At 41.4% G+C, this 106537-nt stretch overlaps 4 protein-coding genes across 7 annotated transcripts in view; 1 reads left to right on the top strand and 3 right to left on the bottom strand.

The window, feature by feature from the left end:
- Positions 1-223: 223 nt before the first annotated feature.
- On the bottom strand, positions 224-31829 carry SAXO1 (stabilizer of axonemal microtubules 1; the record flags this gene model as incomplete). Its single annotated transcript, XM_082074175.1, has 4 exons — positions 30479-31829; positions 8674-8853; positions 5341-5543; positions 224-1170 (listed from the first exon to the last, which is right to left on the bottom strand). The coding sequence occupies exons 1-4, from the start codon at positions 30553-30555 to the stop codon at positions 224-226; spliced, it is 1407 nt and encodes a 468-aa protein (XP_081930301.1). The 5' UTR covers positions 30556-31829.
- A 2329-nt stretch (positions 31830-34158) lies between these two features.
- HAUS6 (HAUS augmin like complex subunit 6) lies at positions 34159-49948 on the bottom strand. Of its 2 annotated transcripts, none has more exons than XM_082075824.1 (17): positions 49759-49948; positions 49169-49264; positions 48348-48426; positions 47236-47368; positions 46526-46673; positions 45518-45583; positions 45349-45394; positions 44958-45131; positions 44183-44367; positions 43447-43576; positions 42775-42874; positions 40999-41089; positions 39543-39606; positions 38693-38878; positions 37681-37843; positions 36306-37295; positions 34159-35430 (listed from the first exon to the last, which is right to left on the bottom strand). In XM_082075824.1, exons 1-17 carry the CDS (start codon positions 49854-49856, stop codon positions 35378-35380), a joined length of 2802 nt encoding a protein of 933 aa, XP_081931950.1. In that variant the 5' UTR covers positions 49857-49948; the 3' UTR covers positions 34159-35377. The 2 variants fall into 2 exon arrangements, with proteins under 2 accessions (XP_081931950.1, XP_081931951.1); XM_082075825.1 differs by having other exon boundaries at positions 34163-35430; positions 37681-37816; positions 49759-49947.
- Positions 49949-50774: 826 nt separating this feature from the next.
- PLIN2 (perilipin 2) lies at positions 50775-63732 on the bottom strand. Its single transcript, XM_082075827.1, has 9 exons — positions 63630-63732; positions 61341-61397; positions 61066-61261; positions 60332-60414; positions 59514-59799; positions 58941-59125; positions 57224-57358; positions 56244-56534; positions 50775-52047 (listed from the first exon to the last, which is right to left on the bottom strand). The coding sequence occupies exons 2-9, from the start codon at positions 61368-61370 to the stop codon at positions 51913-51915; spliced, it is 1341 nt and encodes a 446-aa protein (XP_081931953.1). The 5' UTR covers positions 61371-61397; positions 63630-63732; the 3' UTR covers positions 50775-51912.
- A 35027-nt stretch (positions 63733-98759) lies between these two features.
- Positions 98760-106537, top strand: part of DENND4C (DENN domain containing 4C) — a 79779-nt gene continuing 72001 nt past the window's right edge. For all 3 annotated transcript variants that reach the window (XM_082075049.1, XM_082075048.1, XM_082075047.1), the window contains exon 1: positions 98760-98887. The gene's annotated coding sequence lies outside the window, so the exon portion shown is untranslated. The remainder of the gene's footprint in view (positions 98888-106537) is intronic.

The following is a 106537-nucleotide window of genomic DNA, read 5'->3' as shown; positions in this document are numbered from 1 at the left end:
ATCAATATGTCTTTTCACCAGATATTATGTTTTTTCATTAGTGCAAATGATCCAAAATAAGCACAAGTCTGGGAAATAAGTTTATTTTAAGAGTTCTGTAAATATAAAATTAGTGTTTGGTTTGAAAGAAGGTTACAAAACAATCAAGTTGTCATTTGTAGCTCACTGAGGCCCTGCTCTTTGAATCTGTTTCCAAGGAGAATGCTTTCACTCTCTTTTTCCTTCAGTGTCCATCTTGCAGGCAGTCACTCTTAGAAGCAGGGATATAGAGACTGTGACCGTCAGCATCAGTTTCCTCAAAGACATAACCAGGTGGGATTTTGTAAGAGGCCAAGCATTTAACAACACCCTTTGGTGTGTAGCTGGTAGTGTAGGTCGTTTTAGCATCTAGAAGAACGTGATCCTTTGGGCCTGACCAGCCAGGTTTATAGCTCTTCGTAACTGTGAGTGGATGAGGCACATAATGGGCCTGGAAGGTAGTCAAGCAATCCATTGGTTTTGCTGGGAAAGTCAGTTCTGGAGCATGAATAATAGGTTCTACTCTCTTGAACTGCCAAGGCTTATAGTCTTCTTTCATTGTAGAAGAGCTATCAAACGGCTTACTTTTTTCACGCTGAACCACAGTTCGACACATCTTGGCTGGTTTGCCATTTGGGTTCTTGTAATGTAACTGAGTAGTGGTGTGAAGGTCCATTTTCTCCACAGGGGGAAGATACACATCAGGTTTTTTGGTGAATACGGGAAGCAGTGGCCAAACTTGGTATTTTTCCTGAAACTCAGTTGTAGAGGAAAATGGAAGAGGGACATTCTTTGGTGGACATGGCTTTATAAGCTTGGCTGGCTCACCCGCGACACCCTTGTAAGAGAATTTGTGGGTAGTGAGGCCATCAAATGGGACCTCACTGGCCTTGTATTTCTCATATTTATGGACATAAGGTTTCTCCAAAGGATGTGGCACATAATTCACTCTATAATTGGTTCTATTCTCAAAGGGAGTCTTGTTTTTCTGGGCTGGATTTAGAGGTTTGCAGCTTTGAGTGGCAACCGGCCCCCTGTATAAGTAGTCATCCTGGACAACGGTTCTGTAGTCAAATTTTTCTTCTGATGGTCGAAACCTGTCATCTGGTCTGATCATATCTGTCTTTGGTTCATTCCATTGCACGTAGTCACCTGAAATGTAAGAGGAATCCTATCTAAGAGTTCAACTGAAGTTCTTTGGTGAGTTTAGGCATATACCATTTTATATTTTGATTATTACATATTCTACTGTAAGAAATATTTTTTGATGTTGTAATAGCTGATAAATCCTATTATTTTTATAATAATTCATTATTATTAGCTGCTGTAGAAAACATTATACAGTAGTGTGCTACGCCAGGGAATGTTCAGCATCTACACAGAAAATGGTATTAAAATAGTCCTGTACCCACCCATGCCTACAGAGATGGTGAAATACAATGTGGGAAGATTAAAATACATTCCCAGTCTCACAGAGATATTTTCTGCAGGTGACTGAGTGGGTGCTGTCCTCATGCTCAAACAGAAATCTTGAAAGTGGAGTATGATGGCACTGACCGTGACACCCTCCATTTACCTTCCTGCAACTATGTTGTGGCTGGCTCAGCGCAAGCAGAGTATACCTGTGTCTGCAGGAGGCTGTTCAGGTGTCTCCTAGTGTATCTTTGGGGCAAGGAGGACCAGATGTCCACCATTCCACCCTAAAGGCCAAGCTGCAGAGATGACCTTCCTCTTTGTACCTTCTCATTTGGGGACGACCTGATTTCTCAACTGCAGTGTTGCTGCATACTGCGTGCTGAGTTCGGGGGTTTGCAGCTCATCTTGGTATCACCAAGCTGTGCCGTGTGGCATCGCCTCAGCTCTTGACTTTGTTCTCTGCAGTACTCCTGCTCTCAGTACAAGCAAGAATGGAGAAGGAGCTTGTAACTCTGTCTCCAGTTCCTCCTTATTGCCAAAACTGTGCTGGAATTTGCAGGCTAAGCCTGCACTAATCTGAAGCATTGAATAATACCGCAGAGATGGTCCATACTCCAGAAATCTTGGTCTTCAGATTCATGACTAAGTAAACATTTTAGGCACAATTTTAGAGACATTCATATCTTCCTTCCTCGGCAGGATACCAGGGAAAAAAAAAAATGAGGCACTGAGATTTAAAAAGATTTGCACTCAGTCATGCTAGCAATATATTGCAGAGCTGCCTAACTCTCCAACCAGTGCTGTGGCCACACCACTATCATTTTTTCCCTTCCTAGCAATCTTGTACAACTTCCCCTGGAGACCATCATGGTTACTGGTAGGAAGCTGGAAAGAAATAGTCTTGGAGCTAATCCAAGGGTTTTTTTCTAATCTTCCCTCCTTTCAAACCACATCGAAAGCCATGAGGCAAATAAGCCTCCAGCTGACTCTGCACAGGAAGGAAGTCTGGATTTCAAAGTCTTAGAGAGTAAATGATGCAATTAGGTATCAGGATATTTGAACTCTCCAATCCAAACAGAGTTATTTCTTTTGAATGGCAGTGGCTATTGTACTGCACAAACACAATTACACAAAGGATGTGTTCACTACAAAGTGAAGTTAACTAAAAAAAGAGTAACGTTTTGCTCCAGTTAAGTGTCCCTTTAAAGTCCTTGTGGTTCGAATTGAGTTGCTCTGCCCTGGCACAAGGGAGGAAGCAGCAGCCACAGGCATCATGCTGCTCCCAGAAAACACCCTGCCCTTGGGTACAGAGCTGCCCTCACGCTTCTAATTAGTGTAATCAGCTGAGAACATGGACCTGCCTGTGTTTACTGGCATAGACATTCATTCACTACTGTTGGTGCCACTGAAGGCCAAGCTGCACACTGTGCTAGTGTCAGGGATTTTTAGATGCTCCAGGTGCTCCTCTTTCTCTGGGGGAATAGGAGATGTCCAGGCACCACTGCTGGGTGGGATGCTGACCTTGTGCCCATGCCTAGGATACATCACCTTCCTGGAGAGTTGGTCCAGCAGGATGAACCATGAGCATATATAGACGTGTTTTTACAGGGAATCTATTAATAAAATACTAAAGAGTGAGAAGCTAATGAGATTCAGCTCTAAGCCAGGGCTCATTCAGAGATGCGACTTTTCAGATGCCAACCAAGAGTTATCAAAAAACTTCTTAGCTTCTCCCATCATCTTTGCTGGAAAATAGTCTGTGCATTTGAACGTAACCACAGCCTTTGCAAAATATTCAAAACATGACAAGCAAGTCCATCTGTCTTCAATTTTAAAAATTTATAAGCTCTACACATTTGGAGACCTCATAGGCATTATGAATGTATTTTACTTAGTGTAAGCCAGCAGTGCTACTACTCCTTCAAAATATGTTACAATTTTATTGTAACTCTAATTCTTCTCCCATAGATATTAATAGTTTCCCATGTAGCACAATCTTGAAAACATTAGGGGCTACAGGAGGGAACAGAGGATACGAGCCATATGGTACTGGAGGGTTAGGCACATATCACTATAACCAAGCAAGACAAAACTAAAAATAGGTTACATACCTGCAGATGGATAGAAACAGCTACATGAGTAGCTTGGAGAAGATGAGGATTTTGAAACTTTAAGTTGCAAAGTCATCTGACATTAATTCTGATATGCAACAGCATCATTTTAAACCTACAGTGACATCTGGGATATAGTGTGTTTAGTGGGAAGGAGTAGGACAATACAGTTGGAAAGGTAATTTAATACCAATGCAGCACTGATTTATAGGATGCTTAAATATTTGAATTACGATAATTAATTGAATAACATGTTTCAAAAGTTCACTCTGGAGTCACGATCAGTAAAACCTAACAATGTTAGAGAATAGCACAATGAAAACTTTTATTTTTTGTGAACCTGGGCCTTAAAAAAATAATTCTTTCAGTATGCAATTTGATCTTTGAGGGTGTTTGGACAAAGATTTCCATTTGCAGTGTTTGGGAAAATACTGCAAATTATAACCAAATGTGGCTGTGATACATTTTGTTAGAGTTCTGGAATAACAGTTAAGGTGCTGACCTAAACACTGATAAAAGACAAAGATATACATCTGGCTCAGATACAGAGATGTTAAGGATATCTAAACACAGAAGGAAAGATCCTCTGCTTGCACAAAGCAGCCTTTTTTTAACTGGCTTTACCAAAGCTATTCAAATGAACACCGTCTGGTGACATTGCCTGTGAAAACGAAGTGTTAAAAATTGTGTAAATGTGGTTATTTTGCACCTGTGGATCATAGTCTTCATGACCCAAGTAATTCTAAATAGACAGTATTTCCTGTGTACTTAAATGTAAAAATTCCAGTTTATGCCATTGAGTGCAGCTGTACCAAAGTCTGACTTCCAGTCATTTCAACTGAGTAACCTTAACACGTACCTTTTATTTCCTTACCTTCATTATCATTTTGAATTTTAAGAAAAAAAGTTTATGTACGTTGGGACAAATCTCCCTGCCAGCACTGATCATAAGCTTTTATATTTGCACAGCATAATAAAAAAATAAAATAAAAAACAAAATAATTAGAAATTATTTTAAGAAAAAGACAAATGCTAGCTACCTGTCCAGCAAAGTTAGCTAATTGGAATGTGTGCAGAGGGGAGGCAAAATCCTCTGATTTTCTGCTTGCAGCTTAACTACCAAAACTAGCATAATTACTGAAACTGTGTAAGTGAAAGTTTTCTCCCATTGTATGCAGAAGAGAATTTGTGCTGGTGGAGAGGAAGGAACAAAGACCCCACAAAGACAAACCACATATACCAAGTTACCACAGCTGAGAAACAAGGGCATAGATAGATTCAGGGTTCACCTGTTTTACCAGTAGAGCTTGAGTGCTTTGGACACTTGTGTGGAATTTCCATGTGTTCATAATTCCTATATGTGTCTCTCACTTACTCTGCAGCACACACAAAAAGGATTATGTACTTCATGACCTGCTCAGACCTAGCAAATTCCATACCTTTTATGTGTGTCTGATACACTGAATGTGCAGACCAGACCAATAGTATACCAAGAGTGTGTGCAGTATATCCTAAAGATTATGCTGTTGGACCCACTTGCAGGTGCTCACATGGCCCCTCTTCTACCTAGGAGGCATGTAGGCCTGTCAAACATGCAAAGGAGGTTAATTCAGAGATGTTCTAATGGTATCGTTAATGCGGGTCTGTATTCCCAACAACTTGTGTCTCTGTGGTTCCTGCACAGCTTGTTGGCATACATAGACAGAAGGAATAACAACTGCACACTGTTTTGATCTGTCTTCTTCAAAAATGAAGCTACTGGTGAAGTCCTGAAGTAAGCTGCAATGGCACATACCTTTGTAAGTGGTTCCTGTATCCATCTTGACATTGGGGATGTGGCTCCTCACACAGGGGATGCATGGAAGTACTTGAGAGATAGGGTAGGCATTATAATCTTGTTTATAAGTGGAGGTCAAATCCATACTCTCATCACTCTTGACATACTTGTCAGGGGGTTTGAGTTTCAGTGGCAACACTTCATGAGCTGTGTAAGTTCTCCTGTGGAGAATAATTTTATTATGGTTTTTTGTCTTAAGGAAAAAATCGAGTTCATTTTTCTGGACATACAAATAAACTAATACTTCCCCTTATCTCCACAGCCTAAGGAAGTCTGGATAGCATATAAACAGTTAATGAAACACACGAGCCTTTCACATTTGGAAATGTGGATTCTGAAAAAGGAACTGAGGCAGGCCTGGACAATCTCAGGGCAGGCCAGGTTCCTGCTTCTCTCTACCCAGTGAGGGTAATAGTCTTACACAAAGCTATCTCTGTTCTACAGAGGAGTTACTCCAGAAGGCATAACTCCTTTTAAAAGCCCAATAATTATAGCAGGCTATCTAGTACGTATGGGAAACACATGAGAGAGGCAACAGCAGCCTTCCTGGACAATACACTGTTCAGCACTTCAGCCAGGATTAGAAGAGAACAACAAAACAGTTTCACATCAAAACTCCAGTTGAGGGAAGAAATATCAGCATGGTCACTCAGCTTTTTCTCGGGCACCATTGTAGAAGAGCTATTTTAAGATACTGGAGCAGTGTTACTTAACTCCAACAAAACATTACAGAAAGAAGACAGTGAAGAAAATAACATCACCTTGAGACATTCACTAACCTGAACCTGTTTCACTGCACACATCCTTTGGTACAGGGAAGAGTCTGCTGCCTGGCACCAGCAATTTCAGTCTCCAGTATCAGAGTATTTTTCCACTGGTGTGCGGATCTGTTTACACTATTGGCTGCCAGCCAAGAGAAATGGTCTGTATAAGAGCTATTCTAATATTAATACTGCACTTTGCATTTCTGGTGATGCTGAGTGGGCAAGGGCCTGAGCCTCTGTATATACTGTATGAGCTAGGTATTCTAGCAATTAAAGGTTCTTAAAAGTTCACGTGGAGAAGAAGGGAAGAGAATTCACTTTGCAAAGTATTGGGAATAGGGGTAAAAACAGAAATACAAAAAAATTCCAAGAGCATCAAGAGGTGCTTACATATAATAGATGTCACACATTGTAGATCCTTGGAATACTTTAGTCAGCAATTTAAAGTCAATGTGTTTTTTAAGAGGGACCAAGAAAAGACAAGCAGGAGTACAAGAGACAGGCAGCAACCTCAGTAGCAGGGAAGGGGCAGTAACAGAGAGTCTTTCCCAAGCCACTTACAGTACACTGCTCAATTCCACGTTTGAAACAGCTGAGCCTGCACCAGTGGCAAGGAACAGATCACAGGCAAACAATTCATCAGTGTGACCGAGGGTTTTCTGGGAGTGGGAGCACCTTTTCCCACTCTGACTACTGCAATATACCAGAAACTGCAGTGGAGATTAGAGAGGAGAGATCGATCTGCTGATAAATCAGTGGCAACCTGCATCCAATACTCCAAGAAAAATGGTACTGCCTGCAACTCACAGATTTTATCACAGAGGCTTGCTATTGCAGTATGGCACCTGACACTCAGCAAATTGTTATTAGAGAAGACTGGTGACAGCTCAGAGTATGCTGGCCTCGCAGTCCCTGCAGTTATTCTCATATGCTCTGTCAATTCGTTCTTTCCGAGTTTAGCCACACAGAACTGAACTTTTAGCAGCCTTCTAATAGGTGGTGGCACCTTCACACTAGGTCTTGGTACTTTCACACTGGGTGTATTTTCTTACCGGTCTTACCCAGAGGACAGCAAGTTTTGCAATCCAATGGCTAACTGCCCAGGCTCTGTGTTTTCTCCACTTACAAGGGAAGGCAGGTTTTACATATTTGGTGGGATGCATGTTCTGAAGAAGCAAATATAACTAATTTCTGTGTTTTCTTGCTAGCGCGCTTTACAGAATTTGCACTAAACTTCGGGAGTAACAGTTACCGTAGGAATCACTATTCTTGTCTGAGCAAGGATAGTTTTGCTGATTGAACTGGAAGTTTCTACAGTTTCTTTGACAGATCCCACATGGTGGCTGCCCCTCCTTGCCTGCCTTAAGAAGACACCAATGAGTCAAGGATTTAGTTATAGACAGGTACAAAGGTGTGTAGCTGCTTTAGCTCATGCTGGAGATGGAGGGCATATGTAGAAGTAAAGTCTGCCCTTTAAAACTGTCTGATCTTCTTGGTCATTGCTGAAAACTCCCACCTAGACTGAGGTATCCCAAATGTAAGCCTGACACTTCAGACTTCATCAGCCACATTTGTGATTTAAATTGATAGCTCTTCAATAGGCATTTGTAGCGGAAGGAGTTATTAGAGCTTCCGTGTCAGGATGAGGACAAATGGGTGGTGATAGCTGTTAAGACTTGATTAACAGCCATTGGCATGTCCTAGGTCTCTAATTCAGTGCAGCAAAGGAAAGAGTGATGTTGATCGTTACTGTTCCTGTAATGACAAAGGATGTAAACATCAAGATCAGACAGCAGCTACTGTTTGAGGAAAGGGAAGCTCTCAGATTCATATTAAAGGATCGAATTCCTATTTTTATGAGTTTCTTCTGTGGACAAGCCGCTAGCACATCACTTTACTGGCAGCAGGGAACAGCCTCAGGAGTTAACTTCCATTAGGGAAATGGGCACGGTGCAAGTGTGAAGACTGCTGCCAAACAACAACACTGAGCAACAACATAGTTGAGAAGAAGAAACAGCCCAGGAATCCACAATGACTGCCTTGAGGAAAACACATGCACCCCCTTTCCAATCATCAAGCTCTACCATATTTATACCTTCTTGGAAACCATTCACTCACATTACTGTGTATAAAGTGCCACACAACACAGAACAAAAGAAAAATACTCCTCCAGTATAATCCATACTTTCCCAGACAGCGTTTCTGCTGTTTTCTCAGGAGCCTTCGCAAAACAGTAAGTGAGCAAAAGCCAAGACCATGACTGTGCTTCTATGGCTTATGTATTCTCTGATCAGATCATATCTCAGCCTGTAGGAAGCGCAAGAAAATTATCTGCTTGCCTTCACTACAAGAACTGGCCTCAGACAGACCTTCACGCCTCCTTCATGAAGCCCTTATGAGTGTTTGTACAATCTCAGTGTTGGAGTGTTCAGGCTCCCCTTGTGAAAAACAATCATTTTTATTTTCTGTTACCCATCTTTCAGACACACATCTAAGTCACAGTCCTCACTCTCACTATTTTTCATACTTTGTAGTCGAGATGCCTTCCATTGGTATCTCCGCCATCTTGTACACTTGCTCTGGCTTAAATGAGCTTCTGGGACGAGTGGTAGGATAAAGGGGGTATTTCTCCGTGTACTCTGACAGCATACATGGCTTCTCACTCTGATCATAGGGCCTGACGGGCAGGTGTGGACAATGGTGACATCTGCAAGGGAAAAAGAGCAGCACAGGACTTAATGACTTACAAGGAGCTGATTAATAATACTTCATTGTATAAGTTGGCTGCAGATTGCAACTACAAAATAGTGGATAAGCAAACATTGCAATGTCTGCTACAGCCTTGATTATTGAAAATCCAAAAGCACAACCCGCACAAAGAAAGTGTTGTACCTGTCCACTACTGTAGCCTGCAGTCAAAAAACTCTGTGAAGCCAACAAAAACAGCCTAAGAAAAGTAATTTTGCCTAGATGAAGAAAAACGCAAGTTAATCTGAGATACAACCAAGTGTGCCATACTGTACTGGACTAGAAACTCTATTTAATGTCCCATTTGTTCCATTTGTCATAAAATTTTCCTGCCTTGCTCACATATTGAGCTCACTTGTGTAGACAAGTGAACAAAAGGGTAACCGTTAAGGAGTCTCTGTTCACTCACACTTGGGCAGCACTGCTTTGCACATCTCTCTGAAAGCAATTCAGTCTGGGTACTGCAAGACATCTCCATAATATGCACCAAGATTTTCTGAGCTAGCTCCCTCCTGACTTGAACTAAAACACCACTATGAATTGTTCATTATTGGTAACCTCCTTCTTTCCACATTGGGACCAGACCAGAGCGGGATGCACAAGGCTCATCCTGTCAAAAAGAGGTTTGACGTACCACTCTCTGATTTCTTCCCAGCGACATAGGTGTTCATGTCACTGTCTGGATTGAGTCACACCTGCTAAAGTCAGTGCAAAGGTTGCTGACTAAGGACTTCAGGAACCAGCTCACAGGAATTACAGTAAGAGGCAAAGGCCTCTGGTTTTATATCTCATACATAATTCCTGTCAACATTAGAGTGTTCCCTACTGGATGTATGTTTTCCAGTGCTACGTCTAGTCCAGATATGACTTATTCATTTGAAAGGGCGTCATACTTAACAAAGTCCCCATTACATTAAATGTTGAGCAATCCAGGATGAGATTCTGATTATGTAAATTTATACAGATAACTTCTGGTAAACATTCAAGGGTTCACCTTCATATACTGAATCGTTTTCCAAACTAGCACTAGAGTGGAAAAAGGGTCCTGAGGGCCCAAATAAAATTCAGCATCTTTCTGACAAACCAGTTTCTCATTTGGATTACAAATCTTTCTAAGAAATTATAAATCTGAAGGAGTCCTGGTAGATTCATTTTTGCCTTAGAGAAGTTTTGAATTTGGACCCAAAGGGAGATCTTACAGGGAGTAAGACAGACTAACCCTGCCAGTTTAAATATTAGAAGAAAAGACTTCATGGTGGAAATCTCAAAAAAAAAGAAAAAGTGTCCCACACTGGCCATGTTTGTGGTCTTCCAGTGTTGCTAGGAGCTATTCTTCATTCTACAAGGGAAAATGATCTATCTATTCTTTCTGCTTCAAATCTGCTAGCTTCACACCACCCTTATGTGTACTTAAAGTCTATGACACAGCAAGCCAGTCTTCAGCTTGGCTTTGGAGAGTGTTGATGAGGCCCTCACGTTAACTTGTTATGGTAAAATTGCACTCAGACCAGAGTAGGGGAAATCACTAGACAACCTAGTTCATCATGGCCCTGCATACAATGCAAACACTGGCCAATGGCAGCATTTTACAAATAAGGAATGCCTAACCAGGAGCAATGAGGTTTCACTAACTCCATGGGTTAGCGTCCCATTAACCCTCAGCAGCATTCAGAGGGTTTTCAGGGGTTTGCTTGCAAGAACAGGTTTCCAACGTGGTCCAGAGCAGAGGCTTCATTCTGCTCCCTGCCCACACCGATCAGGCTCTCAGCTGCAGACACGTTATCCTGAATCCTGATGGACATTTAAGAGACAGAGTCCTGTACCTGCCCAGAAGCACTGTTGGCACTGGGGATGGTGAGGGGTCCAGTGTGCCAGCAGGACAGGGCTGGGTAATGCAGGTACCTCTCCTAAGACCCCACAGGAGCAGGCAGGGAACAACAGCTTGCGGAATCTACGTTTTTCGCCTTGCAGGTACTGCTCGCAGTGTGAATGCTGGGGTCTTCTGAGCAGCCTGGGATGGGAAAAAGGCCAGGATCTCCTGCATCTCCAGCAGATAGCAGCAGCCTCAGGCTGCCAAGCTCATTGCTGCAGGATGAAGTTCAGCCTTCAGCAGGACCTGGCAACACAGGTGGCTTTACACCTCAAGTTCTCACCCACTCTTCATATATAGAATTCTTCTTGTTTTGTTGAACTTCAGAGAACACAACAACAACAGAATGAGATATTTCAGAGTTAGCTCTTGGGAAAAGCACTTTCCCACAAATAAATCCTTCCTGACAAGGCAGATAAGTAAACCTGAATGTTTTGTCTTCTGTTATTTTGCACTAAATTGTGATGTATGCCCACAGATCTTACAGTAGCATTGTTTTACAGACTGTGAGCAGAAAATGATCATCAGTGATAATTCACCACCAATATATGATACTATAAAAACTTTGCTTCTGCATCCAGAGAGATACTCCTGGGAATATTTTCTGCTGGAAACTAATATAAATAACAGGACAAGACTCTTAAAAACAAGGAGTGGAATAATGCTAGACTTTTAGATTTGCTACCCTTTACTAGTCCTTCTGGCATAATAGATATTTATAAAACAACTACATATGTCTTCAGTACTGAAGTCCCTGCTATGTGACTGCAGCAAGTTGGCATCTTAATGTCAGAGCTAAGCAGTTAAAATTACTGTATAAAGGTTTTGATATTGCAGTTGTCAAACTGTATCCTAGTTTCTAAGAACTGGTGAGACCTCAATTTTGACAGCTGTTTTACTTGCCTCCTTAGATATTGGGGGGGGAGGAGCGGGGAGGGGTGTAATTCTACTCTGTTTTTCACTTGCACAAATTACGTTTTACTCGATTGAGGTCCATCACGTTAGCCTGGCCAATATTAACAATAAAATGTAACAACAAGGAAGTATGTAGGGTTATTTGTTTACTAAGAATTGTTGAATAATTGCAGACTCTTTGAGGGTAAAAACAATGCAAGTCCTGTGCCTTCAAAGGAGTTTGCTTCATCTAAAGAGAAGCTGAGATGAAACATAAGAAAATTATCAGTTTATATTAAATACTTGTTTAAACTTGGAAGCACAACCTAGATCCATGGCTCAGGACCAGAACTCAGGATGTTTTAATTCAATTTCTGCATTCACCACAGTCTCCCTAAACAGCACAACTCTCTGCCAAGTAAGGATACAATATAGTCTTCTCCAGAGGAGAAAGAGGAGTAATCCTGTAAGGTTTATTAATTTCTCAAGATAAGCCTCTCATATTTTTCTGTTCTTTTTAAATGTCTGTGATTAATGATAAAAGATTATCACAATGAGATCAAAATGCAAGTGGAATGGTAAGAAAATTCTACTATTAAAATCCTAATTTATCCCAGTTATGTGGCTTACTACTAGTAATTGTTCATAAAGGTCATGGATGCCATGGCATTACTGCTTGTGAGAAAAAATATGAGGCTTAGAAATTACTTGAATTGTCATTCAGGAAAATTTAGTTTTCCATTTTAAAAACACTGGTCCTCAGACCAACTTTCACAGAGAAAAGCAACATCTCCTCAACCACATAATTCACTTCTTGTACCATCTCTACTTTTCACGAATGGTGAGATCAAGTCAATATTATAGAAATCTCTAGATGGAATGGTGATGCTGTCCAAAGAAATATAGGGACATAAAAACATGCCAAAGAACTGGAGCAGGGTCTAATAGCAGGAACAGATTGCCAACAGTCAGGCTTCAAAGAAAATCAATAAAGGTGGGTATTCATGCAAGTCTCTTCAAGCAATGGAGATGCAACCAGAGGCCCAGCTACCTGAGAGAGTTACAAAAGGATGGATGACAGATTAGATGTTTATGAAGGGAAGAAGAGCATCCATGTGCAAAGTATCAAAATATATTGCATATAAATATTGAATATCGTAATAATACCAGGAAAATGAAAACATTGTGGACACGGGCCTATGGAAAGTACAAGGTTCTGCTTTTAGATGGTGAATGATTTGGAAACAAAAATTAAGTGCACCATAGAAGCAAGAGATCCCTTGAGAGAAGTTTGAAGGCTATGTGATCATAACAGTACAAAAATATTAATCTGATGTCTTTGGAAGGTTAACTGTAATTTCCACACAGCTCAGAGTCTTTTTTCTTTGTGTCATGTCAGAGCATTGAACTCTGAATGCCAAATTTCACATAGGTTCACCAAATGCTAGAACAGGTGGATCAGAATCACCCCAAAATGAATAAAAGTGGCAGTGGAGAAAGAGAGGTTTGACACACTTGCATGTACAGTCTTCACTGTGATGTCAGGCAAAAGGTTAACAAAAGAGAAACACATATTTGTAGATGTATAGAGATCACCATTGCCAAAAGAATTAAATACGTGATTGGTTGGTCTTCCAAATTCACCCTCATCAGAATGCCACCACTAGGAATCCAGTGCTCTGGAAGAGGACAAAACCCTGGCATTCACTATTACATGTCATTGTGGTTGCATGCATTTCAAAAGCTGCAAAAAGTCATCATGGTCATTCTTTTTTAGTGACCTAGTGAACTCTGAGCACGGCTCTGTATTAAGCTCACTGTACTCTTCATAGACACTCTTTTCTTGGTTCATACTTCTTATCTTGCTTTCCACATGTACAACCAAAAAATGAAAATCTTTGTTATAACCTTCCTACTAGTCTCATCTCAAATAACCCTTAATGAACAAGAATGATACTGTTTCTTCACATTGTCATTAATATGATTTTAGGTACTACCAATAGAATCCAGAGGGCTTTGTTGACTTATTTGTATTTCAGTACATGAACAATCACAATAGATAATTCACAGAAATAAATACTATCTTCCTACTTCTTTCATACATGTCCTCTTTGAAATAATGTAAGCAAAGCTTAATATTGATTCATTTAAAACAGAAAGTATAGCAAGTAGAAAGAAAGATTTAAAGATCCTGTTGTTAACCCAAGAAACAACTGTGCAAAACCAGGCAATTGTGCAGATTGAGTAAGCCTTTTATGTAGTCAGAGTTCACTCATGCTATCTAAATGCAGCAAACAGTTGCGAAACTGATGCCAAAATTCTGTTTCAAGGGTCCCAGGAGCAGTCGCGGTGAGAGCATACACTAAACATTTGTGGCTGCATTACTTTTGGCAGCTGACCCAAGACATTAGGAAAAGGAAGGTCCAAACAGTCTAATAACTTCTGTAAATTATTTATGTGAAGAGTATCCTTTGAAATTGGAATATGCTTTTGACAGGAAACTGGTAGATATCTATGTCCAGGAATACTAAATTTGGGTAGTAATGGGTCTAACTTTCACAAAATGAATACAGCAATTTATCTGTGCATTCCAACTGAAAAGAAAGTTTCATACTCCTCTCCCCCAAGAGAGCAGTCAAAGTGTAATCAGACCTTTCATGAAGTACTATAATGCCATCCTCACTTAAAGCCTGAGAGCTCTCAGATTTCAGCACATTAACACAATGCAGATCACATTTCACACAAACTCATTATAACAGATTTTAAAGAAAGCAAGACCTAGTGAGATCTGTCCTTGCGAGTGCATACTCACTGCCCCTAACCAGCAATGATGGAGGAAATACCAACTTCTTTTACATCTTACCTCGTATGCTCTACTATACATCAAGTAGAGATGCATACTTGATACTTATCTGAGAGGAGACAGAAAGTTAGAAAGGTATTTCAGGTAGCTAAAATACTAAGAGATTGACACATCAGTCCTCAGAGAATTCATCTGTAAGCCCCAAAGATTAACCAGTTTGAGCAGACAATGTTGTTTCTTTATGAGAAACCAGGTGTTTAAATGTTTAATATCAATAATGTTACTGCAGACAGATGCCAATGAGCTCTGCCTGTTCTTAGGATGCAGATGAGGTCAGTAAACCCTGCCTGGGATGAAGGAAGCAGAGACAACACAGTGACAGTTTATCCACCCTAGTGCTGAACTGCTCGAGCACATTAAAGGCTTGCAGGGCTATTACGGACTGGAAAACACCACCTTTAAAAGAAGGATCATTCCATAGGTAGGCATCGAATGAAGGCAATATCCCTTCTAGACTGATGACTACCAACAGCTGATTGTACAGACAATAGGCATCATTAGATGTTATGTTTTCTGCTTGTACATTCACACTATACAGGAATAAATATGCAAATAACTACATTAGAATCTTGGAGAGATTCAGAAAATCTTGTTGAATTAGGTAACGCCTGGGCTGCAAGACTAGTGGCCAAAAGAAAGACTGCAATTAAAGGTGTCACAGAAAGGGATGAGGTAATGAATGAGTACACCATGATACATCTGGTGTGCCTGCTGAAATGCTCGGGAATGGATTACACAGACAAACCTTGCCAGATAAACTTTGCCATCCTCCTCACTGTGAAATATACTGAAGATATGATATCTCAGCTGTCAGTAGTATAGTACATCTAGATGGAATAATGATTTTGTGATGAACAATCATCAGGTTCTTCTGAACAGATGGCTACCAGTCCTTGCGGGGAGGATGGAGGGTTAGAAAAATCAAGTACGCCCACACATGGTGAGGTCAGGAATGTCACATAATAACACACATCTGAGTGAATTCATTGCCTTCTGGATGCAGACAGGAAACAAACATAGGCATCCATCCCTCTGTGCTGTCCATTCTTCTTTGTTCAAAAGACCAGGATATGGCAATGCTATGCCAAAAAACGGAAAACATGCATGGTCATGAGGATGTTGAACCAAGTTTATTATGTTTCAGTATTCATAAACTTGTGAGATCTTAAATGGAGAGATTGTTCTTGTACAAATGTGAAGCAAAAGTAAATCTCTCAATCCAAGCTCCCCAATTGTCAGCTTCCCTGGACTTTCACTTTGGATACAGACAGATGTCATGTTTGGCCTTTACATAACAGGGAACTGAGGTGAAATCTTGGCTAAGCATCATGAAGATTTAAGAAAATTTAGATTTAATTCAAATGTTGATGAGTTCTGTTCTAAACAGAAAAATCTGTTAGACTTTTATTAATTGCTCTTATTCCAGCTAATAGTTTGCTATATACAATCAGATGAATGAAAGTACAGGCCAGCTGAGTGATGGGGTTAAAAAGAAGCAGACAGATAATGTCAGAGCTGAAAACTGAAAGGAAGCTAAGCTATGTAACAAATTGCACAAGTTTCTCGAAAATGAGATCCAAAATTGCCCTCCTTCACAACATTGCAAAGCATTGGAAAGTCCAGAAAACCATCTCAGACATCACAGCAGCATATAAATTATCATAAACTAGATGTAAATTAGTCTAACTCTCATTAAAGAAAATGGGGAAATAAATATACAAGTACTCAGGAAAAAAAAAAAAAAAAAGACAGCAAAGGGTTTGAGTCAAATTGAATGCTTAAATGATAAGCTTTTCAATAGTTCCTGAGATGTGAGTTCATCAGTTTTAGACAGAAGTTTCTCATGGTTTTGTGCTGAATTAACAGCTGTTGCCTTTACCTTCACTGAGACAGAGCATGCTGGAAAACGAGAACAGAAGGTGTTACTCCTAGCCACAATGACATACTTCCCATTTGATGTTGAGAAGCTCCTGTGCACCTGGTCCAAGCTGCTCAAAAAGATTCTTCTTGAGGAAAAAATGAAAATATTGTAACCCTGCTCACAGGTTTTCCACCTGTGAATCTCACTTAACCTATACTCACACACACACACAAAACTAACATTATCTTATTTCTACCTGTGCAGGCAGAAACAAGACTGAGTGACTCTACAGAGGCTGCCAAAGGGGACTGTATTCAATCCAGGGGCTGCTGACCTCTGGTTTCATTGGTATCTGGGCCATGTGCCCTGCAGGTTGTGCTTCCTGCCCAAGCACTACAACGAGGAGTGAAGCAATACAGACTTCCTACCAATAACCGAGTATAAATAAGAGGGACCCAAAAAAAGGAGCCAAGCTCAGTTTCCGTTTGTTCAGAAGGCAAAGGACACTGACGTGAATGACAGCAAGCTCATGTTTTCTTAGTCTCTGCCACCAAACTGGCTAAAGAAGTGCTGTGCTTACCTTCCAACCAGAAGAGCTAACAGTCTAATCATAAAAATGATGTAGCCACTTCTGCTTAAAAGCCACACAAGTCTAAACCAGAAATCATGCTATATAGCCATGCTTTAATGGCAGATATCTCCTTCAAATGCTATGGCCAGGACAGAAACCGCTGCAAAATGAGAGGTAGGATTCCCAGAGAGGATTTTCTAGGAAAGTTTATGGCATTGTTCTCATTGACTTTGCTCTCACCTTGAATTAGGTCCACTTTACCTTGTTCCATGACACAGAGAAGCAAGAAAACATTTCTGAGCAGCAGACTGGATTTCCAATGTCAGAAATAATAGGATGTCTGCATTGAACTGTATCTTCAACCATTTATTTGCTACAAAATATGAGAAGAAAACTGTGCTACACATGGAGCTTCTTTGATACCTGTATTAGAGCCTTTCAAGTCCAGTGTGGGAACCATACTCTATATTTTATGACTGTTAGTTGCTGCCATAGTGAATAGGATATGACAGAGAAGCAACAGTTTTTTAAAACCTTTCATCTGAAGATATGCACTGACAGAAATCGTTGTGAACTGGTTTTGGACTGGAACTTCCAGAACTGAATTCATAATTGATGGAGAAACTTATTTCTACATACACAACACTTTAATTGCCATTAAAAACACCAAAGTAATGACCTGGCCTTCTGGATGCTGGAGAAAAGCCCAGCACCAAAGCAGAAGTAAATGTCCCTGTTTTCAAGAAAGGTAAGAAGGAAGATCCTGGTAAATACAGGCCAGTGAGTCTCACTTTAGTGCCTGTAAAATTATGGAGAAGGTTATTCTGGGACATATTAAAAACCACTTGAGAGACACTGCAGTCATTGCTCATAGCCACCATGGGTTCATGATGGGAAAGTCCCGTTTGACTAACTTAATTTCCTTTTATGATAAAGTCACCCATCTAGTTGACCAAAGGAAGCCCAGCAAACATAGATTTTTTGGATCTTAGCAAAGCTTTTGATACCATCTCTCACAGTATCCTTCTAGACAAAATATCCATCACACAGCTAGACAGGTCCATAATAACGTTGAGTAAGCAACTGGATGACAGAGCAGGCTCAAAGACTTACAGTAAATGGGGTTACATCAGGCTGGTGGTCAGTCACCAGTGGGATACTCCAGGAATCAATTTTATGGCCATTGCTCTTTGATGTCTTTATAAATGATCAGAAGACACAAGAATCAAACATAAATTAAGTAAGTTTGCTGATAATGCTAAATTAGGAGAGGTTGTGGACTCACTCAAGGGAAGAGAGGCCTTACAGTAAGACCTGGATAGAGTAGAGAGCTGCGCAATCACTGGTTACATGAAATTTAAGAAGAGCAAACAGAAGAGTCTGCATCTGGGGTGGGGTAGTCCTAGTTATGTATACAAACCGGGGGACAAGAGGATAGAGAGCAGCCCTGTGGAAGCAGATTTGCAGGTTTGGGCTGGTGGCAAGTTGAATATGAGTCAACCCCGTGCCCTGGCAGCCAAAAGGGCCAACCGTGGCCTGGGGTGGACCAAGCACAGCATCGCTGGCTGTTTGAGGGAGGTGATTGTCCTGCTCTACACCACGGTGGTGTGGTTCCCACCTCGAGTGCTCTGTGTAGTTTTGGGTGACTCAATGTAAGGACATTAAAGTATTAGAGTGTGTCCAGAGGAGGGCGACAAAGATGGTGAAATCCTCAGGGGCGAGACTTAGGAGTAGCAGCTGAGGTCACTTGGCGTGTTCAGCTTGGAGAAGAGGAGGCTGAGGGGTGACCTCATGGCAGTTTACAGATTCCTCCAGCTAGGCAGTGGAGGGGGAGATGCTGATGTCCTCTCTCTCATGACCAGTGATAAGACATGAGGAAATGGAATGAAGCTGCACCAGGAGATACTCAGATTGGAAATTAGGAAAAGATTCTTCACTGAGAGGGCAGTCAGTTACTGTTAACAGGCTCTCCAGGGAAGCAGTCATGGCACCAGGCCTGTCAGAGTTCAAGGAGTGCCTGGATGACGCTCTTAGCCATATGGTTTAGTTTCAGGTAGTCCTGAGAAGAACGGGAAGTTGAACTGAATGGTCCTCACAGATCCTTTCACCTAACACAACAATGGGATGCTGTGCAATTTGTAAACACACAGACCACAGGCCAGTGTCCTCAAATTCAAGTAAGACTCAGAGTAATTACTTTTTGTAAAATAACTCCACCAAATAATTTCTGTGTAGAAAAAAAAAAAAACTGATTTTAGGGCAAAGCAGTAATTTTGTTTAAGAAATAGCTGAAGAGAACCTGAAGCAATACCTTCTATAGGTAATTTCATATTACACCAGTGAAATGAGGAGCTATTCCTCTGCAGACAGTAGATTTAAACTGGTGTACAACAGGAGTACTTGCCAGGGAAATAATGTCCTGCATTCTTTTAACAGGGCATGAACCTGGTGTGATAGTAAAACTGAAGGCTTCTGCAAAACAATTTCCAATAGCATGTTTTCACCAACTGCTCCAGCTTTCAGGAAGTGTAAGATGCATGCTGATAGAACTTTGCCAGAAGGTCTCCAACATGTGCTTGCTGTGATCTATGTCATTTCTAACACACTGGGCATAATGCAAGCCAAGAAAGGAAAGTGGAGGAACGGGGGAGGGAAGAAGAAATTTACAAACATCTCCCTCACTCCTATATTAAATTTGTCTCTCCCCATGCAAAGGAATGGCAGTTTTCTACTACTTCTACCTTTGTATTAAATTTACAACCTGAAGTGCTATGGAAAAGTCTGGTTAGCAATATGGCAATACAGTCTGACAATATAAACAGCATGGAAATATCATAAGCTGCTCTAGGCTTGCTCTAGCTTAGAGAACTGCATGCATATTTTGGCTAACTGTTAAAAGAGATAGTAACATTGCCTTGCCAGGATGGAAGTTCTTAAGCCATAAAAACTTTGGATGGAAAAAAAGTCAAATGGAATAAGTTATACATCAGGAAAAAATTAAGTTTCCTGTTGAACTATTCACTGTATAAAAGAATTCCAGCCATGAGGAAGCTGTCAGAAATCCTGAAATTCTTAACAGCTTTACATTTCTGGAAATGAGAAAATGGACATTCAGTCATTTTTCACTGCTGACAGATGATGGGATTCCATATTTCCAGAGTTATAAAATAAGAACACAATCAGCCCTTTTGGAGAGAGATTAATTTCCTAGTCCATCCTTCCCTGTAGTAAAATGCCTTTTGTATTTTCATCTGTTTTATCAGACCTTCATCAGTTGTAACTTTGAACTTGATCCTGAATTATCAATAGCTTTTCTTGATCAACATTGTCTTATCCTAAGAAAATAATAACTAACAGTAACTAATAATAACTATCATGTCTATGCTTCAGACAGGTTCTGTTGACCATGGAAAAAGCACACGTGCCTGGTGAAAACTTCAAGCAGTCTCACTTTCTGCAAACAGATACACATACTTGACATCAAAGTGAGCTTCACATGTGGTCATTTCTATGCAGAAAAATGTAAACTTTTCTGAAAATTTAAATTCAGGAAATCTTATATAATCACTGATAGTGTAGTTTTCATGCACTCTTGATCAAATCCCTAGACTGACTCCAGACTGCAGGACAATACCTTTTCATTGACACAATGCTTTATACACAGTGTTGCTAAACATTATGATTGACAAAGAACACCAATATTTTCAAAGCACAGTTTCTGGTAATGCTGAGAAACATGAAGGGATTTTTTGGTTTTGAAGAAACAGGCTGTGAGCATGTAAATAATTTGTGTGGACAGTAAGCACCCCCTCTAGACTTTTTGACAGCCAGATAGGATCTCAGAGGCTACACCTTGTTCATTCACATTGAAAGTACAGTTCCTACAGGTTTCCCAACAGGAAAAATATACACTGTGTCTTGGGCACATTAAACCCCCCTTATACCACTGCATTAACTTGAAGGTAGTTAACTCATAAGACCTGGCTAAGCCAAAGGTTCTCTGTCCCTTTAAAAAACAAATACAACAGATTACAATTATGTCAGTGTGCAGCCTTTCAATGCTTAATAGAAAGCATAATAAGATTTATAGTTAGAATACACATGAATGTTTGAAATCTGACATCATTCCTGGCTTTTAGCCTGTGAAAGCTGGTCATCAGACAGACTTGAAAGTCCCACCAGTGGTGTTTACTGGGAATACAAGCACAAATCTTAAGCTAATCAATGTCACAAATGAATGAACTTCTGCAATCTTGCATATGGAAATAACTATTTTGATAATGACATTGCGATTACTTTTTTCACAGATGTGCCTGGGAAGACTGATCTCAAATCACAGACTTTGAAGTTTTCTCATGTAGTATTAATCTTAAGCACTAACCATAGTACTTAGATATTATAACAGTTAATGGAACCAAAGGTGCAAAATGAAGCATTCAAAAACGAGTAAGCATTGGAATTACTGTTGCTTGTAGCAGATCTGTGCAGACCAGTTGTCTAATGTGGGGGATGCTATAGTTTAACTTGCACAACCAAACACCAAATTTTCCACAGGTGAAGACTCACTTGAGAGCCACAGCTTCAAAGAATTTGGATCTTTTGCTTCTTTGTTTTGGAACTGTTAGCATGGTTTGCTGTAAACAGGTCATTAAAAACAGCTGCAGGCACATCACTGTTATGGCTGTGGATTAGGAACCAGCATGTGGGAATAAGTGACAACAGCACGCAATATTTAGACTGTGGCAGCTTGGACTCAGTCTGTAGTTTGTCTCTGTTAGTTGACAACGGGGTCTGGGCAAGCCCACGTAGTCTTAGTCCAGGTAACCTCTCCTTATGTACCTGCTTATATTGGAACACCTTAAAGAAACTCAGCCTCACACACATAGGGATAGCTGAAGGTCTGGCATTAAGTTTTAACATGTAATGGTGCAACGGATCATACTGGCTGGATTTGATGTTTTACTTCTCATCTAAGAAAAACACCTGCATTTTCCTCTCCTTACATTCTTCAGGAGGTTTTTGCCAATTATGCAGTTATTCTGCAATATTCAAATGCACTGAAAATAGAAAATTCAAAAATTAATCTAACTCTGACATTTTGTTCTTGTTAACATACTAAACATTTACTATGGTGAAGATTAATTTATGGCTACAGGGTAAAAAATATCTTTGTTTCTCTGGCTAACGTAACTTATTTTCCATTAAAGATACTACAAAACATCTGCACGAGCTGCTTAACTCCACATTTTTATCAATATTTACATAGGTTTTTCATTGAAAACAATAATTCTTTCCATATCGTGCAATATCAGCTCCAGCCCTTTCTCCATTTCTGCTGTCTCTGTCACAGAAAACGTGCATTCACATTTAACTGAAGTTTAGTGCCAGGAAAATTAATTCTAGGAACAGAAGGAAACACTCTCTGGGACTGAAAGGCAATATGCAACAAATGCAAACTTATTTAAGCAACAGCTCTACCTGCTTTGATTTTTCTTCCAAAATAAATGCTCTTGAAAGACTGTCAAATGAAAGCACGTCACTGAACAGTGGCCAGGACTTGCAGAGGACTTGCCAGCAGCCAGGCAGACCCACTGAACTGCCTGACATGCAATGCTTTGTAATGCCTTGTTTCCCACCCTGTGTTAAAGCAAACTACTCAGTTCAGAGTATTCAGCACAGTACCTCCACATTTATCCGACAGAACTATCCGTGACTAACAGCAGCCTGCTGCCATCTGCTGGTGAAAAGTTCAGGACGTTAAACAACTGCAAACACAATCCGTTCTTGCTTGCTCCCATTATTCTTGGCTTTTATCTCACAGCAAGACAATGCAATATTACTTGCACAGTAATATTACTTAGAGAGAAACAAGCAGATTAGTGGCATTACAGGGAATAAGGATCCTTTTCACAAATCCCCTTTCACTGACCCTTTACTACACCTGCAATAACCTGGACAGTGACTGTCAGAGGAACAAAGTAGCTCCAGCATCAAGTATTAATAGTAGCTGTTCTTTTACATGGAAAAAAATACCAATACAGCAACAATAAAATATACTTCAGAAGCCATCTCTTTGCATGCACTGTAAAGAGGAGAGACAAAACAGTCAAAAACAATATGATGGTTGAGACAAAAGACAGCCAAGAAAGGCAGAATTTGATACTAAATAGGCAAAACAAGATTACATTAACCAAGTCAGAACTACAAGATTATAAACAGATGCCCCTCCACTCACTTCTTCTACCAGTTAGTCTTGACTCTTGCCTGTTCTTTGCTCTAAGCGGGTGCAGCTGGAAAATGTTCTTCACAGAGTGACACATCCTGGGACACAAGATACCAGCACACAATAATTCCAAGCGGAGATACAGGATTCACAAGCCCAAGTCACTTCTTCCCATATTGGCGAAGAAGAGCAGTAAACTCTTCATCACAAAACATCCAAACTAACGGCAAATATAAGGAATACAGATGACAAAATTATCTTAAGTGCACTGTGGTGCTAGTTTCAGTGCTTAGTATATCCAGCAGAAAGATCACAGCAGTTTGCAAACCTTTAGCTCATTTAATCCCACCATAACTAGCTCTTGATGAACTGAGGTTGACACACTTGAAAAATTATTACTGAGAGCACCACTATTTCAAACATTTAGATGAAGATGCTCACAGTAAGATTACTCAGAAAGCAGTGCTGCCACAGTTCAATTGAGCATCAAATGTTGCCAGAGCTGCAACATGCAAGTCTGCAAATTACTCTGGCAGACCTAGCAACAAAAAGTCAGATGCACAACTTGCAGAATGCTTTACAAGGCTGAAAAACTAAACAAAAAAACAAAAACAAAACAAAGAAACAAAAACAAACAAACAAAACCAAAAAAACAACCCACACAGTACTCATATGCAGTATAATCATTCCTTTCCTTCGGGAAGAGGAAATACAGACTTCATTGTGCACTCAAACATAAGCTTCACCATACCCTGAAAAGCAAAGGTTCCAGGATGGAAACTGAAAATGGATTGATCACAAGTTCCCAGCTAATTTCAGAAATCCAACATCTATACCAATGCCTATCTTCAAAAGCCTGCCAAGAGCAACTATCTGTTCCATCATAATGCTGACACAGGTTTTGATAGAAAGAGACAGTTATTTTTGACAGCTCTTCTATCAGAAGGTACTGGTGGGAATAATCTGTGAAAACAGGCTGATTTTTAGGCAACTTAATGAAATTCTTTTTTGTTTGATTTTAAATACAAGTGTGTTTTTCTGTTAATCTGTCCTCAAGTTTTCCCTTTTTAAGTGATAAAGGTTTTAACATTTTATTTCATGTTGCAGCATTTTGTGCTTCTACAATGCCACAGTGGTGCCTCTGAAAGAAGTTACATCAGAACATCTGATATCACAAAACCTCTTCTCCCAATCCACTTGCATTAGAATTCAGTAAGTAGAAAATTTGAAATAACATGTAAAAAATACTGATTTTGCACTCCTACCTATGCAATAAGGGAATAAAATACTGCCAAAGCATTAAACTGTAAGTCCTTGATAAAGTCAGGATTTTCTCACTATTAGTACTCCCTGCTATTTGAGAAAAAATGGTTGCAAGAAATATTAACTAATGATTAATACTGACTTCCAAATCCAAACCTGCTAAGCAGCAGGGAGAGGCCTTACAGACAAACGTGGAGAAAAGCTTACTCTCCTGACCAGCATAGTGTTCCTCCTATTGCAGAAAATCTGCCTGAAAAGAAAGCCAGCACAGCTGGCCAAGCCCCAGCAAATTATTCTTACCTTGCACGAATGAGCTTGCATCTTTCTTCAAGGTCAACAAATCTGATTTGCAAGAACCATGCACCCTAAGCACCTAATTATGTTAAAAAGTGAGGGCATAACCTCTGAATCTCAGTCTCAGTCCTGGTCTTTCCTGGTATGACCAGCTTTCAGCAGTCCTAGGTCCCTGAGATCAGTGGTAAAGTCTGAGAGAAGGAAGACTTACCCTTGGTGGTGGAGGAGCAGGTTACAAATGGCATACTCAGGTCCATGGAGCCCCCACAAGCACTGAGAGAGATGGCCCATGTCATTTTGAGGCCATTCTCTTTATCAGTGAAAGGCTGTGACAATCTGGAAGAGGTTCCTTAGCACTAGGAGAAAGTAAACATCACCCTTTTCCTCAAGCAAGGCAAGAAGGAGAATCTGGGGAACTACAGGCCAGGCAGCCTCAATCCCTGTGAAGATGATGGAGTAAATAATCCTGGAAAAACAATTCCAGACACTGGCTGTCAAAAGAGCTGGAGGAGATCATTTGGAGTGGTCAGCATGGATTTATGAAGGGGAAATCATGCTTAAACAAAACTGAAAGCCTTCTACAATGAGAAGACTGTCTTGGTAGATGAGAGGAGACTTATTTTATGCTTTTCTTGACTTTGGTAAAGCTTTTGACACTGTCTCCCATAATATCCTCATCAACAAACTGATGGGAAGTATGGTCTAGATAAGTCGACACTGAGGTGGACTAAATAATGCCTGAGCTGCTGGACTCACAAGGTTGTGATCAGTGGCATGAAGTCCAGCCAGAAGCCAGTCACCAGCTGTCTGCCCCAGGGCTGGAAAATGGATGAAATACTATTAAATATCTTTATAAATGACCTGGAAAACGGGACAGATGGCACCATCAGCAGGTTTACAAAGGATATAAAACTAGGAGAAGCGGCTAATAGACCCACTGTGTGTGTTGTGATTCAGAGGGACCTCAACAGGATGAAGAAATGGGTCAACAGGAATGTCATTAAATTTAATGAAGGGAAATGCAAAGTCCTGCCGTTAGAGAGGAATAACCCCAGGCAGCAGGACAGTCTGATGTGCAACCAGCTGGAAAACAGTTTGTCAGAAAAGGTCATGGTGGTCCTCACAGAAAAGTCATTCAAGAGCCAATCACATGCCCTTGTGGGAAACTCCAGTGACACTCTGGCTTGCACTAAACAGTGTTGCCAGCCCATCAAGGAACTGATCCCTCCTTTACTCAGGACTGGGAAAGAAGCACCTGAATACTGTGTCCTGGCCTGGGTTCCCCAGTATGAGACATGAATATACTGGAGCAAGAGCGCACAAGGATGTTAAAGGACTCTCATACAAGCAGAGACTGAAAAAGCTTAGAGATGAGAAGGCTCAGAATGATCTTATCACTATGTATAAATAGCTGGTGAGGCTGGACATAAGGAAGAGGGAGTCAGGCTCTTCCCAGTGGTGTCCAGAGGCAGGTGTGCTCTTCACAGAAGCAGGTAAGAAGTTACCCAAAACAACCCTTGCCACAGCACCACCCGACAAAAGTATCAACAGTATCCATGCCCTGCCCTCTGCAGTGATTTCTTTGTTCTATGTATTGATTCCTTTTAGACCACTTTTTTATTGTACTGATAGAAAAGGATGAGTTAAGCAGGACTTGGAAGTTATGTGCATTTTTTCTAGTTTTATGCCTTTTCCAAATTAATTGTGCACTGTACTGAAAACAAGGACTCCACACTCCAGGCCTGTTTTTTAGTACTTAGTGTCTGCATCTCCCATTGGTTTAAATGGGATGTGTATCTACGCTTTACTGGCCCATCTCTGACCAACTTTTTCATTCTTCAAGCCAAGACTAGAAGAATACCATATATTTCCCAACACCACAAAGTATCAGCTACTCACTTTACAGTATTTAAGATGAGGGAAGATGTTTAATAAAAGGATAATACCCATTCCAAATGGATCCAATGAGAGTTAAGTACATGAAGACATTATTCTTTTTTCCTGTATTTTAAGTCTCTCCTTTGACTACTTAACAAGAAGTACACTTTAAACATTTCCTCTGTAGGAATAAAGAACATTTTCTGTTAAGGTTATAAGAACTTTTTAACTTGAATTGGATCCAACTCTGGCATTTACTGAAGTTCTTTCTAGACATGCATTTGCCAGTTTGTTAACAAGCTATTTCCAATACAGAAAAAATGATGAAGCCCTAAGTATCTTCAGTATTTGCTAAAAGAAATCCTACTCAGTTTTTTTAAAGTTGGTTTAAGCTTAAAGTCAGAATTTCATTAAAACTAATGGAAGAAATAGAGCCCTATTGAAAGGATTTCAGTCAGTTGTTTCTCAGTTTTTTCTGAGTTTTGCAATGTTTGGTCTGTGTGAAAACTAACATTCTACATCTTGAGAATAATGCCATGAACTGCTGAAAAGTGATCCCACAAGTATTGTGTAGGACTTCTTATCTCGGGAGACTTCCACAGTTTGACATTTGCAGGCTACTATATTTCCTTTCTCCAAGTCAAGCTACTCAAGTTCCAGTGGTTTTGATAGTGATGCACTTCATTTACAGAAGCTGTGTTTTGAAGATGGGTTCATTCTGACAGACACTCCAGTTCTTAAACCAATTCTGCAGCAAAATAAACCCAGTGACTCCCTCTGAAACTAGTTGCCACTGGAGCCACTCAGCACCTAAGTGTTCTATTTCACTTTACCCCCCAGAAATCCTCACAAGAACTACAACAGGCAATAACAGAAACCCTTTTCAAGTGTCTTCAGAAAGGGACTTCAGGATATCAAGAAGATGATATCAAGATGATACCAAGAACACAGTACAATGTAAGCAGGCCCGCTTTATTAAAAAAAAAAAAAAAAAAAAAAATAAAATAAAATAAAATAAAATAATTACTTTAAAAAAAAAAAAAAAAGGAAAGTCTTTCTCCAGTGCACAAGTCATTTCCAAAAAAAAATTGCCAAGAGTAAAATGCAAAGCTTCCCTTTCACTGGGAGATGACATCCCTCAGCAACATGACATCGTCACCTCCATCAGTGAAAAGACATGCCCTAGTGTACAGAATTGGTATAACAAAGCATCAGGTGAAAAAATACAGTATAGCTGCACCTGGTATTTTGTATTGAAAAAATTTACCAGAAATGACTTGTTAAAAGGACAGGTATTTTCAGTTCCAGCATAGATGCCTAACTATGAAAAGTTATGTAATCAAATATGTATTCCATTTGTTCAGACTTTTTTATGCTGCCCTTGCTGACTAATAAAATTCCCTTGTTACATGATTAAGCTTTTAAACAGTGACCAGGTCTATGCTCTCAATTGTTTCCTATAAATATAAAATATCTGATATTTAAAAATGGTAAACTGCTACTTACAAAAATTTTGGCCCAAATGACAAGAAATGCAAGAACTGCTCAAGAATTTAAAGATATTTGGTTTTGTATTGGGTATCACAACCCTGTGTGTTAGGAACACAGATAATCATGGTGAATCCCCTCCTGAGTGAACCTTTCTCTGAGATGACATGTACTGCAAAATTCACATCAAGCGCCTTTGATAAAAATAACTGTCAAGAATCTTGGTTTGGTCATTTGGTCCTTTCATTGCCATCGGCTGCCTGAGTCAAACACAACTTCCACCTTGTGGAACAGCATGGAATGCAATACAAACACTGTGTGAGAGGGCAGCAGAATAGCTACAGTAAACCTGTAGCAAGGGAAAGAGAATCAGACATTTCTCACACCATTTAACAAAACCAGGACACTAGTCTTTGATGATCTGTGCAGCACTATTCCTGCATTACACATACTGATGAGCCTCATTAGCATCACACATCTTACCACTTCCTTTCTTTCCCAAAGGCTGGTCATCTCCTTGACTTGCCACAGGTGCCACTTGTGTCCTATTCTGTATTTCTCTTCATACACACATTTTCTACAGCAGCTAAAGCATATACACCACCAGTATTATTTTGATTTAAAACATCCATCTTCCACATCTCTAATCAGGCTAGATTTTTCTCTTTCTGTCTCAAAGCCTCTCGGGAGAAGGACTGTTTCTACTTGTATCTGTCATTGCTCAATCACTTAAAAAAATAAAAGAATGCTGGGTAAATAAGCTCTTTAACAACTAAGGATGTCCAGACAGAAACACAAGTGAAATGACTGTGACCTTGGCTCCTGCAGTACATTATGTTAACCATAAAAGAGTTTCCTGCAGCTTTCCCTGACTGGTATTCCTAAAGTACAAACTAGGAAAATGTGTGCAGCTAGAAGATAGTGAAGCTGCTCTAAAGTACATAAATGAGTGACTATGGATTGGTTCCAACTCTTGGGAAGACTCTGCCTACATGTAAATGCATCAGAAACCACTGTCGCTGCTGCAGAGAAACACCATCACTACTGTTCTCCCAATTCCCCCTCACTAATCCTTAAATCAGTGCTCTACAAGAGAAGGATTTTATCCTGAAGTCCAGCATAATTATGATGGCCTTCTAATATAAGCCTAACCAAAATTTCCTAAGTATCCACCACAAACCAGAGGACAAGTGAGCTACTAATTATAACACAAAAACCACAGCGCTGCACTTACCTGCAAGCAGTAAAGATCTCAAAGGTGCACAGGTATATCACTTCCACTTTTATATATATCACTTTGAATCTGAAGCCAGGTCTTCACAGGGGACTCAAAATTCTTAGCTATCACTTCTTAATCCATAACTGTAAATGTAGTAGCAACCCAAGATCCAGTTTATTTTTTCTTAAGACAGGCCATGACCAAGGTATCATCCACATCCTTCGGCTGAGCAGCCCTACCAGTTCACCTAGCATCTGAAAGATTACTACAAGCTGCAAAGACAGACATATACTTCAGCATATTACTTGGTTAGGACCAGAAGATCCTTCTCAATCCAGTAGTGCATGTTCTCTAACACAATAATCAAAACACTGTTACTTCTCTCTGGAGCACATTTCCTAAAGTCACATATAAATACTGATTAAAAACAAAACAAAACAACATAGAGAATTAGGAATGGAGGGATCAGATACACTTGTACCTTACAAATAAGAGTTTGATAAAAGTACTCAGAAATACATTTTCTAATCTGCTTGATATCAACAATTCTGTTAGTTTTATTTTTGGAGTACATGCTTGTTACTCATGATGAATAGCAACAATGCATACCAGCTTGATACAAATTCTGGGTGGGGATTTCATACTTTTAAACTCTCCTCATCATCATTTATTACCTTTAAAACTGAATGAGTCAGAAAGATAGTTTTTTCCCCTAATAACAATTTTATTCTTAACCTGCAAATATGGATGAGTGGACATTATACCAAAGAGTCTAACAGCTTTCAAGAAAAGAGTTTGCATACATTCACAAGACTGACACTAACAAAACTGCTAATGAATCCTGGTATTTTCAGTTCTCTCTTCCATCTGTAAGGTTCTACCCCTGTATCTTTTCCAGAATTTGCATGTTTACAGAGGAAGTATCACTTTGGATTACATTAAAACACAGATTCAAATACAGTTAACAACCAACCAAGAGCAAGTTTTTGGCCCAAAAGTGGAAAGCTCTCCAAGATGCAATCCACCTACGTAAGAAAAAAATTATAATATTTCATGTGCAATTTACAGCAGTGAATAGCAGTGAAGCCCCAAAGAGCAGTGCAGCCTGCTAGCCAAGTAATCACTACTCCATGTTCCTTCCCCCATTCTCTTTTACATACCCGCAGGAGCATAGCTGACAAACACACTTCTTCAAGGATGGAACGACATTCAAAGGCACAGGTGACACAGCAGACATGTTTGCTAAGAAAAACACTTGTAGTTCAGGTCTTTCCCAGCAGATACAAAATGAAGACCACTTTTCAGAAGCAGTCCCTGGAGACAACTACATCAGATGATCTAGGAACCTCCAGAAGCAGAGACAAAGCACACAACAGTGGTACAGATTGCATTACATGTCCCGGCTGACAAGCTCCTTCCCTGAGGCAGCATGCCCAGGTTCTTCTTGTGGCATCCCAACCAGAACTCCGTGGTCCTGCTTTCAAGCCTTCGGACCACGGCACGAAAGCCTTGACAATAACCTGGGGAACCTTTGTGAAGTCACCAGCACCAAGCTCTAGAGCCCAGGTCTGCAAGTAACAAGGCTATGTCTGTTCCAGACAGCCTATAGCTAAGGTCATAGAATCACAGAACAGTTTGGGTTGGAAGGGACCTTCAAAGGTCATCTAGTCCAACCACCCTGCAATGAGCAGGGACACTTCAACTAGATCAGGTTGCTCAGAGCCCCGTCCAGCCTGGCTTGGAATGTTTCCAGGGGTGGGGCATCTACCACCTCTCTGGGCAACGTGTTCCAGTGTCTTACTACCCTCACTGTAAAAAATTTCTTCTTCTTGCCTAGTCTGAATCTCCCATCATTTAGTTTAAAACCATTACCCTTTGTCCTGTCACTACAGGCTCTGCTAAAAAGGCTGTCCCCATCTTTCTTATAGGCCCCTTTTAAGTACTGAAAAGCAGCAGTAAGTCTCCCCAGAGCCTTCTCTCCTCCAATCTGAACAACCACAGCTCCCTCAGCCTTTCCTCAGAGGTGAGGTGTACCAGTCCCTGGATTTTTGTGGAGGTGTACCAGTCCCTCCTCTGGCCCCTCTCCAACAGGTCCATGTCTTTCCTGGACTGAGGTCTCCAGAGCTTGGGCCTTCTATGGGCAGCTGAGAGTGGCCTCACAGTCACAGGCCCTGGTTGTTGTGGGTGATTTTATCTTCCCTGATGTTTGCTGGAAGGACCATTCAGCCAGCCAGCCACAGTCCAGGAGATTCCTCCAGTGCATTGATGATAACTTCATGCAGATGGTGGAGGAGCCGACCAGGAGAGGTGCACTGCTGGATCTCATCCTCACTAACAAGGAGGGTCTGGTCGAAGCAGTAAAGGTTGAGGGCTGCCTGGGTTGCAGTGACCACGAGATGGTGGAGTTCAGCATCGTGTGTGGAAGGAACAGAATAGCAAGTAGAATTGCAACCCTGGACTTTAGCAGGGCTAACTTTGGCCTTTTCAAGCAGTTGCTGGGGGAAATCCCATGGGCAAGACTGCTTGTAGGAAAAGGGGCCCAAGATAGCTGGATTGCATTCAGAGATTGCTTCTTCCACGCTCAGGATCAGAGCATCCCCACACGTAGGAAGTCAAGGAAGGGAGCCAGGAGGCCTGCGTGGTTGAATAGGGATCTGTTGGGTATGCTCAAGCAGAAGAGGAGAGTTTACAGGTCATGGAAGCAGGGGCTGGCCACTTGGGAGGAACATAAGGCTGCTGTTAGAGGATGTAGGAAGGCAACCAGGATAGCCAAGGCCTCCTTAGAATTACAGCTGGTGAGAGGGGTCAAGGACAGCAAAAAGAACTTTTTCAAATACATAGCAGATAAAACTAATACCAGAGGCAATGTAGGCCCACTGATGAATGGGGTGGGTGCCTTGGTGGCAGAAGACACAGAGAAGGCAGAATTACTGAATGCCTTCCTTGTCTCTGTCTACTCTGCGGGAGGCTGTCCCGGGGAGCCCTGTACCCCTGAGATCCTGGATGAAGCCAGGTCAATGGAGGAGTTTGCTTTAGTTGATGAGGACTGGGTTAGGGAGCAATTAAATAGTCTGGACATCCATAAATCCGTGGGTCCAGATGGGATGCATCCGCGGGTGCTGAGGGAGCTGGCTGAAGTCATCACTAGACCGCTCTCCATCATCTTTGCCAAGTCTTGGGAAACGGGAGAGGTGCCCGAGGGTTGGAGGAAAGCAAATGTCACTCCAGTCTTCAAAAAGGGCAGGAGGGAGGACCCGGGTAATTATAGACTGGTCAGCCTCACCTCTGTCCCTGGGAAAGTAATGGAGCAGCTTATCCTCGGTGCCATCTCAAGGCATATCAAGGATAAGAGGGTTATTAGGGGCAGTCAGCATGGCTTTACCAAGGGTAAGTCATGCTTGACCAACCTCATTGACTTTTATGAGAATGTAACAAGGTGGATGGATGATGGCAGAGCAGTGGATGTGGTCTACCTTGACTTCAGTAAAGCCTTTGACACAGTCTCCCACAGCATCCTCACAGCTAAGTTGAGGAGGTGTGGTCTAGACAATAGAGTAGTGAGGTGGGTTGCAAACTGGCTTAGGGAGAGAAGCCAGAGAGTGGTAGTCAATGGTGCGGAGTCTAGTTGGGGAGCACTATCTAGTGGAGTGCCTCAGGGGTCAGTACCGAGGCCAATATTATTCAATATATTCATTAACGATTTGGACGAGGGAATTGAGTGTACTATCAGCAAGTTTGCTGATGACACTAAGCTGGGAGGAGTGGCTGACACGCCAGAAGGCTGTGCTGCCATCCAGCGAGACCTGGACAGGCTAGAGAGTTGGGTGGGGAACTACCTGATGAAATTTAACAAGGGAAAGTGTAGAGTCCTGCATCTGGGCAGGAACAACCCCAGGTTCCAGTATAGGTTGGGGAATGACCTATTAGAGAGCAGTGTAGGGGAAAGGGACCTGGGGGTCCTGGTGGACAACAGGATGACCATGAGCCAGCACTGTGCCCTTGTGGCCAGGAAGGCCAATGGCATCCTGGGGTGTATTAGAAGGGGGGTGGTTAGTAGGTGGAGAGAGGTTCTCCTTCCCCTCTACTCCGCCCTGGTGAGACCACATCTAGAATATTGTGTCCATTTCTGGGCCCCTCAGTTCAAGAAGGACAGGGAACTGCTGGAGAGGGTCCAGCGTAGGGCAACCAAGATGATTAAGGGAGTGGAGCACCTCCCTTATTAAGAAAGGCTGAGGAAGCTGGGTCTCTTTAGTTTGGAGGAAACTGAGGGGTGACCTTATTAATGTTTATAAATATATAAAGGGTGAGTGGCATGGGGATGGAGCCAGGCTCTTCTCAGTGGCAAACAATGATAGGACAAGGGGTAATGGGATCAAGCTGGAACACAAGAGGTTCCACTTAAATTTGAGAAGAAACTTCTTCTCAGTGAGGGTGACAGACACTGGAACAGGCTGCCCAGGGAGGTTGTGGAGTCTCCTTCGCTGGAGACATTCAAAACCCGCCTGGACATGTTCCTGTGCAACCTCACCTAGGTGTTCTGGCTCCAGCAGGGGGATTGGACTAGATCATCTTTTGAGGTCCCTTCCAATCCCAAACATACTCTGATACTGAGATAGCAGGCTCATGTCTGGCTTTTCACCCACCAGCATCCCCAAGTCTTGCTCCACAGGGCTGCTCTCAATCCCCTCATCTCCCAGCCTGTATTGATACCTTGGATTTCCCTGATCCGGGTGCAGGACCTTGCACTTGGCCTTGTTTAATCTCATGAGGTTCACATGTGCCCACTTCTTCATTTTGTCCAGGTCCCTCTGGATGGCTCCCCATCCCTCAGGCGTATGAACTGCACCACTCATCTTTGTGTCATTCATAAACTTGCTGAGGGTACACTTGATCCCACTGTCCATGTCATTGATGAAGACATTAAACAGTACCAGTCCCAGTCCAGACCCCTGAGGGCCACCACTTGTCACCAGTGTCCATCCAGACATTGTGCCATTGACTACTACCCTCTGGATGCAACTATCCAGCCAGTTCCTCATCCACCAAACAGTCCACCCACCAAATCCACTTCTCCCTCATTTAAAGTGAAGTATGTTGTGGGGGACCAGTCAGACATTCCAATTCTCTAGCTGTTCGAGCATGGTTACATCAACACATAAATGGGCTATTAAGAAGCACTTCCCTCTTAGCGGCTAACATGTTAACAGCCACATTATAGCTCCCACAACCGACCACCTAACTCTTCCCATAAAGCTTGTCAAATTCTGCTTTATAAGGGATATGTCAAATACAAGTGGAAATTCTTCAACTGTTTTGGAAGAAAGGAGGAGAAAGATACACCAGAACATAAAAACAACTTAGCATTGCTTCAAATTTCTATAAACACCTCAGGCTAGGGGTCAGTACTTTTACAGTAATGAGCTGATTTGCTGGAAGCTCAGCTCCTACATTCCCACTCCACCCCAAGCTATGTTATCAGTTACTTATATCAGAATGTCATAAATGTCTTCCAACTATTTGAAGATAGCACTAGCACTACCACAATTCTTTTTTTCTTAAACCTTTAATAAAAACTTATAAAAAATTAAAAAAACAGACACTCCAGTGGAAGTCTATATCAAGAGACAGAAGTGATAGAAATGTTGACCAGAAGTCTTAATAAGAGACAAGAATCAAATTAATGTAGAGCATCACGTAAAACTTGGGTGAGTGGTGGTTTGATTTTTGTTTTGTGTTTGGTGTTTGGAGAGGGAGACGCTTCTCATTTGAGAATGTTTTTTTAGGATTATGCAACATCTGCTATTTTTCAAAATATGTTTAAAAAGAATGCATAGTTCTGTACATAAATGGCAGGCTGTACGTAGAATGTTACTATGGATAACTTCAAACTGGAAGAACCAGACCAGATAACTGACAGTTTTAAAGGAGGAGACCAGGATACAGTCTCTACAAAAAACAGAAAGGAGTGGAAGTTCTTCATCTAGACAGTGTTTAGAGAAGATGCTACACACTCAAGTGAACCATGACTGCACTATGGTACTGCTTCTGCTTTACAAATTCTACCCTGACGATGGTTCCTTCATGTCTGGCTTCTCATCCAACTGGTCTTCATCTGGAAGAAAACATGTACTAGTTAGCACTCTGTAATATTCAATTAATTGACAGAAATACTGCTCCAGAAGTGTCACATCAAAAAATACACTAAATAGTACTTACAGTTTTGATAAATGTTCTCAGTAAGACAAAATCATCTGCTACAAGTACAGGCAGAATTTTAAGGAAAGCTAAATTGCAGCAAGCCTTTGCACAAAGTATAGATCTCACTACTCCTTGAAAACAGCTTGTTGCCTTAAATTCCTAGTACTCCATTAAACACCATTTGTTTTGGTGAAAGTCCACAGTATAACCATTACTGACTCATTTTTATTAATGCATTTCAAAAACTGACCTCACATGTAACCAAACACTACACTACTGGTTAAACAAAGTTGACAACTTTTGTTAGTAATGAGTTGAGGGGGCAGGCAGGCTGGAATGTAGGATATTCCATAATAAAAAGTATATTAATAAGGTAATACAGACTATGAGCACCTAACCGACCTCACAAAAATTCCAGGTACGTACAACACATTTCTAAATAGCCAAATTTGTTCAGAGTAAATACATTTTTTGAAAGTAACTTTGTGAATTCTCAAACTTCAGATTACTCCATTGCTAATGCATTTTAAGACTTTTTTTTTTTAAAAGCTGCATATTGCCTCAGAAAGTCAGATGAGCACCTTTCCTCCTATTTGCAACATGTTGAAACAACTAAAGGAAGCACGTTTCCTTTGTTTACATCTCATCTTCCATAAGGAATAAACATACAAATAATCTGTCTCCCTATATTTCCACAGCAGGGTTCAGCTATTCAGAATAGGTTATTTATGGCAGCATACTGAGTGGCAGAATGGACAAAATCTTGTTGCTAAAATAATAGACACTTACCATTTAATTTAGGTATTAAGTCTGATGGGATTTCATGTATCATTGATGCCATTTCTTCCAAATGTTGACAGGTTACCAGCAGTGACGACAGGGAACATTTTCTGTCATGAGGAGATACTGACAATGGTGTTTTGCTAAATTCCTCATTCAAGAAGAATTCTAGAGGACTGCACGATTCACCTCTTTCTCTTTTTTCTGGTGCAAGACTTAAGTCTGATATACAACTCACGAATTCATCTTCATTATATGTTTGATGCAGCTCCTTTTCACTGCTAGATGAAGACTTTTCCAGTGCTTTACATGTATTGAACAGAGACTGTGAATCTGGCTTTGATTTCTGAATATCCCCCTTATTTTTTGAATCGTCTGTTACATATGTGCTGTCTATTACATCAAAATTGGATACCAACGAATCTTCAAGCTCAGAGTCTATTTTACAAAGTTCTTCTGGAAGCGTCTCACCCAATATTCCCAAGGAGGCAGCTTGAGGACTAAGAGACTCTAACAACAGACATACACTCCGGTGCAGGACCAAATCCTTTAAGGAACCCTGAAAGTGGTCTGAAGGTACAGCATTCGTTCTACTATTGTCTTCTGAACAAATATGTGGAGTATTCATGCTTTTCTCTACATATTGAAAAGTCTGTTCTTCTTGATCTTCTACAGAACTTTCGTTCAAAACAATACATGTTAATTCCTCTTCTTCAAAAGTGCTCTCTCTCTCTCTCATTCTAGATGTTTCCGATAAAGAAGATTCAGCAACACAACTTATGCTCATTTGCTCTTGAGGTCTAAATTCTGCAGAACTTAATGAAGCCGTCCTTTCTGACACAGGAGGATCCGAGTCAGGTGTAGAAGATGCAGGGATGGAGTCTGCCACCCTCTGTGTTACAAGTGCTTCTTCTGTCATTACCTCAGTTGGGGTCAGCTCTATGCCTGATGAGCCCTCAGTCTGAACAGCTTTTCTCCATGAGCTTCTAATTTCAGTAACTAAATGGAACAAACCAAGGTAAAATTTTAGTACTATCATACTCTCAATCTGTTATTCTTCTGTCCCTTCAGTAACAAACAATCCAGGAAGGAATATTTATAACTGCTTTATATTGTTTATGTTTTGTTTTCTTCCTCAACACAAAGGGGATTCTACACAGGAAACAGATTTACATCAAATCCAACACACAGTATTCACACTTTATTAGGCCTACATCTTATGAGGCCTACAATGCTGTGTTACAGAGTGAGTAATTAGGGTAACTTGCAGCTCCACTGAAATAATTATCTATCACATCACTCAGGATGTGTGATGTGTACAATGTCAATGAAATAATCACATTTCTAATCAACGAGTACTATAATCACAGAGTTTCAGACTTACGCAGATTTTCTGGAGTTCGGGGAATTTGTTTCCTTGTTAAAAATGGGTTAAAAGCCAGTGTGTTAATGAGATCTTCTAATGCCATTCCTTTTCCTTCACCACTCTGAGGTGACTCTGACGCTACTGCTTTTGCAACCTGTAGGATGTTAGAGACGGGCAAATCCTGAGAAATCAAAATTACAACCTATTTATTACTGTCAGTTATGGCTCGAAATAAGTCCCGTTTTCCAAATGATCTGAAGAGTTTGGAATCTCCTGACTTTTCTTCTGTCTTTTACTACTTGGGCTCACAATGACCACTAAAAACACAAAGTAAAGATAGAGGACTGAAATCAGAATTCAGTTCTAAGTTCCTCCATCATCTATGAATCTATCTTTAAAAAAAGGGAAACGTGCTCAGAATATTTAAGACACTAGTCAAGAACCGCATAAGCATGAATCCTAGAGCTATATTTACATAAGTAAAATTTTTCAGCAGATGAAAAATAACGGTTCCATTTCAATGAAAGATGCAATTTACTTTCCAAACCAAATCAAGACGTGGCATATTTTATAGTAACTCTTGTGAAAGGAATTCTGCTGTTAAATCTTAAATAAAATACCTAAAACAGGAAATACTTAAATTCCTGCTTAGAATTCCCCAGCCTCTGTCAAATATTTAACATGCATAACTTCAGAAACAAAAAGTACTGTTGAATTCTTAATATATGCAGTGGTTCATAGATTAAAGAGGTGATAAAAATCATACCATGATTCTACTGAAAGTGTTATTCACTTCACCATGATTTAGATGTATGATATCTGCACAAGCTCCACGCTTTTAGGGTGTACTTACTTGGGCAGTCACCCCTAAAACTTAGTGACACTGATTACTATCTAGCAGAAAAAAGTATATTTTTGACATATCTGGATTACAAGAGACACTTAATGATACACGTAGTAATTTGTTCTCTAAATTTAATGACCATTTATTTTAAAAAAAACAAAAAAATTTAAAATAACTTTTCCTAACCTGTTCTGCCAGTTCATTTCTGGCTTCATTAAGAGGGTCTTCTTTTTTGACAGGAGACTTCATCTGGATAACTTCATCACCTACATTCTCTGACATTTCTGAAACAGCAGACTCATCCTTTCCATTTTTGAAGATCTTTGGAGACACAGGTCTTTCCTTCTCCTTGCAAGTTTCAGTATTCAAGTTCTAGAGAAATACATGGGAATTACTAGAAGTTTTAAACTCAAGTGTCAGAAAATCAGCGTGAAGAAACTGTCGTACAAATTCTGTACAGCAATGGCCCTAGTGTTCACTCAAAAATATTTCAGTCTTAAACTCTAACTAAACACAAATTTTTACAATCATATTTAAAGTAGGACATTAGCAGCCAGGACAGGGTGTTACATAGAACGCAGATGGCTCATCTGCAACTCCCTTGTAATACACTACAGTGAACATCTATGCAATGCACAGGCAAATTGCTTTTAAGCTGCATTATAACCCTTAACTTCACACACAACTTAAAGAAATATTGAAGTCTGACAAATGATCACACCGAAAAGACAGATGACACTGTACATTGCACTTGAAGTCAAATGCCAAATGCGTTTACTTCTTACTGTTCTTTCCTAAAGCTTAATGAAGTCCCTGGCAGTTTGCTTTTACAGCTTTACAGAACTGACTCAGATGTGTAAAAATACTACTTAAACAACAAACATTACCCACTCCGTTGCAAAAAAAAAAAAAAAAAAAAAAACACACACAAAATCAAAAAAACAAACCATCCCCTCAAGTCTATAGGCTCCAATCAATGTAAAACCCAAATATAAGTTTAACTTCTTTGACAGGTAGGAAATTACGTAAGAATAACCTTTTCAAGTAGTACGTCTCTGTTTTCAGATGCTTTTGGCAACTCCAAATGCACTGAGGAGCTCCTTTCAGGGATGGGTGAGAGGGAAAAAAAAAATTAGAGACGAGTTAAACAAGTGGCATGCAAGCCTTGGTAGAAGGCCATTGCATATTGTGTGCCCCGTATCTGTCCGTTACGATTTCCCTCAATTCGTCCCGGTCATCAGAAGGCAATTTTACTATAGGGAGAACATGTGACAATTAGAGCAGATTTAGCCCTAGTTGTGTATCAGTCTCCCAAAACTAATAAATGATGAAACCTTCCCCTTGATTACCACGGAATTTTGTGATACATTTTGTAAACAAATCTTCTGTATTCTGCAATGAAAGATAACTGGAAAGTCTTCTGCAGACTTGATAGTGATCTTTTCCCTAGACATTCTTCCTCTGAATTGCCTCTGGAACCCACAGGTCTGTTCCTATATGAAGTTACTAATATTTAACAGTCACAGGGCTACCAAAAACTTTAGTCTTACCACTTCTGATATGCATAGTGCTAACTGCACAGCTGTCTAAAACATAAGGTATAGTCCTCACTTGCTAAGAACACACCTTAAAACGTCAATATTTGCTATTAGGTGTCTTTAGAATCAGAAGCAGACAACAACCCATGCTGTATGAAGTCATTGAGAGAAATCCAGGTGCTAACCACTTGGACAACCTTTGAGACTTATACGCAACTATATCAACTGATGTCCAAGTACAGTACAGCCTTCCTTTGCTAACTCACATTCTCTCCTAGAAGGTAACTTTCAAGTATCTGTAGGAGTCATAGTATGAAATAGAGTGTTATTCAAAAGGCCATGAAACCTTCTTGGACTTAGTAAATTACAAACAGACTAAAACTTTTTAAAATACCATTGATTTGTGCTCTATCCTTTGCTGAAACTGTAGCAAGAGATGTTACAGAGCAACGTGATTTTAGAACTTAACGAGAAAAGCAATGAGAAGGTTTAGCACAGTAATTCTGTTTGGGAGACGGGGTTTTTTGTTTTGCTTCAATTTTAGTTGGTTTTAGGTTGGGGGAGTGTTTTTTCATTTTGAACACAAAAGATGGGGTCCTGTGAATGTCTGTTCTTTTATTCTCATCAGGCTATACTGAATATTTATGCCTATCTCAATTCAGTCTGAGAAACAGAATTCTGTTTTCTCCACCCATCTCCTAAACTTTGAAAAAAATGTAGTTACAAAGTGAGATAAAAACCTTGCAACTTGGCTGCTGCATGTCCTACTCAGCAGCTGGAGAAAGTAGCAGTTACTTTAGGACTCTCTTACTTAATCACGTGGATATGACATGTAAGGAGTAGCCTACCAAAATATTACACTAAGGACCAAGAGATGCAATATATTCAACTTCGACGTGTAAATTTCCTTTTTTTTTCCACTGTTCTTTAATTAATTTCTCATTAACATCCTACCATGTTTGTGGTGGTGTTGACTTATCCATCACAGCTTCCAGTGCCCCATCATCTTTCTCATCATGTACTTCATTAACAGAATCACAAACATCTGGAAAAGCGAGTCAAGAGTATTATTACTGCTTCAATTTTTTTTTTTTGGCTCGGGCACCCCTGGTGACACAACTGACTCAAACCATTTCTGTAGACTATTCACAGGATGGACTTTATGAACACTTCAAGAAAAATTAATTTAAATATATAAGCAGGACAGTGGAACCAATCCTTTTGCTCAGGTACCACTTGTAGCCACAGATGCCACTAGCAGCAAGAGCCTATTTGTGTTGTTCCTGAACACATGTACAAGAGGCATGATTCTACCTGCTGTTCTGCACATATCAATCATACATCCAAACTACAATCTCAGACACGTCATCATTATCCCCTCCTCTCCACATTTTGTAGCATATCAGTTCCACAAAGCAAAATTCCACGCACAGTTTCCCCACCATCTTCACCTGCATTTATCAATATCTCTGTGGACATGCTTATTCCTCTGATCAACACTGCCTCAGTCCAAGGAAAGGCACATGATAAGGACATGTTTTGCACGTTATCAGAGGTACATGTACCTCAGCTCAGGACTCTCTAGAACAATAAACATGAATTTTGGCATATCATTTGGATAAACAGCCAAAGTTTAACCTCAGTAGTTCTCTACTAACCCTAAATTTCAGCTTCTGCAAACAGAAATGGCATTTTGTTTTCTATTTACCTCAACAACACCTCCAAAATCCAATCTCACTTCAATAAGTTAGGTGAGGCTAAGTTTTTCTTTTTTTAAGTTCACCATGTTAACAGGCAGAAAGTTAGTTTTCTTCGTGTCTGGATTTTCAGATCAAGCATTTTAACTGCAGAGTAGAGAGAATGCCAGACACCAGTTTGTCTCAAGCATTCTGATATTAGCAGGTCACAGCATTATTGCACAGTGCTTTAACCTTTAAAATGTTTAAGGCAAATGACCTTCTCCTTGCTATTCTGTAGCCCTCTCTTTGCAGCATGTCCCTAAAAGGGATTGCAAATAACATGTGATTCATGCAGTCTTCCCCCTCCTTTTCCACCCTTGCTTTCTAACTTCCTATATATAACTCTATACTAGGGACAGTCAACACTTGGTCAATAAGCACTACCCAGTAAAATACAATCAGCTTATCAGCCAATGAGCATGTGCAACATCCATGTCTGATTCAAGTGAGCTATGATCAGCTGTTAACCTCATGACTGAAAGCAATCAACAGAGATCAAGGCCGTGATCAAGTGGCACAGTTACTGTGGAATAAATATTTCAGAGTGCACCAAGGAAAGATGCTTACCTGGGAAGATACCTTCAACATCTTTTCCCAGATGGCCAATGGGAAAAGTTTTATCTTCTCTCTCTCTCTCTCTCTCTCTCTCTTATTAATCCTCCAACTTGAACCAACTTTTACTGTTAGAGTGAATGAATTCTCTAGAACCCATGAATGAACTTTTATACGTGGAATTGTCTCAATATCCTTCATGCAAGAACAAAGTACCAAACAGCTCCAGAATTGATTTTTTTTGTCATATCAAAAGCTTCAGATACTGTTCGAGGTATAACAAGGTTGAAAAATGAAAGGCAATTGCGCCAGAGTTATTCAGAACCAGATTACTAGAGACTATCAAAGATAATTGCAAATGCAACCAGAGAATCTTTGCAACTGAGTAACAAGTTTGGTATCGGGGGGAGAAGGAAAAAACCTTCTCCTGGTCACCCACCTGAAACTGATGCTTGATATTGATAAAAGACACTATCATCATCATCATCTCCTTCTTCAGGATAAAAAGCCTTAAAGGCTGAAGCTCTTAAATCAAGTTCCTTTTAAAAGAAAAAAAAGTTACACAAGCAGGGTGAAAAAAATCTGCATCTCAACAGCAATTAACAATTTTTTTACAGCTGCTTTTCTGCAAATCAGCTGTCAGACTCAACATGAAACTTGATGTCTCTGCTAGGCACAGGCACAATCTCAGATCCCTGTATCAATGCGAGTGTCAGAACTGAAGTTATTGTTCCTTCATTAAGCAGATCACATTAAAAGGGAACAACAGAACTCAGCTGATGTTCAGACTGATAGCACACGAAAGCTCAGTTTCCGCGGGGTGGATGGACTCTGACAAAATCAAAACCAATCAGCTTGCTCTTATGATGATCTACTGCCTTGACACAGTGGTTACATTTCCTATCTCAAATGAAGACACCAGTTGTGATTAAGCGAAATGTAGCTTCTTTAAGAAAGACTACTTCCTAAAGCATTTTTCTTAAGTTGCGCTGATTCCCTTACCATACACATAAAGCTTAAGTGCTGGAAAAGAACACCCTGGTATAGATATACATCCTCTCACCTTCACCCTTTGTCTTCCCCAGAGTCAGAAAAGTTGTACACTACTTACTGGATCTTGACTTAAGATCAAATTAAAAGGACATTGGCCGAGATATTTTTCCCACTTTACTTCCCAGTCTTTCTGGTTTTCAGAAAAAGATCCATTTGTTGACCAACAATACTGTTGGTGTCTTTTTAGGCTGTAACACATGAGCAAGAAAAATGACCATACCACATCTGTTCATGGAGAAAACAATTCTACATAAAGATGGAGAATATAATGTCTTCCACTTATCCTGCAAAGCCTTTGATATATATCTCAACTTAGTGCATGCGCCAATGCATGAATAAGAACTAACCAAAATTTAAAACCTAAAAGGCAGCTGTAAGGTACTTTTCATGTTTCTTACAGTAAAATTGGAAGAGCTATACTAAAATACATATCCACAGTGAGATATACACTTAAATTTTCCCTAAGCCAGTTTCAAATAAAGTTTTAAAATCCTAGAACTGATGAACATAACAAGAAAAAAAAAAAGTCTGATCAGCTAGCAAACAAAGTTCCCAAGAACAAAGCCTAAAATATTAATGAAGCAAAGGCAAAATGCTAAAGTTACCTAGAGAAGAATCTCAGTTAGAAGTTGTACAGATAATCAAGATAAATGTGAATTTCCCAGAGGCAAAGGAAAAAGATTGAACCAATATGTTTGCTCTATAAATTATATTACTTTAGAAAAGACTCCAAGGTAGGAAGATATGATCCCTAGATTAAAGAACAAGGAACCAGAGAAAAATTAGACACTTACTTTTTTGCTTTCAAATCCTGTAGTACTCTACTGGAGAGCGCAATCTTGTTCTCAGCAAGCTCAAATAGTTGTTTTAATTCAGATGGACCATGTTCATCTCTCAGTGTCCTCAGGGCTTCATTTAATAACTGAAGGACTGTTAAGAAATTCAGTTTTCCATCTTTATATACATTTCCTGTACAAAGCTTGAAGTATAGCAAGCAAGAAAAAAAAAAAACAAAAACAACTAATTAGTGAATAGCATCTATATCAGAAAGCTAAGTCTTCTGTGATCACAATAGGGACACAAAGTTTCACTTTGTATTTTGGTTTAGTTTCAGATTGTTTTCTTTTTCAAAAAATGCACTCCAGATTTAAGCCTCCTAGAATCAGCTGCTTGAAAGTAGCTTATAAAGCAATAGAAACTAAGAAAACCTCAGCCAATGAGGTAAGCTGTTTAACCACTTCCCCAAAAGATTTGACAGGCCTAAACAGCACCATTTACTACACACTGTAAGCATAAAACAAATTGGTTAAAGCAATAATTAAAGTAATAATTAAAGCAATAATTAAACTAATCAACCTAGTTTTAATGTCTAAACAAAAAAAAACAAGTACTGATCCGGCAGACTTACCAATGCAGTTACTGAGTTTAAAAAGTTAATGGTTAAAACATATCTAACACAAACCAGCAGCATAATCATAAACTTTTACATACAAATTAGACATATTTTCTTCATCCTTGAGTGAACCAAAAAAAAAAAAAAGCTTACCAAGAAGGACAAAAGTAACTTACTTGGTGTACATCACTTTCAACTCTGTGAACCAACAGCTGTGGAACACTGATGGTCACATTAGTTCCATCTAAAATCCACTGACCAACACAACCCTGAAGTACAGAATCCACAACTTCCTTTTCCTTTTTGAGAGATGTAAGCACTTCCATTATAGCTGTCCACATACTGCGGACCTTAATAGGCAAAAAGACAAAAATGCTACATTAAAATGTTTGCTATCATACCAACAATGACAGCATTGCACAGAGCAATGCACAACAGCATAAAGGCAGATTAAGGGACTAGCTGTGATTACTCACAGGTAGACAAGTGGGAATAACAGAATCCAAGTGTTGCAGAAAGGTAAGGAGAAACACAGTATGCTGGCAGAGCAGAAAAAAAATTTCTCACCTTTTGAATTCTCTCAGTTTTGTCAGTTTGGTCACTTTGTTTCATCCTACATGCACGTGCAAAACAAAAGTTCAAATTGAATACAATGAAATTACTCAATTTTATGAGAAATAATCTGTAAGTAATCAATTTTATTTATGCTAACTTAGTTACAAGAAAAAACACTTACTTGCAAGACTGTATCTTCAAGGATTCAAATTCAAGCTGTAGCGCTCTTATGTCTTTAATTAAAAGCCTAGGAAAAAAGTCAACAGTTACCACAGATTCTTAAAAGATTCGAGTTCCTATTCTCCTATTCTCAGAGAATTACTGCATTACTGCACTGCTTTCCCAGCAAATACCAGGGTAAGTTCAAGTCCTCTGGAAGAATCAAGGCCCACAGGTCTGAGGTGTATCTAATTCATCTGAAGGGTTCATATACCTTCCCTTGTACAGTGGAAGAAGCGCAAATCAGACACTCACCATGAGGTCTCCCTTGATGCTAAACTCTCTGATCTTGATGCAAAGGTATCAGACTGGTCCTCTTGTATGGAGCTATGCTACATGCACTGAAACTGCTCTTCTGTCTACAGTTCGATTCCTCCTTTTCTGCCATTTACTGAAGAGCTTGCAACTGTCTGTGACAGTGCTCCAGTCAAGTAAACAATCCCACCAAATTTCTGTAAATCCCAAAAATATATAACGCTTGTGCCTGTACAGAAAGTTCCAGTTATTCTTGTTTCTCAAACTGGGAACGTTTTCCATATGCAAGAATAAAGAATAGCATAATTTTAGTGAAATTAAGGGTTATGTAAACGTGTCCCATAGTGATCAAGCAAAGACCAGATGTTTCATCCTCAGACAGTTATATTCTAAGATATGACCCCTCCTACATTAAGAAATCATGTTGCTAGACATGCAGAACTTCCTGACCATTTTTTAATGCCCAAGTAATATTTAATTCAAAAATACAGCATGTCCAACTGGAAAGCTAATTTATTTAGACTACTGTGCATCATAAAGCACCCTACAAACACTAGAGCTGTTAATTAAAGGAGGTAAAGAGGGAAAAAATGGGGAGAAGCTCAACATAACTCATGATGTAAAGCAGATGCAGCCTCCTCATATCCTTTTAAAAACAGACACACAAAAGCCATCTTATAGGAAAAGGCTCAGTTTCTTTAAATGCATTACTTACTGCGATTTTTTCTTATATTCTTGAAGGACAAAATCTTCCTTTTGAAAAATGTGCAGAAGTTTATTGCATGCAACTCTGCATCTTGCATTTGCCATGTACATATCCTTAGGTCTCAAGTTTACAGTTTCAGCAAAAGATATATCAGTGCCTAAATGAAAGTTATGTTTGGATTACATCATTCACTTTTAGCACACAGACAACTTCCTTATCTACCTAGTTTGAACTGAAAGAATCACAAATCAAGATGTCCATTTTACCTGGACTGAAATAGAGTATGCAGCGTACTGTCTTTTTTGCCAGTTCTTTCTACTGTATGCATTTTTATTCCCTTACACTCAGTCTCTTTCCCTATTCTTTAGGTCACCAAAACAATGCAAGGTGCCTAGAATAGACAGTTCTGATCCTTCAGAATTCCTCAAGTTGTGAGAAAGAGTAGAGTCCAATATTTTCAGACCAAACCATTGCTTTGTGTGGGTAACGGTGTACAGCATTACACAGATGAAACTTGGAGCAAGACCCATAAAGCAATAAAAAGCAAAACAATCTGCATTATTCTATCAGCAATAGCCCTATGGAAGTGCACAGAACCCTCTGAAAGACTTCCAATGGAACAGTCAACTCAGAACTACTTAAAGATCTTGGCATATAGTAAAGACTTGACAGATTCACTGTCAAAAATGAAGCATTTTTATTGTTCCATTACAGCTTACCTAGGCAATTCCTTTTCATGTCCTCAACCATTACATGTCTTGCAAGCTGATACAACAGGTCAACACATTTAGGACCAGCAGGAGAAATAAATGTAGAAGGTGTAACTTGTGGAAGACAGCTTTGGTCTAGACTCTAGAAAAATTAAATCGGTTTTAAACACAAAACCAATCTAAGAAATAAAGCCTAAACAACATTTAGCTAAGTACCAAAACACTGCAGCCTACTTGCTAGCAAGCCTGATGCAGAGCTAAACTACTTTGCTGCTCCATCTACTCTAGTCAGCAGAAGCAACTAAAATTTTCTGAACATTCCCCTCACTGTTACTAGTTCTGTATGCAAAAGACAGTTTCAACACAAAGACTGAAACCAGTGTTGGGTAAAGGTTAGAAATCTCTGTGCTCTACACTCCTAACTGGTAATCCCTACCTTTGAAAAAACGTTCAAGTTTTCTTTCATTTTTTCTACTGAAGTTACAATCAGTGAACTTCGCTCTGCTTTTATCTTATGCAAAGACATTGCTTTATTGGCTTTCACCTTGTCCACTACTACTAAAAAGTAAAAGTGTTCCAGTACATAAAGACCTACATTCTAGAACGACCATTAAAACACAGGCAGCTTAAGAAGGTAACAAGATAACCAATGGTACCTGAAGCAATTAATTTCGGTTTGTCTTTTTTCATTTAGAAAGTTTCCCTTAAACTTTAGTCCCTTTCCCCATATATAACACTGAAGTTTTTCATGCATCTGAATTTCAAAATAATAAACACCTTCCCAGGCAACTTAAGCAAACACCTCTCAAGTTGAAGAAAATTAGTCACCCAGAGCTGAGGAACCCTCTAGACTTCTGTTAATCAATACTATTATCCAGAGGCAAGCCACAGCAGTTTAAAGACCCAAGATTAAGTCTCTGTCATCTAAATATCACCATGCCACAATTTTTTTCCTCAAACAATTCTAAGATAAACTATGTGAAATAAGAGACAAGGTAAAACTGAATTTTTTGGTAAAACAACCTTATTTAAAATTCTTATCTAAAACCACTACATTCTCAAAAAAACATGAGGTCACAGAAACCACCATAGCATCAATTTTCACTCTTCATAGTACTCACTGCAACATCTTTTATCCATGAATAGCACCGCTTCCTAAATTCAGGATCTGTCAAGCTTCCAAATGGAAATGAACAGTTTCTTTCAATTTCAAAAAGGACAGGGAAGAAGGAGGGGAAAAAAAAAAAAGAAAAATCAGTGTCAAAACCTGTTACCTACTCAGTTACCTAATTAACCATTACAAGAACAAGACTAACACAACGATTTCTGAGTGATGCCTCCTGGAGGAGACAGAATATGAGAGGATATATCCTAGATCAGGAATAGCTAAAAGTTAGTTAAACAACAAGGTTTACTAGCCATAATAAGTTAACTACAGATTACGGCAGATACAGATTTGTCTGCAGCTATTTTTAACTCAGGAGAAGGGAAGACGGGGGAAAAAAAGGGGCCAGAACACTGACAATTTTCATATCATTTGTCTTCCAACAGCCATTTATTTAATGCATAAGCTAAAATAGCTCAGCTATATAAGGAAAAACATTAAGGAAGATGGGGTTCTTGCCACGTGGAAGATCCTGGCTTCAATCCTTAACTGGGAAATGTTACTGTTTGGTCAGGGAAATGAATGGAAAAGGTAGATTACTTTGCAGCTACAAAAGTTTGTACCAAACTTGCTAAGTTACAGATACCATCAACAACAACTTTAATAAAGGCAAGTTTTCCGATACACTGTAGAGTTGTGGTCAAGAGAAAACAAATTCTCTGACTCTACGTTTTTTCCATAACATTCCCCAAGTGAGCACTTCCCCCCACACCAGCAAGTGCAAAATCATACTCTTTATGATGTGCACAGCAGTAACCTCACAAGCTGAACACTCACCTGAAATCTTCTACTGCACGGGTCTCATCCAGTGTAACAAACAAGAAGAGGACAATGTCCTGAAACGCACTGTTGTTTGGGACATCAAACATCTTCCTAATATGTAAATAAGCAGCTACATTAGAAGCAATTAGGGTGCCAAATTAATGCAACATTTTTACTGGGCACTTAAGATTGCAAAATAATTTATATTAAAATGTTACAAACTATATATTAAACGTTTTGTTTTCTTCATAGTTAAAAAGATACATCCACCAGCCTATTTAACAAAGCAGAAATAACTTCAGTGAGAGCATTTTCTCTCAAAGAAGTTTTCAAACCAAGACGTACAGAGCCAATGAGCTCACTTTCTGCACAGCACTGTGCGGGATACATCAAGTGCAGAGCAAGAGTTGGTATTGTTTCTGGGTTTCACTTCTTCAGACACAGGTGACACAGATCACTACAGCAATTCAGGTGTCGCCAAGGGCACCTGGCGTGTGCTCGCGGGTTAAACTCAGGGCCCCACTCGGGAGCTGGCGCCCAAAAAGAGGCCTGGCCCACCCCACCCTCCACTTTCTCCTCCTTCCCCGGCTCCCTCCCGCACTCACGGTCCAAATGCCATGTCACCGTTGCCAGCTGCCTGCAGGTCGAAGCCCAGGGCCAGCATGTACAGGCAGAGGTGGTCGCTCTCCCACTCGGCCGTCATAGTGCCAAGCAGCTCAGGAGCACGCTCCGGAGGGACCGGGCGAACAACGGCCACCTAAGGCCCCTCCCGCCAAAAGCTCTTGCGCGCGGGCCCGCCCACCGCAAGCCGTAGCGCCGCGAGACCTCCCGCCGCCTCCCATTGGCCCGGCGCGCAGACGCGCTGCCTGCCGGGAGCTGTAGTCCGCGCGGGGTGGTGCCGCCGCCGTGGCGGGGGGACTCCGCGGGCCGCCGGGACTGCGGCTCCAAAGCCGCGCCGAGGAGGCCCCGAGCGGTGTGTCCCGGCCGCCTCGGGCAGCGCGCCTCGGGCAGCGCGCCTCGGGCAGCGCGCCTCGGGCAGCGCGCCTCGGGCAGCGCTTAGGCAAAACGGCCCGCAGAGGGCTTTATGGGAATATAGCGGAAGATTTGGCGAGGACGTTAGTTAAATGTAAATACGCTCACGTGACTTGCAGCTGTCTGTAGAAAAAGCACATACATCACACTAATTGCTTTACTGACCTTGTTTGCTTGGTGAGTAGAACCTCGTGTTAGATAACACAGGCCTGTGAGAAACTCTAGACATCTTATCACTATGTCTGAGATTCCTGCTTTGTTGTGAGAAAGAGCAGGAGGCTGCGCCTATTTGAAACCTTGAAATACGGGTGAGCTCAGCAGGCCCAGGGATCTTCCAGCAGGGCTGAACTGACCAGCGCCTGCATCCCCGCTGGTGTCACCTCTGCCTGGGAGCTCAGGTGTGGCTTCGGAGATCCCCCAGTAGAGAGGTAACTAAAATAAAATTTGCTCTTTGCAATGCATTTGTGGCCACTGGCTTGCAATGTGCCTGCGTATGTGTACACAGGGCCGTTTCAATTTGAATTGTTTTGTAATCGGATTGCAAATTTCAACACAAAAGCCAAGTAAAACTCGCACCGGCACCAGGCTCTGCAGTTCAAACTTTTATTCCAAGGCATTTCAGTGACTAGACTGCCAAAGTTTTCACAACCACCAAGCATTACATACGCTTGACGGCGATGCCAACAGCCCTGCAGCGTTTCCATAGCTGTACAAAAAGAAACGAGTGCTGTGCAACATCTCTGGGCTGGCTGCGGTCACCCCACAGCATCAAGGGCATCTCTGCATCAGTTCGGCCCCATCCTCAAAAACATAGGAAGCCTTCTCCAGCCCCACTCCCGCTTGCCCCAGCTCCTACAGAAAACACTGCATGCAAGCAAATGCAGATTCAACATTCCTAAGCAAATATTAGAGATTTTATTTAAACATAAAAAGATCAACACTGTCACCAGAAGTATCCCTACCTTCTCTGTCTTTTTTTGCCTTTTCTTTTTTTTCCCCACATCTGTTTTTGTCTTTGCCCTGCATTTTTGCTCACTTTGTACAGCCCCTTGCCCCTTCTTTTTTAGCTCTCATCCTTACTCCTGAAGACTTTCCTTTTTAAGCATTTACCCTCTTCTAGTCTCAGGCCTGACAACTGGTAGCATCAGGATGGCCAACATTTTTGCACACAGAAGGCATGTAGAGAGACAGGGAGTCCTTTTGTGCATAAAGCACTCTTGCCAAAGGGAAGCTCTAAGATTCAAAGCTCGGTAGCTACAGACTCTACCAAAAATAACCTGAGAGAATCTGAGACAAAGTCTCTTACCCCTTCCAACAGCAAAGAGGTAGATGCAGAAGTGCTTTTCATGTAGACAGAAAGGGGAAATTTTGCAGGCAAATCCTCATCAACTCCTTTTGTTGGCAGCCCTTTATGCAAAGCACTGCAGTGTTCTCATGGCTGCTGCCAGCAGGAGAACAAATCATTAACAAAGATTAGATCGAAGTTGAATATGCTGGTTAGGCTATACCTGGCCTGTAGAACGGGAGCTCAACACCCACGTTAATGAATTGATATAGCATGCATTCCTTAGGTGGAAAATAAAATCAGAATTTTTATGCAGCTAACTGAAACAGTATTGATTACAAAAAAATATCCCCAAAATTCCTAAGCTAGGCAAGTTCATTTTTTAAAAAGGAGAAATATCATGGCAAAAGTACATTGTATGAAGAAGACTTTGTGCTTCTCTCTATTCAGCTCGTTGCCCTGTGGTGTAAGGGCCATTTGTGCGTGAAAAGTCATGTTGATCATCTTCATCCAAATCCAAAATATCTGGGATATCATCTGACTCTGAAGACAGGTCTGTAATAGTGAAATCTGGAACCTGTGTAGGAACGAAATTTCAATCAGTTTAAAAAGTAAAACTAAAGAAATTTTTGCAGTACTCCTCACTGAAGTCAGGAGATAAAGATGCTCAGCATCTTGAGAAATCAGGCCCAAAATACTGAATACAGAGTAAAATATGCTCAGGCACACATAGCATTAAGACAGTCCAAAGATGTAGATCCATTGGTTAGAACACAGGATTTTATAGTAGAGGTGGAACAGAGCTGAACTTTGTGGAGTGTATTTAGTGAAACTGGCAACTGGAAAATTAAGAAAGGAAGTTTCTAAACTTATTTTGCCTTTCTTCTTTCCTTGGAAACAATGGTCTATACAAAGGAATCTGCCCTGAGGAGCTTTATATGGATGGCTCTGTACTGCTCTGTCTATGACATCAAGCCTTTCCTGATGAAACAAATGTCTGGAACCGCAATCCCACTTTGGCCTCTGTTCTAACTGTATGCATAGTATTCTGTACTGTTAAGCAGCATCAGGTTTCAGGAATTGCCAGAGACATTAGTGGATACATGGATGTTACACACTTCTAAAAATGTTGGCTAAGACACTTAGGAGCTTAAGTCCCAACCCTTAAGTCCCCTTAGCAGGACTTAGAGTACATAGGCTCTTCTGAAAAATGGCATATAATTAAGCAATTTACTCATAACCAAAAGTTTTTTGCCCCAGGTGAAAAGTACTTATATCTGTAGTTTGATTCATGGATAGCTTTAATGTTGCTGATGTGACATACTTGGAGCCAGACACATTATCAGCACATAACGATTGCTACATGCTGACAGGACTTCGGTTCTGCATGTACAAAGAAGCAGCAACCTGAAGAGGCTTCAAGGCATTTGTGTTAATTAAGCTCAGAACTGACAGGCGAAACGGTTTTAAACCAAAACACCTTGCTTATGACTTACTGTTATGGAAGACAATAAGCAAAACAAACCTATGAAGACATGTCAGTAGAGAATGCATCAAAGAATAAAGGAATTACTGTTTCAGCTATCAGGTTGTACATAGCACTGAACGTTAATCAGTCAGTTCTCAAAGAGCAGGTAGCCATAGGGCACCAGGGACTTGGAAATATTGATTAAAATATTAATTAAAACTGAGCTTCAGAAGAATTTAAGCAGCCTGTCACTTACCAGGCACTAGTATGAATACAATGAAATGCGTAGACCACTCTGAGAACCTAAGCTTGATCAAAATGAGATAAGTAATCTTTGTCTCCTAAAAAACAAAAGGCACTAGGAATGGGGGAAGCACATCTTTCTACCAGCAAGAATAATCCTGCATCCTTCTGCTTATGGTAGTTTACCTAAAACTCTACTGCACTTAGAGAAATTGACAAATTTTCCCATTATCAGCACATGACTCTGTATTTCATACTGCAGTACAAATGGAGCTGTCTTAACAAGACTAAGGGCAAGTAGTCCATATGCAAACTCTTTTAAAAATGTGCCCAAATAGCTGGTTTAAACAAGTTGTTTTATTCTGTAATTAGGCTGAGCAGGGCACGACCCTGTTCAGTAACTGTGTCTGACCAGTGATAATTTTTACTATATCCTAGATTTAAGACACTTTTATTACATATACCCATATTGTTCCTATTGCCAACAGGATAATAGCCTGAATTTAGGTTTGTGCTTGCTTCATCTCCTTAATGCACACATTTTAAGTAGCTGACTCCTTTAACATACTAGTAAGATGTTCATAGCCATGAAAGAATTTCAAATTGGAGTGTGTTTGTCAGCATCAGAGTAAAACAGGGTTGATGTCAATATGGTTTATCTCAGTTTTGAACATGCTAAATTGTATTAGATTAGCATCTGGCACAGTCTAACTAAAACAACGCAGAGCCCTTAGTGTTATGGTCTCGCTTAGGCAAAGGACCTTCACTTTATCACATTTCACCATTGATAGGAAGTTGAAACAAAGCAGTAAGTCAATTATCACAACAAACAATAAGGCCAGATACAGCTCTTCTTCATGCCATTTCTTCGTAAGATGCAGTTAGATCATTTATACAGAATAATGCAAAAGTTGCAAAATCCTTGCATTGAATAGTGCAAAACATACTTCGGTGTTTTACTGTCTTCATATACAAATGTTAATGTCAATACTAACATTTAATTAATCTATTTTTTTCTTCCTTAGTGTATTTTCAGAAATGAACCACTAGCCATTTGAGAGATGGTTCTTATTTTGTGCACTTTCAAATCAAGCATTTATTTTTAGTCATCAGACTGTATTACCCAAAAGAAAACTTCCATCTTGGTATGAAAAGAAATACATTTAACAAAACACTGTGCACATTAGAAGGCCAGACTACATGTAACTTGCTTTAGTGCTCACATTGTACTACGTAGAGGTATTGGTTCATGTAGCAACATGTCACTAGGTGACAAGCTTCCTTGAACTCCATTTTTGTTTCACACTATTTGGTGACCTCTTTGAAAACAGTGGCCAGTATTGCTACACTAAATGATTGCAACTCCAAGTTGCATGGAGCATGTATTAAGAACACAGAAACAACTTACCTGGATAGCCCTAAACCAGTAAAGGTATTTTCTTAGTGACTGTAATTATCTTCCAGGGGAGGGAATCACAGGATTTACTGAGGAACAACTCTACCCAAATAGCCGAGTGTTACTATACATTAGTCACTCAGATTCAAAAGAGGGTAAATAAAGTCAAACAGGTTAAAACTGGTATTTGCAGCTGAGGAGCATATATTGCTTATATGGAGCCAGCAGTCAAAGCAGGTAGCTGGCAGTCTCATGCACACACAAAGAACACCAAGTGCAAAGGCAGGACAGGGGTTTTTTGTCTATATCCTGCTCTCCTCAATACTAGAACATACATCAGCTCACATCATAATTAAAGGCAGGCAACAGCAAGCACCAAAAAAGCAGCAAAAAAGTTAAGACTGAATGGAAGGATGGACAGTAACTCAAAAGGAGGAAGGAAATGCTCCAGCAATATCTTGCTGATCTATGCATCCACACACAATGCATGTCTATTTCATCCACATTTCAAGCTTGCTTTCTGCTGGACCCAGTCTAAAGGAGTCCCAGAACAGCAAGTTACTTTTTTTTTTTTTTTTTTTAAACATCACTGAAATGGACACAGACTTTGGCTACTGAAGCATTTATTACTAACATACAAAATGAATTACAAAAAGATGGCTACAAAAAAAACCAGCAGGCACCGGGGTACAAACAGCATGAATCTCGTCTTTATACTGCGTATTTTAAAAAACGTATTGGTAATGATTTGTTTGGTGACTTGAACAAGCTCCCCATAGAAGTGGTAACAGCCTCAAGCTTGCCAGAGTTCAAGGAGCATCTGGATGACACTCTTAGTCATAATGTTTACTTTTAGGCAGTCCTGCAAGAAGCAGGGATTTGGAATTGATGATCCTTTTGGGTTCCTTGCAACTTGAGATATTCTATGATTCTGTGGTCAGGTTACTGTGTTATACAATAGTTAAGTTTATATAGTTAATGTTAGCCCTATTGCAGTATTTAAGTAACTCCAGCTGACTCATTCAGAAACCTCACCTTCAGCTTTGGAATTCTGTACTCACAGAACCTTTGTCATGAACTGTGTAGTAGCAGGATTTGAGACAGTCAGATCTATAATAATCAAACATGTGATCTGCAGCAAACATAGAATTAAAGCATACCTAGCTAGATTGCAGGGCTTTTAAATGCATTTCATAGTATGGCAGGCTTTTACATAATTTTGGTACAGATTAAGCGACAAATCAAATGCTTTTAACTGCGGTAGGTTTCATTTAGACTAATGGTATTAATGCCATCAGTAAGCATGGTGAGGTTTCCTGATGGACAAACAAGGCATCTTGACAACTGTAAGCTGCCAATATTTAGGCACTCGAGGCAGTTTGATTTTTTCGAGTAGCTTATCTATGCAGGACAATACAGCCCATGCATGGGAATGTCTTTTCTGTGTATTGTTCCCCCACTCTTTATGGATTTTTCTCCAAGGCTTTTTTTGACAGCTACACTTGCTAAGGCCACTTGTTTGGTCAGTCAGCAGAGTACATGCATGCTATGCAGTTCATTCAGTAGCATGTTCAGGCTGTTTGTCTTTCTGGCTGGAGTTTTTCTCTCCTTCTCCTTTGCTCTCAGCATGCTGAATGCCAGGCAGTTGTGGGTAAAAGGGACCTACCAGCCAGTTGAGCGGTGTGTTGTTAACAAGATAATCCATCACATCATCCAAAGACTCCTTCATTTTCTTCAGCTGTCCTTTGCTAGTGGTAAGAAAGCTGTCTGATAATTCTTGGAAGGAAGATGCTGACCGAAAGCTCTGGTAGACATCACCTGCCATTGACCCAACACCGTAAGCCTGATCCTGCACATTCTGTGGCAGCCCCTGTAGGCTTGAGACCAGTGTGAGGCAGGTGGTCTGTAGCTGCTGAGTGAGGCTCCGTGCAATAGCCAGAGTTCTTGACTCAATGTGCTGGAAACAAAACACATAACAGCACATTAGTATATTTTTATGACAGTGGCAGCTTTATGATGCTCAAGATATATAAAGAAGCAAAGTAAAGGGGATACAAGTAAAATAAAGCTATAGCAGATTAAAAAAAAAATCTGAAGTCTAAAGGGCCAGAGACTTGAAAGTACTTGATATTTCTTCAATGGTCAAGTACTTTGTGGAACACAAGCATTGGTAGTTTCTTCCCAGTGACAGATAAGCTCTTGTTTGAACTCTGGATAAGAAGTCACAGCAGGAAAGTATATTCTAGTCAAAAATCCACTACATAAAGCCACATATAAGACTCAGAGTCTGTGCCTAAGACTGCTTTAGGCTGAAAAATTGTTATTTCTGGTCTGGCCATATCAGATGAGTCCTAGTTCATCTAGATATGCATATCCCAATACTTGTTCACACGGTAAACAGGGTGAGCACTCTCTTGAAAGAAGAATGAATCCCAGAATGTTTGGGAGTAGGCTCATTTAAGAGTTAGGTGTCCCCTGCTGTTCATTATGGTTACTAGTCAGCCGCTCCAAGGTTCAGCATTCAGATTCCACATTTGCACAGCTTCTGTGCTGTTAAGATTCTGCACGCTTTGGGGACTGTTAGTTTGCCATTATCTTGACAGCATACAATCAATTTATTCCTGGGTTACATTTACATCTATTTACCTCAGCGCTACGCAGTTCATCACCATCATTTTGGCCTGTATTTTTCTTCCATTCTACCCAGGACTGATACAGCTTTTCCTGAGCATCAAGAAGTTTCTGATTGGCACTATTCATGTTCTTTCTGGCATACTCGATCTGAAATACAGCCAAATAACGAAGTAAAGCAAAGAGTCCAAACAGTTCATTAGGGATACCCTAAATTACCTGCTTCGTAACCTCCTTTTTAAATACTTAAAAGTTCAGTATAAAAGACTCTGGGGAATATAAGACTATGTTACTTCTCTTCCAAGAAGAGAAAACTGGGAGCAGTTTTGAGATGTTACATACTGTGTCCCTCTGCCTCCACTACTTCCCCATCCCACACTAACATCCTACACAAGTATTTGAAAGTGTATAGAAGGCCAAGACTCTTTATGCAGTCTATCCTAACAATGTACCTTTATGTACAGGACAAGACTACAGAAGTACCCAAGAATGCTTGAAGACACCCACAGAAAGAACAGCAGGCCCATATAAAATCCAACATTTTATTAACAAAAAGCCCTTAAAGGACTTCCCATCCAGCAAGACCTGGACAGGCTGAAGAGTTGGGCAGGGAAAAATTTAATGAAACATAACAAGGGCAAGTGTAGAGTCTTACACCTGGGTAGGAACAACCCCAGGTTCCAGTATAAGTTGGGGGATGACCTATTAAAGAGCAGTGTAGGGGAAAGGGACCTGGAGGTCCTGGTGGACAACAGGATGACCATGAGCCAGCACTGTGCCCTTGTGGCCAGGAAGGCCAATGGCATCCTGGGGTGTATTAGAAGGGGGGTGGTTAGTAGGTCCAGAGAGGTTCTCCTGCCCCTCTACTCTGCCCTGGTGAGACCAAATCTGGAATATTGTGTCCAGTTCTGGGCCCCTCAGTTCAAGAAGGACAGGGAAGTGCTGGAGAGAGTCCAGCGCAGGGCAACCAAGATGATTAAGGGAGTGGAGCATCTCCCATATGAGGAAAGGCTGAGGGAGCTGGGTCTCTTTAGCTTGGAGAAGAGGAGACTGAGAGGTGACCTCATTCATGCTTACAAATATACAAAGGGTGAGTGTCACAAGGATGGAGCCAGGCTCTTCTCAGTGACAACCAATGGTAAGACAAGGGGTAATGGGTTCAAACTGGAACACCAGAGGTTCCACTTAAATTTGAGAAGAAACTTCTTCTCAGTGAGGGTAACAGAGCACTGGAACAGGCTGCCCAGGGGGGCTGTGGAGTCTCCTACTCTGGAGACATTCAAAACCCACCTGGACACATGCCTGTGTAACCTCATCTAAGTGTTCCAGCTCTGGCAGGGGGATTGGACTAGATGATCTTTTGACGTCCCTTCCAGTCCCTAACATTCTGTGATTCTGTGACTGAGGTGTTTCAAAATTGTGAGGATGTCTTCACTGAATGAAGTCTGTGTCAAACCCAGCTCTTTAAAACAGTAACAATTTTAAACATGTCACTTCTATTTCTTCATTATTTAAAATTACAAGCAATTGCTGCTTATTTTACATCTCAGACTGACGTAGGACCTCTGCTGAATGGTGCTGAAAAGCTACAAATTAGAAATGTTTTACATTTAGAAAATGCATTTATTCAGAGCACTATTACAATTTTCCCGCACCTCTTTTGGCTGTTGTCTGTTCCCTGGAGCCATGCCAACATTTGCTTTATATACCTCAAGTGAAAGCTTAGACTTACCAGACTGACAGTGTGGTGAAGCTGAGAGATCGTGTCCTGGCTTTTCTGCTTAGCATCTCTAACTTTGTTTAAGGCTTGCTGGTAGGCACGTGTGCGGAGCTTTGAAGACAGAGATCCTAGTCTAATGTAGTAGCTTGGCTTTTGAACTCCAGCTTCAAAACCCTCAACTTTTGTAGCTTCTTTCTCTAGATATATAGAAAGGAAGCAAATTGACCACAGGAAGAAAACTTAAGAGGTCTGAGGCAGTTTTATTTGCTTAGTAACAGCTGAATACTGGACTTGTTTAGTAGTCCTTTAGCACCAGCGTCTCTTGATAAACCATAAGTGGAAATTCTTATTTTCACTCTGCTTCCCTCTGAGGAAGATGCTATTACAACCAGCATAGCAAAAGGCTGTTTGGGCAGTACATGCTCTCTCCCCATATAAGTGGATGACTGCTTGCTTCTTTCCAATACAAGGATTCCAACAACAACAAACAAAAACAAAAAAGCCCCAAAAACCCCCAAAACAAAACCCAAACAAACAAAACATACCACACCCCACAACACAGCAACAACCTTGAATTGGTCTTACCTAGTTCTGCTTCTGTAAGTGGGAGATACTGGTCTACAAGGTTCTCTGATTTAGTGAGAGCACTGTCCACTCCACTGCTCACCATCTGCACCACACGACTTCCCAGGACAGTGTTAATGCTGCCATTGACAACTGACTTGGTCATTTCTACGCTGTCTTGCACTGCTTCCTTTGTCTTGCCCATAACTCCAGTGATTGTGTGAGCAACAGTTTCCTTGGCACCAGTCACAGTGGTTGCTACAGCTTCTCTGGCTCCAACAACTGCATCCTTGGCATTGGCAACAACCTGCCACAAGGAAACAGGCTGATTCACTAGAAATATTTTCTAGAGAAACCTACATAAATCCAGGAAATACACATTTATGCTTGAGCTTGTACAAGCATTGATTATCTAGGAGAAATTCTGCCGTGAAGACACAGGTACAAAAGATAACTGCCACAGAGCCTTCAGCTCAAAACACGTCAGTGAATGTAATACAAGCACTATTTGCTTCACACTGAGCAGGAAAGAGACAAGGACTCAAATTTTTAAAAAGATGCCCACCAATGAACAGCAGCTATAGACAGATAGTGGGCAAATGCTTGGTTTTTTGTTTTTTGTTTTTTTTTTTGTTTTTTTGTTTTTTTTTTTTTTTAAGACTTAATGGCCTCCCAACGGCAAACTCTTCTACAGAAACACCCTTCATTTCCTCATTGCTTCTATGCTGTACTTCAGGTGTGGCTTATTGAAATCTGTCTCCCTGTATTTTCAATAATAACAGCAAAGAGGAAGGGAGAATAGTTCTTCTGCTTGGCACATGTACACAGAAAGAACTTACCTTGTCAGTGGGTTGATTCAGTATAGGCAGTCTCTCTTCAATTTTGTCTAGACCTATACAAGCATAGTTGTTGGCAACTACAACTATAAAAGAAATTATAATAATTGGTTTTAGTTTTTATTCCTTAGTGTAAATAACTCCAATTAAGAATTCCTCTTGAAACAGAGCTCATGCAACAATGCTCTTGAAGTAGCTTCCTCCACTTTTCAGTGAGACTTGAGGCAGTAAAACAGTAAAACTCTATTAAAATATAGGTTTACAGTGCCAGGAAAAAAGCTCACTTGCAGACAGAGAACATTTATTTGATACCTTATAAGTACCTGTGCAAACAAGCTGAAGCACCTGGCTGCCTGCCACTTCATGAAACCAGGCTCCTGGTTACAACAGCCTTGTGACATAGTTCCCAAATTTAACCACAAGCTGTTCTCAGTGAGAGAAAGTACAAAGTAGCATTTGAAACCAGGTGAAAGGTGAGGAGGGTGTTGAGCAAGAGACTAGGTAGCCATCTCACAGATCAAGAGGAGTCGGTTTAGTATTACAAGAGCTGGAATTTGCTTTGGCTCTGAAATATGTTTTTTGTTGTTGTAGTTAAATCATAGCCATCTGTAATCAGTTACTCGAGCCAAGCAACAGGTTCAGCCAGCTACCTGCAACAGCATGGCCATGCTAAACTGTAATTGCATCTGGATATATAAAGCCAACAGTTGAATTGAACAGTTCCATCTTTGCCTTACTTTGTGGTTCCAGTTTCTGGATGATAGGCATAGCACCTGTCATGGCTACCGAAGTAATCGTCTTCACTCCTTTCTCTGCTATCTCACATACTGACTTCAGACAAGGATAGTTATCCTTTGTGGTGGTGTAAGCTGTGGAGACCATATCATAGGTGGAGCTCACCAAGGGAAGGTTGACAACCCTTGATACAATGTTCTGTTTAAAAGAGAAAGAGGTTAGTTGACTCCTGTTTTCCTGAAAACAAAAAAAAAACGTGGGGCTCACTCAGACCTACCTGCTGTGGATCAATTGCTGCCAATGCCATTTTTTCAGGTCTTGAATCTTACACAGCCTGTGAAAGAAGCATATGTGAGCTACAGCATCCTCATATCCACTTCATCTCATCACCAGACTTCGAAAACAACAAACCTTTTCTAATCAACCCCAGTCATTGAAGGGATTAAGATGTTCACATTCTTACACACAGGAATTACATTTAATTGTGGCAATTCAGAAATCCAAAATCTTGTTCCCTAATTACTTCATTTAGTTTAGGCAACACAAGCAGAGCACATGGAAGAGACAGGCTTTGAGGTAAAGCAGGTCATTGCAGAATTACCAAAGAGTTACAAACTGGTGGATTAATTAATTTTTCTAGAAGAAGCAGACACACTTGGGCTTGTCTGTTGAGGCAGGACAAAGAAACACAAGCCAACAAGTCATTAAAACTCTAGTTTAGGATGTCTCTAAATCAGACAAAGAATCCACCGATATCTTTAAATCAGATTAGATCCTCTGTTAACATAAGGGAGTTGAGTTTTAAATTTGAGTCACCATTGCTGTCCCAATCTTGAAAACACATGAAAGGTTGAGGTGAAGTATTCATTTCAGTAACCTCAGCTCAATTCTCACAAATCATTCCACTAAACACAAGGAGTTAATTATCTTTAGTGCCATGCCTGATGCCCACAGAAGGCTCCCCCTGCTCAGGTTGCTCAAAAATTAGCATTCCTCTAATACACAGAACATAGGACTTCCCCACTGCAGAAAATAATCCTCCTTTAGACTTGCTTTAGACCTAATTATTACCCATCCCATGTTGAAATAGGCTGCAGGCACCAGTCAGTCAACAATCCCATGCTATTCAATTATTTTCCAACGTGTATTCCTATAGAGAAAATACCAACAGCTCTCCCCATATGATCCTTATAAAAGGAGAGGGGTATTGCAGTAACGCATAAGGAAAACACACAGAAGTGCACTGTCATCCTAAGTGTGCAGGTAGGCTGAGCTAAATATGCAAGAAGCACTTTTTGCATTGCTGGTTTCATATGACACAAGTTCCAGAAGAACCTGCATACATGAAAGCAACAGAAAGGACACGCTCAAAGTCAGTCCTTGAAACTACTGATTTTCAAGGCTTTCTGCTGGTTTGTCCAAGAGCCAAGAGCAGCTTTCCCTCTGACACTTATGAGAATATCAAAAGGAGCATGTTAGTATTCTGCCTGGGGTCAAATAAAACTCTTCCCTGTTACATAATGGGGAAGAAGGACAAAGGCATGCCATTAACATTTTACAGGCATATTTGCACATATTAACACATTTTTGCCATAAAGTAACATCTACAATGAGATTAGTCACTGTACATGGAACATACAAGCAAGTAACAGACATGAGTTACAGCAATAACAGAGTTTTCCTTACATTTATCAAGTACTGAAATACCCCCAGAAACATGTTATTTTCTCACATAGCATTACAACTCAGATTGGAGTGAAACTGAAGTTCACTTCAAACTGCAAAGCATGCTGTAGAACAGAAGAGGCTAGCATCACAGAACTGGCTTCTGAAGGAAGAAGGGCCCTTACTTTAACGATTATTCAGTATTAATAACGTGCTCCAAAAGATCCAGCCACACACTGCATAGGTTCGAATTTTAGTCACTAAAACAGGAATTAGACCGTGAAGTTATTCCTGCTCTTTAAGACATGGAAGACAGATAGAATCTTGCATAGTTTCAGAAATCCCTTGAATAGTTTCAGCTGTGGCACTAGTCAGGGCGGGTGAGCAAGATGCCTGCATCAAAGCCCACGGTACAAAAGTGTATTTCAGAGACAGAAAACAACCACACCCGAACGCGAAAGTGGAGAAAGGAAGTCACAAATTTAAGTTCTGCTTTTCCCCTCTCGCTATGGAAAGCGGCTGGAGAGCAGAAGAACGCACGATGAGGCACACGGCAGAGCCGACCAGCCGGCCCTGGCTCCCCCCGGCAGGCGCCCCGGGTCCGGTGTCACCGGGGGCCGCTCGGGGCCGGCGCAGGCCAACGCCTCTCCCGTGGGCTGACGGGCACCTCAGGACCTCCTGCTCACAAGGGTGTCTCAAGCAGCCGACAGAAATACCCCGGGATTTGGGGCAAGGGGACCGCTGAGGCCACCACAGAGCCGGCGGGGACGGCCCCGCGGCGAGCCGCGGCCCCCGCCCGCTCCACCATATTGCGGAGTCGGCCCCGCAGGGTCAGCGCTCCCGCCGCCCCGCTCACGCCCGCGGAGAGCCGCGCCGGAGAGCCGCTGACGGCCGTACTCACCCGGGAGGGAGAAACTGCTAGCACGGCCGAGCTCGGGCGCCGCCGCCGCTTACAGAGACCCGGCCTCGCCCCGCTATTTATGGGGAGCGGCCGCCGCCGGCCGCGCGCTGCCCGCTCTCGCGAGAGGAGGGCGCGTCACCGCGACGCTGTGCGCGGGCGGCCCGCTGCGTGGGGGCCGGGCTGGGGACGCTTTGTCCTTCGGGCGAGGCCGAGTCTGGACAGGATGGAGCTCCTCCTAAAAAAGACATCTTAGCAAAGGAGACTCTTGCTCGTCTGAGCTGTCAGGACGCCAGGTCTCAGTATGATAATACAGGCACAAGGAGCAGACCCAGTGGCCGGTCGCCGCCTGCAGACAAGTCGTGCGGGCGCACAAGTGTCCCGGCCAGGAGCACGGGTTGCTAACATACAGCTCGCTCTCTTCTCTTGTGCAAATCTTTCAGCTCATCTCGTTGTGGGGGGGAAAACAAGGCAAAAGATTTGTCTGTGTTGCTCCTAAATGAATCGTCTCTCTTCTTTCACCCAGCACCTCTTGACCAGGACTTGTCCCTTATAGGGCTGGAATAATCGCCCCACAGGGCGAAGTGAAATGGGGCCAGCTGACCCTGAGACCGCCACACAGCGATGTGTCCGTACGTGGGGCTCCTGCTTGGAAAAGCAGGTGAGCCTCCAGTCACCTCCAGCGCTAAAGGTGCAGTTCGGCATGCTCAGAGAAAACCATCACAGCAGACTCAAACATGCATTTGGTATGCTGGAACTTTCATAATTCCAAAGGTGCACTTCACTTTTAAATTATTTAAGAAAAAATAAAAGAAAAAGCACATTATAGTTAGGGATATCAAACCAGTAGGGAAAAATAGTGGGCAAAGGTCCAAATACATATTTACAGTTAAAGTTGTATTTAGCTCATTGTTGTAGTGACAGGGTGCCAGAGAGAAGAGGCTGACAGGGAAGATTCAGGCCTCAAGAGTAATCACACACTACGAACATGTACAAACAAAATCTACTTGGGCCAGTCATTTTTGCACAAATGTTTTTCCTAAAGGAAATTTTAACTTCCTTTCCAGAAAATTTTAATTGTTTTAATGGTTGAAGTTGACAACAAACCACCTTATCTCTAAGCCACAGAGTACAAAGACTCCTTTATGCTGTTTCTGTGCCCTAAACAAAAGTCAGCCCTATGGATTCTGTTTTAGCTTCTATTGCTTAAAACAAACAGACCTCTTTTTCTGCTCAACAATGTGACTGGACAAGAGATTCCATCAATACAAAGCAGTACAGTAAGAAATACCATCATCTGCCCAGAACAGAGGAAGAAGTCTCCTTTCCTCATTGGACTGACTAACAAGCAGAGCAACATGGTCTACTGGAAGGTATCCCTGCCCATAGCTGAGGGGTTGGAACTAGATGATCTTTAAGTTCCTTTCCAACTCAAACTATTCTATGATTCTAAGAGTCTGAGGTGTACCTATAAGGAAGACTTCTTGCAAAGTCTTGGTAGCAACATATACAAGCTATCCTTTATTATTTACTTAGTATGTATATTTACATATTACAGTATTATAAAATGTCTTTTGCTTACTCCTAATGAGATTCTGACCCTTGCTCCCCTAGGACACTGTCTTCCTGGGCCAGGGGGGAGGGCATCTTTTTCTTCCAGCCTGTTTCAAGAAGACCTTCCCAGCATGGTCTTTCAGTTTACTTCCACAAAGAAATAACTTCTCTGTTCTTGTTCCAGAGCAGAAAATATAGAAGGCTATCCTGGGAAGTAATAGGAATTTTCACTTATTGAAGTGCTTTATTATGCCTCTGTTAAGATGCATGCTAAACACTTTACAGGCATTCCACAACAAGCATTGTTGTTATTGGAGACCTCCATTTGTTTCTCATTCAGTCATGGGGCTTCTCAAGTGTAAACCATTCAATGCACCCATTACAACTACAAAATGAATTAACCCCTTTTTGGGGGGGTTGTCTGTACTGAGAATTCTAGAGTATTTCAGGGATTTTAGTTACTAATGTGTATCAGCATTATTTGTAGTGCAGGAACAACTGCGACTCAGGCAGCCCAGGGACACACTGCCAGACGATTAGAGATAGTGTCAAGCCCTCAACAGTCCTTGGCAGGCTAAGAGGGGGTGGGAAAGCAGGTGTTAGCTCTTGGGTGAACCAAATTCCTCAAATATTTTAAGGTCCCAGTCAAGATGGAAGAAGAGAAAGACAGGGCAGCATCAAGGAAAGCAGTAGTAACAGGTAACAAAAAAGCATGCCACACCATCCATTATGAAAAGAGGAAAGCAATGATATAATACCCTACCTTTCTCTTCCATGGAGCAGAGGCAGATTAGTTTAAAGTCCTGTAGTGCGTCTAGTGAAAGAAGTTTCATTCTTTCAATCTGAGTAACACATTGACATATTCATCCATCCAAGTCATTTAAGTAACGTTTTAGAACAGAAGTCAACCTACGTATCCTTAACATCAGAAAAAAAAAAAAATTAAAGGTATGAAATTATGGATCAGACAATAAAGATATCAGTCCTCTGGTGCATCTCTTTTAAACTCATTATAATATCCTCCACAACAGGGGATAGCTCGGGTTTCAGCCTCACAAGCTTTGTAACATATCTCCACCAGAGACGGCAGCAATAGGTAGAATTCAGGTCCTCCAGCTTTTCTTACCATGTTAATACAGCACAGAGGGCCTGCGCTCCAATTGCTGTCAGGGCCCCGTGTAGGACAATGGCTTCCTGGCAGCTGGGAGATATGGGCTGTCCTGTGGGGGCAGCAGAGCTGGGCCCAGTCCCATGTTCCCAGCCAGGGGCAGGGCAGCTGGGTGGAAGGTGGGCAGCTGGGGACAGGCCCAGCCCCAGGGAGTGGGAGCTTGCTGGAAACCAGGACGGGCAGGTCCAGGCTGGGACATCACCTCCGGGGCCCCGCCAGGCAGGGCTGAGGGCAGCTGGAGATTGGCCCTGCTGCAGCATCGCTGGGCGGGTTGGAGGAGGCCCTGACAGACAGATCCAGCTGGTTGCAGATACTTTTGCTTCAGCTCATGAGACCAGAGTATTAGCTGTTCACTAACAAGGTGACAGAAAGGCTAAGGGTGGGGAGAGGGGGCAGTGATAACATCTTTAGGGACCTGAGTAGACTGACACTGTTCCTTCAGGAACAGGTATAGTCTAATATTCCAAGCCAGAGTCACCCAACAGATCTGATACAAGGCAAGATCTGATACAAGGCAAGATCTGATACAAGGGTCTTCACTTGGCCTCACGATGGATGGATGGATGGATATCTCGAGGAGTCAAAAATGGGGGAGTGAGAGCTCTCCCAACAGGTTAAAGCTACTTTTATTTAAAAGTAGGCATAGGCATCAAGATAGCTAAACCAAGTCTGTACGAAGTCTTTAGGGATACTGTTCAAAGCAGTGAAGTGATGACATACTGTTAACCACGTTGGGAGAAACAATACATGCACTTGTCCTGCAAAACAGAGAGCACAGAAGGGTGGCCCTTTGTACTTGTCAAGAAAGCATGTGCAGTCACAGCTTTAGGAAGCTGGCAGGTTTTAAAGGACTGCCTCCAGCCACAGCTGAGTGAGCTGGAAGCACAAGAGAACTCTGACATGCCTTCCGTGCCTTGAGTTCTTACCGGCAGCACCAGCACTGCAATAGTTCTCAGCAGTCAGGAATTTCCCGGAGACACACCAAAAAATAAGGTGTTCAGAGCTGTGAAACATAGATGGTTCAGGGTCTGTAACATAAATAATTCAAGTGATTATAACGGTGTCTCTGGGCTTAAAGATTTCTTCTATTCAAAGCATGTTTTTATTTTCCATGTTTATAGAAGTTGCTTTGTCATGTGAATTGCAAGCAGTTCTGTTGAACTGTGTGTGACTCAACACACTCGTGTTGGACACCCTGAGACTGTTTTCTGTGAAATAACACAACTGTCAAAGCTATCTTTCATCAGCTCTGTCACTTTTCCCATTTCTTTCCAATCCCACAATAATGTAATTCTAGACCATATGTCTTTGAACTTGCAACTCCTTATTCACTTAAGCTGTCTATCTACCTAACTCCTTGGGTTTGGGGTTAAGCCTTTCATATGCTCATGCATGAAAAGCTTTGCCCTGGTCTTGATTAATCACATCAGTAGTTTCCAGATATGAAGCATGATTGTCCTTTTGTGAGTCCACACTTATTTTCTTTACAAAGAATAGCATCCTTACTCTGTCCAAAAGTAAAGATCCCACCTTTTGTTTCTGAGCAGCATGATCTGCAGGTTTTCACTGTAACGCCGTTTCCTCTGGAATGTACTTATCTCCCAATGTATCTTATCTTTTGTTAGCTATCCAAAGATCATTACCTCTTATCTCTTCAGCTGTAACTGAGTTAACTTGACATCTGATTCAAAAGAGAGGAATTGGGTAAAAGGTATTTCTTTGACCACTTAAAAGAAAGGCAAAGGCAAGCAAAAGTACTATCAGTTACAGTGAGTATGAATCATCCCCACAACAGATGTGACAGTTTAATTGAGGCAGAGGAAGAGGGAACTCATGCTGAGTTGGGAGGGACAGGGAGTCAACTACATATACCTACATACTGTACAGGAAATTTGTATTCATTCTGCTACTGTTGTCTATAACCGTCCACATGTCCCCAGGAGGCTAGGCAGCAATGTGTTGTTATTGTGAGATGCAGCACCTTCAGAAAGATCACAGCAGGCCTTCATGTCTCATCTGACATATGTGTTATAATTCCCACCAGCCCACATATAGCCCTGTAGTTTTCAGGCTTTACATAATAAAACACATTAGATGAGGCCATGATAGAACTTACCAATAAGGCGGTGTGTTTTAAAAAACAAATTACTTCATAATGACATATCAGCAGAAAGAAAAACAAATATGCTAGGTATTTGGCAATTATACTATCTAGGTATCAGCACTTAAGCAATACAGCAAGTTTTGTATTGATGTTAACATGATCCTATAATTGTTTAATTGTATTGTATTAACACCCAGGAGATGCAGTTAGCGGTGAGGATTTTGTTATAGTGGATACAACACAAACACAGGACAAAAATATCTATCCAGGCCCTGTTACAGAACTAAGGAATAGATCTGTCATTGCTAGGGGATAAAGGGCAGCAAATTACAGGGATTTAAACTGTGGCAATGTCATATTCAATGCAGCTGAGAGAAGTGTCATGGAACCTGAAGCCACCAACTGAGGTATCTGTGGGGACATGTCTGAAGTCATAATTTATAGCTGCCTAAAAGCTGCAACAAAAAACATTCTGTGAATCAGAGGCCAGAGAATTTTGTTCTTAAGCACTTTTGACAAGGACATACCTTCTTCACATGCAGCATATGTGCTTAGAAGAGGGCATAGAGCAAGGGAATTATGGTTAGTACTGCTAAAAAAAAATCCCAGCTGTCAGTTTTCAGACTGCTTTGCACTTTTTTTAAGAGTCAGCATTCAAAAAATGTTTCTTTATATTTCTGTAATGTTATGGCTTATTCCTCTTTGATAATGTAATGCTGTTCCATCAACATTAGTCAGTCCTGTAGCAGTTCATACTTTTGATCAGTTATCAACACTGACATTCAAGAATTCTTGACATGATGCATACAAAGAGAATACTTTCAGTATTAGCCTGGTAAGTTTCATACACTTTCATTTTCAGAGAATTTAAGTAGGGTTTTAAAAATCATAACAGTAAACAGACTTCTTACTAGACAATAAAATTTTGATATCTTTTCTGAACTGCATAAAATAATAATTACCATTTGCATTTGACTGATGCCATGAGAAGACTGGTTATAACACATAAAATGAATTGTGCTATAGCAACATTATCAGTCTATTAAGCTACTTGAATACCTTCACTCATTTCTACTTCACCAAAATGCCTTTGTTTTACTCTGTATGCTATGCCCATGAACACCATCATTGCCTGTATGTAAGGTGATCTTCTCAGTCAGAATTTACAACATAACCAGAGAACATTATTGGTTATTTTCAAGGCATTCTAATGTGGACGTTATTTTTAAGAGTGCGCTGCCATTTCAGCACACATCTGTGAGTTTGAGATGGATAAGGGGTTAAAGAAAAAATTAATGTTGGCAACTGGTCTGCTAGAGATGTGTTCTCATACTAAATATTAGTACATTCTAAACAAGAGACAGAAAATGTTTCTGTACAGTGGTTTACTTGTCAACTGGTGATCTGACCAAAAATGGTATAATGGCGGAACGCAAGTAACATTCAACAACCTGCATGTTTGTTCAGGAAGTTGCACAAAACCCCTCATGTTGGTGAGGCCTATATTATCTATAAGCATTCCTAAGAAATTTTAATAGATCAGAACAATAGTTCATTAAGTGTGGTTGCTGGTCTATCAAATTTCATTGTGGTATTGGTGGCAATTACTTTGGTGGAGAACCAGGATATCTCTGAAGGCAATGGCTTTAAAGTGGCAGGGATCAAAAAAAGCCATGAGGCAAGGGTGACCCCAGCACAGGCAGTGGCCCCGGTGACAGGGTGCAATCCCACAAGGTCTGAACAGGGTCCCCAAGCAGTGTCAGTTATCAGGGTGGCAATGATAACAGGTCCCATCAGCAGTGAGGCCCCAGATTATCAGATAAAGCAAAGTAATGAATCACGTTCTAGGTGGAGTCAGGAAATCCAAACCATTCAGAAGCAACAGAAGACAGGAACAGACAAAGGTACACTTATAACAGAGCTCTGGCTAGGGCAGGATGCTCAGGCCTGGACTTAAATTGGACTCCTGGGCCATGGGTAGAGGGTTCATGGGTGATGGTCCCTGGTGAGACCAGTTAAGGTAGACAAGGCTTATAATTGCACTCATGGCCCTGACATAAACGTTGCAATTTGTGTCCTTAAGAAGTCTTGTGGATGCAGAGATCTGTATATTTACCTCCACACAATTCCTAGGTGATGATAATACTTCTGGATCAGCTGATGGGATGACAGTTATCCTAGAAAGAAAGGGCTAGAAAACACTTTAATAGATCATTATTTCACTCTCCAACCTGAAAGGAAGAGCAATAGTATCCGTCATTTCTGGCAGAAATCTGTTCAATCTGTTTTTAAGACCTTCTGACAATGAAAGTTTCACATCACACACAGGCAATCCATGTCCTATTATTTATAAAGTTTCCTTAATGCATATGCTGAGTCTTTCCCACTGCATTTCAAGCACATTGTTGGCTCTTCTGTCCTCTGCAAAGACAGAGACCAAGTATTCCTCTTCTTTTCTTTAGGTTGAAGAACTTACTTCATCCAGCCCTTCTTCTTTGTCATATTTGTTAGCCTGATGATATTAATTTTCATCAATCATTTCAGCTCTTTCTCAAGTAGAAGCACTGTGCTCAAACTGAAACCCTCCCAGTCAAACCATGTTACTAGGATCTCACTACAACATTGGCCTCTGTCTAAGTGTTAAACAATGTTGACCACATAGAGCTAACCTGCTATCTGTTATAATCTTCAGAGTCTTCTCTGAAGAACACCTGCCTGACAAATTATCTGCTGTCCAGCACCTGTATAGATATTTCGATATCAGACAACATCTTGCATTCAACTTCAGTAAATGGCATCCCATCTTTTTATTTAGACCATATCTTCAGTATCTCCAATAAGCCAAGTTCATTTTGAAATCTGATGCTTTCCTTCATGTTTCATGTAATTTATAGTAGAGTGTATTTCCTTGTTTCAAGGGGACAACTGCCAATGTAACATAATAGTTCAGCTAAACAGAATAACATTCAGATGCCCTTCCTGAGTGTGCAATGAGTTACTGGGGTTTTCCATCAGGCCTGTTACTATTAATTATATAACTCCTGACCTTTGCAACATGATAAGGTGTGACTAAGATTACTCATTACATTATCTACTCCATTTCTTAAAATAAAACTTTTTTGTTGTTCAGTGGCACTTCAAGTACTTAACTATTCTCTAGAACCACAGTGCTTAACAAGGTGTAAAGCTATGTAATGTACATACAGTTGGGGAAGATGCAGGAATGAAAGAGGCTGCTGTTATTATTTACAAGAGATACGGAAAATAGAAGTGGCTTATTTGAAGTCATACAGCAGATTACTGACAGTACTGAAAGGAGAACTGAATTCCACCAAAACCCGCATTGCTTCACTGATCCATAACACATTTAATAGTGTCAACTGAACAAGTAGCACCCATGCCTGCACTAATGGAAATACTTCCATAGTTTGAAATCATACCAATAAGTCTGCTAACTTGAAACAGAAAAGTAATAGGAAGGTCTTTCTTTCTGAGTCTTCTGTGCCTTCTGCAACCTCCTCAAGTTCAACAAGACTGAACACATTCAAGGAGAATCTCTTCACTGATCTAGCCCTCTCTACTGCCCTTAGTGTATTTACATACTACTAGAAATTTTCATCTTCAGAGAGCATTTCAGATCACTTTTTTTTTCTAAAGAAATATTAAACTAGATCACAAAAAGTATAGTCTATATGAATGCTGCATATTTACTTATCTTTCTATAATACATCTATACCATGCAGCACATGGGAATCCAGCATAAATAAGCTTCTCACATGCAATCTTAAAAAAGTTTAATCAGTCTCTCTGCCTGTAGCATAGGAGACCCTATCCTTTTACTTAATTTATCACCATTTATCACCTTTTATCACCATTGTACAGTTTGGTTTTTAAGTTATGACAAATGCTTTTTTTGTAGTCAGATCCAGGTCCCATTATTGCTATACTGAATCCTGACTGTGCATTCCAAAGCAAACAATGAAGCAACACTCAGCCGCTTCTGTCACATTCACTTGCAAGGCTGATGCGCTTGTAAAGGAAAGACGGATTGATTGTTGGCTGATACCATATGTGAACACTATGTTCCTTTCACGAACAGTATTTTCTTTTCACAGCATTTTAGTTTTCATCAATAAGGAGGAATACTCTTCTATTCTGTTTTCCTTATCACAAAAGAAAATTGCCACAGGTCTCTCATGAATAAAGGATTACATCCTAAATTAATTGGCCAAAGATGATGTATGGGTATTGCACAAGAATGGCAAGGAGGCTAATTGTAAATACACTCAATCGGCTGCAGCTGGGGTATGGAAAATGTACATATATCACACTAATTGCTTTACTGACCTTGTATGCTTGATGAGTAGAACCTCTCTGTTAGATAACATAGGCATGTGAGAAACTCTAGGCACCTTATCACTATGTCTGAGATTCCTACTTTGTTGTGAGAAAGAGCACAAGGCTGTGCCTGCCCGAAGCCTTGAAATACAGGCGAGCTCAGCAGGCCAAGCGATCTTCTACCAGGGCTGAACCTACCCCTGCTTGTGTTACCTCTGCATGGAAGCTTAGGTGCTACTGCAGAGACCCCCTGCTAGAGAGGTAACTAAAATAAAACTTGCTCTTTGCAAATGTATTCGTGGCCTCTGGCTCTTCTTGCAACACGCCTGAATTGGTTCACACAGATGACAATTTTAGGGAAAGGCTTAAACAATCTCTCAAGATCCTAGGAGAAAACCCAGTCAGCCACTGTATGGGAATATAGCGGAAGAATGGCGAGGAGGTTGGTTAAATGTAAATATGCTCAAGTGACTGGCAGCTGTCTGTAGAAAAAGCACATACATCACCCTAATGTCTTTACTGACCTTGTTTGCTTGGTGAGTAGAACCTCTGTATTAGATAACACAGGCCTGTGAGAAACTCTAGACATCTTATCACTATGTCTGAGATTCCTGCTTTGTTGTGAGAAACAGCGAGAGGCTGCGCCTATTTGAAACCTTGAAATACGGGTGAGCTCAGCAGGCCCAGTGATCTTCCAGCAGGGCTGAACTGACCAGCGCCTGCATCCCCGCTGGTGTCACCTCTGCCTGGGAGCTCAGGTGTGGCTTCGGAGATCCCCCAGTAGAGAGGTAACTAAAATAAATTTGCTCTTTGCACATGCATTCATGGCCTCTGGCTCTTCTTGTGCCTGTGCTCACAGCCACTTTTCCTCAAATATAAAGGTAGCATTCCCATTCAGAGCAGTATTTTTCCCCCTTCTCCCATAGGCTCTCATATAAGACATTCCCACCACAAAAAATTAAATCCTTTCTATAATTCTCCCCCTAAACAACATTATTTTTATTTTTAGAAACCATCTGTTAATATTTATTAAAAACTAACAACTCTTTTTCCATCTAGGTCTGAGAATTTCCTTTATTAAGTTCAAAGAGTTTCCTTACCATAATGGCACTTACACATTACATAGAAATCTAAGAGCAATGCACTACAAAACATTGAAGCTTTCTCTACTTACTTTTTCTTTTATTTGATAAAGGCCAGACAGACAGCTACTGTAAATCATTTTACCATTACTTACTTCAGGGGTTCTGTACTGACTTAGTGGCAAAAGTCCTTGCTGCAAAAGTCTTTGGAGGCAGAATCAAGTCTCAGGTCTGACAGTGTGGAAAACATTCTTTTGGAACCCCAGGAGGCTTCTACTGCAGCTTTGCTTTTTGCTCCTTCACATATGTGCTTCCTTGCTACTCTGAGTTCTCCACAAGCTCCCCACCTTTGTGGCTTCTTTCTTAAAGAAGACTAAATGGGTTTTTTCTTAGAAGCATGTTGGTGTCCCTGGGAAGCACTGGACAGTGTCCTTTTGACAAGATATTAACTCTGAATGTGAGCTACTGATGTGCAACTGGTGCATGGAAATATTAACAAACCCTAGTTAAACTCCACGTGGCTGCTTTGCCCCAATCTATGAAAGTGACTCATCTTTTACTGTAGTACAGAGTTCACCAACTTGCTAAATCAAACACTACTATTAAAACAGGCTATTAGGGGATTGCTGAACTGTACTGTGCAGAGCGGGCATAAGATGCCAGAATTATTCCACGTATACACAAGATGACGTATTCTGGTCAGTGATGCAGATCCCAGTTCTAGATCTCAGTGCTTCAGTTTTCCCAACAGTAACATAAAAATGTTGAGTTCGCTTTGTTATTAATAAATAAATATGAGATGCACTCAGTGACCTTCAGCCTATGACAAAGTTTTTACAGAGTTTTTTTGTAACAGAGGCTCAGGAACATCAATAAGCCAAAGAAGAAAAGACTATATAAACCAGATTCTTGTATTTGATAGCATCTCAGTGGAACAGGGGTGACTGAAAAGAAAAGGAAAGGAATACTAAGAGGTGGACAACTGACAGCCAACAGGGCTGAACCTTAGGCTTAGCAACCACAGGCAACATGTCAATGAGTTGTCCTGACTGGAGAAACATGATTCATCCAAGAATGACTCGTATTTATGGTAAACTGATCTGTTTAAAGACTGTGAGGCTCATCTATGTTGATTTGCGCTTTTCCCATGGGACTTCCTGGCTATGTGCATTAGATGTAATAGGTTTGCATAAAGAACAGAGCACACAGGCTGCCAAGGGATGTAACAGTGCAGCTGGAGTAACAAATTCAGGGCTGCCTGAAGTATCTGTCACAGGAATACTGAACTTCCTGTAATCTGCTTGTTAGAAAGTGTTTTTCTCAAGTCATCTGGTTTATAAGGAACAGTAAACAACAGCTGTTTGGGCAATGATTTTAAATTCCACTTCAATATTTTAATCCAGGATTTAATACCCCCCAAGTCATACATTTCTCTTTCATTGAAGTCTTGCCCACAGAACACAATCCAAACATCTGCTGTGTTCCTATGAGGTTGAGAAGGGCTAGCGAATCGCTAAAGAGCTGCTTCAGAGTGGCTGTTTCATCTCTGGGCTTTCATAATGTACTTTTCAACTTTTAAGTCCTTCAAAATGCACGTGAATGATGCTGCCACAGTCATTCTATCACACACAAAGCCTCCATGTGTAAATATATCCATGAATAACCTTCAGGCAGACTTAACAGTACCTGTATATGCTCTGAAATGTCACTATTCTGGGCACTAGAACTGTACTGATTCCGTTGCAAAAGATTTCTGTATCGGTGAGTGGTGAGTTGCAGCACTTTGATTTTTGACCTATTGATCATTCCTGAGTTTACATTTTTGTTTCTTAACATTTCACAAGATGCCTTATTTCATCCACAGCAAACAACTGAATAACCTCATGCTTAGAAGTTGAATCAATGCCTACTGAAATAAGTGGAAAAGCTCCTAAATAGTTTAGAGGCATGTGTATCTAATCTAGCACTCTTATGGCTTTGTCTTTGCTATGGGAGGGGGCAAAGTTTTCTTAATCTGAGCAGGAAAGTATTCTTCATCTGAACTAACAAAAACTAATCCTAATACAGAAAAAGTATTTGTACATTTCATATCAGTGGGAGACTGTGGGAAGCCTGGTACTTAATCTGTTAGCTTGTGTGAAACATATACCTTCACTGATTGTACAAACAGTAGGCTAATTTAAGAACACTTTGGTTGGTTGGGTGGTTGGTTGGTTGGTTGGTTGGTTGGTTGGTTGGTTGGTTGGTTGGTTGGTTGGTTGGGTTTTGTTTTGTTTTGTTTTGAAGGGCTGTTTTCGTTTTGTTTCTGTTTCTTCTTGTTGTTTTCGTTTTGTTTCCAGAGAAGGCTAAGAGACTTTAGCCAGCATCATCTCTTCCACATCTGCCTTTGCAAGTGGAAGAGGTTATTTTCTCAAGCTGGTTGTCTTCCTTTTGCTGTATGAAGTTACTTTTTCCTTAGCTTTACTGGCAAAGGACTTTCTGTGAGTGCTTCTTAATTTACTTCTGGCAAGATCAGCTAAGCCTGCTTAGACAGGTTCAAGGCAGAAAACAAGTAACTTGTGTTAGGCAGTGAGAGGATGTTTCTCAATATTCTATCCCCCGAAGTTCAAGGAAAGCTAGTAAAAGAGACAGACAGTGAAGCCTGTTCCTTGCCAACTCCTGTTTCCACTTAAAGAAACAAGATTGGATATCAGCAAGTCCATGATAGTCCAAGCTCATAACAGCAAATGAAATGTAGCCCAAAAGAAAAAAGTGCACTTACAAAAGGATGAAAAATGGTAACTCCATAAGCCTAATTGAATTTCTGAAAGTGGAAGAAGTTCACCTCTTATGCTATATTTTGTTAAGTGTATTCTGAAGGCTTAAAGAAACCGGTCTTCTTTCCCACATGCCTTGCTGTTATTCCGTCATCTAGGCAGTCTACGCCCCCAGGGCATGATTCCATCAATCATGAACTTTCACAACTTTTTTTAGATAGCTCGGTAATTACCTGTCATAGTGTATCCACTTGTTTCAAGTCCACATATAAATAATGTATCACCTATATTAATCCCTCATTTCTTGTGGAGGGGAGCAATCACAGGATATTTCAGGATATTTCAGGATATTATGAACCAGTATTCTGAAACCTGTACAGAGTACACTGAAGAAGAACTGAAAGGCATTTTAGTCAACAAAGCCACCACGATATTCTTCTGATACTCTTGCAAACAGATTAAGAGCAAACACAAAATGATACAAAGAAATAGAGAAGAAATTGCTACCCTAACCTGTTCAGGTATCTACTGTTCCATGCCACATCAGAGGTCAATGTCCTCCCAGGTATGGCAGATGAGGCAGTTGTGTAATACTCCCCAGTCCATGTCCATCAAAATAAAGTCAGCTATTTCAGATAGTTTGTCACACATTGCCTCAGGTGGGTTAAGGAATGAATAATTCACACAAGCAGCTCAACTGCTAGATCTGAGACTCTGGTATCCCTTAGTAGAGGATAAAAATCTGTTCCATCAGGACGGGTGAAACAAAGTTTTGTCTCCCTGTACAACACTGTAATCATGCAGTAAGATCACCATAGACAAAAAACTTCATAGAATTACATTTTCACTAAGGAAAATTTTCATATTTGAGTAGTCTTTCCTAGGGTTTACCTTTGAAACAGTTTGAAAGAAGACTTGGCATAGTTCCCTATTATTGTTTGTAAAGCCCTGTTCTGCAACCGAATGAACAATAGATGTTCATGGAATCATTTAGGTTGGAAAGGACCTTTAATATCATTGAGTCTCACCATTGACCTAAGACTGCCAAGTCCACCTCTAAACAATGTCTGTAAGCACCACATCTACATGTCTTTTGGATACCTTGCAGGGATGGTGACTCAACCACTTCCCTGAGCAGCCTCTTCCAATGCTTGACAACCCTTTCTGTGAAAACAAATTTTTTAATATCCAATCTAAACCTCTCCTAGGGCAACTTGAAGCTGTTTACTCTCATCCTATCCCTTTTTACTTGGGACAAGAGACCAACACCCTCCATGCTACAACCTCCTTTCAGGTAGAAGTAGACAACGTTAAGTTCTCCCCTCAGCCTCCTTTTCTCCAGGCTGAACAGCCTCAGCCGCTCCTCATCGGACTTGTGCTCCAGACCCCTCACCAGCTTCGCTGCCCTTCTCTGAACTCTCTCCAGCACCTCAATGTCTTTATCATGGTGAGGGGCCTAAAACTGAACACAGGATTTAAGGTGCAGCCTCCCCAGCACCAAGTACAGGAGAACGATCACTTCCCTAGTCCTGCTGACCACATTCTCTCAGGTACAAGCCAGGATGCTGTTTGCCTTTTTGGCTACCTGGGCACATTGCTGGCTCATGTTCAGCTGGCTGTCAATCAACACCCCCAGGTCCTTTTCCTCCAGGCACTCTTTCCAGCCACTCTTCCCCGAGCCTGTAGCGCTGCCTGGGGTTGTTGTGACCCAAGTGCAGGACCTGGCTCTTGGCCTTGTTGAACCCCATACAACTGGCCTCAGCCCAACAATCCAGCTGGTCCAGATCCCTCTGTATGGCCTTCCTACCCTTCAGCAAATCAACAGTCACACCCAACTTTGTGCCATCGGCAAACTTACCAAGGGTACACATGGTCCCCTTGTCCGGATCATTGATAAAGAGATTAAACAGAACTGCCCCCAAGACTGAGCCCTGGGGAACAGAACTCATAACCAGCTGCCGACTGGACTTAACTCCATTCACCAGCACTTTTTCTTTCCAACAAGCTAGTTTGTTGGAGCTGCATGTTCTAGTCATGCAATGGATCATTTAAGGAACAGAGCAGCTTGACTACAACAGGGAAAGATGTAATAAAATACTCAAAGCCCTCAGTCTGTTTTGGAGAACGCATCAACACCAGCTGAAGCAGTGATGGGATTTTGTTTATAGATTTTCTTCAGATATACTCTTGGAAGGCATATGCATCATGTGTACCTGTTACAGACTGGTGTAATTCCTATCTTTGGTCAGCAGTTCTGTATAAGCAAACTAAATTCTGATTTCTGAACTCCTTATTTCCTGGGTTTGGACGGTCACTGTTCATTGTTCTGACTCTGTTAGGCATGTTCACAGGCACAATTTTCTTCCAAGATAACTAGCAGTGTGGCTGCTTCAAACACCAAAATAAATGCCAAACTTTTATGCACGTATATATACTAATATATACAAAATTAGCAAGACCTCTCTTTAAATGTTTATCCTCTTAAGCAAGACAGCCAAAAAATATTATCCCTTAGTAAATGGAAGTACTGTGAGTGCCTCCCTCCTCCCAGAGGTTTGGCTGTCTGGGCTGAGGACTGCGGAAGGCCTGAGGTGACGGGCACCGTGAGGCACAGGCTGGCTGCTCCCTAAGGGAGCTGAGGGAGACCCCAAAAGCTTGCCAGTCACAGACCTGCCTCACAGCAAGATGAGTAGGACCTTTTCAGGTGTACTAGCTTTGGCTAGGATATAGTTAATTTTCTTAGTAGTAGCTCTGTGCTGCTATGTCTTGGATTTGTGACCAAACCAGCATTTATAGCTCACCAAGGTTTCAGTTATTTCTGAGCAGTGCTTGCACAGCATCAAGGCTTTTTCTGTTTCTCACACTGCCCCACCAGCAAGGGGCTGGAGAAGAAGTTGGGAGGGGACACAGCTGGAGCTGCTGGCCCCAGCTGACCAGAGAGAGATATCCCAGACTGTGATGTTGTGCTGAGCAATAAAAGCTGTGGGAAGAAGGAGGAAGGGGGAACTATTGCAGTTATGATGTTTGTCCTCCCAAGTAACCATTACATGTGATGAAGCCCTAATTTCCTGGAAATGGCTGCCTGCCCATAGAAGGAATGAATTAATTCCTCTATTTTTGCTTCGCTTTCATGCCCAGCTTTTGCTTTACACTGTATCGCAACCCATGAGTTTTCTCACTTTTACCGTTCTGATTCTCTCTCTCATGCCACTGGAGGGGAGTGAGCAAATGGCTGTGTGGGGCTGAGCTGCTTGATGAGGTTAAACTGCAACTTTTGAAAAGCAGCCAGAGTCAGCCCAGAGCCCAGGACATCAGGCAAGTTCAGGGTGATGAGACAGGGTCAGCATGAAGCCAGGAACAAAAGTCAGGAATACAGAGTTAGGACCAGGCCCTGTGAAGGTAACAAGTGACAGGCAGGCCCACAGTTATGAGGAAGATCCAAGGTCAGGTGGGACACCATCCTGTGAGTCAAGGCCTAAACCCAGATTAGCAGGCCAATAACCAGGCACAGGCAGGGCTGTGATGCAGTGTCAGCAGTAGCTCAGGTGGGATCCAAGCACTAGAGAAGCACCTCAGATCAGTTGCCACAGAAAGCTGAAGACCTGTTTTCTGAACATCTGCAAAATACTCTCTGGGCGGCAGCTCCCCTAGGTATCTTAAGCAGGTGGAACCTACCTTAACCATTATTATGAGAACATCACTAGTCTTTCTTCCTGACCTCTAACAAAAGCCTGGGCTTCCCCAGCTTTTGTTTGTTTGTTTGGATGGGTTTTTTTGTCTTTTTGTTGTTGTTGGTTTTGGTTTTGTGTGGTTTTTTTGTCATAAGCAGATTTTATTGCAGGTGTGCCTTTAGCTCAGTCAATATTTCTGTTCTAGCTAAACTGCCATTAAAAAGAAAAAGATTGTATATTGCGTACGGTTAAAACCCTGCTTATACTTTAAAACCCAGGGTTTTTAACTTGACTTATCTCAAAACTATTCAGCTAATTATGAAGTCTCCTTCTTGTGAGGAACCACTTTTCCTGACATAATAGTGAGTCAGTAAGTCATCAGACAGCAAGCTTCCTGAATGAAGTTAGCAGACCCTATTTCTGCCATTCTGCAATACTGTAGGATGTGTCAAACAAGCATTGCCATACTGCTATCTATATACCAGTACTGCCTCATACTTCATCTTTGACCTTTCCCCTAGTTAACCTTTTTTCTTTTTGTACTCTCCTAGTCTTTTGTATGAAAATCAACACCCTTGATTTAAAAAATTAGGAAAGCAAACAAATTCACAGATCTTTTCCATCATCCTTCTTTACTTGCTCCACCCACCACTGCTGAGTACAGGGGGATGATCACTTCCTTAGTCCTGCTGATTGCACTATTTTTGGTACAAGCAAGGGGGCTGTTGGCCTTTTTGGCCACCTGGGCACACTGATGGCTCATGTTCACGCAGCTGTCATGTTTCTGTTCATTTAAGATACCATATTGAGAAATCATTGGGTAGCCTGCCTCAGGACTAATGACACAAACTAAAACCGAAAGCTCAGTTGTGCCTTCAAAATTCTATAAAGAATACTGTTACAGACAGCAGTGCTTAAAAATTCCTTTACAGACTGAGTAAATAATACAGAATATGGTTACAGTAGTATCCTTTACATTTTTCAAAGAACAGTGTGTATTCCTATCTTTCTTTGGTTGTAATTCTAAGGGAATTTTTGATTGAAAGATGCTTTCCTAGATCTGTCCTAGTGTTATGCTGTGACACAGGCGGCACTACCAATGATTCTAGTACATTATACTTCGGTTAAAGTCTACAGAAGGTACACAGCACAAAACCTGTCACTATCACGAGTCTGATCAAAGTTTCATATGAAAGTAACACTTCTGTTGTGCAATTTCTTATACATCAGCATAAAAACTATCTGTACAAGAGTGAGACAATGGTTCAAGAAGAAATTATTCAGAAGTAAACATCATTTTGCTTTAAGACCTATATGAAAACTCTAACCATACTAGCACGACAAAACTGCTGCCTGGTTCAGCACACAAATAATCATTGAAGGGAAACGTTAATTCCCATTACATTAATATTGATACAGATGTGCTGAGCAGTAAGATTAACTAATCATACCAATTCTACCAATTATGATTAACCAATCATACCAATTCTAAAAAACTTCTGCCCTTCCCTGAGTACCTATTTTCTTGGTCTCTTCTGAGAATCTTTGTTACTCCTACCAAATACTAAGGGATGGCCAACTCTAGTCACACGTCTACTATGGCTCCCAATTCTTAGATGGCAAGCAACATCAACCTAAACCACATGAAATTCCTCCTGACTTTTCAAGACTCCTCAAACAGACTAGATTTCACTGTGCCAATGAGCAGGAAGAGACTCTTTTCTAGAGGGCAAGAGTCCTCAGTGGGCTGAGACAACTAACCAGGACAGTTTCAATTTGGGAGAAAATATTCTCTGAGTCAGACTCCAAAACAGTGACAACGAGTCGAGATGGCATTGATCATCTCAGTGAAACAGTATTAGGCTCTGTTGTGGATGAGTGATCTAGGGTTCTACAGATCACTCAAAGAGAAGTGTGGCTTACTGGAGTTTGATGGCAAGGTTTACTCTGTTACTGCATGGAGAAAATATGTCGAGCAGAATCAGGTGAGAGCTGCCTTAGAGTGATTTCTACAGGGAGAGGAGGTGCCAAAGGGTGGAGGGGGGCCCTCCCATTCAGTCACAAGGTTCAGAATGGACACCCTTTCTTTCTAAACTCCTTCTCAGAAAGGAGTCTAGGTGCACCTGGATCCAAACTTAGCCCCAGGTTTGATTAACAGTTCAAGTCCAAGAGGCATAGAGGGTAAGGGAAAACAGGTAAGGGATTATATGTATTTATGACCAAAGGGTATTATGAGTACAGCTGATTCTTTATAATGCTTGGCTAGGATGTCAAAATGTCATTATTCTGCATCTCACCATGCTTACCTCCTCTCCAGGGCCTGGTGTCAGGTTGCTCTGAAGTCTGGACCTTAAGTCTCTTGAAGCAAGCTCTCAGGCATCAGAGTTTGTAGAAATAAACGATTTAATGGAGTAGTATAGCAGGAGGGTTGGCTCAAGCTGGGTGCCTTCACCAACCACAAAAATCCGTGGGTCTTTATATCCTTTATATCCTTACAGACTATTTATCTGCCCAGCACAAAATGGTTCAGCCCAATAGCAATATTTGAATCTGGGGTCTTGTTGCTTCTCATTGGATCTTTTTCACTCATCTCAGATAGGACTTTGCTTTGTTTACCTGTAGATATTATTTATAGTTCATAGCCTTGAAGGTGGTGTTTTGTCTGAATGAATCCTTTTCTTCCTAGTAAAGTGCAAAACAGGCCCTATCTCAAAATGTCCTTAATTTCTTTGTTTTAGCCTTGAAGTTGTCATTTTCTCCCCAGTCAATTCTGTTCTTCCCAGCAAAGTGCAAACCAAACTTTATCTCGCAGATGTTCACTGTACTCTGTAGCTGCTTTTGTTTACATGAAGTAAATGCAAATTTTGTAAATACAAGTAGAATTTTACAGCACACAGCTTAAGATTTCAGCAAATTCAGCTTACTAAGTAACAAGAAGCAGACTGTATTAAAAAAAAATCACACAACCTTGTAATTCTAGGTCATTCGTTCTATTTAGTATGCATTTACTTAAGCTAAATAACTGATATAAGACTTAAATTGGGCTCATCCAGTGATCTGTGAGTAGTAAAACCCATTGCCATACAGCCAGATTGTTTATCTATCAGAGAGAGCTCAAAGTGAGCTCAACCAGGCTGTCATATTTATAGAATAAAGTGGTTGGCTCGTAATCAAATCACCTACAGTGGGAAAGGTCTGCATGAGACTCCTTGCACCTGCAAGTTATCAGTGTTCTGTTGCCATTCTGCTTCTTTGTGGGCTTCCTAAAAGGAGTTCTTAGCCCAGCTGCAGCTCAGGCCTTTCCCTCCTTTGGAGCCTGCACCAAACTGCTGCTTGTTTGGATGCAGGAGGGGTCGAGTGCATCTGCCACAGGCACTACTACAGCAAATGATGTTTTACTATTTCTGTCCCTCAATACCACAGAATAATGAGTCATTTGACAGAAATATTGTTTTTTCCTGAAGCATGGTTTTCTCCTCAATAAAACCAGTTTGAAGATTTGCTTCTGCCTTGCAGGTGTCATCTAGCCAATTCAACAATATTTTGTGGCTTGCAGTTTACAGTTGTTTGGTTTTGTTTTTTTTTTTTTTTTCTTAATACATGAATTAAACATATTAAAAGAATGCCAGCTTCTACATTTGTATGTCACATATAGAAAGAAGCATGTGTCACAACAGAAAGTTTAGACAATTAAACACAATTTTAAATACTTTCTTATGAATGCTGCATGCATCACTAAAAAAATTGCAGAGTCTTTACAAAAGGCAATAGTGTGAAGGAAGGTGGGAGGGAACAGTGAAGAATTCTTCAGATTATCTCCATGACACATGAAAAAAATATAAATCTGAATAGCAGCTTTGTATATGTGCAATAACCACAAACATATTTACAGAGTTTTGGAAGGAGTAGCTATAATTTGAAATATTTTTCCTTTTTCTACAAAAAACACACTACTGCCAGCTCATTTAGAACCTGTTTTGCTTCCTCCCACCATCACATGGAAGAATAAATCCTGTAAACCACAAATCGTCCCCTTCCTCCCTTGCTTCAGTACAGTTGTATATTCTGTGAATTACAAATAAAAACAGGACATTCGCATTTCAAATTACAGCCTGCCATTGTATCTGTATTTGTGTGCAATAACACTCTGCCTGCACAAAGCCAATGCAGCATCAGCAGGACACAACACATTTAAATTGATTTGAAGTGTCAAGACCTCCCAGTTAATCAGTTTTACCCTGTTTTCACAATTAGAAAATCTACATCAGAAAGGTAGTTAGGTAATAAGGACCATGTGAAAAGCATGTTTATCTCAATAGATATTTTAGTGCAGCTATCAAGACACATGAGGAATGTGTAAGGTTCAATCTAGTCAAGTGTTTAAACATTCATTCAACTTAAATAAGTCAGGATAATAAATGTTAGGAACATATAAATGTAGAAGTAGTTACATTTTTACATTTATACATTCCTAAAATTACATTTGGCCCTTTGAAGGCAACTGCAAGGCTGATGTGGCCCTCAGTGAAAATGAGTTTGATACGCCAATATAATTTTACACATTGATTTGGAGGACTTCACTACTGTACAAACACGCTTAAAACCTCTCTGCCCTTGTGTCACATTTATTTTAGAAAATATGGTGGCTGTAAGGATTCACTAAGGATTAGAACAAAGTATTAAGCACTGTGATACACATTTCATGTTCTGTAGAAAATACAGCTTGACAACATCTATAGTTAGAGAAGCCTTATTATGATTTTATTGCTAAGCTTCTGAAAATATTTTCATCTTTTTAACACAAAGCAATTTCAGTGTCTGAAGTTTCCTGAGAGCAGCTTATGCAAAAAGGCCGCACCGTATCAGGGAAAACTGAAATCAAACCAAAACCAAATAGAAGGACCAATAACTTGATGGAAAGAAATTAATTCAACTTTTGCAATTACATGAGTTTTAGCTCCACCTAACGGTCAGAAAGGAGATTTTCCTGTTCACCTGTTTGCTATATAGTCACTATTTGAAGACACAACTGAACTGCATGTATGAAAACAATAACCAAGAAACATCAGCAACTTCACCTCATACAGCCAACAGCTAATGGACATTTGCTGTCCTTGGAGCTATATCAGTGTTTAGCATTGCAGTTTCCAAAGAACAGGGCATGCTGACTGTTATTGCATTGGTATGCTAAATAATAGGAAACGTTAGTAGGGAAAGATTGTTAGTTAGCACTTGAGAGAACTACATGAACTTACATTGGTGAAGATCTAGTCATTTTGTTCTGCTTTATTTGCTGATATAGTACAGTGTAACAGTGATATAATAGTGTAACAGTGTAACACTATAGTATAGTGTAACATACATTCTCTGGATAAAAACAAAGTCCTTCAGGCATGCTGCTGAAAGATCTGTGTACTAATTCATAAGATATTTGAAGGTGTTTTTTTTCCACCAGGGACGTACTTGGAGCATAGACTATCAGGCCAAGTCAATGACATGCTGTGGATCTTTTTTTATGTAGATATGCACAAATTCTGTGCATATTCTCCAATTAACGTCATGAAAAAAATCTTTTGTGTACATTTTGAGAAAAACTTAGGGCTGTAAAAGCTAGATTCTTACAGTAAGTAATTCAGTTTGAATATTCTTGTGAACACTGTGATAGTGTCATAAATTACTAAGAAAAGCCTGAAATATTTTGTCCTTTTCCAAAAAGTATCCAAGCACGGTATCTTTACTAAGATACATAGAATACCCTCAACAGTGGCAGATCTGTATGGAAAACCTTTTAGTTTTACAGTAGCTTCCATGTTGTAATGTGCCTCTGGCTCTAGGTACTAAGTCACCAAGAATGGACAGATTTGGGCTTAGTTACAAGTTTCCTGTGAAGGACGGGAATGCAGCTGAAATGTGATCTGACTCGTTTAATTGTTTGCTCCAGGGAGGGGTAATTCTGTCCCAGACCATATGCAAAAGCAAGTAACCCTGCTTGATGGGAGATGAACAAAGCTGATGCAATTAATATAGCCTTTGCACTTCTCTCTAATAAAAGACTATCAAGAACAACTGATAGCATACCACAAGATACTTCAAAAAGCATTTTATACCCTATTCTGTTAAATAGGATTACAGCTTAATGTTCATTCGTGCTGCAAATACCGCTACTTTCTTTCCTTGGGAGTTTATGTGCACTTTCTTTCTAAAAATGGAGAAAAAAACCAAACCAAACTAAACCAAAAAAAGCACACACACGCACACACAAAATAAAGAGGAGAAACCCAGGATTAGATAGCCAAGAGGAACGGGAAGCCCTTTAAAAAGATTAACATGTGGACATGTGCTAATAGAAATAGTTCTAATAAGATGGAAAACCATAGAAAAAATAGTTCTAAAAATTGTTAAGTTTGTTCAGAAAGAAAGCTTGATGTACCTAAATCATAGCTATTCCAACTAACTTTATGCCTAGTGATCCAGATTCTAGTCACACTAATGATCCTTCACATCTTTTTTAACAATATAAGAAACCTTTCTATTTCTAGAGTTTTGAAAATTAGAAAACTTATTACTTTGGAAATGTAGGTAATTTAGTGTATGTGTAAGGATGTTAGACTTCAAGCTACAGTACAGAGCTATTCTGAAATATAACATTACTATACATATATTAAACTGTCCATATGTGCTCATAATATAAAACACCAAAGGAACAGCATCTGCTGGTGTACAACAGTATACAATTACAAACCTATAAAGCTCCTTATCAAATATTGATCACTCCATCATTTAAAATATACTGAAAATAACAAAAATAAATGGCCAATTAATCGTTTATATCTTTTATCTTTTGTAAGACTTATGTAAAGTTTGAGCTCTCATCATATATACATTAAAAAGAAAACAAGAATATCACTGTACTGCAATAAGTACCTTAGAAGTTGTATATTTGCAGAATGTCATAAAGCAGGTGACATCAGTCCATGTTCTCAGTTAAATCTAGTTTCTCTAAGCCTCTTGTGCTTTGGCAGCACATAAGCAGGACTGACTATCATATCAGGCAATTATTTCAGAACTAATTCATCCAGTGCTAACCATTCATCCATTCTTGCTATTATTCATTTTATTTGTAAAATAACATTTTCTTTTGGACAACTGGAGTAAATTCTGTTGTTTTTATGTGTTTGGATTATCTCAGACCGAAGCAAAATTTTCACAGAGGCTTGCAATGTTTCGTGAATATACCCATAAGACAGTTAAATGAACTGAAAGCAATTTTTAGCAGATAAGCGTTTTTCTATTTGAGTCCTAAGTTTTCTAGTTAGTCACTAGTAATGTAAAATTATAACAATACTTTGCACTTTTGATGTGTTTTTATCATGATACCTCTACAATGTCACAGATGATATTATTATAATTAGCATAGGGACATTAAGGAATTTGTACAAATTAGTTTAAAAGCCATGGGGAAAAAGTAGAAATACAGTGACAGTGTGTGTATTTCTTGTGCCTTCGTGACATGCTCTACTAGAATTTGCATCTACTAGAATTTGCTGTTTACTGAGAACATACATATAAATGAGCAGTCTGCATCTGGAACATATCTGCAAATTTCACTGCCAAATAGCATTGATTTGATCGTATACGTAGGCTGTCTCTTAGTTATGTGATATGTTACAAAATTGGGAAAGAATGGAAAACTGCAGCAGAGATTCAGTGAAAAAGCACAATGAGCAGTTAGTCTTCTGAAAAGAGCAAAGAGAAACACATGGAAAAAAGAGAACACAAACTTCTAAGGTCATGACTGAAGCCACCACCCATGGTAAACTGCAGAGAACTCTGTTTACTTCAGAAAGATAAAAGGCTGAGTCACTCCTGAGCCAATGACATAAACCTTGGGTAGAGAGATATCCTACCTCCATTCTTCACTCATCTGATGCCAGAAATATGTTACAAGGTCATTCCCTAACAGCTTTTTCAATCAGGAGATACAAAACTTGAACAGAGAGGCCTCTGGGAATGCTACAGTCTTCTGTGTTCAAATGAAAACACCACTAGCTTAGAAAATAAAAGGGCTAGGCAACATTCATCTAGCTGTTTACCTGTAGAGCCCTGAAAGAGAATAATTTCTGTACTGTAGGACTTTCCAACAGGATTAAATATTCTATTTCTACCTACAAACCAGCCTCTGCACCCAGTCTGTTCTCACATCTGACTTACCACCCTTTTCCATGTAAAGCACTTAGTAAAGGTAAAAGGAACTATGAAAGGGGAAAAAAAAAAAAAAGGCGGCACATACACACCCATTTATTCTATTTACACATGCTCTGGAACGTGGAACCAAACTCCATTGCTCACACAGAGTGATTATTTTTCCCCTTGTGGGAAGGGTCTCAAGTAGGTAGTTTCAGGATTAAAATCTTAACAGTGGACTTAGCTTCTGAGTGCACTTATCTTCTAAGTTCACTTACCCCAAAGGTAAATTGTTAAGTTTTTTTTACAGAAGCCTGAACTGTCTGGATGGGGCAGCTCTACCTGTTGCCCCACACCTCCAACAGTACTTATCTGCTTTCACAGCAGCTAGACCTGCTATGAGTATGCATTTGTTTTTTGGAGGTACTTTCTGAAGGACTTCTTAAGCTAGCTGATTAGATTGGAAAAGGAATGCCCTTGCTGGTGCCTTTGATGCCTTTCTTTGGCTAGCAAAACATTTGAGATGCCACAAGAAAACTAAACTTGTGGGTGGTTTTTTTTTTCCTTTAAAAAAACAACCCTCTCCTCCAAAAAACAAACAAACAAACAAACAAAATTACAAAACAACAACAAAAAGCCCAGCATGTTAGTTGCCTGGCTTTATTTGCTCCACAAGAACATAAACCATCTTGCCAGCATAAAAGAGGTAAGAAGCAAACTAAGAACTAGGCACTAGGATGTGATGGAGGCCTCCTCCTCCATTGGCTTGAAGTGTCTGTGGAATCACAACTTGACTTAGTGGATCTCAGATTGCATTAAGACGTAAGTCCATGCAGACATGCTAAACCTAGCCTTCATTAGTATGTCGCCAAAGATCCAAGCACGAGAACTGCTTAATAGGAATCTTTCCACCTCGCATGTATCCTCACAGCGTGGGATGTCTGAGAACACGTCTGTTGCTGAAGCTAGCTAATGGGGGTAACAGGGAAGGAGGGAAGAGGGAAGCTAGAAGAGGGGGAGGGTCAGAGAACAGACAAGTAGTGAGAAAGCTACAGTCAGGCAGCAGAGGCTTGTGGTCAGCTCTCAGGGAGAAACCCCAACACCCAGAGAGGAGCAACCGGTCCCGTGCAGCTCCCAGATACGCAGGTTCACTACAGCTCTAGTCCCCGGCCACCTGCCTGCCCCCTGCTCAGAAAGCGTTTTGTGCTTCCTGAGTGTAAGAATTGTTACTCCTCTAATTCCTAAATGAAAACAGCAATATAATGATAATGTTTATGTTTACGTGCCTACATTTCCTTTTCTGTTTTGTTCAGTTTTCTAGGAGCACACCCATTTCCAACAGTAGGAGACTTAACAAGGAACATAGTATCAATATTGACAAAGCTTTCCATATCTGCCTCTTATCTTTTTGTTAAGGACAGACAAACCAACAAATTAACTTTGTGCAGTGTTACACATTTCAGATCAGTCTTCACAGGACCAAAAAAAGGCTAGTTGGGCAGGCTCTATTTTTTAAAGTAAATGAGCTAAATGTTGGAATAAATCATAGATGTTGAAGTGAAGAAAAATCATTACCTCATATATCCTACTTTAGACTACACAGGAGTAAAAAATGCTTTCCAGAAAAGTAGCCAGAAATTAATTATCTACCATTTTTCAGTGGGTTCTATTGGTTATTATTATATGGTAAAGAACTAAGTCTTATTTCACATCTGAGTTTGTATGGTGTTGCATTCCAGCCATTATTTCTTGTTGCTTTTCTTTAAATTAATAAGTCCTTTTTACTCTTTGTGAAGTTTAATTATTTGTTCATATTAAGTCAACCCAGATCATTTGATAAACTAAGCAAGTTATCTTTAGTCTCTTTGTAGGTATTTTCAATATATTCAGGTATAATCATAGAATCTCTAAACTAAATTATATGTCTATTTTCTCTAACATTGCCTGTTCAGTATAAAATACTAACAGATATCTTGGCAACACAGTATTTCCTAAGGACTGCTGCCCCAGACTATCAATATCTTCTGTTTAATTTGAAACTCTAGGATATTATCTTTACCTTGACTGTTATTTTATGCATCTGTTACACACATTATGTAATGTGATTACAGTGAAAGAGAAAACAAATCAAGTTCAGTCAATTTGCTGTCATCATTGTATTGCAAAAATCTAAATGGAACAAAAATAGTTATCCATGCTGACTAGTAAGACAAAAACAGTGAAGCCTTAAGACAATGAGAATTTCAGGGTCTATGATACTGATCTGATTACAAGAAATGAGTTTTCTCAGAAAGGAAATTAGAAATGAGGTTATGTTACTAAACACAGCCAATTAGACCTAAGTAAGTACCTGCAGGTTGTAAGTCAGGTTAAATAGGGGGAACAGAGTGAGTCAGCATAAACTGACCTGACTTAAAACAAAATCCATGTTCAGAGATACTCCTATTAGGATACAATGAATTATATCAGCAATTACAAGTCAAAAATCCCATAAGTCTGAGTGTACTTACAAAACTACAGTCTTTTGTGTGCTTTGCTCACGCAGGCTGATGGGTCAGGTTTGACGTGCAGTAGCACACAGAACATTCAGTTGAGCAGAGAGAAGCAGCTGTTGTGCAACAGCAAACCCAGGAATTCAGTGAAGAAGACTGGGTAAAGAAGTGGATGTTTTTACACCCCTGCTGGCACAAAGACCTTTCCAGAACAAAGATCTTGTCTAACTTGGGTTTTGATCTCATAAGACAGTGAAAACTAGAGAAAACTTAGCAGACTGGACTGAATTTCTGACACTTTCAGTCAAAATGGTAATTTTCAGATAGATAGGTTTGCTGAAGTACAGCTGCCAATTACAGTTACATTTTTTATTAAAGTGAATCAGATATATGTTTAGAATTGAAACTATGTATGACAATCACTGTATGTTTACCCTGCCTCTGTAAGCCACTGATTCAATTATTAAAGCCAAAAAGAGCTTGTGAATCTTCAATTTCCACTCCATACTACAAAGTGTGAATAAATACATTGTGACATTATAACCAGCTGTACAATAAGATTAAACACATGAACTCGGAGCTTTCTGTCTTACACAGCTATTTGAAAGTAAACAACGATCAGGATCTTCCACATACTCCAGTGACAGAATTACTTCCAGAAATTTTTTAACAGATTGCAATACACATAACACCTTAGGACAGCAGACAACCATTGCTTTGTATATTTTCATTATTCACTTTCAGGACAAAACTCCTACTACATGTGTCAATTCCAAAAGCCAAAGCAGATGGAGTGGTCTCTGATGCCATGTCCATAATCAGTATGACTGTGGAGACATCTAAAGAATTAAGGAATGAACTCTTCTAGCAGTTATGAAGAAATGAACAAGTGCTCAGTCAGGAATCTGTAAAGGCAAGGTATTTTTATTCCCAAGGACTCAAATTAAGCTTATCACAGACTCAGTGTGCATAAATCCTCCCCAACGAAAGTCAGAGGCACACTAAGTCAACAACTCATTTCCTACAATGAGGCTAAAGAATCAGGCCTTCCTGGAGCTGTAGGTTTGGCAACTGGTGACAAATGTCTTGACAAAAAGTCCAGACAATTCTTGAAAACCAGCAGAACCTACCATGAACAGGGTTCTTTTGTGGTACTCAGATAGAAATTAAACAGAATGATTTGCTGCAACATAAAATTTGTGATTTGCAGGTTTTCAGCATCAGTCTAAAGCTGCCTGGAAAATGCATGCTATGGAGTATTTTTGAAGAAAACAACCCTTGACGCTTAGATTACCTGCTCTTCTTGAAAGAACACAAGGGCAGGATGCATCAAGAAACTCATGATATTCCAGATGAAAATGAGGGGAGAGAGGAGAAGGGAGAGGGGAGAGAGATGTAGAAGGAGAGGAGCGAAGGAGGGAAGAGAAGGGAAGAGGAGGGAAGGGAAGGGAAGGGAAGGGAAGGGAAGGGAAGGGAAGGGAAGGGAAGGGAAGGGAAGGGAAGGGAAGGGAAGGGAAGGGAAGGGAAGGGAAGGGAAGGGAAGGGAAGGGAAGGGAAGGGAAGGGAAGGGAAGGGAAGGGAAGGGAAGGGAAGGGAAGGGAAGGGAAGGGAAGGGAAGGGAAGGGAAGGGAAGGGAAGGGAAGGGAAGGGCCAAACCAGGCCGGGCCCCATCATAGTCAAAGCAGGGCTGTGCAAGACCAGAGGGAGAAACCCCATGGTCCTCTGCTAAAGACAACAGGAGTAAACCCTGGACATAGTCCCAGCAAAAGAGGGAGAAAGCAGCTGGGCTGGGATAGCAATGCCACGTGTTAATAACACCGACACTTTTTCTGCGGTCTTCAGTTCTCTATTTTCTTTTATTGCCCTGCTAAGTAGAATTAGAGGGCCGGGAATCCTCAAGGGCCAGTGCACGCCCCAGCTGCTGGCCCAGCCCTGCTTTCAGCAGCGCCTGGGACATTCCTCTAGCACTGCCCGTGGGGCGGCCTCTTCTTGGCTGGAGTAGAAGCCTCGGATCTGCCGGCCCTCCTCTTTGGGGCTCGCCTTGGCTGCCCAGGGGAGCGTTCTCTGTCCCAGCTGGAAGCAGATGGATGTGCCGCAGCCTCCTCGGTCTCCTCCCGGGGCTCTTCTTGCTCCCCAGAGAGAGGACCAGGGCCAAGGGGCGGGCTGCTGGGACCCCCACTAAGGGCAGCCGTTGAGGTGCTGGGGAGGTCATCCATGTTGGTTCCCTCAGGGCTCCTGGAGGGGGCCGGGCCGGGTGCGGGAGACCCTCCTCGCGATGCAGAGGGGCTGGGGGCAGCCACGGGGCTGCCCTCCCGCCCACCGGCAGCACGGCCGTCCTCCAGGCCCAGCAGGCGGCGGGCCTCCCCGCTGCACCATTGCACAGCGACGTCAATGAGCCGGTGCACAAACGTCGCTGCGTGGTTTTCCAGAGTGGCCGCCAACAGCTGGACCAGTAGGTCTTCGTCCAGCCCAAAAAGGACCAAGAGGGATGCAAGGAGCTCCTCTACTAGGTCTGCCCGTGAACGCCGGCTCCCAAAGATCAGCCCCAGCTCCTGTCGCGCCCAGCTCAGCAGGGTCTGGAGGAGAACTGGGTGGTCCCGGAAAAGGGATGCCCAGGTGCTGGGCCGGAGGCCACGCAGAGGAGCCCCCTGCACCAGCCCCATGGGCTGCGCTGGCTGTGCTGCTGCAGGGCCACGGCGGCTGTGGGCAGCTGGATGGCCGGGATCTCCTGCCTGGCGGCTGACGACCGATGGCACCACGGGTGGTGTGATGACGTGCTCCTCAAAGTCGTCGTCCGCCTGCACCGAGTGCACGATGGAGAGGATCCGCCTCTTGCAGAGAGGGCACTCGGGCTTGCTTTCAGCCCACTGCAAGATGCAGGGGTAGCAGAACCGGTGGAGGCATGGTGTCACGTAGCTGGCCTCCTCCCAGCTGTCCAAGCAGACTGGACAGATGTTGTCCATCTCCATGGCCATGCTCTCCACAAGCTGTGGTGGGCTGCAGGGAGCTGGGGATGTCGAGTTGCTCCCTCTCACAGGCGCTGCCGCAGTGGGCGTCACGCTAGAAAAGAGAGAGAGGTCACGGTCGCTGGCTGGCCCTGGGAGGGCTGGAAGCAATGCCCAGGTCCTCAAAGAAGGAAACACTCCCAGCTCCCCAAGGCCATGGGTCCCCGCACAGCTCACCTCTGCTGCTGCGAGCGCGCCTCCTGCGTGCCCCGGCTGCCTGAACCTGGCAGGGTCGGGGAAAATCCTCTGGTGGCTCTGGGCTTGGGCACTGAAAGCTGCAACAACAACTCTCTGAGCACAGCACCAGCACCGAAGGCCTCGCTCAACGCTCCAAACCTCGCGAAGTCGCTCAGCTGGAGTGCGGGCACCAACTGGCTGGGTGAGACTCAGCACCCAGATATGAGCAGTGAGGGATGCATGGTCACAATCCAGCGCTCCAAGATGTCACTGTCCATTGCTCGGGGACGTCACAATGGGCTACCCTCACCCATGAAGCTCAGCCGGCCAGTGCTGCAGCTGCAGCACATGCATCTGGCATTTCCGCAACACCACTGCCCACTCCATCCCCCGTCTCTTCGCTGGTGCTCAGCATCGGTGTTTCATGCCAGTCACCAAGGCCTTGGCTGTGTCTTCACGGGGCCCCATCATGTCGTTCTGCCACGGCAGAAATCTCCAGGCACCTATGGCAAGAGGGTTTTTACCTCCCTTGGAGCCTACAGGACAGAGTCCCACAGGCTCTCCCCACACTCCAGCACTGCTGCCCAGCCCTCTGGGCTCCTCTGCTTTCTCCCACGCTGGGTCACAGGCAGCACTTGTCTCGCTGTCACAGCTTTCTCCTGTCTTTCTCCCCCAGCCAGAGGGCACAAGGGTGATCCCCCTCTGCTCAGCAGCCCTCAGGCCTCATCCAGGCACTACATCCCATTGGGAGTCCTGGAGAGGAGGGAAGTCGACAAAGCAGAGGGGCTCAGGGGACGCAAGGAGGGTCTGTGGGGCTGGTCCACCATGGAGCAGAGAAGGCCTTGGGGCACCCACCTCAGGGCACAGCTTGGTGCCCGTGGGAAAGGCATCAAGGGGACGGGGACAGTCTCTTCCCAGCACTTCCTGGTGGGAGGGTGAGAGAAGGTGCCAACTCTGGAAATATGACAGAGAATCAAAACCAAAATGAGGTTTTGATCTCTGTGAGGATGATTAAGCACCGGAGTGAGTGGTCCAGAGAAAAGCTGGGCCACTTGAGGCTGGAAGTCTTCGGGACCTGAGTGGCCAGAATCCAGGGCACAACACTCACAAGCTCTTGCAGAGATGCTCGCTGAAGACCTGGAAGAGAAAGCATTGCAAATGGGAAATAAAGCAAAGGTTTCCAAAGGTGAAACAGCTTCCATAAGCTCCAATGTCAGAAGAGCAGCTTCTGGATTTTTTTTGTTCAGCAGCTTTCACTTGCATTGATTTAGAAAAGATAAAGAGAAGAGGGAAGGGGAGGTGAATGGGAAGGGATCCAGCTCCATTTGGAAGGGACCTACAACAATCATCTAGTTTGACTGCCTGACCAGTCCAGGGCTCACCAAAAGTCAAAGGCTGTTATAAGGGACGATGAGTGCAATGGGGTGCTCTCTGATGCCATGTCCATAATCAGAATGACTGTGGAGACATCTAAAGAATTAAGGAATGAACTCTTCTAGCAGTTATGAAGAAATGAACAAGTGCTCAGTCAGGAATCTGTAAAGGCAAGGTATTTTTATTCCCAAGGACTCAAATTAAGCTTATCACAGACTCAGTGTGCATAAATCCTCCCCAACGAAAGTCAGAGGCACACTAAGTCAACAACTCATTTCCTACAATGAGGCTAAAGAATCAGGCCTTCCTGGAGCTGTAGGTTTGGCAACTGGTGACAAATGTCTTGACAAAAAGTCCAGACAATTCTTGAAAACCAGCAGAACCTACCATGAACAGGGTTCTTTTGTGGTACTCAGATAGAAATTAAACAGAATGATTTGCTGCAACATAAAATTTGTGATTTGCAGGTTTTCAGCATCAGTCTAAAGCTGCCTGGAAAATGCATGCTATGGAGTATTTTTGAAGAAAACAACCCTTGACGCTTAGATTACCTGCTCTTCTTGAAAGAACACAAGGGCAGGATGCATCAAGAAACTCATGATATTCCAGATGAAAATGAGGGGAGAGAGGAGAAGGGAGAGGGGAGAGAGATGTAGAAGGAGAGGAGCGAAGGAGGGAAGAGAAGGGAAGAGGAGGGAAGGGAAGGGAAGGGAAGGGAAGGGAAGGGAAGGGAAGGGAAGGGAAGGGAAGGGAAGGGAAGGGAAGGGAAGGGAAGGGAAGGGAAGGGAAGGGAAGGGAAGGGAAGGGAAGGGAAGGGAAGGGAAGGGAAGGGAAGGGAAGGGAAGGGAAGGGAAGTGCCCCATGATAGTCAAAGCAGGGCTGTGCAAGACCAGAGGGAGAAGCCCCATGGTCCTCTGCTAAGGACAACAGGAGTAAACCCTGGACATAGTCCCAGCAAAAGAGGGAGAAAGCAGCTGGGCTGGGATAGCAATGCCACGTGTTAATAACACCGACACTTTTTCTGCGGTCTTCAGTTCTCTATTTTCTTTTATTGCCCTGCTAAGTAGAATTAGAGGGCCGGGAATCCTCGAGGGCCAGCGCACGCCCCAGCTGCTGGCCCAGCCCTGCTTTCAGCAGCGCCTGGGGCATTCCTCTAGCGCTGCCCGTGGGTGGCCTCTTCTTGGCTGGAGTAGAAGCCTCAGATCTGCCGGCCCTCCTCTTCGGGGCTCGCCTTGGCTGCCCAGGGGAGCGTTCTCTGTCCCAGCTGGAAGCAGATGGATGTGCCGCAGCCTCCTGTCCAAATGCCCCTTGAACACTGCCAGGCTTGAAGCATCAACCACGTCTCTAGGAAGCCTGTTGCAGTGTTTGAGCACCCTCTCAGTAAACAAATCTTTCCTAATGTCCAGTCTAAACCTCCCCTGGTGCAGCTTTGTACCACTCCCGTGCATCCTGTTGCTAGTTCCTAGGGAGAAGAGAGTAGCACCTTCCTCTCCACGTCTTCAGAAACCTGCAGAGATTAGTGAGGTTGCCCCTTCTTTTCTCAAAACAAGACAAGCCCGAAGTCCTCAGCTGTTCCTCACAGGACACATTCTCCGGCCCTTCTGCCAGCTTTGTGGGCCTCCTCAACGTGTATTCAAGGCCCTTCCCATCCTTCTCAAATTGTGGGGCCCAGAACTGCGCACAACACTCGAGGTGTGTCCACACCAATCCTAAACAGTGTGGGATAATCCCCTCTTTTGGCTGGCTGGTTGTGCTGTGTTTGATGCACCCCAGGATGGGGTTTGCCCTCCTGGCTGCCCGGGCACACACTGATGACTCACAACCAGCTTAATGCCAACCAGCACCCCCAGGTGCCTTTCTGCAGGGCTGCTCTCCAGCAACTCCTCTCCCAGTCTATACTTGTGCATGGTGTTCCTCCATCCCAGCTGTTAAAATCCAGCATTCGTTCTTCTTATATTCCATACCATTAAGAATTGCCCAGTGTTGCAATCTATCTAGATCCCTATGCAAGGCCTCCTGTCCCTTAACAGGGTCAGTAGCACCTCCCAGTTCTATATAATCAGTAAATTTACTAATGGTGCAGTCAAATTTTGCCTTAGGTAATTGATAAAAATTTGGAACATAACTGGTCTTGGAACTGAGCCCAGAGGAACAGCGCTGGTCACTGGTCACCTGCCAGATGTTGCCCCATTAGCTACAGTCCTTCCAGCCCTACCATTCTGCCACTTCGTCAACCATCACACTTTGCATCTGCTCATTCCACAGCTGGACAGAAGGATGCATCAAAAGGTACAGCATCAAAAACCTCTCTAAAACCCAGAAAACCTGTATCTACTGCCTTCCTTCCACCCACAAAACAAGTAATCTTATTGTAGAAGGATACTGGATTACTTAGACAGTGTTTCTTTCCCTTTGTGAACCCATGTTGGCTGTACCTGATTATTGCATTGTCCTTGAAATGCCCTTTCATAGCACTCCATAGGATCTTTTCCATAATTTTTCCAGGTACTGAGGTTAGACTTACAGCTCTATTTTCCTGGGTCCTGCCCTTCTGGTAAATCCGAAGAACACTTGCTAGCCTGCATTCAGCAGGGACCTCCCCAGACCCTAAGACCTTCGGCAGGTCATTGAGAGGGGTCCTGCTGAAACACCCTTACCTCCTCCAGTACTTTGTGATGAATCACGTCAGGTCCCATGAAGTTACAGACATTCAATGGACACAACCGCTCTCTTAAAACTGCAGTGAAATGCTCTCCTGGCAAAACTGCAGTGAAATGCTCTCCTGGCCTCCCCAACACCCAGGCACATTGCTCTGAGCCTGTGTATACCGCTACAGCTTCCCACCTTACAGGAAATGTGATGAGCATTATCAGGGTAATGAGAATCAGCTACGAATCAAGCCGCCGTGTCTGGGCAGGGGGCTGAAACAAACTGCCGAGGTCCCTTTCTGACATATTTTTTACTGGCACAGACCAAGCCTTCGCGGACGCCGCGGCAGGGCCGCAGGCCAGCGCCGGCCAGGGACTGCGCTCCGCATGCTGCCCCCGCTCACCCCGCCCCGCCCCGCCCTCCCGCTGCCGGCGCCGCCGCTCGCGGGCGCCCCCTGCCGCAGCAGCGGCTGCTCTGCCCCGCCGCCACCGCCTCCTTTCGGGGCGGGCCCTACACCCGCCTGTGGGCGTTTGCGGGGGAGAAAGTAACATGGTGGCCGCTTCCTCCCCAAACAGGAGCGGCGGCCGGTCCGGCGGCTCCTGAGGCGGCGGCGGGCGCGCGGAGAAGCTCCGGGCCGCGAGCGCCGCAGCTATTGGGGCGGAGGAGGGGTGCCCGGTGGCGGCTGTCGGCGGGCGATCCGGCGGCAGGTGAGCAGCCGCGGGAGGGAGGCGGCCTGACAGGCGGGGAGTGGGCGCTGGACCCGGCGCCTCGTCCGCCTTCCTCTGCCCCCTACCCGGGGCGCGGCAGGAGCCGGCACCCCGGCGGGGAGACCCCTGTCCTCCCCGGCCCCGTCCCTCTCCTCTTCCGGAGGAAACTTTCCTCCTCGCCGGCGAGGGAAGGAGGTTCGGGTGTTCCCCTGGCGCCGACTCCGTCCCTGGGAAGGGCTCCCGTGTCTCCTTTTTCCTTCCGCGTTGGGGTTGGCCCTTACTCCGCACTGCGCGGGGCCGGGAGGGCGGAGGCACATTCTGTGCTTTTAAATTTTTAATTATTGTCATGATTATTGTTAAAGCTCCTGCTCCCGCCCGCCGCGGTGGCTCCTTGGGAGCGCCGTGCCGTGCGGGCGGCGCTCAGCCTGCCGCAGCCGGGGCGGGGGTGCGCGCAGGTGGCCGGCGCCGCAGGTGAGTCCCCGGGCAGCTCCCTCCCTTTATTTCTCCATTTTTCTCTCCCTTTTCCATGCTCCGGCTCCTCCCCCAGGCGCCGGCGTCAGCGATTTAACCCTTTCGGGAAAGGGAGGCAGGTCCTGGGCAGTGCCGGGCGGCAGCCAGGCCCCGGGCGCTCGGCTCTGCAGCGGAGCGCTGGCGCTGCTGCGCTGTCAGGGCTCGCCCGTGTCCGCGCCCAAATGGAGACCGTGAGCAGCCGTGTCATGGCTGTCACAGCGATGTCTGCATAGAAGGGGTCGTCCCTCCCCCGCCCTCCCCGCAACCCAGTGATAAAGGCATCGTTACTAATACTCATGCTGTGTTTTGGAAGCTGATCATATCCTGTAAGATGTTATAAAACTTACGGTTTAGTTCTGCATATTAAAAAAACCCAACAAGCTAGAGCTATAACTTTTAATCAGCCTGTGCTATCATCTGGGGATATCTGATTGTGTCTTTGCTGCATGACCAGATAATCTGTGTAGCAACAGGATCTGGTGATATGCTAGGGCTTTCGTATTTCAAATAAAGAAAAAATACTTACAGAAGCTGTCAGAAGCTTTAAATGTCATGTAAACTGATTAACTCTGTTGTTAATGCCAAACATCATCTTCCAAAGTATCTGAACACAACATATATTTGATGCTACAAGCTCAGAAAGGATGCAAATACCAAACAAAGTTATGTTAAATCTAAATTAAATGCTTGTTCTATTCGTTCTGTGCCAGTCTTTTAATGTAGTTTTTTCTTTTGCCCTTAAGACGAAGCATGTTGCAAACATGGACTGTTGTGCTGATTTCAAACTTAATGCCTGTGGCTAAACTTTTAGATCTGCAAGAGAAGCTTAACTTGTAAACAAACAGCACATTTGATCTTCTTTTTTCCTGTAAGCTATGTTAGTGTGATTTCTGGTGACTTCTCTAGTATTTTCTTGGCTTGTTATGATTGTTCTTAACCAAGCTAAATTTGAGCCTGTACATGGACCTGCTTTTAGTTACATTTGTTGGCTTGTGTGGGCTAAACACAAAGTTATTAATAGTTTTTGCACCACTTTTTTCAAGGTAGCAGCTTAGAAGCTAAGGGAGTAAACATTCTCTGTGCTCTTGGGGAAAATAATAATGATAGAATGCAAATTGCTTCATACCTGTTTGGAAAATGGGGGAAAAAAAAAAAAAAGAAAAAAAGAAAAAACCCACAAAGTTTGAGAATGTGAATATGAAATGCTAATGCATTGGCTTGAGTGGGGCAATGAAGGAGTTTGGCAGAAATCAGAAACATAAATATTGGCTTGCCTACATGACTTCTGACTTCTATGTTAAAATGGTCGCTAGCACACACACAGACACATATTACTGCTATAATTTCAAAATTTGTTATTTTTGTTTTTTAAATTATCTCATTAATTAAGATGGGCATTTTCTTCAGTACTTATGGATAAGTAATCTTGATATACTTTAAGGACAAATAAGTCCAGAGTTCACCTTGGTGCATGTGTCTGGGTTTGTTTAAAAATAAAACAGGAAAAAAATCTTGGTAAAATGAAGTAGGAAAAGTATATTGCCAAAGTCGTAAGAGGAAGGTAAGGTCATCTTTTGACTGTCATGCAAGATCAGATGTCTTACATGTTAAGCTTTTGGATAAATTTCAATGGCAGTCATAGGCATAGAGCGGTATGCGTAAAGACTAGCATGTTTTGTGGTCTTCTTACTGGTTTCATGCAGCAGTGTCTGCTTGACTGACTTAGCCTTCTGACTGAAATAACAATAAAAAGCACCTGTAACTTCTAAATCCAGCTTCTTTTTGTTTAAAGGTAGCTTGTGCTGTAGAAATCTATGTAGTAGGGCTTTTGTTTCTCCTGTGCTTGCTCCTTATCCCAAGGCATGGATTACTCACCTTCAGCATGCTGCTTTCTTGTACAAAATTCAAGATCCCGAAGATCTTGGTGCAGGCGACCTCTGAAATAGTTTGTGGGGATCATAGTCATACTTATTAAATTGCCTTCCCTGTGACTTGCCAGGTAGTTGTCCATTATTGCTTATTCAAATCTGTAAAACGAGAATCAGTTTGCTGCACTGCACATAACGAGACCTGTTTTCCTCCTGTAGTGCTTCAGACTGTAAACTGAAGTCTCTGGATTTTTTTTATCTCCTTCTGAGCTTCTGCCTTTTCTACAAAAATCGCCTCTTTCTCAAAATTGTTGTCATCAGTTATGCAGAAACATGGTGCTGCTTCTTTCCTGTTGGATAAAAAAGTAGTATTGTTGGAAATACTCCATGCCCGTGATGATAATGAGAATGTTTTCCTTCTGCAGATTTGTGAAGATAAAGGCTCACAACTCTGCCCTCTGTGCAAATGGTTGTTAGAATCGAAGTGAGTTAGTTCAAGACCATTTCTGGACTACAGCTTAGGTTCTGGTGGAGTATGACTATTTCATGTTCAGTTATTCTTCTGACTGCATCTGTCACAAAATGTGCACGTACAGGCATACTTATTCTGAAGTTTCAGCAATACAGTTACACTGTGCAATGCATTCCAGCTGGAATTGAGCAGAAAGTTTTGTCTTGGTTAATATCTCACTCTAGTCATTTGTTTCTGCCTACAGGCTCTTCAAGGGTATAAATGTGGTCCTGATGTTTACAGTTTGCTTTGGCAGACAGAAAACTTGAAAACAGTTTTCAGAATAGCAAAGGTTGTAATGATGTTCTCTGTTTATGCATGTGACTCTTTGTTTTCACTTATTTTTTTAAAGAACAGCAAACTCAAGATTGTTGATACAGAGAACAGTAAAAATGTACCCATGATGTCTTGTCTAAAGGTTGGCTTGCATATCATTAAACATTCAATTTGCTTTGTTTCAGTTAAATACAAAGATCTACTTTTGCCTTATTCTGCTTTCATCTTCACATTTTGTGGCACTTCAGTTCCTTTCCTCTCAAAGGCCTCTTTAAGGAGACTTGATGCTTTTCAAGCATCAACCAAGAGCCTGTGTTTTTCTGTCTACAAGATGTTAAAAATAGTGTAAATCAGTGATTGACTTGCAAATTAAGTTGTTCTGGCAGCAAAAGCTGAGTTAACAATTACAAGTCTCCGAAGTAGTAGAAGCTTTCTTCCTCTTGAAAGTGTTTTCCAGTTGTGAACAAATTGCAGCTCTACTACAAAACTTGCCCATTTTTCACCAGAGAGGCAAAGAACTCCATGTTTTTGCTTTCTCTCCAAACCTACACATTTCAGTGATAGCTTTTGCTTTTATAATTAATTACAGCTTTTGATCAATAATGCTTGAACTGAAGTCTTGCCACTGATGTATTCTTCGATGCTCCTCTTCCCCTTTGCAAGTCTTTCACGTTGAGGCATTATGTGACTGGTGAAAGCAAGACTTTTTTTCAAACCTTTTTTTTTTTTCCTCTTTTCTTTTCCCTGTTGGGCAACCCAGTGCTGCTATTCCTGGTGTCACATAACATGGCTCCAGCCTTCTTTGTTATTCTCTGGGGAAGAAAATACACTCTTACCCAGATAAGAAACCTGACATAGATAGTAGTCTTGGGAGTAAGATATCCTCCAGCCATGCCTGTATAATGTGTAAACTGTATCTTTCTGCTTTAAGAAGGGACAAAAGTGTGGTTAAAGTTGGGAGGAAGAGACCAGCTAGCTAGGAGCAGCATATGAAGAAAAAGAAGTTCAAGCACTTGGTTAATGTTTCAGGAATAGCAAGAAATTGAGGCATCTACAGCTATATGGTTAAGCCCTGAAACTTCTACAGGATATCCATCTTGGTCTAATATAAAGCTATAGAAAGGAAAAAGATGGTAAACTGCCGAGTCACAGCAACAGGTTATTCAGTCAGTTACTCTAATCGTTGAATGGGACTATTGCAAAATCTGAAAACCAGTGTGGCCAGTTCTCAACAGCTGATCGGCCAGCTGTCCTGGGAAGTAGCAGCAGCAGCTCACCAAGGCTAGGAAGCAATTTGTACCTATGCCTTCATTGTTTTCTTGACACTTGAGTTCCCCCAGTAACATTTGAAGTAATGAATGACTGTAATGGGAATATAAACTACTGGGTATCTAAGTGTAAGTGGCAGAAGAAAAACTTTGAAGGTAATATAATATTAAGTACACTGAGGGATTTTTGGTTTGTTTTTCTTGAAAGCAAAGACAATGTCTTTTGCAGGTTTCCTTAAATAATAAAAAATAAGTTGTGTGTTTGCCAAAGGAAACACCTTCAAGGATGTGGATAGTACACATGTGGTTAGTTAATGAATGGGAGAAGTATGCCTCTTATTGAACACATCCAGGTTTGTTTTCAGCTCTGAATGTTAAAGGATAAGCAGGACATAGAAAAGTTCGTAACTGCATAAACATGTCACTGTTTTCTCAAAGTTGTGATGAAGCCAGAAAGTATACGTCTCTTGTACAATGTTTACTTGACTCGAAATGAATCCTTGCAGTTAAAATCATCAGTGAAAGACTTAGATTTCTTCTGATCTTAAATTCTTGCATAATGTTGAGGATGCAACCTTACGTAGCTCTCTCTTTTTTTCTTTTTCTTCTCTCTTACAGTTAGGCTTTAAGTAGCAATTCTCCCTCTGTTTTATGTTTTGTTATATGGGTAAAATATAAGTGTATCACTGAAGATTTCCAATACTTATAAACTATGTAGGAAGCTTGAAGTTGTACTAGGATAAGAAAATCATAAACAGAACAGACTTTGCAAATGAAAAATTGTTTTTGCTGGTTGTGGTGTACTTACATAGTGGCTTATACCAGAACACCAATAAGTCTCTGAAGAGCAGGTTTCTTTTGTGCACTCCTGGCTATGTTGGTGCAGTTCTAAGAATAAACCCAACGTATATTATGCATAATAAAAGAAGGAGAATGTTCAGGATTGGGTGAACCAAGTAGAAAGTTTACTTTTGAAAAAAAAAAAAGGCATGGTGTGTGACCCATAATGTTGAACTCTGCTGTGTATACTTTGTTACATTTCAACAGTTTTTGTAGGCATGTTCTTGTAAGACAATTGCTTGTGAAAGCCTGAAGTTCCTTTGGGTTATGATGACTCATTCACCACGAATGTAATGACTAATGTGACATTTCAGTTTATTTTAAAGAAAACAGAACAAATCCTGCACAAATATGTTTATAGCTTTTCTTCTTTCTTTTGTGAGATTCAGATGTACAGTATATGCGCTGTTAATCTCAAAACCTCCTTCTTAGTCTCTTAGATCTGACTGATTTTGCTAGGGAAAAAAGAATCTTATTAAATATGTCGCTCCTCTAATTCTGAACTGTTTTCCTAGCTATATTAATAGCCAGATGATGCAGAAATCCGAGAAGGGAAACTGATTTGAGCCTCCAGTGCCTAGTTGTCTCTTGTACATTTTTAAAAATCTCATCCTTAACTGGTATGCTTGCTGAATTGAACATCTGAGTTGAAATACTTTACATTTGATTTCCAGGTTGGTAAGTGCAAAATTATCATATATCGCTCCATTTGTAGCCCTACTTTTTTTTTTTTTAATTTTTTTTTTTTTTTTTTTATTCCTGTATGAAGTATTGATGCTGGCCTAGCACTGTTAAAAATGACAGAGGAAGAAGGAAAAAAAAAGTATAAAGCATTAAAACTGTGTTATAGATTGCTGTGTGATGCCCTTTCTTTAGAGAGCAGAGACTGAAATGCTGGCAGCCCACCTCAAGTAAATCGTCTGACTGCGTAATTATTGCCCCACCTGCCTCTTGCCAGAGCCAGTAATATCTTAAAGTGTGAATGGAGTTGTGTCAGTGGAGGAGAATAAGGGTACTACACCACCATGTACTTGGGAGCAGGTCGTGAGGGCTGGCATACTTTTTTTTTTCTTTTTTCAGAGGGAGAAATTGTGAATTCCACTCCATCCTGTACAGAGAAATTAATTTAGGGGTCTCAAACGTTTTGTGCATGCCACAGCAACTGAGCATTGGACAGAGTGATAGGACTGTGCTGTTGTGTAAGTTGAACAAATCTTGGGAAGGGATGTCTGTTGGAATTGTTAAACAATTTGGAAAAAGCTATGGTCAGTCCTCTAAGTAAATTGAATTAGTCCATTCCTAGATGCTTGAACTGGAAATAGGTATGCTAACAATTGTGAATTATGTCCACAATAGTCATAACCTGCTTTAGGAAACAAGATTTTTCATTTCTAATGTATTGCTAAATCAATAAACACATTGGAAGATTAGAACATTAAGAACATTATGTATTTTAAAAATACATTAAAACACACATTAAGAGTATTTTAAATAGGAAGATGAGTGCATGTGTTAAATTATAACAGAAATGGATGTTGCAAATAATAAAGGGTAATAACAAAAACATGGAGGACACAACAAAATAAAACAGTAAATTGATGTTGCTTTTTGCATTACTTTCTCTTTGTACAAGAGGGAATATGACTTAATACTTAAATTTGCTTTCAGAATTTTACCATAGGTAAGTTTTAGGCTCTCTGAAGGGATACTTCTGCAGATTTTTAGGCAAGTGTGTTGGAAGTTGCTAGTAATGTTAACTGAAATTTTTAAAAAGGTGACTAGGTAACCTTTTCTTCTCTCTGTGTTGTAGCTAAGCAGGTATGGTCTTAGTGATGATCTGACTTAAGGAGTTCTTTTACTGGTTAAAATCCGTATAGTTCATCCCAGAAAGTCACGTTTCCGGTAAGTGTTTTGTCTGAGATCCACCGGTGTGTCAAGTAATACAGTACAGATATTTTGAGTGTTAAATGATAATATTATGAGAAGGATGGAAATATGCGTAATGTCAAACTTCACATTTACTTGCCATCTGGTGAGTGATAAGGCTTCATGACAGAGAAACTCGGGCTTGCTACCCTTTAACAGCTCTTTTTAGTGTTTGAGGAAAATATTTATTGATACATTTGTCTTTGTAAGTAGTACCTTTCTGATATGTTACTTTTCATGATTATTTCGAAGTTCATATAATATACAACATCATCTTAATGTTCTAATGGTCTCACATTTGACATACATCCAGAAGACAGAAATATGGGCTTTAATGGATTCAGATACTTGGTTCTTCTGGATATATATATATTCAGGAATATAACTGAGCACAGCAAGAAGCAAGGGTTGATAAACAAGGGCTTTTAAGGGACGGAAACATAAGTTTCTT

The sequence above is a fragment of the Streptopelia decaocto genome (assembly GCF_964273445.1).
Source record: "Streptopelia decaocto genome assembly, chromosome: Z".
Lineage (NCBI taxonomy): Eukaryota > Metazoa > Chordata > Aves > Columbiformes > Columbidae > Streptopelia > Streptopelia decaocto.
This window is presented reverse-complemented; position numbering and strand designations above follow the sequence as displayed.

What these genes read in the sequence shown, in the direction of transcription:
- HAUS6 (XM_082075824.1), bottom strand. Translation starts at nt 49,856, where the DNA reads ATGACGGCCGAGTGGGAGAGCGACCACCTCTGCCTGTACATGCTGGCC. An exon ending in TTGAAAGTGATGTACACCAA is followed by an intron (nt 44,368 to 44,957) that starts GTAAGTTACTTT and finishes CTATACTTCAAG; the next exon opens with CTTTGTACAGGAAATGTATA. An exon ending in TGATCTTAAGTCAAGATCCA is followed by an intron (nt 42,875 to 43,446) that starts GTAAGTAGTGTA and finishes TTCTTTTAAAAG; the next exon opens with GAACTTGATTTAAGAGCTTC.
- PLIN2 (XM_082075827.1), bottom strand. Translation starts at nt 61,370, where the DNA reads ATGGCATTGGCAGCAATTGATCCACAGCAG. An exon ending in ACTTACAGAAGCAGAACTAG is followed by an intron (nt 59,126 to 59,513) that starts GTAAGACCAATT and finishes CTATATATCTAG; the next exon opens with AGAAAGAAGCTACAAAAGTT. An exon ending in TTCACCACACTGTCAGTCTG is followed by an intron (nt 57,359 to 58,940) that starts GTAAGTCTAAGC and finishes GCTGTATTTCAG; the next exon opens with ATCGAGTATGCCAGAAAGAA.